General features: G+C 44.2%; 4 protein-coding genes and 2 pseudogenes across 29 annotated transcripts; all 6 read right to left on the bottom strand.

Annotated features, from left to right (window-relative positions):
* Positions 1-4,195: 4,195 nt before the first annotated feature.
* Positions 4,196-17,499, bottom strand: BTN3A3 (butyrophilin subfamily 3 member A3). Its single transcript, XM_017849178.1, is given in 14 exon segments — positions 4,196-5,236; positions 5,238-5,270; positions 5,272-5,942; positions 7,758-7,784; positions 8,183-8,209; positions 9,108-9,134; positions 9,229-9,249; positions 9,425-9,625; positions 11,891-12,172; positions 13,576-13,684; positions 14,010-14,248; positions 14,507-14,596; positions 14,724-14,783; positions 17,472-17,499. Coding segments are annotated over 12 exon segments (1,755 nt in total). The 5' UTR covers positions 14,592-14,596; positions 14,724-14,783; positions 17,472-17,499; the 3' UTR covers positions 4,196-5,203.
* On the bottom strand, positions 17,489-38,350 carry BTN3A1 (butyrophilin subfamily 3 member A1). Of its 4 annotated transcripts, none has more exons than XM_017849166.1 (11): positions 38,180-38,350; positions 34,185-34,245; positions 33,968-34,112; positions 33,051-33,398; positions 31,356-31,637; positions 29,527-29,727; positions 29,346-29,366; positions 29,229-29,255; positions 28,198-28,224; positions 27,753-27,779; positions 17,489-17,559 (listed from the first exon to the last, which is right to left on the bottom strand). In XM_017849166.1, the coding sequence occupies exons 3-11, from the start codon at positions 34,050-34,052 to the stop codon at positions 17,519-17,521; spliced, it is 1,059 nt and encodes a 352-aa protein (XP_017704655.1). In that variant the 5' UTR covers positions 34,053-34,112; positions 34,185-34,245; positions 38,180-38,350; the 3' UTR covers positions 17,489-17,518. The 4 variants fall into 4 exon arrangements, with proteins under 4 accessions (XP_017704655.1, XP_017704653.1, XP_017704654.1 ...); XM_017849164.1 differs by lacking the exon at positions 17,489-17,559 and adding an exon at positions 24,133-26,181; XM_017849165.1 differs by lacking the exon at positions 17,489-17,559 and adding an exon at positions 26,188-27,526.
* A 7,381-nt stretch (positions 38,351-45,731) lies between these two features.
* BTN2A2 (butyrophilin subfamily 2 member A2) lies at positions 45,732-57,584 on the bottom strand. 5 transcript variants are annotated; one of them, XM_017849170.1, is made up of 9 exons: positions 57,259-57,584; positions 56,678-56,789; positions 55,211-55,558; positions 52,302-52,583; positions 50,392-50,598; positions 49,904-49,921; positions 49,782-49,808; positions 49,100-49,196; positions 48,166-48,251 (listed from the first exon to the last, which is right to left on the bottom strand). In XM_017849170.1, exons 2-9 carry the CDS (start codon positions 56,757-56,759, stop codon positions 48,248-48,250), a joined length of 1,065 nt encoding a protein of 354 aa, XP_017704659.1. In that variant the 5' UTR covers positions 56,760-56,789; positions 57,259-57,584; the 3' UTR covers positions 48,166-48,247. The 5 variants fall into 5 exon arrangements, with proteins under 5 accessions (XP_017704661.1, XP_017704658.1, XP_017704657.1 ...); XM_017849171.1 differs by having other exon boundaries at positions 49,100-49,154; positions 57,259-57,583; XM_017849172.1 differs by lacking the exons at positions 48,166-48,251; positions 49,100-49,196 and adding an exon at positions 45,732-46,320 and having other exon boundaries at positions 57,273-57,583.
* A 5,960-nt stretch (positions 57,585-63,544) lies between these two features.
* On the bottom strand, positions 63,545-72,760 carry LOC108513425 (butyrophilin subfamily 3 member A3-like; annotated as a pseudogene).
* Positions 72,761-74,957: 2,197 nt separating this feature from the next.
* BTN3A2 (butyrophilin subfamily 3 member A2) lies at positions 74,958-102,943 on the bottom strand. 19 transcript variants are annotated; one of them, XR_001880896.1, is made up of 13 exons: positions 102,750-102,943; positions 100,007-100,067; positions 99,790-99,879; positions 99,146-99,493; positions 97,456-97,737; positions 94,955-95,155; positions 94,630-94,769; positions 93,703-93,749; positions 93,279-93,305; positions 92,288-92,567; positions 86,513-86,654; positions 85,670-85,870; positions 74,958-75,704 (listed from the first exon to the last, which is right to left on the bottom strand). XR_001880896.1 is itself a non-coding variant. In XM_017849176.1 (11 exons), the coding sequence occupies exons 3-9, from the start codon at positions 99,872-99,874 to the stop codon at positions 93,709-93,711; spliced, it is 1,005 nt and encodes a 334-aa protein (XP_017704665.1). In that variant the 5' UTR covers positions 99,875-99,879; positions 100,007-100,067; positions 102,750-102,943; the 3' UTR covers positions 89,548-92,578; positions 93,279-93,305; positions 93,703-93,708. The 19 variants fall into 19 exon arrangements, 4 of the variants coding, with proteins under 4 accessions (XP_017704665.1, XP_017704664.1, XP_017704666.1 ...); XR_001880895.1 differs by lacking the exon at positions 74,958-75,704 and adding an exon at positions 81,655-82,026; XR_001880893.1 differs by lacking the exon at positions 74,958-75,704 and adding an exon at positions 82,405-84,093.
* LOC108513391 (butyrophilin subfamily 3 member A3 pseudogene) lies at positions 89,548-91,858 on the bottom strand (annotated as a pseudogene).
* Positions 102,944-107,218: the final 4,275 nt, after the last annotated feature.

The following is a 107,218-nucleotide window of genomic DNA, read 5'->3' as shown; positions in this document are numbered from 1 at the left end:
CCCCCCCGCAAGATTCCTTGGGGAGATTCCCTTGGGTTTGTCACCGAGGTCGGTGGCTTTGCTGGTGTCCGCGAGGAGAGGCCTCTCTATGCAGAGGGCAATTTTGCTGGGGAGGAAACATGAGGAGGAAAACATAAGCCACCCTCTTTCCAAAGCCAGAGGACTCTTGTTCAAGTCGCTGGCTTTGGAGGTTGGGCCTGGAGCAGGGGAGGGCTTGGGGGAAGCAGGCATGGCTGGAGGGGGAGGGGTAGCAAAGGAAAGGAGACAGCGGTTGCAGTGACTGTTATGAAGGCCTTGTCATTCGTTCCAAAGCTATTGGATAAGAGGTGCTGAGAATCCTGAGTGAGGATCAAAAACCCTTTCCTTCAGGGAGGTGGCATTCTGGTGGCGGCAGAAGATGAAATTGAGCAAAACTTTCTAGTTGTCCTTCACCTTCTAGATAGTAAGTGGTCAGGTTGGGTCCAAGAGCCACACACAAACACACACACCAGCACACATACCATCCTCCCGTCAACATCATCCCTCTCCCAAAGGCTCCAATTTGTAATTGTAAAGATATCTTCCAGAATAATCTTCCCGAGGCCCAGTTGTCAGTATTCCCCTCAAGTGTCTAAATGCTTAGTCTGGAGGCCTCCAATTCCCTTCTGATTCAATTCAAAACTGTTCAGTTAATACGCTAGCAATGGCTCCACAGTGGCCTTACATCACAACATTGCCCTCCCTGTGGCCAGCACTCCTTTTCCCACGCCATGCCTTTCACTTGAATTGTTTGCTCCATCTCTGCCCCTTGAAATCCTGCCCAGGCTTCGTGACTACTTTCTCCAAAATAACTCTGAATGTTCCTGCCTGAAGTGTTCTCAGCCTCTTCTGACACCTAAATCTTTTGCTGTTCCCATGTCCTGTCTTGTATTATTGTTACTCAGGTATGCACTATGTCTTTGCTGTGACGGAAGTACCTGCTTCTCAGGACAGACTTCTGCAGGATGTGATTCCTCTCATCTTACAGGGCCCAGCTCTAAGCTCTAAGCTCTGCTTTCAGCTGTTGTTCAATGCATGTGTGACATGCTCAGTGTAAGGTCATTCCCACCACATTATGGCCCAGTTCCTGGAGTCATTTGGCACCAGAGTGCGAGAGAGAGGTGCTAGTAGGATTAAGCCACTCTAGGTCAGGATTTCTAGGACTGGGAAGGGGGAACCAGTAGGTTCCTTCTGCAGAGAAAGCTCTTTGATGAGAATAAGCTAAAGAAAGCTTGGAGAACTGTTTTTTCCATTGAACTGACCCTTAAATTTTCTCTTTCTCATACAGTAGTCTCACACATCACCTGATGTTTCTGGATTATCATTCAAATAAGATTCTGGGTTGAGTGGCTCATGAGGGTAAATACATCAGTATTAGAACATTCCAAACAGGACTGGGCAGCTGTTGAGAAGAGGCAGAAGAGAATGATGCAGGGGTCTAAGAGCATGGTCAGCCAGGATGAGATCTGACTTTATATTTTTTTACCTGAAGAAATAAGGCCCAGGGCTTTGAAGCAGCCCTTTTGCCAGAAGCATCCAGCTAAGCCAGGCCTCAGCCTCTGCCAAAGTTGATCTGAGCCAGAGGGAAACGTGTGTTCTGAGAGAAAAGAGGATCAGTTGAAGATGTGGTAGCTCAGAAAGAAATCAAGTTCTAGTGTGGTGTGCCCAGTTAGATAGTAACAACCTAACCTAATAATGCTCTGTAGTGGGAGGGATAGAGACAGGAAGGGTTACTTCAGCAAGGTTCTTTATGGACCTGCCAACCCTGGAAGAACCAGGACACAGGGTGAGCACTGATTCCCTTTTGCTTTGCAATAAACTACCGTCTTTGAAGGTAATATGGGTGTGTCATCTCCAGCTATGGAGTACTCCCAGGGGAGGCCTAGACATCTTGGCACACAAAAAATCCATTCCTACTCTGCCCTGTTCAAATTCTAGATTCCTGACCCACAGAATCACTGAACATATTATAATAGTTGCGTAAGCTTCTGAATATCAGGACTATAGCAATATTAATGAGCACATTTACCTTGCCTCAAAAGAACAATTTTTTTCAAAGAGAAGAAATGATACTGAGCTTCTAAAAGAACCAAACACAAGAAATTTGCCTAAATGCTTTCCATCCTGTAGCCTTCTCTCTTCTCATCGGCTTTGGTGTTCTCTCTGCAATCCACCATCGTTTAGTCCACACCATGAATGGAACAGTTCTTCCCACAGCTCCCATGCACATCTGTTACAGGTGTAACTGGTCATATGTCACTTGGTCCTCTGGCCTAGCCTGGGTCATGTGTCCATCCCAGACCCAGTCCATGTGGTGAGGCTGCAGGGCCATGTGATATGGACATGTATTGGAAGAGAAGAGGTCACTAATGCTAAATGTGGTACAGGGAGGGCAGAGGGACCTTGAAAGGCATTCACTATATTCTCAGAGGCAGAGCCCTTAGAACAGGCGCTGTTGATGTCCCATCCCATATTCTCTTGGCCTATCACAGTTTGCCAATAGCTGAGGCACAGTTTTCTGCAAGGATGACAACCTCCCCACCTCCAGTGAGTATCTCCCTTCTCCTTTGCCTTGCTTGTGAGCTTTATCACACCCGTGATAGTCACTTTTCTGCAGTTACATAGCTCAATCTTAAAGTGCATTAGAATTAACACTCCCAGGCCAACCTTCAACCAATTCAAGCAAAGGAGGATGGGAAGTGGAGATAAAGTCTCAGGCCCTGTAGTCCTTAGGAAGATTCTGAGCTGTATCACACATTTCATATGGTTTCTTACAGAGTCCTAAAAGGGATTGAGCCAAGTTATCCACATGGTAACTGACTCATGAGTGAACCGTTTATCCCATTTCTCATGTAAGTGGCTTTCTTTCATTTCTCAATTTATTTCTGCACTTGTGTTTCCTGGGATCACTTCCCAAATCAGTATGGTGAGCTGAATAGTGCTCCCCCCACCCACCCTTGGAGCTATATCCACTACGAAAGTTATGAAAAGAATGTATAACACGGTAAAATGAATTTTACACAGAATTAAGGTTATGGACCTTAAAATAGATTATTCTAAATTGTCTGGGTGATCTCAGTTTAATCATAGGAGTCTTTAAAAGTAAAAGGCAGACTAAGCACAGTGGCTCATGCCTATAATCCCAGCACTTTGGGAGACCAAGGTGGGTAGATTGCTTGAGCTCAGGAATTTGAGACCAGCCTGGGCAACATGGCGAGACCCTGTCTCTACACGAAAACACCCAGGCACAGTGATGTGGGCCTGTGGTCCCAGCTACTTGGGAAGCTAAGGTGGGTGAATTGCTTGAGCCCAGGGGACAAAGTATGTGGTGAGCCGAGATCACGCCACTGCACTTCAGTCTGGGTGACAGAGCGAGTCCTTGTCAAAGAAGAAGAAAAAAAAAATGAAGTAAAAAAAAAAGGTGGAGGTAAAAAGAATCAGAGAGATATAATGGAGAAAAAGACCTAGGAGATGAGCCTCAATGCACTGTTGCTGCTTTGAAGATGGAGGAAGGGAGCTAGGAGCCAGAATGTGGCAGCCCCTAGAAATGGGTAAAAACCAGGAAACAACTGGGACCTCAGTCCTATAAATGAAAGGATCTGATTCGGACAACAGTCTGAATAAGCAAGGAAACACATTCTTCCTTAGAGACTGCAGAAAGGAATCCAGCCTGCAGACACCTTGATTCTAGCCTGGTGAGATCCCTGTGGGACTTCTCACCTACAGAACAGTGAGATAATACATTTGTTTTGCTTTAAGTTTATGAATTTCTGAGGCCAGGCGCGGTGGCTCATGCCTGTAATCCTAGCACTTTGGGAGGCTGAGGTGGGTGGATCACGAGGTCAGGAGATCGAGACCATCCTGGACAACATGGGGAAATCCTGTCTGTACTAAAAATACAGAAAATTAGCTGGGTGTGGGTTGCACGCACCTGTAGTCCCAGCTACTTGGGAGACTGAGGCAGGAGAATCACTTGAACCTGGGAGGCAGAGGTTGCAGTGAGCTGAGATTGTGCCACTGTACTCCAGACTGGGAGTAGAACAAAGAAAATACATCCAATAAGGGTTTTGTGAAAATGCTGCAGTGAGGTAAACTGAGACTGTGGTGAGTACAGTGGGTGTGCAGACTACTTTACTTTACTGTGCTGAGTAGACACTACAGTCTAGAAAAAGCCAAGTTGAGGAGTAAGCATTATTAACACTTTATTAAACAACTAGAACTTGACAACCACTTGCCAAGTAGAGGGGATACAGTGCTGAGCATTAACAGTGATGACAATGAGGAGCAGTTTTCCCTAGCAGGCATCAGTTGAAAGGAATATGGGTTTAACATCCACCAATGATCAGGGGTGGACAGACCTATTTCCAGAAGACTGAGTCCATAGCAGGATTAAAAACATCCCTGTAATTCTTCTAGCTTCCTTGATCCAAATTTCCTATATCACAGAGAATCTTTAGAGTATTTGTTCTGTCTGGAAATCTTGACTGTAGGAAGGCTGGCTCTGGCTGCGTGATCACTTATCACATTTGTTGGGTGGCCACACATCTCTTCCACTTGATTTATCAAGTGTGGCCTGTAGACTCTTTCCAAGTCACATGTCATGTGGGTACTAGGAGGTTATTCTCTCAACCAAGACACTCTGCAGAGCTAATCTAAGGAGTGTTGTGTCTAAGGCTCTGATAATCAGCTGGGAAGGAGTCAATAGGGGTGTCAACTCCACAACCACTTACAATTATCTCTACCCTGGAGCTGTTCTGGGAAGGAAACCTCAGGGCTACATGTGGGCTCTTCCCATGGAAAAAAATCAGGCTGGAAAAGAATGGGCAATTAGCCAGGGACTGAGGCTGAACATCTCCTAACTACACAAATTACCATATGAGTTATGTAAGTTACTTAAGGTTGCCCTGCCTCAGCTTTCATACTTGCAAAATGAGACTACCCGATGGGGTGTTGTGACGTTCAAAGGAGTGACATCCACCAAAGTGTACAACACAGCACTCAGAACAGTTTAAATTATCTGTTAATGTTAGCTATTGCTGTTTAAATCCCAGCTCTGTTGTTCACTAGTCATGTCTACTTTGTAAAGTTAATTCAACTTTCTGCACCCCAGTTTCCTTATTTGTATAAAGGGACAATAGGTGGTACCAAACTCAAACAACTGTCATATGGAATAATTGAATGAATATCAGTAAAGTGCTTCAGTGCGTGCCTGTAGCTTTATGGTTCTGATTGGTTGTTGTGGAGGGGGAGGCCGTCAACTCCAGGGTGGGCAGGGAGAAGCAGAGATGTTGCTTCAGCCTGAGGCTCCCCACTTTCATTAGCTAAACCCTGGGCTACTGGTGTTTCCAGGGAATGATCAGGCACTAGGTCAGGATCGGGGGAACTCTCTACTTGTTTTGGTGTTGGGCAAATGGTCAGGGCAGTGGGCTCCAAGGTCAAAATTCTGAATACAGGATACAGAGGCTCAGAGAAAGAGGTGTGCGGAAAGGTGTAGATATGAGATCCATCCGTGGCATTGTAGAATGAGATCTCTCCAGTCTCATAATCCAGGAAGATCCCCACTTTCCTAGGGGGCTCAGGAAGTTTCAGGTTGGTTCTGGGATCAGTGAGAGCCCGATACTTATTCCCATCAGTCAGCCCCATGGTCCAGTATCCATTCTCTGGTGTCATTTTGACCCAACCTTTTTTCCTCTCCACGTTTTTACTACACACCCCAATATGCCACTCTTTTCTGTCCCCCACTTCCACTTCCCAGAAATGTCTCCCTGATGTGAAGTTTTCACGGCCAAGCACACAGTAACGCCATTCAAATCTCTCAGGGTTGTCTGGAAGATCCCGTGGCTCTTCGGCACGCTGCACACTCCTCTGGTCCTCAGAAACAAGGAGGATGGCATTTGCCGTGTCTGGATCCAGAATCACATCCGCTGCAGAGAGTTTGAGGAGGTGTCCATGGGGTCAGCCATTTTTCCTGGATTTCAGAGCCTCAGCATGCAAGGCCTGGACCATGTTGAGGAGATCCTTACAGAACCTGGCATCCCTAGCCTGCCCTGAATGTCTCATCAGTGTTGTGGGAGAAAGCTCAAGGGGTCTTGTGTCCAGAGGGGAAATGAAAGTAAGGTCAGTATCTGCCTAATCCAGTACCCTGATGCTGCCCCAGGAAGCAACAAGGATCCTCTTTCTACGTTTTTCTTGTTTCCCTCCCCACATTGACTCTGCCCCCTAATGCTTTATAATCAGAGGTTAATTTTCAGTCTTCACTCGACCACTCATGAACTAAATGAGTTCCCCTTTTCTGAAGTCTATTTTTCCGTACATCCAATTTATTTAATAAGGTGGAGCCTCATCTGAAGCATTTCCTCACCTGAAAATGGGGATAAAATATGAATCTTGGCCGGGCGCGGTGGCTCAAGCCTGTAATCCCAGCACTTTGGGAGGCCGAGACGGGCGGATCACAAGGTCAGGAGATCGAGACCATCCTGGCTAACACGGTGAAACCCCGTCTCTACTAAAAAATACAAAAAACCAGCCGGACGAGGTGGCGGGCGCCTGTAGTCCCAGCTACTTGGGAGGCTGAGGCAGGAGAATGGCGTAAAACCCGGGAGGCGGAGCTTGCAGTGAGCTGAGATCCGGCCATTGTACTCCAGCCCGGGCGACAGAGCGAGACTCCGTCTCAAAAAAAAAAAGAATCTCTAGCGTAGTATAGGGGAATCATTTATTCAGCTCACAGCAGGGTATGATGGAAGCTCCTGATGTTCTAATAGCTGCAAGGCAGTCTCTGTGCTGGGGGCTCTGTGGGGGGCTCCACATTCACTCTCCAACCTTTAGCTTTCTCCACCCTCCTCTGGGCCCCAGGAATCTGTACTCTAAGGACAGTGCCACTGGGCTCCCTTGTCCTCTGGTTTGCTGTTGAGTTTGGCCAATGGGGCCCTGATAGAAGATTGGAAGGAGAAAGAAAGGAGAGACACACCGTTTATTTTCCTGCTTCCTCCCTGCCAGCAGCAGCTGATGCTGCTCTAACAAGGCCTGATGACTCTTCTCAGGAAGCCCTCTCTTTGTGCTACTTTTCTCTGGGTTCCAGTAACTGCCTCCCCTCCCTAGGAGTGGAGACAACTCCCCACTGTTGGGAACCATGGGGGCACTGCACTTTTCCTTGTTGCTTTCCCTTAACCCTCCTTTCTGCAAACCTTCTTCAACCACGCAGTGTGAACTCGTCATCTCTTTCTAACTAGGTTTTTAACCAATGGATATTTATTATTCCTTCAGTCTTCACCTCAACCCCAACAAAACACAGATTGCAATTTTCGTTTAAAAATGTGGAGGCCAAAGCTCAGAAGCATTAAATCCTTTGAGGCGACACATCCGGTAGGTGGCATGAGAAGCCTAGGAAGGGCAAAGTTCTTTGGGCAGGTATCGCCTCCTCTCCTTGGCATTTCCACCCTCACTCTCCCTGCAGTATTACTCAGTGTGTGTCTCCTTCCCCTCAGCTCCACCCTTTATGTGTCTTCCTTCCCAGGAAGGTCTGAGGAAGCCCAAGAGAGCAATTCTCTCTGGTTCCCTGGGCTCTCAGCAGGAAGGGTCTTGGAGATGGGCCCACTTTTCAGATTGGGATTTAATGCTGTCTATCCCAAACTCTCTTAGTCAAGGGAAGTTTTCTTCCCCAAATCACAAGAGTTGGAGGAGGAAAAAGGAATACGGTCCCTCAGGTTGTTGGTCCAGGGAACATACAGTGATTTACTCACCAGGCTTGAAGAGGGCCATTTTCCATTCTGAAAGGAAGGAGACACAGATAAGAAAAAGGTCAGTAGTTTTGTTTTTTCTCCACTCCATTCTCCTTTCACTACACGTTTTCTCTCCTTTTCTTCAGAGTCTCTTCCAGGGTTCAGCCTCCCTCCTGTACAGTTCTGATGGATCAGAGGTGGCACCTTCTAAACAATGTCATGAGGGGTGCAGGCTGCACGGCTATGCTTTGCCTGGGCATGTGCAGGGTCAGGAGTCTCTCAGAGGCTCCAGAAAAGCAGAAGTCAACCCCCTACCATGCAAGATTGAGTCTATGGGTTAGAACTGGTTAATCCAACTGAGAACGTCAATGAGTCACAGCAGAGAAAAAGTTGAAATGTTCATGGTATATGACCCGGCAAACCCAGAGAGCATCAGGCTCACTCACCATGATAGGCCAAAGACTTCTCTCCCCCTACAATGAAAGAAAGACAGAGATATCACATGAACACTGCCTTTGCTCTGTTGGCCCCTTCCCCTTCCTTTCGCGTCCATCTAGTCTTTCTTTTTGATCATTCCACCCTTCCCTACGGTCTCACTCTGCATGCTGAATTCTCTCTTCACCTCTTCTTCTTAATATCCAGTCTGGGAACACTGGTTGAATACTAGTGGCAAGGCAGTCATTATAAGAGTTCCTTCCCAATGGAGTCCACCTAATCTATTTTGAATCTGTCTATACTCCTGTGCCTGGGCATAGGTGTCACCATGTCTATATGTGAATGTCTAGGAGTACAAGATCCATCCTTCTCAATCTGTATCATTTCCTACCTTGCTCTAAAAAGAATTTGGGAAATTTAATGCACAATTTCAGGGACTAGTTTTGAAAGCAGTTATGATAAATCTGTATGAACTAAGCCACTGTAGCTACTCCTCTTTATTAGACACACTTTACTCTCGTTCTCTTTTCTGATTTTCTTATCTCTTAAATCTTCCTTTCTTGTTTTCCTTTCAACCTCCTCTAGATTATGGAAAACAATATGTAAGTTTCCTGCCATAGAAAATGCACCTCATCCTTCTCTTCCCTCTTCCTTTTGAAGTGCACCCCTGGATATTCCTCAGTGGCTTTTAGGGCATAAATGTCTGTGTCCCCTAGTACAAAGAGATTGAAGCCCTCTTTTTCTTTTCTTAGAGAGAGAGAGAGAAGAGAGAGACTCCTTCTGGGTGGTTTCTCCAAAGAGCTACACTTATTTTCTTTTCCTGAGTAAGGGGATCTAACCAGTTTTCAACCCTGGGCAAAGACTTATGGGCTGGAAAATTTCCAAGCAGAAGAGAGTCATAGATTCAAATTCAGAGAAAATGTCAGAGTCACTCACGAGCCATGTACTGGATTTTTCTCCACTCTGCAATGGAATGAACAGGGAAGGAACAGTTATCAAGGCACTCAAAGTGGGGATAAGAAGACATGCCTGGGTCTCTGGGGGAATGGGAACTTACTGAGTTCCTCCTGGAGCTTCTCTGGAAAATAAGCAAAAAAAGAGAGAGAGAGGAAGAAAAAAGAACAGTTATGGGTGAGGGGAATTTTGGGAAAATAAACCTTAAACATGATGCAGTGCCAGGACGGGTATGGGGGTGAGATCTTCAGGCTGGGCATGCAAGCCTGGGGCTTAGATTCTCTGTTCGCTTTGGATACCTCTTAGGCTTATTTCCTGCTTTGTTGCAGCACATGCCATTTCTTTCATCTCTCGCTCTCTTTCTGTCTCCCTGGACAGAGCAATTTTTTCCTTCTGTTGTCTCCACAAGAAGTAACTGGCTCCTGCGAGAAGCAGCAGCGAGATAGGCAGGGTCCCTGCCAGGGCTGCGATCCAGGGCTGGGCGTTCCTGAAGAAGGGGTCTGTGAAGGGGAGAGCTGTGAGTCATGGGCGCTGGTGCACTCAACCTCCCCAACCTTAGCGCCCCAAGCTTTAGCTGCTCAGCCCAGGTTGGGGTCATGGAATCTATCTCTTTAGGTTAAATAAGTGCCCTCTCCCTAAAGTCTCAGAGGACTGTAGAGAACACTTTGGTAAACCCTCACTACAAGCTACTACTGTTACTATCTTGAGATGTCTGCCTCTCATATGGAAATTAACTTGGGCAGAGTCATACTCCTTTTTTTCTAAATATTTTTTCAACCAGTAACACATTTACATGGTTCAAAAATGACGTACACATAGAGTCATGCAACTCTCCCATCTACCTAGTACTCCCTCCCTCCATCTATTAACTTCTCCTTGGTCCACTTAATATTATGCTTAGGGACATAAACTGTGGAGTCAGAGGGCATGGGTTTAAATGCTGGCTCCCCTATGTGACTAGCAGTGTGATGTTGCACTACTTATATAACCTCTCTGTTTGTAGTGGCCTATTCTATAAAATGAGGGTAATGATAATACCCATCTCCTGAGGTTAGAAGAATTAAATTAATACTTATAAAGGGCTTGGCACAGTGGCTCATGCCTGTAATCCCAGCACTTTGTGAGGCCAAGGCAGGCAGACCACTTGAGGTCAGGAGTTCGAGACCAGCTTGGCCAACATGGTGAAAACCCATGTTTACTAAAATTACAAAAATTAGCTGGATGTAGTGGCATGTCTCTATAATCCCAACTACTAGGGAGGCTGAGGCTGTAGAATTGCTTCAGCCTGGGAAGTGGAACTTGTGGTGAGTCAAGATTGTCCACAGCATTCCAGCCTAGGTGGCAGAGTGAGACTCTATCCCTAAATAAGTAAATAAAATGCCTGATGTACAGTGAGAGTTACAAAATCACTTATTAAATTTTAAAAATGTAAATTAAATAACACAATCAAGAACTAGAAAAGTCCATTAAAATATGTTCCTATTTTCCCTCTTGTTTAAACTAAAAATAACATTCTATATACATCACTGCATCTCACTCTTCTGTGTAAAGTGTGTCTTGGAGATCTTTCCACATTAGTATAGAGAAAATTATCTCTTTTCTTTCACAACGGGGCAGTATTCCCTTGTATGGAAGTTCACCATCAGTTAGGATCTGTATAGCTTCTAATGTTATACAATCATAATCAAGAAACTTCTTACAGGCTAGGCTGGTGACTCGCACTTGTAATCCCAGCATCTTGGGAGGCTGAGACAGGCAGATCAATTGGGGTCGGGAGTTTGAAAACACCTTGGCCAACATGGTGAAACCACATCTCTAGCAAAAATATAAAAATTGGCCAGTTGTGGTGGTGCGTGCTTGTAATCCCAGCTACTGGGGAGGCTGAGATAGGAGGATCTCTTGAACTGAAGAGGAGGAGGTTGCAGTAAGCTGAGACTGCACCATTGCACTCCAGCCTGGGCAGAAGAGTGAGACTCCCTCTCCAAAAACAAACAAACAAACAAACAAACAAACAATCAACAAACAAACAAAAAAACCCCAGAAACCTTTTACATGGATCATCTCATACAAATGCAAGCGTATCTCAGAACTGGAATTTTGGATCAATAAATATATAGTTTGGATAGATCCCCCAATAGAGCTTGTGCTAATGCACACCAAAAATACAAGTGACACGACCAAATGACTGAGAATCACTGCCTTCCTACATTCCTGCTATAGTCATGTGTTATCAAGCAAGGCAGTGTGGTTTTGATTTTTGCCAATATCATAAGTGAAAAATGATTTCCTATATGTTTCCCTAATGAGTGAGAATGAGCAACCTTTTGTGGGTTATTTCCTTTCCTGTGAATTAACAATTCTGGACCTTTGTTAACATTTTTTACTCAGTTTTCAAAATCTTCTGTTTCAAAAAGATTAGCTCTTTCTCTATAAGTTTGTAAATATATATATGTTTTCCCATTTTGTCATTTGACTTTACATAAGGAGCTTATCTTAACGTTTCTCCCCAATTCCCACTGCCTGTCACACTTTCTGTTTCTGTCAGACAGGAAGTGATCAGTAAATGTTTGTGGCGTGAACAGCTCTGTGGAGTGGGGAAGCTCCCCTGGAGCAGGGAGTAGCCTCTAGGTCCCTGCTTTGAGCCTTACATGCAGTGCAGAGACCCAGGTTGACCGCAGAGACTCACACAGTAGAGACTCACACATTCCCCTTCATCAACTGCCACAGCTCAGCTCAGTAAAGCTGAGGCCAAGCAGGGTACTGACCTGTGATGGAAATGCTGGCTGTCTTTTCCAGGCCGAGGAGGGAATTTCTGATGATGCAGGATATGCCCTTCCCAGAGCTGCCTCTCATGATCACGGATGCTGCTATTGCATATAGGCCCACTCCATCTGCAACCACAGGTGCTTTCACAGCCGGGATGTCCTCTCCCTTGGTGTTGCTCCACTGTATTTGGGGTTGTGGGTACCAGCCAGTGGACCTGCACTCCAGATGGATCCCTCCATCCTCATAACCCTTCACTTCAATGTGAAGATCAGAACCCAATGCTGTGGAAGGTTAAATTGACCTAAATTCTTGAGAACTCCTGTATCGGGGGGGTCTCAATAGGAATCAATGGCAGACTCACATTTGATAATTCTAGAAAGATTTCATTCAGGAGTTATTTACACAAGTGTGGTCATGATGAGAAGAAAACTAAATGGGCTAGTGCAGTATCCCAGGGTCAGTAAGGTGGGGCTATTCCCCCCCCCCCCCAATTACCAGAGGGAGGAGGAGAGGGATCTGTTCTGGAGACATAGAAGAAGAGATTGATGCATTGAGGACATTCCTGAGTTAACCTGTGACCTTCAGCAAGACAATGCAGTCATCCTGAGGGTATCTTGCAGTCAGGAAGCCAGGGAATAAGCACCCAGACCTTTCCCTTTTCTCTTCTTCCTACCATTGTCTTCTATAGCTCCCCTTAAACCAAACCCAACCAGAAGCCATGAGGCAAGGGATTGCACTGAGAAAGAAAAAAGGCATCCCAGACATTTGGAACCTGACACCAGGTCTTGGTATCCTCCTGCTGAACATGAACAATTTCACAGAACACAAACAATAGTACTTTATCACTGTGACACATCATGGGAAATACAAGACCACCCCACATCATGTGTGAGTGCAGAGAAAAACATGAACATTGTACCACAACAATGACCAAACATCCCCCATCGGCAATGAGGAATTGCTGCCTCTTCATCAATTACAGCTTTAGTTTCACCCTAGTCTCCTTCCTCCTGGATAAGCTTGATTAAGGCTCCCACTCGTAGAATTCGTCCCCTGACACCTTTCCGACAGTATGTCATCCAGAGCAGAGTGCTAAGTCTATAAACCATCCCCCAAATCCCCTAACACAAGCCCAAATTGTATACTTAGTCTGCTCTAACACCTTCTTACTGAGATACTGCCACAGCTCCCCATGATGTGTGTTCTTCCTCACTGCAACAAGTAAGAAACATGCCTCATTCTACTACAAAAACGTTTCTGGGAGTCACTGATTGGAAAACACTGGCAGCAGATACAATCACTATTCCACCTCCCAGGGCCCATGGTAGTGTGCACTTGGAGACACAACAGAAGCCGTCTGTTACACAACTAAACCAAAATGACTGTGTACCAGCCACTGAAGAGATGATTTCTAATGCTTCCTATCCTTCGTCCTTCATTTCCCTTATATCTCTGTTCTCCAGGGGGAGGGAGTTGTTTACTCTAGCATGTATGGTATAGCAGGAATTTTTTCTAAAGAAGGAATGTGTCTTTCTTAAGGGCCTCAGAGAAGCTAAGTTGGAAGGCAGTGCAGGCAATTGCTAGTGAGCAGCCAGGAGTGTCTGCAGTGCTTTTGGAAGAGGGACTCTGCATCTGCTCAAGATCCTACAGAGAAATGTTCTCAGAACCAAACCTGGAGGCTCACCTGCAACCTTCAGCTCCACCAGGGCTTTTTCATAGAAGTCACCATCTTGGAAATAACACAAGTACTTTCCACTGTCAGAGGCTGTGATGTTGTGTATTCGGAGAGCAGCCTTCCCTGCAGTGATGTCATCCCGTAGAATCGAAGTTCTCCCTCGATACGCTGCACNTGTGTCTTTCTTAAAGGGCTCAGAGAAGCTAAGTTGGAAGGCAGTGCAGGCAATTGCTAGTGAGCAGCCAGGAGTGTCTGCAGTGCTTTTGCAAGAGGGACTCTGCATCTGCTCTAGATCCTACAGAGAAATGTTCTCAGAACAAAACCTGGAGGCTCACCTGCAACCTTCAGCTCCACCAGGGCTTTTCATAGAAGTCACCATCTTGGAAATAACACAAGTACTTTCCACTGTCAGAGGCTGTGATGTTGTGTATTCGGAGAGCAGCCTTCCCTGCAGTGATGTCATCCCGTAGAATCGAAGTTCTCCCTCGATACGCTGCACTCTGCCTGTCTTCCACTTCCTTTCCATCTGCATACACGTTCACCACCTGCCTTAGGTTGGAACTCACCCACCTCAGCTCCATGGTCTCTGCACTCATGGTCGGGAACAGGTGACAGGGCAGATCAACGTCTTCACCTACCATGGCCAGGATGGGCCCATGGGGTCCAAGCACAGCAAACTGAGCTGTTGGCACAGAGGGAGGTTCTGTCAGAGGGTGTTGGAGTTGGGGTCATGAAAGGAAGGGTGCTTCTCAGACAGGGAAGGCGAGATGCAGAGAACCTTGAGAGGAAACCAATCCTAACAGAAGCACCCTTTGTCTCTTTGTGACAGGTGATCCTTCAGGTTGGAATGGACTTCAGGTATGGGAAGGAGTAAAAAGTTCTATGAGGACATTCACAGGTAATTGTCTGCTTCAGAAACAGGCATTGAGTCATTCCCTACCTGAGCAAGGAGTTAGCAGCTGGACCAAGAGGAGGCAAACACGAAAGTTGAGCAGAAGAAAGGCCAGGGAACTTGCCATTTTCATCCGTGCTGCATATCAGGAGACACCAGAAGGTGAGGGGCAGACGCAATGGCCCAGAAGAAGCTTTAGGATTCCACATGGAAACGTCCACTTCCCCAGGGGCAACTCAAGTATGGTGACCAAAGAAGATCTTACCTCTGCCAAAAAGGTCTGTCCTCAGTGTCTTTACCTTTGAGTTCCAACATGGAAAATTACCTGTAAAACCATGTCTATGTATAATGCACATGTTATTCAATCAAGAAATCCTTGACTGTACTGCTTGAAAATATTCAGAATCCTATCACTTCCCCAAACTTCCCCTACCATTTCCAACCCTCCGCCATCCTGCTCTGTTTCATGCAGGACCCTCTTTACTGGGCTCCCTGGTTCCACTGGGATTCACCACTGTGGATGTCTGCCACTGTGGACTCCTCAAAGCCCCAACTCTTGGCCATCACCATGGTCAAGTCATGGCCCAGTGGACTCCTGGTGGGGGCTCTGGAATCAGTTGGGGTTGAACCCACCACATTTAATCCAAGGCTAGTGATCAGAGAGCTGCAAATTAAGACCAGGACTTACTCATTTTTTCTTTCTTCTCTTCATAAAGTCATTCAACAAATATTTACTGAGCACCCACAATGGGTGAGGCCTACTATATTAGTGTTAAGGACATAAAGAAGGTAAGCAATAGGTAAAGGCTCTAAGATTCACAAGCTGCGTGATCTTGTTCATGGGACAAAACCACTGGAACTTTATTCATACAATACCATGAAGTATGAAATTTAGAAAGTGCACAATTGGTCCAGCAATTCCACTTTCTGATGTCTAGTCCAGCAAAGTACTTGCATGGGTGCAGAGAGAAGCCTCTGTGAGAATGACGTTGCAGAACTATTTTTAAAGCATAAAAGTGGTAACTAATTGAACCATCCAGTCAACAGGAGACTGCTTAGAGGAATGACAGCTCATCCCTCAGAGGGAATTCAATGTAGCAGGTAAAAAGAGTTGATTTATTATCATGAACCTAGGTAATGGTGATACACTAAGCGGTCAAAAAGCACATTGCAGAACTATACTAATGATTCGATTGAAAAACAAAAGCTAAGCTATACATTTCTGCATATTTATAGATGTAAACGGCTGCAAAAGTCTAAAAAGATGCATGCTAAACTGAAGATCGGAGGTTAAGTGAGCGAAAGATCACTTTGGCCTTTTGCTCCCTTTACTTTTAAAATATTGAAATGCTTTAAATTTAAAATTTTTTGTGTATTACTTAACAGTAATTATTATGAGTGATAACACTGACTGGAACATATTAGCTGCTCAGTAAATACTAACTTCTCAACAGCTTCTTCCAAAGCAAAAGAGCATGAGGTCTGCAGCCATAACACCCGCTGCTGTGGCCACCTGAGTCTGGGAATGGCCTCTGAAAACAAGGTCTGCAGACAGACGTGGGGAGGGATGAAGAGGAAGCACTGGAACAGAGGTCTGTGCAGCTGGCCATCCTCCACCCCTACCTGCATCTTGCACCCACCCAAACTAAACATTGCGTTTCGTATCTTCTGTTCCTCAAAACTGCTCTTTATGTTGCTGCAGAAGAGGTATCATTTTTATTATCATTGGTTTCAAAGTTAACAATTTCTCCGCTCTGCTTAAAGTGAGACATATGTTTTCATTCTTTTTAAAGGATGTTTATATTTTTCTTCCTGATTATGGTCAATATTGCAAATGAAGAAAAGCATAAAGGAATAAAAGTTTAAGTAGTGGCTCATGCCTGTAATCTTTGCAATTTGGATGGTCAAGGTGGGAGGATTCCTTGAGCCCAGGAGTTTAAGACCAGCCTGGGTAACATAATGAGACCCCCATTTCTACAAATTAATCAATAACATTAAAAATCTGTAGTTGTAATCATATACTTTGGTAGTAGAAGCATAAATACTTCTTGAAGCATTTTGGTCATATATACAGCAAGCTTCTTTAAAAAGTTACATGCTCTACCAAGGAAACGCTATTAAAAAAAAAGAAGTTGTATGCTTTACCCAAAAGTTCCACTTACAGGAATTATTGTTGAAGGAAAAAAAAAGTCAGAAATTAAGACAAAAATTTATGTCTGAGGCTGTTAAATATAATAAAATCTACAGTAGCCAAATGTAGATAATTGAAATAGCCAAAATTAAGAAAGTTTTAAAAAATAATTATATATTCATACAATGAAATAGATTGTGTCCATTGAAACACATATATTGGGTTATGAGGAAATGTTTAATGGTAGAAAAAACAGATACTGTACCTAAATCATACAAAACAGGGTTTAATGTATGGATCTAATGATGTTAAAATGATAAATAATTGCCCTTCATTAAAAACATGATTCCTAAAGGCTGCATGGGAATCTCTTTTATGATTGAACCATGTATTGTTTGTCTATCCCCCGCCTGTTGTATGTGTATGCTGGTTCAGATTTTTTCTATATTTTAAATATTTCTGTAATGAACACATTTACATATGAATCTATAAGGCACATCTCTTTCTAGAATCTCTTAGAATAGACAGCTTGAGTTGGCCAGAACAGATTTTAAAGATTTTTTGCTCTCTTCTGACCACAATACGTTCTTAAGAACATGCAGTTGGAATATTTCTTCATTTATGTTGTCTCCCTTTCCTTCCACCAAATCCCAACATCTGCAGGTCTTTATTCTTTGCACTACTTGCCTCTTCCCCATGTGCCCACATGTGTGCGTGGTTGCCCATGTGCGTGCGCACGCACACACACACACACACACACAGGCACTTCACCCTTTCTCAGGGTGAGTACTCTTCCTGCATGCCCACTCACCACTCTCAATGATTCAGCCCCTGTCCTCCCAGGCATTGTAACCCAGGCTCTAATCAATATCCCCCACTTACTTCTTAGTATTCCCCTCTGAAAATCACAGCCCACTGAAGAAAGGCGGTTAATAGTTCTCCATTCTTTCTATTATGGTTGAATCTCCATCTGGAAGAAAGGAAAAAGAAAGCAGAAGCTGTCTGGTCATCCTGAGGAATAATAACAATCTCTCTTTGGAAGAATTAGTTTTTTGATTGGCTCAGAGGTGGTGTTTCTCATCAGTTGCTGGGCAGAAACCACTGAGGAAGGTTGAAATGAAAACTGAAAGTACACTGAATTGTACACGTTGAAGAAAAATTCCAGCCCTATCTCCCTTAGTATTTCTGTTTCTGTGTTTATCTATTTGAATCATTCTTGCATGTACATGTATATAAGTATTTCTATGTATTTACTTAAGTCTTTTATCATAGTAGAAATATCAGCAAAACAAAATGAGAAAAGATTATAATGTGGTGAAGACAGAAAGATGTGCACTAATTAAAATGCTACTGTGGCAGTTTGTTAACATTTGCTTGCATGAATATGGGACATGAAGGAGGAGGAGATTTTACTATAGAGTCAAATGAATGTATACATGGAAAGAAAGCCAGACACAGTGCACATTTTTAAGCACCTCCAGCATCCAGGCTTAGGATCTGTTATCAAATAATATAATTTTTCTGGTTTCCAGAGGCAGTGCTGCTTGTCATGTTTTACCTTTTTCAGCAAATTTTTAGTGTGGGTGTTTCTGAGCATCTTCATTCACCCTCAGCTGCTGGTTTGTGCTATATTGTATTTTCCTGTGTATTTATTTCTCGTGCTGCCAGTGGAGTACATATTATCTGAAGCTGGACTCTAGATAGACTGTGAATACTATCTCTGTAAGAGGTCTGTGGGACAAGCTGGTTCTTCCTGTGGCCTAGGACCTCAAAACACACTTTTGGGATTTGCAAGTCAGTGATCAAAACTCCTAAGATTAAGATGTGACTGGGGTTGGTGAAATTTGATTATATTGTAACAGTTTGAATTTAGGCTGTGCAGTATATGGTTGAGATGGCTGGTTGCCTCTGCATCATGCAGTCCCCCTTTCTTCTTGGTGATAAGGCCTTATTTTCTTGGGTACTACAATAGGATCTGCTGTCTCATAGATACCAGAAAGCAAGGGACTAAGTTGGAATCAATAGTTTGTAGGTGAAAGTTGTGGGCTTGTGCTTCTCCCAGAGAATGCTTAGTCTGGAGGCCTCCAATTCCCTTCTGATTCAATTCAAACTTTGCAGTTAATACGCCAATAATGCCTACACAGTGGCCTTGCATCACAACATTGCACTCCCTGTGGCCAGCGCTCCCTTTCCCATGCCATGCGTTTCACTTGAATTGTTTGCTTCATCTCTGCCCCTTAAAATTCTCCCCAGCCTTCGCGCCTACTTCCTCCAAGGACGACTCTGAATGTTTCCGCTTAAAGTGTTCTCAGCCTCTTGTGACACCCAAATCTTTTGCTGTTCCCATGTCCTATCTTATATTATTGTTATTCAGGTATCCACTGTGCCTTTGCTGTGGCTACAATACCTGCTTCTCTGGACAGATTTCTGCAGGATGTGATTCTTCTCTCCTTATAGGACTCAGCCTTAGCTCTGCACTCAGCTGATATTCAATACATCAGTGACATGCTCAAGGTAAAGTCATTCCCACCACAGTATGGCCCAGTTCCTGGAATCATTTGGCACCAGAGTGTGAGACAGAGATGGCAGCAGGATTAAGCCACTCTAGGTTAGAAGTTCAAGGACCAGGAAGGAGGACCCAGTAGGATTCTTCTATAGAGAAAGCTCTTTGATGAGAATAAGCTAAAGCAAATCCTGAGAACTGCTTTTTCTTTTGGACTAACCCTTAAACTGTCTTTTTCTGAAACAGCAGCCTCATCTATCACTTGGTGCTTCCGGAGTATAATTAAAATTAGATTCTAGGTTGAGTGGCTAATGAGGATAAAATCATAGTAAGTATTGGATCATTCCAGCCAAGCCTGGGCAGTTCTTTGGAACAAACAGAAGAGGTGGCTGTAAGGATACAAGAACTTGGCCGGTCAGGATAAGATCTGGCTTCAGATTTTTTATCTGAAGAAATAATGTCCAGGTCTTCTGACACAGCTTGTGCCAAAAGTATCCAGCAGAGCCAGGTTTCACCCTCTGCCAAAGTTGATCTGAGCCAAAGGGAAACGTGTGTGTTCTAGGCAAGAAGAGGGTTGATTGCTCATCAGATAGCTTAGCAAGAAACCAGCTGATATGGTTTGGCTGTGTCACCAGCCAAATCTCATCTTGAATTGTAGTTCCGATAATCCCCACGTGTTGTAGAAGGGACCTGGTGGGAGGTAATTGAATCATGGGGGCAGTTACCTCTATGCTATTCTCATAATAGTGAGATCTTAAGATATCTGATGGTTTTATAAGGGACTTTTCCCTCTTTTATTCAGCACTTCTTCCTGCCATCACACGAAGAAGGACGTGTTTGCTTCCACTTCTGCCATGATTGTAAGTTTCCTGAGGCCTCACCAGCCATGGTGCTGTGAGTCAATTACATCTCTTTCCTTTACAAATTACCCAGTCCTTCACAATAGCATGAGAATGGACTAATATGATATATTGGTACCAGTAGAGTGGGGTGCTGCTATAAGGATACCCGAAAATCTATAAGGATAACCGAAAAAGTTGGAAGCAAATTTGGAACTAGGCAACAGGCAGAGGTTGGAACAGTTTGGAGGGTTCAGAGGAAGATAGGAAAATGTGAGAAAGTTTGGAACTTCCTGGAGACTTGTTGAATGGCTTTAACCAACATGTTGATAGTGATATGGACAATGAAGTCTAGGCTGAGGTAGTCTCAGATAGAGATGAGAACTTGTTGGGAACTGGAGTAAAGGTCACCCTTGCTATGCAAAAAGACTGGTGACATTTTGTCCCTGCCCTAGAGACCTGTGAAGCTTTGAACTTCAGAGTGATGATTTAGAGTATTTGACGGAAGAAATTTTTAAGTGGCAAATATTGTTAATATTCCTCTCAAATATCTAAATGCTTAGCCTGGAAGCCTCCAATTCCCTTTCATTTCAGTTCAAAACTTTGCAAGTAATACACTAACAATGGCTTCACAGTGGTGGAGGAAGCAGAGCATAAAAGTTTGAAAAATTTGCGGCTGCATGATTAGATAACAAAGAAAAATCCATTTTCTGAGGAGAAAGGCAAGCTGGCTGAGAAATTTGCATAATAAGGAACCAAATATTAATCACCAAGACTATGGGGAAAATGCCCCCAGAGAATGTCAGAGGTTTTCCTGCTAGACCCTTCCATCACAGATCCAGAGGCCTGGGAGAAAAAAATGGTTTCCTAGGTTGGTCCCAGGCCCCCCTGTGCTGTATGCAGCCTACGGATTTTGTGCCCTGCCTTCCAGCGGATTCAGCTCTGGCTGTGGCTAAGAGAGGCCAACATGCAGCTCAGACTATTGCTTCTGAGGATGCAAGCCACAAGCCTTGGTGACTTGCACGTAGTGTTGGGGCTGCAGGTGCACAGAAGTAAAGAATTGAGGTTTGAGCACCTCTGCTTGGATTACAGAGGATGTATGGAAACTCCTGGTTGTCTTGGCAGAATTTTGCTGCAGGGGCAGAACACTCATGGAGAACCTCTGTGAGGGCAGTTTGGAACAGAAATGTGGGGGTGGAACCCCTACACAGAGGCCTCACTGGGGCACTGCCTAGTGGAGGTATGAGAAGAGGGCCATCATCCTCCAGACTCCAGGATGGTGATTCACTGACAGCTTGTACTTTGCACCTGGAAAAGCAGCACTCAATGCCAGCCTGTGAAAGCAGCCAGGAAGGGGGCTATATCCTGCAAAGCCACAGGGGTGGAGTTGCCCAAGGCCATGGGAGCCTATCTTGCATTGGTGTGACCTGGATGTAAGACATGGAGTCAAAAGGGATTATCTTGGTCCTTTAAAGTTTAATGACTGTCCTATTGGATTTTGAACTTGTATAGAACCTGTAGCCCTTTTGTTTTGGCCAGTTTCTCCCATTTGAAATGGGTGTATTTACCCAATGCCTGTACCCCCATTGTATCTAGGAAGTAACTAACTTGCTTTTGAATTTTCAGGTTCATATGGGAAAGGGACTTACCTTGCCTCAGATGAGACTTTGGACTTGGACTTTGGGTTAATGCTAGAATGAATTAAGATTTTGGGGGACTGTTGGAAAGGCATGATTGTGTCTTGAAATATGAGGATATAAGACATGGGAGAGACCGAGGCGGAATGATATAGTTTGGCTGTATCCCCACCCAAATCTCATCTTGAATTGTAGTTCCCATAATTCCCACATGTCATGGGAGGGACCTAGTGGGAGGTGTCACGGGGTGGGAATCTTGGGGGTGGTTACCTCCTTGCTCTTCTTTTGATAGTGAGTTCTCACAATATCTGATGATTTTATAAGGGGCTTTTCCCTCTTTTGCTCAGCACTCACCCTTCCTGCCATCATGTGAAGAAGGACATGTTTGCTTCCCCTTTCACCATTATTGTAAGTTTTCTAAGGCCTCCCCAGCCAGGCAGAACTGTGAGTCAATTAAATCTCTTTTCTTTATAAATTACTCAGTCTCAGGCAGTCATTCATAGCAGCGTGAAAACAGACTAATACACCAGGTTGTACTAAAGTGGGTCACATTAGATAGTGACAACCTAACACAATCATACCGTGTCATGGAGGGATAAGCACAGAGGAAGGGTCGCTTCAGCAAGGTTCTCTGTGGATCTGGTGTACATGGCAGTCGTGGTAGAACCAGGACCCAGACTGAACACTGATCCCTTCTTGATTTGCAAATGAATTTCAATTTTTGATGGCAATGTGGGCAAGTCTCTTCCTTTGAGTTACCTCCAGCTATGGATTCCAACCAGGGGAGGCCCAGACATCTTGGTGAAGAGAATAACCATTCCTACCTTGCCCCTTTCAAATTCCAGATCCCTGACTCACAGAATCAATGAGCATAGTGCAATGGTTGTGCAAGTTGCTAATTTTTATATACTTCAACAATATTAGTCAATAAATTTACCTTGTCTCAAGAGAACATATTGCCCAGAACATACTAGAATGATACTGGGACCCCAAGGGAAAAAAAGATGAGAAATTTGCCCAAACTCCTCCCATCTTGAAGCTCCCTCTCTGCACATGCGCTTTGGTCTTCTGTTTCCGCAGTTCACCTTCTTTTCCTCTTTTGGACCATAATGTGAGTAGAAGAGTTCTTCTCACAACTCCCATGCACACCTGCTACAGGTGCAGCTAGTCACATGTCACTTGAAGGTCCCCTGGCCTAGCCTGTGTTGGGTGTCCATCCCAGACCCGGTCCATGTGGTGAGGCTGCAGGGCCATGCTATACGGACATGTATTGGAAGACAAGAGGTCACTAATGCTAAATGAATGTGGTGCAAGGAGGGCAGAGGGACTGTGAAAGGCATTCACTATATTCTCAGAGGTGGAGCCCTTAGAACAGACGCTGTTGATACCCCATCCCATATTCTGTTGGCCTATTACAATTTGCCAATAGTGGAGGAACACAGCTTCCTTCAAGGATAACAACGTCTGACCTCAGTTATTTGTGTCTGTCCTCCTCCGCTTTCTCTAAAACCAGTGGTATTTGTTTTTTTTTTTTTTTTTTTTCTTTTACAGATGCACCACCCAACCTTGAAGTACAGCAGAACTAACATTTCCAGGGGCAACTTTCAACCAATTTAAGCAAAAGAGGATGGGAGGTGTTGATAAATGTACAAGGGTCCCCAGGCTTTAGGAAGATTCTGATGTATATTCCACAATTTCGTATAGTTTCTTACAGATCCTGGGTGGGATAAGCCGAGTTGTCTATATGGTAACTCATTAATGAACTCTTTATGCCATTCCTCACACAACTGGCTTTTCCCCTTCTGTGATTCTCTATTTCTTCCCTTGTGTTTCCTGGGATGATTTCCCAAATAAGTGGTAGCTTCAATAGTGCTCCTCCCTCCATACACACCTAGTGATGTTTACTGTGAAACATGTGACGATGATATATAACATGGCAAAATGGACCTTAGAGAATTAAGGTTATGGACTTTAAAATTTAGTGATTATTCTAAATTATCTGGGTGGACTTAATCGAATCACAGGAGTTCTCAAAAGTAGAAGGCAGAAGAATCAGAGAGATGCAATGGAAAAGAACCAGAAAAACTTCAAAGATTGACAAGTCCTCAATGCATAATTGCTGCTTTGAAGATTGAAGAAGGGAGCTACGAGCTGAAAAACAGCAGCCTCTAGAGATGGGAGGAGCCTTCAGCTGTAAATCAGTAAGTAACTGGGACCTCTGTCTTGTAATTTGCAAAGAATTGAATTCTGCCAGCAATTTGAATAAACAAGAAAACATATTGTTCTCCAGAGTCTCCACAAAAGAATCCAGCATGCAGACACATTGATTTTGGCTGGGGAGATCCCTGTTGGACTTTCGACCTATAGAACTGAGAACCAAAAATTTGTGTTGCTTTAAGTCTAAGAATTTGTGCTAATTCATCATAGCAGCAGTAGAAAACACATACAATAAAGGTTTTGTGAAAACACTGCAATGAGGTAAACTGAAACTGTGGGGAGTATAGTGGGTATGTGGACTATTCTGCTGTGCTGAGTAGACTTATTAGAGTCTAGAAAAAGCCAAGTTGAAGAGTAAGCCTTATTAACAAATTTATTGAACAACTAGAACTCGACAAGCACATGCCAGGTAGAGGGGATGCAGTGGTGAGCAATAATAATAATGAAAATGAGAAGTAGTTTTTCCCTAGCAGGCTGCAGTTGAAAGGAATATTGGTTTAACATCCACCAGTGAGCAGAGGTGGATAGATCCCTTTCCTGGAGACACAGTCCATAAGAGGATTAAAAATGCCCCTGTAGGCCAGGCACCCTGTGGCTCAAGCCTGTAATCCCAGCACTTTGGGAGGCAGGCAGATCATGATGTCAAGAGATCGAGACCATCCTGGCCAACATAGTGAACCTCATCTCTACTAAAAGTATGAAAATTAGTTGGGTGTGGTGGCGTGCACCTGTAGTCCCAGCTACTCAGGAGGCTGAGGCAGGAGAATTGTTTGAACCCGGGAGGTGGAGGTTGCAGGGAGCCGAGATTGCATCACTGCACTCCAGCCTGGCAACAGAGTGAGACTCCGTCTTAAAAAAAAAAAAAAAAAAAAAATCCCTGTAGTTCTTCTAGCTCCCTTCATCCAAATTTCCACAGAGAAGCTTTAAGGTATTTTCTCTGCCTGGAAACCTTGACTGTAGGAAGGCTGGCTCTGGCTGCGCGATCACTTATCACATTTGTTGGGTGGGCACACATCTGTTCCCCATGATTTATCAAGTGTGGCCTCTAGTCTCTTTCCAAATCACGTGTCATGTGGGTAAGGTGAAGTTATTCTCTCAACCAAGACACTCTACAGAGCTAATCCAAGGAGTGCTGGGTCTAAGGCCCTGATAATCAGGAAGGAGTCAACAGGGGTGTCAACTCCATAACCACCTACAATGATCCTTACCCTGGAGCCGTCCTGGGAAAAGAACCTCAGGGCTATAGGTGGGTTCTTCCTATCAGGGAAGAATCAGGGTGGAAAAGAATGGGCAAATGGCCAGGGACTGAAGCTGACCATCTCCCAACTGCACAAATTACTGTATGAGTTATGTAAGTTACCTAATGTTGCCCTGCCTCAGCTTCCATACTTGCAAAATGAGACTACCTGATAGGGTGTTGTGAGGATTAAAGGAGTGACATCCACCAAAGCTCATAACACAGCACTCAGAACATTTTAAGATCTCCATTAATGTTAGTTACTGCTGTTTAGATCCCAGCTCTGTTATTAAGTAGTCATGTCTACTTTGTAAAGTTAATTCACTTTTCTGCACCCCAGTTTCCTTATCTGTCTAAGAGGACAGTAAGGTGGTACTAAACTCAAACAACTGGCATATGAATAATTAAATGAGTATCAGTAAAGTGCTTCAGTGCATGCCTGTAGCTTATGGTTGTGATTGGTTGCTGTGGAGAGGGAGGCCCTCAGCTCTAAGCTGGGCAGGGAGAAGCAGAGACAAGTTACTTCAGCCTGAGGCTCCCCACTTTCCTTAGCTAAGCCCAGGGTCACTGGTGTCTCTAGGGAGACACCTAATGATCACTACTCAGTCAGAATTGGAGGAGCTCTCTTCTTCTTTAGGCGCTGGACAAATGGTCAGGGCAGTGGACTCCAAGGTCAAAATTCTGAAAACAGGATATAGAGGCTCAGAGAAGGAGATGTCCAGGAAAGTATGAATATGGGATCCATTCACAGCATTGTAGAATGAGATATCTCCAGTCTCATAGTCCAGGAAGACCCCCACTTTCCTAGGGGATTCAGGAAGTTTCAGGTTGGTTCTGGGCTCAGTTAGAGTCCGATACTTTTTCCCATCAGTCAGCCCCATAGTCCAGAATCCATTCTCAGGTGTCATTTTGACCCAGCCTTTTCTCTGCACATTCTTACTACACACCCCTATATGCCACTCTTTCCTGTCCCCTACCTCCACCTCCCAGTAATGTCTTCCTGACATGAAGCTCTCACAGCCGAGAACACAATAATGCCAATCAAATCTCTCAGGGTTGTCTGGCAGATCCTGGGGCTCCTTGGCACGCTGCACACTCTTCTGGTCCTCAGAAACAAGGAGGATGGGGTTTGCTGTTTTGGGATCCAGAATCACATCCGCTGTAGAGAGTTTGAGGAAGTGTCCATGGTGTTAACCATTTTTCCTGGATTTCAGAGCCTCAGCATACAAGACCTGGGCTGTGCTGAGGAGGCCTATGTCCAGAGCCTGGCGTCCCTAGCCTTCCCTGAATGTGACTCTGTCACTGATGCCGGGGGAGAAAGCCCCAGGTATCTTGTGTCCAGAGGGGAAGAGGAGGGTGAAATGAGAGTTGCCTCAGCATCTGCCTAACCCAACACCCTGATGCGGCCTCAGGAAGCAGCAAGGATCCTCTTTCTACGTTTTTCTTGTTTCCCTCCCCACATTGACTCTGCCCGCTAACGCTTTATGATCAGAGGTTAATTTTCAGCCTTCATTTGACCACTCATGAGCTAAATGAGTTCCCCTTTTCTGCAGTCTATTTTCCCATACATCCAATTTATTTAACAAGGTGGAGCCTCGTCTAAAGCATTCCCTCACCTGAAAAATGGGGATAAAAATACGAATCTCTAGCATAGTATAGGGGAATCATGTTATTTATTCAGCCCACAGCAGGGCATGAAGGAAGTTCCTGATGTTCTAATAGCTGCAAGGCAGTCTCTGTGCTGGGCTCTATGTGGGGCCTTATATGACCTAGATTCACTCTCCACCCTTTAACTTTCTCCACACTCTTTTGGGCCCCAGGAATCTGTCCTCTAAGGACAGTGCCACTGGGCTCCCTTGTCCTCTGGTTTGCTGATGGGTTTGGCCAATGGGAGGCCTTGATAGAAGATTGGAAGAAGAAAGAAAGGAGAGACACACCGTTTATTTTCCTGCTTCCTCTCTGCCTGCAGCAGCTGGTGTGGCTCTAACAAGGCCTGATGACTCTTCTCAGGAAGCCCTCTCTTTGAGCTACCTCCTTCTCTGGGTTCCAGTAACTGCCTCCCCTCCCTATCCCTCCCAGGCTAGGGGTGGAGACAGTTCTCCACTGTTGGGAACCATGGGGGCACTGCACTTTTCCTTGTTGCTTTCCCTTAACCCTCCTTTCCGCAAACCTTCTTCAGCCACCTAGTTTGAATTCATCATCTCCTTCTTACTAGGTTTTTGACCAGTGGATATTTATTATTCCTTCAGTCTTCACCTCAACCCCCACAAACATAGACTGAAATCATCACCTAAAAATATGGAGGCCAAAGCTCAGAAGCATTACATTTTTTGAGGAAGCACTGGCAGTAGGTGGCATGAGAAGTCTGGGAAGGACTGAGTTCTTTGGGCAGCCATCGCCTACTCTCCTTGGCATTTCCATCCTCACTCTCCCTGCAGTATCACTCAGTGTGTGTCTCCTTCCCCTCAGCTCCACTCTTTCTGTGTCTTCCTTCCCAAGAAGGTCTGAGGAAGCCCAAGAGATCTAATCACCCTGGTTCCCTGGGCTCTCAGCGGGAAGGGTCTTGGAGATGGGCCCACTTTTTAGATTGGAATTTATTGTTGCCTACCCCAAATTCTCCTAGTCATGGGAGCTTTTCTTCCCCAAATCACAACAGTGGGAGAAATAAAAAGGAAAAGGAAAATAGTCCCTCAGGTTGTTGGTCCAGGGAACATACAGTGATTTACTCACCAGGTTTGAAGAGGGCCTTTTTCCATTCTGAAAGGAAGGAGACACAGATAAGGAAAAGCTCAATATTCTTGTACTTTTCCCCACTGCATTCTCTCCTCACTACATGTTTTCTCTCCTTTTCTTGTGAATCTCTTCCAGGGTCCAGCCTCCCTTCTCTACAACTCTGATGGATCAGAGGTGGCACCTTCTAAAAAATGGTGGGCTCTGTTCCCTCTGTCATGAAGGGTACAGGCTGCATGGCCAAGCTTTGCAAGGGGGTATGTAGGGTCAGGAGTCTCTCAGATTCTCCAGAAAAGCAGAAATCAACCCCCCACCATAGAGAAATTGAGTCTTTTGGTTAAATCTGATTCATGCAAATGAGAACATCAGTGGGTCACAGCAGAGAAAAGGTTGAAATGTTCATGGCACCTGTCCCAGCAACTCAGAGAGCATCAGGCTCACTCACCATTATAGGCTGAAGGTCTCTCTCCCACTACAATGAAAGAAAGGTAGAGATGTCACCTTAACTTGCCATGTTTGATTTGGCCCTATTCCCTTGACTTTACATTAATCTAATCTTTTTCTTTTCTTTTTTCTTTCTTTTTTTTTTTAAACCACCTGTATCTTCCTCCTCTGCAGGTTCAATTCTTTCTACCATGTCGTTCTTAATACCAAATCCAGGAACATCAGTTGAATGCTAGTAACATGGCAGACACTGTGAGAGTTCCTTCCTGATGGTGTTCAGCTGATATATTCGGAATGTATCTATCTATACTGCTGTACCTGGGCATAGGTGTCACCATGTCTATATGCATATATATATGTGTGTGTGTATGTGTGTGTGTGCAAGATGCTTCTATTTAAATCTATAATTTCCTACCTTACCCTGAAAAGAATTTGGGAAATTTAATGAGCAATTTCAGGAACTAGTTTTTGAAGCCAGTTAGAATAAATTGGTACCAACTGAGAAACAGTTCAAGCCACTCTTGTTTATTAGACACACTTTTCTCCCTCTCTCTTTTCTGATTTTCTTGTTCTTTGTTATCTTTTGTTCTTCTTTGTCTTCTCTGGAGCTATAGATTATGTAAAATGACGAGGGAAGTTCCTACCACAGAGAATGCACTTCATCCACCTCTTGCCCCTTCCTTTACAAGTGTGCCCCTGGATATTCCTCAGTGCTTTTCAGGGCTATATAGTCTGTGGCCCCTGGTAGAGATAAATTGAAGGCATCTTTTCTTAGAGAGCAGTTGAGAGAGAGAAAGAGAGCGAAAAAGAAACACTCCTCCTGGGTGTTATTCCAATGAGTCTCACTCTTTTTCTTTTTTCCTTTCTTTCCTTTTTTTTTTGGCAATGACTAGGAATTGGCACATTTATTTTCTTTCCTTAGTCAAAGAGATCTAAGACCACTTCCTAACCTTGGGGAAAAGGTTAAGAGTGGAAACTATTCAAGCACAGACAATTAAAGATTCAAATTCAGAGAAAATGTCAGTCACTTACAAACCGTGTACTGCATACTTCTCCACCCTGCAATGGAAAGAACAGGGAAGATGCATCAAGGCTCATAAAGCAGGGTCAGGAAGACATGCCTGGGTCTCTGGGGGACTGGGAACTTACTGAGTTCCTCCAGGAGCTTCTCTGGAAAATAAGCAGAAAAAAATAATGAACTATTACAGGTGAGGGAGTTCTCTAAAAAATAAACCTTAAAAACAACCCAGCTCTGGGGTGGGGATGGGTATGAGGTCTTTGGGCTTTGGCCTGTAAGCCAGGGGCTCAGGTAAACTCCCGGGTCAGCTACCTCTTGTGCTTTTTTCTTGCTTCACTGTGCTCCATGCCAGTTCTCTCAACTCTTGCTCTCTCTTTTTCTTTCTGAACAGAGTCTTTTTTTCCTCCTGCTGTCGCCACAGGAAGTAACCGGCTCCCCCAAGAAGCAGCAGCAAGACAGGCAGGGTCCCTGCCAGGGCAGCGATCCAGCTCTGGGCGCTCCTGAAGAAGGGGCCTGTGAAGGGAAGGGCTGTGGGCCATGGGGGCCGGTGCACTCAGCCTCCCCAGACTGCAGCACCCCAGGTGTTAGCTGCTCACCCCAGGTCACAGGGCATGAAATTTATCTCACAAGGTTAAATAATCTTTCTCATCCTAAAATCTCAGAGGACAGTGGGTAAGACTTTGATAAACCCCCCCTAGAGGCTGCTACTATTCCTTCTCTTGAGATGTCTGCCTCTCATGTGGAAAGTGAGTGACTAGAGAATATCATACACTTTTTTTTCTATTTCAACTTTTTAATAGGTAACACATGCACATGGTTCAAAATACATGTATAAAAGTCACACAAGTCTCCCATCCACCCAGTCCTCCCTCCCACCCTCCCTTTTTTGACTTCAAATTAGTCTACTTAATATGATGCTTAAGAACAGGAACTTTGGAGCTGGAGGCCTTGGGTGTCAATGCTGGCTCCTTTAGGTGACTTGCAGTGTGACTTCAGACTAATTACTTAACCTCTCTGTTCCTACTGCCCTTCTCCTGAAGTGAGAAGGATTAAATTAAAACTTATAAAGTGCCTGACACCTAGTGGATGTTAGGACACTGCTTGTTAACTTAAAATGTAAATAAAATATATGCTTGTTTTCCTCTCATTTGCACTAAAGATAGCATTCCGTACACACCACTCTGCATTTTGCTCTTTCTGTGCAAAGTTAATCTTGGAGGTTTTTCCGCTTCAGTATAGAGTATAGAGAGAATTCTCTCTTTTTTCTTTCACACTTGAGTGGTATCCATTGCATGAAAGTTCCCCAGCAGTGAACATCTGCATAGTTTCCAACCTTGTGCAGTCATAATCAGTGCTATAAAAAATAACTTTTTACCTGGATCATCTCACACAAATGCAAGCTTATCTACCAAATCAATTCCCAGAAGCAGAATTTTGGATCGCTAAAGATGTAGTTTGGATATTGTTATATAGTCCCCAATAGAGGTTGTGCTAATGCACACCAAATATACAAGTCATCCCTGCATATGCCTAGGAGTCACAGTCTTCCTACATTCCTGCCATAACCATGTGTTATCAACCAACAGATGTTTGTTTTGATTTTTGCCAATACCATAAGTGAAAAATGATTCAGTATGTTTCTCTAATGAGTGAGAATGAGCACTCGTTTGTGGGTTATTTCCTTTTCTGTGAATTAAACAATGTATGACCTTTGTTAAAATGTTTTACTCAGTTTTTAAAATCTTCTATCTCAAGGAGATTAGCTCTTTCTCTATGATATGGGTTTGTAAATATATATACACACACACACACACACATATATATATACACACACACACATACATACATGTTTTCCCTTTCTGTCATTTGACTTTACATAAGCAGCTTATCTTAACAATTATTCCCCAATTCCCATTGCCTGTCATATTTTCTGGCAGACAGAAAATGTTCAGTAAATGTTTGTGTCATGAACAGCTTTATGGAGGAGAGAAGCTCCCCTGGTGCAAGAAGGAGTCTCCAAGTCCGTGTTTTGGGCCTTATATTCAGTGCAGAGACCCAGATTGACTGCAGACACTAACACCTCCCCCTTCATTCAACTGCCACAGCTCAGTTCAGAAAATCTGAGGCAAGCAGGTACTGACCTGCGATGGAAATGCTGGCGGTCTTTTCCAGGCCGAGTAGGGAACTTCTGATGGTACAGGAAACACTCTCCCCAGAGCTGCCTCTCAAGATCACAGCTGCTGCTACTGCATATAGGCCCACTCCATCTGCAAACACAGGTGCTTCCACAGCCGGGATGTTCTTTCCCTTGTCGTTGCTCCACTGTATTTGGGGTTGGGGGTACCAGCCAGTGGACCTGCACTCCAGATGGATCCCTCCATCCTCATAACCCTTCACGTCAATGTGAAGATCAGAACCCAGTGCTGTGGAAGGATGAATCAGCCTAAATTCTTGAGAGCTCCTGTATCAGAGAGGGTCTCAAAAGGAATCAGGCACGCTCACATTCCATAATTCAAGAAGAATTTCATTTCAGAGCTGCTTACAAAAGTGTGGTCCTGGTGAGGAGAAAGCTACATGAATGAGTGCAGTATCCCAGGGTCAGTGACAGTGGGGCTATTCCCACCCACTCCAGTTACCAGAGAGAGGAGGAGAGGGAGCTGTTTTGAAGACATAAAAGAAGATATTTATGCATTGAGGACTTTCTTGAGAGGGACAGTGACCTTCAGCAAGGCAATGCAGTCAGGCCGAGGGTACCTTGCAGGAAGGAAGCCAGGGAATAAGCACCCAGACCTCTATTTTCTCTCCCTCCCTTCTGCATCTGCTACAGATCCCTACTGACCAAACCCTTAAACAGAAGCCACAGGGAAAAAGATTGCACTGAGAAAGAAAACAGCAGCCCCCTCATCTGGAAGCAACAACAGGATTCAGTGTCCTCCTGTTGAACAAAAGGGATTTCACAGAACACCAGCATCAGATGATGGCACTTTGTGACTGTGATGGATCATGGGAAAAACAAGACCACCCCACATCCTGTGTGAGCATAGAGAAAAACATGAACACTGTGCAAACCACAGCAATGACCAAACATCCCCCATCGACAATCAGAGATTGCCGCCCTTCATCAATTACAGCTTCAGTCTCACCCTAGTCTCCTTCTTCCTACATAAGATTGATTAAGGTTCTCACTCATAGAATCAACCTGTGCACACCTTCCTCACAACATCTCATCCAGAGCAGAGGCTGAAGTCTATAAACCCTCCTCCCAAATCCCCTAACACAAGCCCAAATTACATACTAAGTCGGCTCTAACAGCTTCTCACTGAGACTCCGCCACAGCTCCCCGTGATGTGTGTTCTTCCTCAATGCAACAAGTAAGAAACACAGCTCCCATGACTACAGGTGTATTCTAGGGTCATTGGCTCGAGAACATTGGCAGCAGACACAGTCCCGAAAGCCCAGTCTTCTAGGGCCCACAATAGCATGTACCTAGTGGGGCCACAGAAGCCACCTGGTACACAACTAAACACGAATGACTGTGTACCTCTCACTGAAGAGATGATTTCTTATGCTTCCTATCCCTCCTCCCTCACTTCGCTTATTTCTCTGGTGACCAGCAGAAGGGATTTCATTACTTGAGCATGTAGGGCTCAGCAGGAATTCTTCCTAAAGGAAAACCTGTGTCTTTCTTAAAGGGCTCAGAGAAGCTAAGTTGGAAGGCAGTGCAGGCAATTGCTAGTGAGCAGCCAGGAGTGTCTGCAGTGCTTTTGGAAGAGGAACTCCGCATCTGCTCTAGATCCTACAGAGAAATGTTCTCAGAACAAAACCTGGAGGCTCACCTGCAACCTTCAGCTCCACCAGGGCTTTTTCATAGAAGTCACCATCTTGGAAATAACACAAGTACTTTCCACTGTCAGAGGCTGTGATGTTGTGTATTCGGAGAGCAGCCTTCCCTGCAGTGATGTCATCCCGTAGAATCGAAGTTCTCCCTCGATACGCTGCACTCTGCCTGTCTTCCACTTCCTTTCCATCTGCATACACGTTCACCACCTGCCTTAGGTTGGAACTCACCCACCTCAGCTCCATGGTCTCTGCACTCATGGTTGGGAACAGGTGACAGGGCAGATCAGCATCTTCACCTACCATGGCCAGGATGGGCCCAGGCGGTCCAACCACAGCAAACTGAGCTGTTGGCACAAGGGGGAGAATCTGTCAGAGGGTGTTGGAGTTGGGGTGAGGAGAGGAAGGGTGCTTCTCAGACAGGGAAGGCAAGATACCAAGAATCTAGGGGGAGGCTGGGCGCAGTGGCTCATGCCTATAATCCCAGCACTTTGGGAGGCCGAGGCAGGCTGATCATGAGGTCAGGAGATCGAGACCATGGTGAAACCCCACCTCCACTAAAAAATAAAAAAAGGAATTAGCCGGGCGCGTGGGCTGACGCCTGCAGTCCCTGCTACTCAGAAGGCTGAGGCAGGAGAATGGCGCAAACCCGAGAGGCGGAGCTTGCAGTGAGCTGAGATTGCGCCACTGCACTCCAGACAGGGTGACAGAGTGAGACTCTATCTCAAAAAAAAAAAAAAAAAAAAAAAGAATCTAGAGGGGGAAACCAATCTTAACAGAAGCACCATTTGTCTCTTAGTGACACATGAACCCTCAGGTCAGGATGGACTTCAGGTATGGGAAGGAGTCAAAAGTCCTATGAGGACATAATCAGGTAATTGTCTGCTTCAGAAACAAGCGTGGAATCATTCCCTACCTGAGTGAGGCATGAGCAGCTGAAGCAAAAGGACGCAGACATGAAAGTTGAGAAGTAGGAAGGCCAGGAAATTTCCCATTTTCATTCATGCTGCATATCAGGAGACACCAGAAGGTGGGGGGTAGACTCTATGACCTGGAAGAAGCTATAGAATTCCAGATGGAAACCTCCACTTCCCTACAGTTAACTCAAGCATGGTGACCGAAGAAGATCTTACCTCTGCCAAAGATTTCTGTCCTTTAGTGTCTTTACGTTTGAGTACCAGCACTGAAAACCACCTGCAAAAACATGTCTATGTGAAATGCACATCAGTGATTCGATCAGAAAATTCTCACTCTACTGTTTGACAATATTCAGAATCCTATGACTTCCCCAAACTTCCCCTGCTAAGTCCAACCCACCACAATCCCCTCTGATTCATGCAGGACTCCCTTCGCTGGACTCCCTGGTTCTACCAGGGTCCACCACTGTGGGTGTCCAACACTGTGGACTCCTCAAAGCCCCAACTCTTGGCCATCACCATGGTCAAGTCATGGACCAGTGGACTCCTGGTGGGATTCAGGAAGACTGCGTGGTGAGGGACCTGAAGTCTGTCAGGGGCTGAACCCACCACATTTAATCCAAGGCTAGTGATCAGACAGCTGCAAATAAGACCAGGCCTTACTTATCTTTTCTTTCTTCTCTTCATAAAGTCATTCAACAAATATTTACTGAGCACCCACAAGGGGCCAGGCCCACAATATAAGGGTTAGGAACACAAAGAGGATAAGCAATAAGTAAAGGCTCTAAGATTCACAAGCTATTTGGTCTAGACGTGGGACAAATCCATTGGAACTTTATTTACTCATACAATATCATGAAGTGTGAAACTTAGAATGTGCACAATTGGCCCAGTAATTCCACTTCCTGATGTCTAGTCCAGCAAAGTACTTGCTTGGGTACAGAGAGAAGCCTCTGTAAGAATGACACTGCAGCACCATTTTTAAAGTATAAAAGTGGTAACCAACTGAACCAGCCACCCAACAGAAGACTGCTTAGAGGAATGATGGCTCATCCCTCAGAAGGAATTCAATGCAGCAGGTAAAAAGAGTTGATTTATTGTCATGAACTTAGATAATGGAGACACCCTAAGTGATCAAAAAGCATGTTGCAGAACTATACTAAAGATTCAATTGAAAAACAAAAGCAAAGCTATACATTTCTGCATAACTGTTTATGCAAATGCCTGAAAAACTCTCAAAAGATGCATGCTAATCTGAAGATCAGAGGCTAGTGAGTGAAAGGACTCTTGGCCTTTTGCTCCCTTTACTTTTAAAATATTGGAATGCTTTAAATGTAAAACTTTTCATGTATTACTTAACGATAATTATTATGAGTTACGATAGTGACAGGAACACTATATATTAGCTGCTCAGTAAGTACTAACTCCTCAACAGTTTCTTCCAAAACAAAGGAGCATGAGGCCTGCAGGGAGTGGCCTCTGTGAACAAGATCTGCAGAGGGAGGTGGGCAGGGATGTAAAGGAAACAAGGAAACAGATCTGAGCAGCTGGCCATGCTCCACCCCTGCCTGGATCTTGCAACCACCCAGAGTAAACATTGCATTTCAGCACATCTTTTGCTTCTGGAAACCGCTCTTTATGTTGCTATAGAGGAGGTATCATTTTTACTATCATTTACTCTGAGTTAACACATTCTCTGCTGTCCTTAGAGTGAGATATACATTTTTCTTCTTCTTCTTCGTCTCCCTCCTCCTCCTCCTCCTCCTCCTCCTCCTCCTCCTCCTCCTCCTTCTTCTTCTTCTGCTTTGAGACAGAGTCTCTCTCTGTCGCCCAGACTGGAGTGCAGTGGCCGGATCTCAGCTCACTGCAAGCTCCGCCTCCCGGGTTTACGCCATTCTCCTGCCTCAGCCTCCCGAGTAGCTGGGACTACAGGTGCCCGCCAGCTCGCCCGGCTAGTTTTTTTTTTTGTCTTTTTTAGTAGAGACGAGGTTTCACAGTGTTAGCCAGGATGGTCTTGATCTCCTGACCTCGTGATCCGCCCATCTCGGTCTCCCAAAGTGCTGGGATTACAGGTTTGAGCCACTGCGCCCGGCCCATTTTTCTTCTTCTTAAAGGATATTAATTTTTTTTCCTGATTATAGTCAATATTGCAAATGAAAAAAAGCATAAAGGAATACAAGTTTAAGCAGTGGTGCATGCCTGTAATCCTTGCAATTTGGGAGGTCGAGGTGGGAGGAACCCTGGAGCCCAGGAATTCAAGAACAGCCTGGTCAACACAATGAAACCCCATCTCTACAAATCAATCAATCAATAAAATATCTATAGTAGTAGTCATATACTTTGGTAGTGAAAACGTAAGTATTTCTGGAAGTATTTTGACCATGTATATATCAAGGGCCTTAAAAAAAGTTATATGCTTTACTAAGGAATGGCTATTAAAGAAAACAAAAAAGTTGCATGCTTTGACCCAAAAGTTCCACTTTTAGGAATTAGTATTGAAGAAAAAAAATCAAGAACTAAGACAAAAAATTATGTTTTAGGCTGTTCAATACAGTAAAATCTACAATAGCCAAATGCAGAAAAGAGAAATACCCCAAACTAGGGAAATGTTAAAAAATAATTGTAAAGGCCGGGTGTGGTGGCTCACGCCTGTAATCCCAGCACTTTGGGAGGCTGATGCAGGCAGATCACCTGAGGTCAGGAGTTTGAGACCAGCCTAGACAACATGGCAAAATTCTGTCTCTACTAAAAATACAAAAAGTAGCTGGGCATGGTGGCATGCACCTGTAATCCCAGCTACCCAGGAGGCTGAGACAGGAGAATCGCTGGAACCTGGGAAACAGGCTACAGTGAACTAAGAATGCACCACTGCACTCCAGCCTGGGCAACAGAGCAAGACTCTATCTCAAAAAAAAAAAAAATTGTATATTCATACAATGAAATAGATTGTATCCATAGCTTTTGGGGAAATGATGAATAAAAGGAAAAACACATACTGTTCCTAAAAGATACAAAACAAGGTATAATGTGTGGCTCTAACATGGTTAAAATTATAAATAATTGCCCTTCATTACAAACACAACTCCTAAAGGCTTTTTGGAAATCTCTTTTATGACTGAAACATGCATTTTTTGTCTATCCCCACTTGCTGTATATGTATGCTGGTTCAGACTTTTCTATATTTTAATATTTCTGAAATGAACAAATTTACATATGAATCTAAAAGGGACATCTCTTTTTAGAAATTCTTAGAATAGATGCCTTGAGTTGGCCAGAACAGATTTTAAAGATTTTTTGCCTTTTTGTGACCACAACACATTCTTAAGAACATGCAATTAGAATATTTCTTGACCAAATCCCAAACTCTGCAGGTCTTTATTCTTTGTACTACTTCTCCCCTTTCCGTGTGCCCACATGTGTGCGTGCGCACCCCCTCAGCTACCCAGGAGACTGTGGCAGGAGAATCGCTGGAACCTGGGGAACAGGCTGCAATGAGCTGAGAATGCGCCACCGCACTCCAGCCTGGGTCACAGAGCAAGACTCCATCTCAAAACAAACAAAATGCATATTCATACAATGAAATAGATTGTATCCATTGGATTGGATAGCATTCTTTAGGTTTTGGGAAAATGATGAATAAAAGGAAAAACACATACTGTTTCTAAAAGATACAAAACAAGGTGTAATGTATGGATCTAACATTGTTAAAATTATCAATAATTGCCCTTCATTAAAAACACGATTCCTAAAGGCTGCATGGAAATCTCTTTTATGATTGAACCATGCATTGTCTGTTTATCCCCTGCCTGTTGTATATGTATGCTGGTTCCGATTTTCTATATTTTAATATTTCTGTGATGAACAAATTTACATATGAATCTATAAGGGACATCTCTTTTTAGAATCTTTTAGAATAGATGCCTTGAGTTGGCCAGAACAGGTTTTAAAGATTGTTTGCCCTTTTCTGACCACAATACGTTCTTAAGAACATGCAATTAGACTATTTCTTCACGAAACCCCAACCTCTGCAGGTCTTTATTCTTTACACTACTTCTCCCCTTTCCATGTGTCCACATGTGTGTGTGCACACCCCCTCAGCCACATACCCCTTTCTTTGGGCAAGTACTCTCCCTGCATGCCCACTCTCGGCGATTCAGCCCGTGTTGTCCCAGGCATTGTAGCCCAGGCTCTAATCAACTTTCCCCGCTTACCTCTCAGCATTCCCCTCTGAAAATCACAACCCACAGAAGAAAGGCGGTTAATAGTTCTCCATTCTTTCTATTATGGTTGAATCTCCATTTGGAAGAAAACAAAAGGAAAGCAGAGGCTGTCTGGTCATTGTGAGGACTAATCATCTCTTTTTGGAAGAATTAGTTTTTTGATTGGCTTAGAGGTGATGTTTCTCATCAGTTGCTGGGCAGAAACTACTGAGGAAGGTTGAAATTAAAACTGAAAGTATATTGAATTGTACACATTGAAGAAAAATTCCAGCCCTATCTCCCTTAGTGTTTATGTTTCTCTCTTTCATTCTTGCGTGTACATGTATATAAGTATTTCTATATATTTACTTATCTTATGTCTTTTTTCATAATAGAAATATTAGCAGAACAAAATGGGAAAAGATTTTAATGTGGCGAAGAGAGAAAGATGTGCACTAATTAAAATGCTATTGGGGCAGTTTGCTAACATTTGCTTGCATGAATATGGGTACATGCAGGAAGAGGAGATTTTACTAGAGTCAAATAAACATATAAATGGAAAGAAAACGAGACACAATGCACTTTTTTTTTTTTTGAAAGGGACTGTCACTCTGTCACCCAGGTTGGAGTGCAGTGGCAGGATCCCGGCTCACTGCAACCTCTGCCTCCTGGGTTCAAGCAATTCTCCTGCCTCAGCTCCCTAATAACTGGGATTACAGGTGCTCGCCACCATGCCCAGTTACTTTTTGTATTTTTAGTAGAGATGGGGTTTTGCCATGTTGGCCAGGCTGGTCTTGAACTCCTGAGCTCAAGTGATCCTCCTGCCTCAGATCCCAAAGGGCTAGGATTACAGCCTTGAGCCACCGCACTCGGCCAACAGTGCACATTTTTAAGTACTTCCAGCATCCAGGCATAGGATCTGTTAATAAATAATATAATTTTTCTGGTTTCCAGAAGCAGTGCTGCTTGACATGTTTTACCTTTTTCAGCAAATTTTTAGTGCAGGTGTTTCTGAGCATCTCCATTCACCCTCAGCTCCTGGTTTGTGCTACATTGTATTTTCCTGTGTATTTGTTTCTCATGCTGCCAGTGGAGTACATATTCTCTGAGGCCGGACTCTAGACAAACTGTGAATGCTGTCTCTGTAAGATGTCTGTGAAGCAAATTGGTTCTTCTTGTGGTCTAGGACCTCAAAACACACTTTCTGGGATTGCAAGTCAATGATCAAAGTTCCTAAGGCTAAGATGTGACTGCGGCTAGTGGAATTTAATTATATTGCAACAGTTTGAATGTAGACTGTGTGGCATCTGGTTGAGAAGGCTGGTCGCTTCTGGATCATGCATTTCCTGTTTCTTCTTGGTGATAAGACCTAATTTTCTTAGGTACAGCAACGTGCTGTTTCATCTCATAGATAGCAGAGGCCAAGGGACTAAGTTGGAACCAGTGGTTTGTAGGTGACAGTTGTGGTCTTGTGCTTCTCCCAGAGAGCCTTCAAAGGTTGGACCAAAATAGCTGGGAGTGTGAGGGTACACTCTCCATACTTCCTCTTCCTCTTGCCTACAATGTAGACTTTTGACCTGGAGGTGCAGCAGCCCTCCTGGGACCATGAGGCAACCTTGAAGTTGGAAGCCACATGTAGAGACAGCAGAGAATGAAGTCAGAAGCAGTCTGGGGCATGAATGACATCTCTGAGGTGCCAGATCAGCCCTGGACTGCCACCACCTGAATTCATTTTACATGAAAACAAAAAGCAAAAAAAAACAAGGAAACTCTTGTTTTGTTTAGGCCAGTGGTATTTCTGGTCTCTGTTATCAGGAGCAGAAGTACAAATTTTTTTCCTCTCCCTTTTTCCTCCTCAACGGTTTATCATAAAACTTCTAAAACATATAGCAAAGGTGAAAGAATTTTCAGTGAATACCAGTTACCTACCATATAAATTATATTGATAGAGCTAATATTTTACTAAACGTTCTTACTTTATTATAATATTCCATATCACTATTAATTCCCTATCCATCCATTATCCTTATTTATTTGTTCATTTGCTTCTTTTTTTTTTTTTTTTTTTTTTTTTTTTTTTTTTTAGATAGAGTCTTGCTGTGTCTCCCAGGCTAGCATGCAGTGGCATGCTGTTGGCTCACTGTAATGTCTGCCTCACAGTTTCAAGCGATTCTCCAACCTCAGCCTCCCGAGTAGCTGGGATCACAGGCACCTGCCACCATACTCAGCTAATTTTTGTATTTTTAGTAGACGGGGTTTTGCCATGTTGGCCAGGCTGGTCTCGAACTCCTGACCTCGGGTGATCTGCCTGCCTCTGCCTCCCAAAGTGCTGGGTTTTCAGGTGTGAGCTACTGCACCTCATTTACTTATTTTTAAATTCATAGTCTATCAGAAGCTGTGTTGCTTGAAATTATGTCAGTGAGAACGATCACCCACCCTTGCCTGAAGGATCCAAATCACTTTGACACAAAGAAGCAGCTGAGGTGCTAAACTTCAGATTAGGAGTTTCTGGGCCCAATAATTCATATCTCTCAAGTTTGTAATTTCCAAAGTATCAGGCTCCTTGCTCCATTTCTCATATAGTTCTTCACACAGAACTCTGGGAAAGAAGTCTTGGGAAACAAATGGATGTGAAATGGGGCAGAAATAAATTCAGTGACTCAACAAAGTTTTACTGAGAATCTATCATCTAGTAGGTCTCAGGCACTGAAGTTCAAAATCAGTGAGTAGAGGTTACATAATGGAGTGGATAAGAGCACTAATTCTCAAGCCAGGTGGCCTGCATGACCTTGAGCCAGTTACCTAACTTCTCTGTGCCCCAGTTTCCCTATCTGTAAAATAAGGACAGTAACAGTACCTGACTTTTAGGGTTGCTGTTGTGAGGATGGAATGAGATAATGCATACAGTTTGGTAACAACAGTGTATCAAAAACAATAAGTCACAAGAATGTATGCTTAGTAAAATTGTACTCAGCTCTCCTTCAAGACCTAGGCCCTTGATGCTATCTTCTCTTTGTCTTTTACAAGACCTAGTGCAGTGTCCTGCATGCAATAGGTGTGGCAAAATGCCAAGAAATCTGTTTCCTTTATTTAGTTAGTCTCATCAACAAACGTCCATTTCTCATGGTTATTATGCCACCTCTTGTTGCCATTAAGAACTCTCATGAACACACATTTTCTTTATGCTGTATCTAGATACCTGTCAGCACGTCCAAGGCACACTGCCTTACTATGTACTGTCGCTAGGTTTTGTTTTGTTTTGTTTTCTATCTTTATCTGTTCTCATTCACAACTCATTAGCCCTGGAATCCAAAGCCAGTTAACTAATTACTCAAGGTCTCTGTTCATTTGTCTGTAGGGTGGAAATGAGATCTGTTCCATAAGTTATTTAAGGAACAGTTAGCACAGACCCTGCAAGTAGTAACCCTCGATGAATTTCATTGCCTTCCTTTCTGAAAGGTTCAATTCTGATCCCTGCATTGATGACTCCTAAATCCACTTCCCCTGGAGATAACATCAACAGATGTCTGCTGTGGAGTTGGACTTTTAGTGTGAAGATGAAGGGAAAATCTCCAAAAAGTTTGACATGAGAAAATGTGTACGTTTGAAATATAAGTGAGGTAGGTGCGGGGAAAATGGGAGGTAGGGGGTGCCATTTACATTGTATTCTATGGGATGATGCCTGCTGGGGTTGCACAATATATCCTGTCCTCATTGGTGGGCCAGATGTTAGGAGATAGAGAGACCAGGAAGGAAGCTACTGTGACACTCTAGGCAAGAAATGATGACTGCTTGGAGATGGGGGATAGGAGACTTTATTGATTACTAACATTAATACTAGGAAATACTTACATAGAATTTGCTACGATGCTGGTATTGTGCTTAGAGATTTACACGTATAAATAAGACTCACAACAACCCTAAGAGGTAGAAACCACATTTAATAGATATAAAATCTGAGGTCCAGAGAGGTTAAACAACTCCCCAAGGTCACATGAGTAATTTCTTTCTAAGCTGGGCTTTGAGTTCAGGCTGTCTCACTCCAGAGTCTGTGCTCAAACCACTGAGCTGGACTACTGAAAGGAAGTACAAATAGCAGGACTTGGCTATCAGTCAGATGAGGTGGGTAAAAGAGAGCAAGAGAAGCCTAAAATGACTCTTAGGTGGTGTCGCTCATTCAGATAATAATGGGTAGGCAGGGCTGATGGGAATTTAGTTTTGGACACACTCATTGTGAGATGCTAGTGGGCACTGAGTTCAGGGAATGTGTGGGGCTGGAGACAGAAATGCAAGTACCGGTGGGGTCTGGTTATGGGGTAGAGCTTTGAAAACGAATTAGACGTTGCAAGAGCATATGTGGTGTGAAAAGAGAAGCTAGGACCAAAGCCTAAGGAATTTCAGCAGTTCTGGAGCAAGTGGAGCAAGAACTCTGAGAAGGATCTCCCTAGGAGTAGGGAAAGACCAAGAAGAGAGCCCTGGGGATTGATGAGGCAGATACCACATAGGCAGGAACACCTACTCAGGCAGGTCTATGAAGAACTCAGGGTTGTCCATAAAGAAAGGGCAGAAGTGTACAATGACAAGCAAGGCGCAGTGTCTCACAACTATAATCCCAGCACTGTGGGAGGCTAAGGCAGGAGGATCGCTTGAGCCCAGGAGATCAAGGCAGCACTCAGCTATGATCACACCACTGAACTCTAGCCTGGGTGATGGAGCAAGATCCTGTCTCTCTAAAAAGGAAAGCACAGGGGTGGCAGGGGAAAATAGAAATGTATAACGGATTTAATGGTTGGGAAACCATTAGAAACTGATAGAAACAATGCTTATGGGCCGAGAGTAGTGGATCTCTCCTGTAATGTAGCACTTTAGGAGACTGAGGCGGGCAGGTCACCTAAGGTCAGGAGTTCGAGACCAGCCAGGCCAACACGGCAAAACCCTGCTCTACTAAAAGCACAAAAATTAGCTGGGCATGGTAGCACAGGCCTGTAATCCCAGCTACTCAGGAGGCTGAGTCAGGGGAATTGCTTGAACCTAGGAGGCAGAAGTTGCAGTGAACCAAGATCAGGCTGCTGCACTCCAGCCCGGACAACAGAGCAAGAGACTGTCTCAAAAAAAAAAAAAAAAAAAAAAAAAAAAAGAAAAAACAGTGTTTTCGGTGTGGTACAGCAGTGGCCATCATCATGGCAGACAGTGTCTGATGGCCATGTATGTGTTCTCTTTCTGAGACTTTGCTTGTATGGAAGTAGAGACCTAGAGAGAGGCTAGCACGGTTGTATTGCCCAGGGAAAGGGGAAGCAGGGCAGGGAGAACCTTGAGCTTCTTATATGGTGTAGCCGACAGAGTCTGGAGTGGACCCCTTATGATTACTTTTTTTGCAGTTTGCAGCCTGTACTTTCCCTGAGTTTGAGCTGAACCTGTGGCTTGCTGCTAACCAATAAAATATGGCAAAACTGATGGGATGTCCCTTCGATGACTACATTATGTAGTGTAAGACTCTGTCTTGCTAGCTGACCCACTCTAGAGGCTCTATCTTCCTAGCTGGCTATGAAGAGGAAAGTAGTCATCATGGGAAATCTACACAGCAGGGAGCTGAGGAGGCCTGTAGGAGCTGAGAGCAGCCTCCAGCTTCAGCCTGCAGGGAGTTGGGGCTTTCAGTCCTACAACTGTAAAGAAATGAACTCTGTTAACAACCTGAGTGATCTGAAAAGAGGACTCTCCCACAGTCGAGGCTCTAGATGAGGCTACGGCCTGGCCAACACCTTGACTTTTGCTCTGTGAAGTTCTGAGCAGAGAAACTCACTAAGTTCTGCGTGGACTTCTGACCCATAGAAACTAAAATGATAAATGTGTGCTGTTTTAAACCACTAAGTTTGTGGTAATTTGTTATGCAGCAATAGATCACTAATGCATTAAAGTGAAACAGGCAGTGGCAGCAAACATGAAGATAAAGAAGATAAAGAGAATAACTTGTGTTTACAGCCCTGACCTGCTGCCTGGACTACATATTTATTATTGACTGGCCTACTCTACATCTCCACAGGAGTCTCCAGTAAGCTCCTCCACCTGAACATATCCAAAACTGACCTTTGGATTCTATGCTGGCTCCTCCCCTGACCTCCAAAACCTGCTTCTCCTTCAGTTTCCTCATCTCAGTAAGTGGCAACTCCATCTGTGCAGTTTCTTTGGACCAAAACCTGTGGTCACCCTTGATGGCCTCCTTTTTCACACCCCACCCATAAGTTTATCAGCAAAGCCTTTTTACTCTGTCTTGAAAATAAATCCAGCATCGTAACATTTTCATGGCTCCTCCCTGTACAAGTCATCTGCATTTTCCCCTGGATCACTGCAGTAGCTCCCAGCTGGGTCTTCAGGCCTCCATCCACCAGCCCTACCCACAGCCCATATCAGTCTAGCATGTGAAGTAACTTCTTAAAACATAAGTAAGTCCAGTCCTTTTTCTGCTCAACCTTCCTGTGGCTCCCCTCTCAGAGGTAAAGCCCAGGTCAGCATGATGACTTTCAAAGCCATACGTGATCTGGCCCTCAACCCCTTCTGGCCTTGTTACCTCCTATTCTCCTGGTTACCCTGTGTGCTCTGCCACCCCAGCCTCATTACTGTTCTTCACACAAACCACAGTGCTTCTGACTCTGTGCTCTGGCACTGCTGTTCTCTCAACTCAGAATGTTTTTCTCCGAGGTATTCCGTGCCTCACTCCTATTGCTCATTACCACCCTTTTAGAAGTTGTGATTTCCTATATTCCTTCCCCAATTTATTTATCTCCTGATCAGTTATCATCATCCAACATACCATATATGTTACTACTTATTTTGTTTTCTGTCTGTCTTCTACAACCATAAGGAATGGGACTTTATGCTTTGTGCACTTCTCTGCCCCCAGTACCAGGAACACTGATTGGTATGTAGTTAGTACTCATTGATTTTTGTTGAATGAATGAATGAACTAAACACAGAAGTCCTAAGGGAAACTGGAGAGTGAGGGTCCAGGGTGTGGATGGAGAATTAGCCTGACACAGGGGAAAGGATACCTGCTTCTTAAATCAGAGAAAATAGATGAGGAGGGGCAGGAGCAGGTCAGGGCAGCAGCAGGAAATTTGGAATCTCCTCCTTCTATTTTCTCTCTGAGGTTGAGGGAGCCCTAATGAATGTCATTAGTGCCCCTCCAAAAGAGACCCTAGAGATCCATCTTTATCCTTCGCCATGTGAACAAGTCTATGGGCCCTCACCACACACCAATATGCTGGGGTGTTGATTTAGATTTCCCAGCCTGCAGAATTGCAGGAAATAAATTTCTGTTGTTTACAAACTATTCAGTCTTGGTGGTATTTTTGTTATAGCTGCCCACATAGACTAAGACATACACATAAACATAAACAATCTTGCTTTCCATCTTTACAAATAGGTATTGAAAAAAATCACTCCTGATTCTTTCAATATTGTGTCTATTTGTAACTACAGTAATAAAATTTTTGATTATTTAAAAATTTTCAGTCCAACTGGATTACTGAATTGTCTAAAACCTAAAATACTACCATTCAAGCCACAATTTTAGATGCCTGATTGTATTAGTCAGGGTTCTCTAGAGAGACAAAACCAATACGATATAGATATAGATATAGATACACATACAGATATAGATATAGATACACATACAGATATAGATATAGATACAGATTTATGAGCAGGCATTTATTAAGGAAATTGGCTCATGTGAATACAGAGGCTAAGAAATCACACAACAGCCCGTCTATAGGCTGGAGACCCTGGGATGCTGGTAGCACGGCTCACTTTAAGTCAGAAAGTCTCACAGCCAGGGAAGATGATTGTGTAACTCTCAGTCCAAAGCCAAAGGCCTGAGAACCCAGGGACTCCTGGTACAAGTCCCAAAGTTCAAAGGCCAGAGAGCCAGGAGTTCTGATGTCCAAGGGCAGAAGAAGAAGAATGTCTCAGCTCCAGAGGAGAGAAGAATTTGCCTTTCCTCTGCCTTTTGGTTTTATTGGGCCCCCAGCCAATTGGAGGGGAGAATTTCCTACTGACTCACATGCCAGTCTCTTCTGGAAACACACTCACAGACACACCCAGAAATAATGTTGTACCAGTTGTTTAGGTATTCCTTAATCTAGTCAAGGTGACATCTAAAATTAACCAGCACATGGATTAACTTCCAGGATCCAGTCTTCTAGTTTCCAAATGTGGTCTTGGGATTCCTAGGGAGAACTCTGACGTACTCTTAAGGAGTCCCCAATGTTAGTACTATTTTCACAATAATAATAATGAAACATTGATCGTTTTTCATCTCATTATTTCAGTAGGGTGCAGTAAAGTTTTTTTGAGCCAATATGACCTATTATATACCAATAGGTTTAATACAAAGGCAGATATGAGAATACAAACATCTTCTATTAAGCCAGACATTAGATTTGGAAAAAGTGAGCCAGTGTCACACTTCTTGTTCTTTTATTTGGACACAATAGATTGCTTTTTCACAAAACATCCTGTTTATATTAACTATAATTGATTTATTCATGCTATTTTAATATGAATTAAAAGATAACATTTTAAATTTTTGTTTCAATGTCAAATGCCATAAATATTAACAAATATTAACCCAAATAAACAAAAGCTCTCTAAGGTCCTCAATAATTTCTAAGTGTCTAAAGACATAATTAGATCAGGAAGTTTGAAGCCACTAGTGTCCCCATTGAATCTGAATGCTGATCTAGACCAGGTCCAGTACTTCCCTGCTCGACCAGGACCTCAAACCTCAACCACACTCAGGGACTAAGTACTTAGTCCTTGTTTATTGCAGGGACACGTGACCCAAACCACATCCACATGAGTCCATGTTCTTCATTCATCTTTGTCCCAGGTCCAGGCCTGTGGGTGTATGCTGTGGAAATCCTGGGGTTGGGTGGAAATGAGCCATCATCTCCCAGGACCCTTTAGCTGTTATGGTGGGACTTAGCCATCCTTACAACTTTGGTGCCTCCCAGCTCTCTGGTTCCACTTCCTCTATCTCTGACCTGCATATCTGGTTCCCTCTACCCCTGGTGGTCCTGTGGATTCCTCTCTCCTCTCTCATCCTGGTGAATCCTGTTGGCCTCATTCCAAGTCCACAGCATCTGGTGCCAACTGGCATATTGGGCTCAATGTGGTCATCCTGATGTTCAGCAGCAGATTCGCTGCCCAACAGCTTCTCACAGTTTCTTCTTGGCTGGGAGCTAAGAAACAACTAGTTCCCTATGCCTGGATCTCATCCCATAATTACAAGCAAAGGAACTGCTAAAGCCACAGCCTAGTGAGGAGGAGAAAGCTGGGGCTGAGGGCTGCAGTGGGTGTGAAAAAGGCAGCTGGAAGATGTTCTGTTATGTGACCAGAGGGCAGGAGGGCGTGTCTTCCACCAACAACATTGTGCAGTGGCTGCTGAGACGGCCAGGGCTTATCTGCATGGCTCTGAGTCCAGGGAATTCATTCTATAGGCTCTGCTGCATCCCCACTCTGTGAAGTGTCAGGCCCTCTTCAGGCACTGTGACCCCATTTGCTCCTGTGAGGGCAGGGCAGATGAAGATGGGACTGTCATCAGACCCTATCCTGAAGAAGGGCCTCACAGGCATGGAAAATGCTGAACGGGGACACGTGTAGATGTGTGATCTGTCCCTCATGTTGTAGAAGGAGACATCTCCAGCTTCATAGTCCAGGAAGATGGCCACCCGGCAAAGGGACTCCTTCAAAGGGAGAATCCTATCAGGGGAGGACAGGGCCCGGTATTGGTTTCCAAACATCTCCAGGGTCCAGAAGCCATTCTGAGGAATCAGCAGGACCTCCCCTTTCCTCTCAACACTGTCTCTACAGACCCCCACAGTCCACACCATCACGTTTTCCACCTCCACCTCCCAGTAATGTTTCCCTGAGGCGAAGCTCTCCCATCCCAGGACACAAGGCTGACTGTCGAATCTCTCTGCGTTGTCAGGCACTCTCTGCCTGTAGGGGCCCCGTCTCACACTTCTCCGGTCCTCTGACAGGAAGAGCTCGGGATGAGCGGTGTCTGGATCCAGGACCACATCAGCTGCAGAGGAAGTCTCAGGTTTAGGCCTGGGGTCTCAGGAACCCTGGGGATTGTGTGGTTCCTGGTCCCCAGAGAGGTTTCAGAAAGCTGCAGGGGGTTCCCCATGTAGTGGCTGTTTCCATGAAGGTCCCCTGATCCCAGGCAGCTCATACCCTGAGAAATATTGAAGCTGCACTTCTATCTCTCCAGAGACAGAAGCAGCACCCCCAGGTTGAGAAGAATTGTGGCTCTATGAATTCCAGAGAGTTTAGGAAATGAATCAAAATTAGTGGTTCCCAGTTTTTCTCAGCATTCTAAGCTCTGATCCCTTTTCTATTCAGGACATGTGATCTCTGGGACTTTCTTTAGTTAGAAACTTTCCAACTTTGCTTAAACCATCACAGAAACTTTATCTCCTGTTGTTCCCCCACACTCCTCTCAATGATCAGTTAAGTGGGTCTCTCATTACACACTGTCCTAGGTGGTGAAGGACCTCCTTCAGGTTGTTTTGATAGGTGACAACTGATTTAAGTGACTGACAAGGGCACCCTTCAAAGGATAAAGAGAATAAATGTGTACAAAAGAAAACCTGGTGCATAAGGGGCGTGTGGGCAAAGTTAGGGAAGAAATACTTCAATCCAGTTTTGCTTTAACAACATGCATCTGACGTCTACCAGGATGACTTCTCCCATACAGGAAATGCAGGAGCTGAGCATTCTGCAAACCTCTACCATCTGCATGTATTCTTACTTATTCAGTCTACCTTTCTACTGCATTACAATGATTTTCTCCTTTCCACAAGTTGATATGTCTGATTGTGACAAGTTGTGATTGTGTCCCAAAATGACAGTGGCAATTTTGAAACTCACCAAAGAGGAAAGGTCCATGGGCCCTGGTATCTGGTAAAGCTTGGATTCTTTGGTGCTGACAGACAGAGGTGCCGAATCACAAGATGAGAAGAACTCACTGAAAGTGGGCGATTGGTTTCTCTGTGCTCTCCCACTCACCCTCCCACTCACCTAAATCCCCTCCCCTGGCAGACTACATGCAGAATGTCAGTGCTCTCTTAGAAGCAGAAAGGTATTTCTGACCACCTATTTGCACACCATTGCATCAGGCTTATTGGAGAGCCTTATGGTCTCTTCCTCACATGGGTCTTCAACTGTGCACAGTCTATACCATCCCCAGGATATAAATTGCTAAGACAGCATTATCTTCTTTCAAATTGATCCAGAATCAAAGAGCAATAACTTCCGAAATGTAACTCTTGGGGAGGCTACTATGCATGGGAAACCTTTGGTAATCGTGCATTAAGTTATTCCAAAAGAGAAAGCGTCCTGGGACGTAAACTGCAGGGTTCATTAAGAGCTGCTGGGATTCCCTGACAGAAGAGCCACGATGCATCATTGCTGGGACACTGTTGATGAATTGACCCCACTTCCCTATTGTCCCCACCTCGCCCTGGGTCACTTGCTCATCTTGTCTAATGAGTCCCGTTAGCTAGCTGGTGGGGAGAAAGCTGAGATCTGATGGAACATCAGGGGTACTCACCAGCATGTAAGAATGTTCTTCTCCATCCTGCAAGGGACAGACAGAGGCGAATGTCACAAGATGCTGCTAAATAAGCAGAACACAAATTGTACATGGAGTAGTTCAGGAAAGGCTAAACTTACGCAATTCTTGAAGTTGCTCTGAAAACAAAATACAGAAACAAAATCATGTCTTCAACAGAAGAACGAAGAGAAATTGAGCTTGTATTAAACAAAGTAGGAACCATCCTTTCTATGAACACTAACATCACCCTTCCCTTATGCCTAGGGAACAGTCAGAAATCAGCAATGATGTATGATCAGATGGCTGGGGAGTATCAGTACATTGTTAGATTTTTGTCTGAACTTTTGTTCAGCCATGTAGTGCTGCATATAGCCAGGTGAATGAATGCAATGTGTGCAGCATGGAAGAAAGGAAGCTCTGAATGATTACTTCTTATGACATGAGAGTTCCAAGCCCTTGTTGCTGCTGCTGTGCATTTCCTCTCTCTTCCCCAAGACGGTACCTGTGAGAGCTGTGGCCTTTCTATGACAGTCAATTGTCCTCCTACTTATTTAACTTTTTTAAAATTTCTTTCTATTTTTCCATACTTTCTTTCCAAATTCCTTACGTGCAATTTCTTTTTCCTCTTGTTCAACTTCCTTTTCCCCTGACAGAATCTTTTTTTCCCTTTGAAGTTTCTTGATGCAACAGATGCTCACAGCCATGAAGATGATGAAAAGAGCCAGGATGACAGCCAGGGACACCATCCAGGGAGATGTGGTCAGGATGACAGCCAGGGCCACCATCCACGGAGATGTGCTGGGCATAAAGGATTCTGAAAAGGCAGCCAGAAAAGTCCACTTAGTTCGAAATAGAACATCCAGATGAGAGTGCCCCTAAGGGCACATCTGATGAGCTCCTCAGCCACCTGCTCTGTTGGCTTCTCCCTCAGAAACCTCAGATGGAGAAAGCGATGCTGGCTTAACACTGGCTAACACCTCAGTGACTGCCAGAGCCGGGCCAAGAAGGGGGCAAAGCAGAAACATCTGGAGTCACCATGGAAAGGACCAGGGTGCGTAAAGCTAACCAGCCATGCTGAGTCAGCACAGCCACCACCCTGCCTCAAGCCACCATCACTCATGCCTGGAATACTAGAGTGTCCTCCTTCTTGTTCTGCCCTATTCTGTAATCTGTTCTCAGCAGAGCAGCCCAAGTGAGATCATGTTAATTATTTGCTCAAAACCTTCCAACGCTTCCCATGTTACTCACTCTAAAAGCCAAGGCCTGTTTGTGGCCTGTGCTGCCATATATAACGTAGTTGCATCACCTCTGTGAATTCATCTCTCCCAACTTCTGAACTCAGTCCATTTCAGCCACACCAGCATCACCTCTTGGGAGTCCTAGAAACTGCCAGACACGCTCTTTCCTCATGCCCTTTGCATATGCTCTTCCTGTACCTTGGTTGCTCAGTCCTTAAGCATCTGATGGTTCCTTGCCTTGATTGTTCAATTTCCATCTTTACAGTGAAGTCTTCCCTGACCACCTTGTTAATAATTATGATGCCTCACACTACTGGAACTCTCTATTTTCTCTTTGCTTAATTTTTCCTACATGATCATCACCATGTGATAGAATATATAGATAATTATTTATTTAATCAGTTGTTTCAATTATTTCATATCTTGCTCTCTCTCTCCCCCGCTTTTTTGCTTTTTCTTTTTTAAGACAGAGTCTCACTCTGTCGCCCAGGCTGGAGTGCAGTGGCGCGATCTCGGCTCAAGCTCTGCCACCCAGGTTCAAGCGATTCTCCTGCTCATCCTCCCAAGCAGCGGGGATTACAGGCGCCTGCTACTGCACTCGGCTAATTTTTGTAGTTTTGGTAGAGATGGTGTTTCACCATCTTGGCCAGGCTGGTCTTGAACTCCTGAACTTGTGATCCACCCGCCTTGGCCTCCCAAAGTGCTGGGATTGCAGACATGAGCCATCGTGCCCGGCTGCTGTCTCTCTCTAGAATATGACCTCCTTGAGGATAGAAATTTTGATATATTTTGTTCAATTATTGACCCTTGGTTTCCAGTACAGTCTTAAACATAAGAAATGCTTGTTGAACATTTGTTGAATACATTTATGAATGTCTGTTGATGGGGAATTTCCCAAGCTCTGTCCTTTGGGAAGTCCCATAGACAGGAAGGGACGGCAGCATACAGGAATGCCAAGTGTAGACAGTCACCCATCCACACTACTCTCCGTGTTTGATGGTTGTCCTTAACATTTTACAATTGTTGCAGCATAAAGACCTAATCAAGAGAAAAAAGACCAGGTTTACCCTCAGAGAAGAGGTTCCTACTCTTGTGTTTTGGGACTCTTTGAATCTCCCTTTGTGAGAAGGGGAGAGGCCTCAACTCAGCTGCAACCTCCAGCTCCTCAGAACCCAGGACCATTCCACCCACACTACTGCCCCCATCCCCTCTCTGGGCTCTTTCTGTGTGCTGAGGATCCTGCATACACTTGATAGGTCTCAGAGGGCAGAGAACTAACCTGGAATAAAAATGACAGTTTCCTTCTCCTGGCCGAGCAGGGTGTTGTTGACAGAGCAGGATACATTCCTCACAGACTTGTCTCTGATGATCACAGCTGAGGTGACCATGAAGAGGCCGTCTGCATCAGTGATGGAAACCTCCTTTAGGGTGGGCACAATCTCACTGTAGGGGTCCCTCCACACTGTGAGGGGCTCTGGGTACCACCCTCTAGATATGCACTCCAGCCAAATGCTCCCATCCTCTTGGGCCTTGATTTCAATGAGGGGCTTAGAGCCAAGGCCTGGAGAGGGAAAAGGGCTCAGTCAAAAGGCAGTGGTGTCTTAGCCCCTACTGCACCTTGAAGGATGGATGCTAGAAAGACCCTTGGTTTTGGAGAACATCAGGAAACCAATATGCAAAATAAATTGTGAGATCTCTAAGAGAAAGTATCACATTGCACACTTTTCTTTATGCTCCACCTGAAGGCCCCATCACAGCACCAAGCATCTATCTGTCTGCTATAAATGCTTGCTGTGCGATTTATTCTGGCAGACTAATTTTCTCCCTCCCAGGAGGGTGTGTCCAAATTCTCAACAGGCAGGTTGAGAATTTCACTTTCTGTCCTGGGATGACTTCTCTGCAGACCTCAATTTCCTGAAGCTCTAAAATAATACACTGATGACAGAAACCTACCAGGTTGGCAGAATCCTTTCTTTTCTTTTCTTTTCTTTTGTAGAGATGGAGTTTTGCCATGTTGCCCAGGCTGGTCTCAAACTCTTGAGCTAAGGCAATTCACCTGACTTGACCTCTCGAAGTGCTGGGATTACAGGCATGAGCCATCATGCTCAGCCTTGGCTAAATCTTAGGAAACTTTTTGAACCAAAGTCACAGACACTTCTGTCTAGTTCAGGGCCTCACATCATCATGGCTATCTACCTCCATAGGTGGTGATGGTTTTTAGGAGAATGGACTGAGCCAGCTGGCAAAGCCAACTCTTATTCTAATTCACAGTTGTTTACCTCCCAGAGGTTCCACCCAATAGAGAATTTTCCTATAGTTCTTTGAGAACATCAATGTATTAGAAATATCTGGATGCCCCTGGGATCTTAAGATAACCATATTGCCTCCTTAATGTCAGAGATCATCACCAAAAATCCTAATAATTCAGGCTCATCCTAAATATATTCTATCTTTACTAGAATCTTCAATGAAAGAGAATATCCGGAGTGAGAGAGCTGCAAAAGCATGGTCCTGGGAGATCCTTCAGCCGTGTGTGACCATCCAAACTTCTCCTGAATAATTCCTTTGTAAAGTCTCCCTACAAATTATATTAAAGAAAGAAAATTAAAGCAATCACTTAAGCCTAGTGCTTTCTGCTCTGTTTAATTTTTGTCAGGAGAAAAAAACTAGTTGTGCATTTGAAGGCTCACACAGAAATCTTGAATTAGAAAAGAAATTAAAATACCTCAGCAAATTGGAAAACAAACTCCTACAAAACATTCCATGGTTTCAATATGGGTAACATGACACAATAGATTTAAGGGAAAGATCAGCCACCAACCAATCCAACAAGCAGAATACGATAAACAAGCAAACAAAAAGTCCTACAGCAACCCAATTCAGACTGGGGAAGGTCAGGACAGGGTTGGTTTTACAGAGAAAGAGCAGTGGGTCCCTGCCACATAGAAACCATTCATTACTGGGCAACACTGCAGTGCTGCTGTGAACACAGTCATGACAATGGGTCAAGAAGCCCTCCTTCCACAATGTTCTGTTTTAATCAGATGTAAGGTTGCCTTTGCGAGTAGCAAAGATGGGGTCTCCTACCTGTTATGATTTGGGGCCTCCTGGGAAGAATCCAATTTCCTAGTCCTTGCCTCCACAGGTCTGATGGACTGAAACGCCACCATGAATTATACTGCACCTTAAAGTCTTTTTCAGTCCTGAAATATACCTTTTAAAGCAAAATACACTAACCCCAAGACTGAAGTAATCACTCAGTGTCACTTTAACAAACTCCCAGAAATCCCAGTTTAAGTGCATTTCTATGCTGAAGCCTTGCCAGTTTTTTTCCCAGCTAAATTCTTAGTCTTTCTCTGTGGAGTTAGCAGGAATTACACATAATTTTGCTTCTGTATTTAGTTGCACTTTAATAAAATCACCTATTTAATGTAAGTCACTCTCTCTGCAATCAGTATTTCAGGAAAGAAGAAAATGTCAAGACTAATATTTATGGAAAAATAAGATTTCATATGTCGTAGTTCTCTGGGCAGTTCTTATTGATTCTGATTGCCCCAGGACAATTTTTGACAGTGTCTCCTTTCACTCTCAGAAGTGCACAGTTCAATGCCAAGGCAGGCATAAGACTTTCTTTTCCGAGATTAACTATTTTCCCCCGCTCATGGCCTCAGCTGAGGAATGAGTGTGCTTCTGAAGAAGTGAAGCCCAGGCCGGGCGTGGTGGCGCACGCCAGTAATCCTAGCACTTTGGGAGACCGAGGCAGGTGGATCACAAGGTCAGGAGTTTGAGACCAGCCTGGCCAGCATGGTGAAACCCCATCTCTACTAAAAAAATGCAAAAATTAGCCGGGCATGGTAGCGCATGCCTGTAATCTCAGCTACTCAGGAGGCTGAGGCAGGAGAATCGCTTGAACCCAGGAGGTGGAGGTTGCAGTGAGCTGAGATCGCACTACTGTACTCCAGCCTGGGCAACATAGCAAGACTCTGTCTTGAAAAAAAAAAAGAAGTGAAACCCATAGCTTAGCAGAGCAAACCCACTCATGTGGCCTTTGTGCAGGAAAAGCGACTCTCTGTGAAAGGGGACTCCAGATAGAAATCCGTTGGTCTGCAATGGGCCAGAAGTTAGGAGACATACTTTCCCCAAAAGGTACACTGTGCCAAAGTAACAAAGCAAAATGAAGAGATGCACCTGCCACCACGAGGCGCAGGATGGCCTCATCGTAGGATCTGCCTTCTTGGAAGTAACAGTGGTAGATGCCGTTCTCCTGGGCTGTGACGTTGTGTATGACCAGGGCCATGTTGCCCCTGCTCATGTCTTTGCTCACAAAGGTGGTTCTTCCTCGGTACTCCTCCATCTGCTCCTCTGTTCTCTCTCTTCCACCTTTATACACAAACACTGCGGCGGAGAACTGAGACCGGAACCACCGCACCTCCATGTCCTCAGCATTTTTCTCGGGTGACAGATGGCAGCGTAACGTAGTGTTTTCTCCCACCATGGCCAGGATGGGACTAGCTGGCCCCACGACAGTAAACTGGGCTGTTCAACAAAGGGGCAGAATCAGACAAGGACACCAGTTATCACATCTTTAAGGCAAAAAAAAAAAAAAAAAAAAAATTCCAGGGACAAAAGGAAGCAGATATTCCAAGGCCACAGGGGTTCTTGGGCTGAGAACCCTTCTGGGGACCAGTAGCTGTGGCCGGTCGGCAGCATCCACCCCTGGGAGCAGTAACTATTGAGGCTGCTCCTGCTTCATGAAGGAAATATTGGGGAGCCCGCCCTGGGCACCCTGTGCCACTGAGATTTTCCTCCATTCTGCAATCTAGCACTGTGCCTGAGTGTAGCGTAAACTTGAACTGTCCATTAGGGCAGTGTTAACAGTTAGTTAACACTTAGTGTTAACAATTAGTGTTAACTATCCACTAGATGTTTAAGTTCCAATTGAAATGAACTCTTAAGTGTAAAACACATACAGATTATAAAGATTTAAAATTTCAAAATGTCAAATATCTCATTGGCAATAGTTTCTATTAACAAAGCATTTAAATATTGATATTTGATTATATGAAACAAAATATATTATTAAAATGTATTTCAAGCATGTTTTACCTTTTAAAATAAAAGTAGACTAGGCACAGGGTCTTGTGCCTGTAATTGCAGGTATTTGGGAGGCCAAAATGGGAGGATCCTTAACAGCTAGGAGTTTGAGACCTGCCTGGGCAAATAGTGAGACCCTGTCTTTACAAAAAATAAAACTTGAAGTTGAGTGTGGTGGCCCTTGCTTGTACTCTCTGCTACTTGGGAGGCTGAGATTGGGAGGATCCCTTGAGCCCAGGAGTTCCAGGTTACAGTGAGTTATGATCTCATTTGCCATCTGCTTCATTCCAGCCTGGCGACAGAGCAATACACTGTCTCTTAAATAAATAAACAAATAAATAAAAAGTTAAAAAAATTTTTGAAAATTTGCACTTGTATATGCACTTGACCTTTGTGTCTCACTGTATTTCTTTTGGACTGTGCTGGTATAAATTCAGTGAACATGTTCAGAATGAAAGGATAAGTCAACAACCCCACAGTCCTTCCTTCTTTCCCTTTGCAGACTACAGGGTTGATGTTCCTTTCTGAGAGATGACAGCAGTAAGTGGCACACATCCCTACCTGAGACCAGTGCACACAGGCTGAGAAGGAGGAGGAGGAGGGAGGCTGGCAGGGAGAAGTGCAGGGCAGCAGCTGGTTCCATGAGCACCCAGGGCAGGGAGGGACCACAGGCCTAGGGTTACAGAGGAGGAAAATCAGCCTAGGAGTTTTGGTACCTCGGTGCTGATCGAGTCCAGCCTCTCCTGTCACTCAAGTAAGTCTCATCGGTGCCCCAGCTTCTGGGAGTCGCTTGCATATCTCAGGGCTCAGGTATCTCCCAAGAGAGGGACTCCTTAAACATTCCATGAAGTAAACCATCAATGCAAAGATCAAGGGGGCCGTTTTCCACCTTCCTCAGCTCACTTCTCTGGCCAGAGTCCGGTTTCTTTAGTTGTCCCTAGATTCTTTCACACCCTCCTCCCTCCACTTCCCCGTCCCCGAGACCCAGGTCGGGACACTCGAGGTAAAGCCAGGAGAGGCAGCGCCTCCCCACCAGTGGGCTTCCTCTCTCCCAGGACCCCCTCTCCTGTCCAGGGCAGATCCCGCTCCCCGCACCTACCGCCCCCACCCCGGAGCTGTAGCGCTTCCCCTCCCTTTCCTACCTTCTAGAATTAACCTCTGTTTTCTTTTCCCCTGTGATCCTCACATGACGATTTTCCGATACAACTCACCCATGGGCACAGTCACCATCAGACAACAAAGCATCCCAAAGAGAAGACAAAAGTTTTGTTCACCTCCCATTAATCGCGATGTTTGGAGTTGCGGGACCCGGGATCTGGGACCTGTTGCCTGGGTGTCCAAAAAGTTCCAAGATTGCCACTGAACAGTTTAGAGCCCAGGATTGGCCGAGTGCGGCAGAACTAGCCAATGGTGTCTCGAGCCTTATTTCTCAGCAGTTACTAGGTAGAATACACACAAAAAGCCCCCCAAAATCTCAAGCAGCAAATAACCTCTTGGGGTTATTAGGTATTTCTGTTTCCTTTTTCTTTGTTTGGAAGCAAGACTTTTCTTTCTTTCTTTTTCTTTCTTTCTTTCTTTCTTTCTTTCTCTCTCTCTCTCTCTCTTTCTTTCTTCCTTCCTTCCTTCCTTCCTTCCTTCCTCCCTTCTTTGTCTTTCTTTCATGTCTCCCTTGTGCTTTATTCTTTCTCTCGTTTTCTTCTTTCTTTCTTTTTTTTCCTTCCTTCCTTCTTTCCTCTCTCTTCCTTTCTCTCTTCTCTTCCTTTCTCTCTCTTCTCTTCCTTTCTTCCTTTTCCTTCCTTCCTTTCTTCTTTCTTTTTCTTTCTTTCTTTCTCTTTCTTTCCTTCCTTCCCTCTCTCTCTCTCTCTCTCTCTCCTTTCATTCTTTTACAAAGCCTTGAGATTCCCCAAGGTGTCAGTGGCTTTGCTGGTATCCACAAGGAGAGGGCTCCCTATGTAGAGGGTGATTTTGTTGGGGAGGAAACATGAGGAGGAAAACATAAGCTGCCCTCTTTCCAAAGCCAGAGGACTCTTGTTCAAGTTGCTGGCTTTGGAGGTTGGGTCTGGTGCGCGGGAGGGGAAGCAGGCATGACTGGAGTGGGAGAGGTAGCAAAGGAAAGGAGACAGCAGTTGCAGTGGCTGTTATGAAGGTCTGGTTGCTCATTCCAAAGATATTGGATAAGAGGTGCTGAGAGGCCGGGCGCAGTGGCTGAAGCCTGTAATCCCAGCACTTTGGGAGGCCGAGACGGGCGGATCACGAGGTCAGGAGATCGAGACCATCCTGGCTAACATGGTGAAATCCTGTCTCTACTAAAAAATACAAAAAACTAGCCGGACGAGGTGGCGGGCACCTGTAATCCCAGCTACTCGGGAGGCTGAGGCAGGAGAATGGCGTGAACCCGGCTGAGATCCGGCCACTGCTCTCCAGCCCGGGCGACAGAGTGAGACTCTGTCTCAAAAAAAAAAAAAAAAAAAAAAAAAAAAGAAAAAAAAAAAAAGAGGTGCTGAGACTATTGAGTGAGGATTAAAAACCCTTTCCCACTGGGAGGTGGCATTCTGGTGAGGGCAGAAGATGGAAGTGGGCAAAGACTTTCTAGTTGGTCTTAACTTTCTGCCAGTAGGTGCTGGGGTTAGGTCCAGGGACCACACACACACACCAGCACACATACCCTCCTCCCCACGAACATAATCCCTCCCCCACAGAATCCAATCTTGTCATTGTATAGATATCTTCCCGAGGCCCATTTGTCAATAACCCCTCAAATGTCTAAATACCTAGTCTGGAACTGGTGCAGTGGCTCACACCTATAATCCCAGCACTTTGGGAGAGGGAGGCAGGCAGATCACTTGAAGTCAGGAGTTCAAGACCAGCATAGCCAACATGATGAAACCCCATGTCTACCAAAAAAAAAAAAAAAAAAATTAGCTGGGTGTGGTGGGACATGCCTGTAATCCCAGCTACTCAGAGGCTGAGGCAGGAGAATGACTTGAACCTGGGAGGCAGAGGTTAGAATGAATCGAGATGATGCACTGCACTCCAACCTGGGTGACGAAGTGAGACTCTGCCTCTAAATAAATAAATAATAAAATATACATAAATAAATGCGTAGTCCAGAGGCCTCCAATTCCCTTCTGATTCAATTCTAAACTTAGTAGCTAATACACCAGCAATGGCTCCACAGTGGCCTTGCATCACAACATTCACTCTCTGTGGCCAGCGCTCCCTTTCCCATGCCATGCCTTTCACTTGGATTGTTTGCTTCATCTCTATGCCTTGAAATCCTGCCCAGCCTTCATGCCTATTTCCTCCAAAAACAACTCTGGATGTTCCTGCCTGAAGCGTTCTCAGCCTCTTCTGACACCCAAATCTTTTTCTGTTCCCATGTCCTGTCTTGTATTATTGTTATACAGGTATCAACTGTGTTTTGCTGTGACTGGAGTACCTGCTCCTCAGGACAGACTTCTGCAGGATGTGATTCCTCTCTCCTTACAGGGCCCAGCTCTAAGCTGTGCTCTCAGCTGTTGTTCAATGCATGAGTGACATGCTCTGGGTAAGGTCATTTCCACCACAGCATGGCCCAGTTCCTGGAATCATTTGGCACCAGAGTGCGAGAGAGAGATGGCAGCACGATTAATCCACTCTAGGTCAGAAGTTCAAGGACCAGGAAGGAGGAATCAGTAGGTCCCTTCCGCAGAGAAAGCTATTTGATGAGAATAAGATAAAGAAAGCCCTAAGAACTGTTTTTTCTATTGAACTGACACTTGAACTATCTCATTCTCATGCAGCCTCACTCATTACCTGATGTTTCTGGATTATAATTAAAATTGGATTCTGGGTTGAGTGACTCATGAGGGTAAATACATCAGTATTAGAACATTCCAACTGGGACTGGGCAGCTGTTGGGAAAGGACAGAAGAGAAGGATGCAAGGGTCTAAGAGCATGGCCAGCCAGGATGAGACCAGGCTTCATATTTTTATCTGAAGAAATAAGGCCCAGGGCTTTGAAGTAGCTTGTGCCAGAAGCCTCCAGCTAAGCCAGGCCTCAACCTCTGCCAAAGTTGATCTGAGCAGGAGGGAAACACATGTGTTCTGAGAAGGAAGAGGATCAGTTAGCCATGGGGTAGCTTAGGAAGAAAGCAGGTTCTACTGGGGTGTGCCAGGTTAGATAGTAATGACCTAACCCAATCATGCTCTGTCCTGGGAGGGAAAAAGAGACAGAAAGGGTCACTTCAGAAAGATTCTTTATGGACATGGTGGACCAGCCAATCCTGGAAGAACCAGAACCCAGAGTGAGCACTGATTCACTGTTGGTTTGCAATAAACTCCAATCTTTGAAAGTAATATGGGTGTGTCATCTCCAGCTATGGAGTATTCCAAGGGGATCTGCAGGCATCTTGGCACAGAAAATCCATTTCTACATTGTCCTGTTCAAATCCTAGTTTCCTGACTCACAGAATCAATGAGCATATTATAATGCTTATGAAGCTTCCAAATTTTACAACTGTCGCAATACTAGCTAGTACATTTACCTTGTCTCAACAGAACAAATTTTTTCAAAGAGAAGAAATGATATTGGGCTTCTAGAAGAAACAAACATGATAAAATTGCCTAAACTCTCCATTTGGAGCCTTCTCTCTACTCATCTACTTTGGTCTTCTCTGCAATCCACCATCCTTTAGTCCACACCATGAATGGAACATTTCTTCCCACAGTTCCCATGCCCATCTGCTACAGGAGTAACTGGCCACATGTTACTTGGTCCTCTGGCCTAGCTTGGGTCAGGTGTCCATCCCAGACCCAGTCCATGTGGTGAAGCTGCAGGGCCATGTGATATGGACATGTATTGGAAGACAAGAGGTCACTAATGCTAAAAAAATGTGGTGCAGGGAGGGCAGAGAGACCTTGAAAGGCATTCACTATATTCTCAGAGGCAGAGCCCTTAGAACAGGCGCTGTTGATGCCCCGTCCCATATTCTCTTGGCCTATCACAGCTTGCCGATAGCTGAGGCACAGTTTCCTGGAAGGATGACAAACTTCCCACCTCCAGTGAGTATCTCCCTTCTCCTTTGCCTGTGAGCATTACCACACCCGTGATAGCTGCTTTTCTGCAGTTACATAGCTCAATCTTAAAGTGCATTAGAGTTAACACTCCCAGGCCAACCTTCAACCAATTCAAGCAAAGGAGGATGGGAAGTGGAGATAAAGTCCCAGGTCCCATAGTCCTTAGGAAGATTCTGAGCTGTATCACACATTTCATGTGGTTTCTTAGAGAGTCCTAAAAGGGATTGAGCCAAGTTATCCACATGGTAACTGACTCATGAGTGAACCCTTTATCCCATTTCTCATGTAATTGGCTTTCTCTCATTTCTCAATTTATTTCTGCTTTTGTTTCCTGGGATCACTTCCCAAATCATTGTGGTGAGCTGAATAGTGCTCCCCCACCCTCCCCTTTGAGCTATATCCACTAAGAAACTTACGAATAGCATGTATAACATGGCAAAATGGATCTTACACAGAATTCAAATTATGGACCTTAAAATAGAGAGATTATTCTAAACTATCTGGGTGGACTCAGTCAAATCACAGGAGTCTTTAAAAGTAAAAGGCATACTGAGCACGGTGGCTCACGCCTATAATCCCAGCACTTTGGGAGACCGAGGTGGACAGATTGCTTGAGCTCAGGAGTTTGAGACTAGCCAAGGCAACATGGCAAGACCCTGTCTCTACAAAAAAAATACCCAGGCATGGTGATGTGGGCTGTGGTCCCAGTTACTCGGGAAGCTGAGGTAGGTGGATTGCTTGAGCCCAGGGGACAGTTTGTGGTGAGCCGAGATCACGCCACTGCACTTCATCCTGAGTGACAGAATGAATCCCTATCAAAAATAAATAAATAAATAAAATGAAGGAAAAAAAGGAGAAGTTAAAAGAATCAGAGCAATATAATGGAGAAAAAGAACCAGGAGACAAGCCTCAATGTGGTGTTGCTACTTTGAAGATGGAGGAAGGGAGCTAGGGGGCAGAGTGTGGCAGCCTCTAGAAGTGGGTACAGCCCTTAGCTATAAACCAGGAAACAACAGGTACCTCAGTCCTATAAATGAAAGGAACTGATTCTGCCAACAATCTGAATAAGCAAGGAAACAGATTCTTCCTTAGAGACTCCAGAAAGGAATCCAACCTGTAGACACCTTGATTCTAGCCTGGAGAGATCCCTGTGGGACTTCTCACCTACAGAACAGTGAGATAATACATTTGTGTTGCTTTAGGTCTATGAATTTCTAGTAATTCAGATGGCAGCAATAGAGGATGCATCCGATAAGGGTTTTGTGAAAATGCTGCAGTGAGGTAAACTGAGACTGTGGTGAGTACAGTGGGTGAGCAGAATACTCTACTGTACTGAGTAGACACCACAGTCTAGAAAAAGCCAAGTTGAGGAGTCAGCATTATTAACACATTTATTGAACAACTAGAGCTTAACAAGCACTTGCCAAGTAGAGGGGATAGAGTGGTGAGCAGTGATAGTGATAATAATGAGGAGCAGTTTTCCCTAGTAGGCATCAGTTGAAAGAAATATGGGTTTAACATCCACCAATGATCAGGAGTGAACAGATCCTTTTCCAGGAGACTGAGTCCATAGTGGGATTAAAATCATCCCTGTAATTCTTCTAGCTTCCTTCATCCAAATTACCTTTATCACAGAGGATATTTAGGGTATTTGCTCTGCCTAGAAATCTTGACTGTAGGAAGCCTTGCTCTGGCTGCATGATCACTTATCACATTTGTTGGGTGGTCACACATCTGTGCCCCATTGAGTGTGGCCTCTAGTCTCTTTCCAAGTCACAGGCCATGTGGGAACTATGATGTTATTCTCTCAACAAAGACACTCTGCAGAGCCATTCCAAGGAGTGCTGGGCCTAAAGCTCTGACAATCAGCTGGGAAGGAGTCAATAGGGGTGTCAATTCCACAACCACCCACAGTGATCTCTATCCTGGAGCTGCCTTGGGAAGGGGACCTCAGGGCTACATGGGGGTTCTTCCCATGGGGGAAAAATCAGGCTGGAAAAGAATGGGCAATTAGCCAGGGACTGAGGCTGACCATCTCCCAACTGCATAAATTACCATATGAGTTATGTAAGTTACTTAATGTTGCCCTGTCTCAGCTTTCATACTTGCAAAATGAGACTACCCAACGGGGTGTTGTGAGGATTAAAGGACTGACACTCACCAAAGCCCATAACACAGCATTCAGAACATTTTAAGTTCTCCATTAATGTTAGCTATTGTTGTTCAGATCCCAGCTCTGTCGTTCACTAGTCATGTCTACTTTGTAAAGTCAATACACTTTTCTACACCCCAGTCTCCTTATTTGTATAAAGGGGACAATAAGGTGGCACCAAACTCAAACAACGGTCTTATGGAATAATCGAATGAATATCAGTAAAGTGCTTGAGGGTGTGCCTGTAGCTTTATGGTTCTGATTGGTTGTTGTGGAGGGGGAGACCCTCAGCTCCAGGCTGGGCAGGGAGAAGCAGAGATGTTACATCAGCCTGACGCTCCCCACTTTCATTAGCTAAGCCTGGAGTCACTGATGTTTCTAGGGAATGATCAGGCACTAGGTCAGGATCGGGGGAACTCTCTGCTTCTTTTGATGTTGGGCAAATGGTCAGGGCAGTGGGCTCCAAGGTCAAAATTCTGAATACAGGATACAGAGGCTCAGAGAAAGAGGTGTGCGGAAAGGTGTAGATATGAGATCCATCCGTGGCATTGTAGAATGAGATCTCTCCAGTCTCATAATCCAGGAAGATCCCCACTTTCCCTAGGGGCTCAGGAAGTTTCAGGTTGGTTCTGGGCTCAGTGAGAGCCTGATATTTATTCTCGTCAGTCAGACCCATGGTCCAGTATCCATTCTCTGGTGTCATTTTGACCCAAACTTTTTTCCTCTCCATGTTCTTACTACACACCCCAATATGCCACTCTTTTCTGTCCCCCACTTCCACCTCCCAGTAATGACTCCCTGATGTGAAGTTTTCACACCAAGCACACAGTAACGCCATTCAAATCTCTCAGGGTCGTCTGGTAGGTCATGGGGCTCCTCAGCAGGCTGCACACTCCTCTGGTCCTCAGAAACAAGAACGATGGCGTTTGCCATGTCTGGATACAGAATCACATACACTGCAGAGAGTTTGAGGAGGTGTCTGGCGTTTGCCATGTCTGGATACAGAATCACATACACTGCAGAGAGTTTGAGGAGGTGTCCATGGGGTCAGTCATTTTTCCTGGATTTCAGAGCCTGAGCATGCAAGGCCTGGGCCATGCTGAGGAGGTCCTTCCAGAACCTGGCGTCCCTAGTCTGCCCTGAATGTGATTCTCTCATCAGTGTCATTGGTGAAAGCCCCAGGGGTCTTGTAACCAGAGGGGAAATGAAAGTAAGGTCAGTATCTGGCTAACCTAATACCCTGATGTGGCCTCAAGAAGCAACAAGGATCCTTTTCTACATTTTGTTGTTTCCCTCCCTACATTGATTCTGCCCACTGATGCTTTATACTCAAAGGTTAATTTTCTTTTCTTTCTTTTTTTTTTTTTGAGACAGAGTCTTGCTCTGTTGCCCAAGTTGGAGTGCAGTGGTGCAATCTCAGCTCACTGCAAGCTCCGCCTCCTGGGTTCACGCCATTCTCCTGCCTCAGCCTCCCAAGTAGCTGGTACTACAGGTGCCCACCACCATGCCCGGCTTTTTTTTTTTTTTGTATTTTTAGTACAGATGGGGTTTCACCATGTTAGCCAGGATGGTCTCGATCTCCTGACCTTGCAAAGTGCTGGGATTATAGGCTTGAGCTACCACGCCCGGCCCTCAGAGGTTGATTTTCAATCTTCACTCGACCACTCATGAGTTAAATGTGTTCCCCTTTTCTGCAGTCTATTTTTCCACACATCCAATTTATTTAACAAGGTGGAGCCTCATCTGAAGCATTTCTTCACCTGAAAAATGGGGATAAACATACGAATCTCTAGCGCTGTATAAGGCAATCATGTTATTTACTCAGCCCACAGCAGGGCATGAAGGAAGCTCCTGATGTTCTAATAGCTGCAAGGCTGTCTCTGTGCCGGGCTATATGTGGGGACTTATATGCCCCAGATTCACTCTCCACCTTTCAGCTTTCTCCACCCTCTTCTGGGCCCCAGGAATCTGTCCTTTAAGAACAGTGCCACTGGGCTCCCTTGTCCTTTGGTTTGCCATTGGGTTTGGCCAAAGGGAGGCCCTGATAGGAGATTGGAAGGAGAAAGAAAGGAGACACACACTGTTTATTTTCCTGCTTCCTCCCTGCCAGCAGCAGCTGGTGCTGTTCTAACAAGGCCTGATGATTCTTCTCAGGAAGCCCTGTCTTTGAGCTACCTCTTTCTCTGGGTTCCAGTAACTGCCTCCCTTTCCTAGCCCTCGCAGGCTAGGGGTGGATACCGCTCCCCACTGTTGGGAACCATGGGGGCACTGAACTTTTCCTCGTTGCTTTCCCTTAACCCTCCTTTCCGCAAACCTTCTTCAACCACGCTATTTGAACTCATCATCTCTTTCTTACTAGGTTTTTGACCAATGCATATTTATTATTGCTTCAGTCTTCACATCAACTTCCACAAAACACAGTTTGCAAACATCATTTAAAAATGTGGAATCCAAAACTCAGAAGCATTAAAACCTTTGAGGAGACACAGTCAGTAGGAGACATGGGAAGCCTGGGAAGGACAAAGTTCTTTGGGCAGGCATCGCCTCCTCTCCTTGGCATTTCCATCCTTACTCTCCCTGCAGTATCACTCAGTGTGTGTCTCCTTCCCCTCAGCTCCACCCTTTATGAGTCTTCCTATCCATGAAGGAAGTCAAGGCAACTTTTCTCCCCCAAATCACAAGAGTTGGAGGAGGAAAAAGGTATATGGTCCCTCAGGTTGTTTGGTCCAGGGAACATACAGTGATTTACTCACCAGGCTTGAAAAGGGCCATTTTCCATTCTGAAAGGAGGGAGACACAGATAAGAAAAGGTCAGTATTTTTGTTCTTTTCCACACTCCATTCTCCTTTCACTACACGTTTTCTCTGCTTTTTCTTCAGAGTCTTTTCCAGGGTTCAGCTTCCCTCCTCTACAGCTCTGATGGATAAGAGGTGGCACCTTCTAAACAATGTCAGGCTCGGCTCCCTGTGTCATGAGGGGTGCAGGCTGCATGGCCAGGCTTTGCCTGGGCATGTGCGGGGTCCGCAGTCTCTCAGAGGCTCCAGAAAAGCAGAAGTCACCCCCTCAACACACAAAATAGAGTCTTCGGGTTAGATCTGATTAATCCAACTGAGAACGTTAATGGGTCACAGCAGAGAAAAGGTTGAAATATTCATGGCCTGTAACCCAGCAAACTCAGAGAGCATCAGGCTCACTCACCATGATAGGCTGAAGACATCTCTCCTCCTACAATAACAGAAAGGTAGAGATGTCACCTGAACTCTGTCTTTTCTGTGTTGGCCCTTTCTGCTTCCTTTTGCATCCATTTAGTATTTCTTTTTGACTATTTCACCCTTCCCTACGGTCTCACTCTGCATGCTCAATTCTCTCTTCACCTCTTCTTCGTAATATCCAGTCTGGGAACACTGGTTGAATGCTAGTGGCAAGGTAGTCACTGTGAGAGTTCCTTCCCAATGGAGTCCTGCCAATCGATTTTGAATCTGTCTATACTCCTGTGCCTGGGCATAGGTGTCACCATGTCTATATGTGTATGTCTAGGAGTACAAGATCCATCCTTCTCAATCTGTATCATTTCCTACTACCTTGCTCTAAGAAGAATTTGGGAAATTTAATGAACAACTTCAGGGACTAATTTTTGAAAGCAGTTATAATAAATCTGTACCAACTGAGCCACTGTAGTTACTCCACGTTATTAGACACACTTTTCTCCCTCTCTCTTTTCTAATTTTCTTATCTCTTAAATCTTCCATTCTTGTTTTCCTTTCAACATCCTCTAGATTATGGAAAACAGCAAGTAAGTTTCCTGCCATATCCTTCTCTTCCCTCTTCCTTTTGAAGTGCACCCCCTGGATATTCCCTCAGGTGCTTTTAGGGCCCATCAAATGTCTGTGTCCCCCTAGTACAAAGAAGATTGAAGCCCTCCTTTTTCTTTTCTAGAGAGAGAGAGAGACAGAGAGAGACTCCTTCTGGGTGGTTTCTCCCCAAAGAGCTCCAAAGAGCCACAGTTGTTTTCTTTTCCTGAGTAAAGACATCCAGGACCACTTTTCAAACCTGGACAAAGACTTGTGGGCTGGAAAATATCCAAGGAGAGAGAGTCATAGATTCAAATTCAGAGAAAATGTCAGAGCCACTCACGAGCCATGTGCTGGATTTTACTCCTCTCTAAAATGGAATGAACAGAGAAGGAAGAGTTATCAAGGCCCTCAAAGCGGGGATAGGAAGACATGCTTGGGTCTCCTGGGGAATGGGAAATTACTGAGTTCTTCCTGGAGCTTCTCTGGAAAACAAACAAAAAAAGAAAAAAAAAAAAAAAAAAGGACCAGTTATGGGTGAGGGGGGTTTCGGGAAAATAAACCTTAAACATGATGCAGTGTCAGGGTGGGGATGGGGGTGGAATCTTCAGGCTGGGCATGCAAGCCTGGGGCTTAGATTCTCTGTTCGCTTTGGATACCTCTTAGGCTTATTTCCTGCTTTTTGTGGCATATCCCATTTCTTTCATCTCTCGCTCTCTTTCTGTCTCCCTGGACAGAGCAGTTTTTTCCTTCCGCTCTTGCTGCAAGAAGTAACTGGCTCCTGTGAGAAGCAGCAGCGAGATAGGCAGGGTCCCTGCCAGGGCTGTGATCCAGGGCTTGGCGCTCCTGAAGAAGGGGTCTGTGAAGGGGAGAACTGTGGGTCGTGGGTACTGGTGCACTCAGCCTCCCCAGCTTGCAGCACCCCAAGCTTTAGCTGTTTAGCCCAGGTCAGGGGCAGTGAATCTATCTCATGAGGTTAAATAAGGATTCTCTCCCTAAAGTCTCAGAGGACTATAGAGAAGACTTTGGTAAACCCTCACTACAAGCTACTACTATTACTTATCTTGAGATGTCTGCCTCTCATATGGAAATTAACTTGAGCAGAATCACACTCCTTTTTTTCTAAATATTTTTTCAATAGGTAACACATTTACATGGTTCAAAAACTACAAATACATGAAGTCATGCAACTCTCCCATCTACCCAGTTCTCCCTCCCTCCCTCTATTAACTTCTCCTTAGTCCACTTAATATGATGCTTAGGGACATAAACTGTGGAGTCAGAGGGCCTGGGTTTAAATGCTGGCTCGCCCTTGTTACCAGCAATGTGATGTTGGACTACATACATAACCTCTCTGTTTGTAGTGGCCTAATCTATAAAATGAGGGTAATGATAATACCCATCTCCTGAGGTTAGAAGAATTAAATTGATACTTATAAAGTGACTGATGGACTGGGTGCAGTGGCTCATGCCTGTAATCCCAGCACTTTGGGAGGCCAAGGTGAGTAGATCACTTGAGGTCAGGAGTTCGAGACCAGCCTGGCCAACATGGTGAAAACCCATGTTTACTAAAATTACGAAAATTAGCTGAGTGTAGTGGCGTGTGCCTGTAATCCCAGCTACTTGGCAGGCTGAGGCTGGAGAATTGTTTCAACCTGGGAAGTGGAGCTTGCAGTGAGCCAAGATTGTGCCACTGCACTCCAGCCTGGTTGACAGAGTGAGACTCTGTCACTAAATAAATAAATAAAGTGCCTGATGTACAGTGAGTGTTACAAGATTGCTTGTTAAATTTTAAAAATGTAAATTAAATAACACAACCGAGAACTAAAAAAAGTTAATTAAAATATATTCTTATTTTCCTCTTGTTTAAACTAAAATGACATTCTATACACATCACTGCATCTTGCTGTTTCTGGATAAATTGTGTTTTGGAGATCTTTCCATATTAGTATAGAAAGAATTATCTCTTTTTTCTTTCACGACTGGGCAGTATTTCCTTTATGGAAGTTCATCATCGGTGAGCTTCTGTGTAGCTTCTAACCTTGTACAATCATAATCAATGCTATAAGAAACTTTTTACAGGCTGGGCATGGTGACTCACACTTGTAATCCCAGCACGTTGGGAGGCTGAGACAGGCAGATGAATTGGGGTCTGGAGTTTGAAACTAGTCTGGCCAACATGGTGAAACCACATCTCTAGTAAAAATATGAAATCAGCCAGGTGTGGTGGTGCATGCTTGTAATCCCAGTTACTGTGGAGGCTGAGGCAGGAGGATCTCTTGAACCCAGGAGAAGGAGGTTGCAGTGAGCTGAGACTGCACCACTGTACTCCAGCCTAGGCAACAGAGTGAGTGAGACTCCCTCTCAAAAACAAAACAAATGAACACTCTAGAAACATTTTATATGGATCATCTCATACAAATGCCAGCTAATCTATCAGATAAACTCCCAGAACTGGAATTTTTGATAAACAAATATGTAGTTTGGATAGATGCCCTAATAGAGGTTGTGCTAACGCACACCAAAAATACAAGTGACATGAGCAAATGACTGAGAGTCACTGCCTTCTTACATTCCTGCCATAGCCATGTGCTATCAAGCAAGGCAGTGTGGTTTTGATTTTTGCCAATATCATAAGTGAAAAATGATTTCCTATATGTTTCCCTAATGAGTGAGAATGAGCAACCTTTTGTGGGTTATTTCCTTTCCTGTGAATTAACAATTCATGATCTTTGTTAAAATTTTTTACTCAGTTTTCAAAATCTTCTGTTTCAAGGAGATTAGCTCTTTTTCTATGAGTTTGTAAATATATATATGTTTTCCCATTTTGTCATTTGACTTTACATAAGGAGCTTCTCTTACCGTTTTTCTCCAATTCACGTTGCCTGTCACACTTTCTGTCGGACAGGAAATGTTCAGTGAATGTTTGTGGCATGAACAGCTTTGTAGAGTGGGGAAAGCTTCCCCGGAGCAGGGAGGAACCTCCAGGTCCCCGCTTTGAAGCTTACGTGTGGTGAAGACACCCATGTTGACCGCATAGACTCACACAGTAGAAACTCACACATAACCCTTCATCACCTGTCACAGCTCAACTCAGTAAAGCTGAGGCCAAGCAGGTACTGACCTTCGATGGAAATGCTGGCTGTCTTTTCCAGGCCCAGGAGGAAATTTCTGATGATGCAGGACACACCCTCCCCAGAGCTGCCTCTCATGATCACGGATGCTGCTATTGCTACAGACCCACTCCATCTGCAACCATAGGTGCTTCCACAGCCGGGATGTTCTCTCCCTTGGTGTTGCTCCACTGTATTGGGGGTTGTGGGTACCGGCCAGTGGACCTGCACCCCAGATGGATTCCTCCATCCTCATAACCCTTCACTTCAATGTGAATATCAGAACCCAATGCTGTGGAAGGATAAATTGGCCTAAATTCTTGAGAGCTCCTGTATCAGGGAGGGTCTCAATGGGAATCAATAGCAGACTCACATTTGATAATTCAAGGAAGATTTCATTCAGGAGCTATTTACGCAAATGTGGTCATGATGAGGAGAAAACTAAATGGGCTAGTGCAGTATCCGAGGGTCAGTAACAGTGGGGCTATTCCCACCCACCCCAATTACCAGAGGGAGGAGGAGAGGGAGCTGTTTTGGAGACATAAAAGAAGAGATTTATGGATTGAAGACATTCCTGAGTTGAGCTATGATCTTCTGCAAGGCAATGCAGCCAGCCTGAGGGTAACTTGCAGGAAGGAAGCCAGGGAATAAGCACCAGACCTCTCCCATTTCTCTTCCTTCTACCATTGTCTGCTATAGCTCCTCTTAAACCAAACCCAACCAGAAGCCATGAGGCAAGGGATTGCACTGAGAAAGAAAAAAGACATCCCAGACATTTGGAACCTGACACCAGGTCTTGGTATCCTCCTGTTGAACATGAGCAATTTCACAGAACACAGAAAATAGTACTTTGTCACTATGACAGATCATGGGAAAAACAAGACCACCCCACACCATGTGTGAGTGCAGAGAAAAACATGAACATTGTACAAACCACAACAATAACCGAACATCCCCCATCGGCATTTAGGAATTGCTGCCTCTTCATCAGTTACAGTTTTAGTCTCGCCCTAGTCTCCTTCCTCCTGGATAAGCTTGATTAAGGTTCCACTCACAGAATTCATCTCCCCACACCTTCCTGACAGTATCTCATCCAGAGCAGAGGGCTAAGTCTATAAACCCTCCCTGAAATCCCCTAACACAAGCCCAAATTGTATACTAAGTCTGCTCTAACACCTTCTTACTGAGATACTGCCACAGCTCCCCATGATGTGTGTTCTTCCTCACTGCAACAAGTAAGAAACATGCCTCATTCTACTACAAAAATGTCTCTGGGAGCCACTGACTGGAAAATATTGGCAGCAGATACAATCACTCTTTCACCTTCCAGGGTCCATGGTAGTGTGCGCTTGGAGACACAACAGAAGCTGTCTGTTACACAACTAAACCAAAATGACTGTGTACCAGTCACTGAAGAGACGGTTTCTTATGCTTCCTATCCCTCACCCTTCACTTCCCTTATATCTCTGGTCGCCAGTGGGAGGGAGTTGTTTACTTGAGCATGTAAGGTATAGCAGGGATTCTTCCTAAAGGAAACCCTGTGTCTTTCTTAAGGGCCTCAGAGAAGCTAAGCTGGAAGGCAGTGCAGACAATTGCTAGTGAGCAGCCAGGAGTGTCTGCAGTGCTTTTGGAAGAGGAACTCTGCATCTGCTCTAGATCCTACAGAGAAATGTTCTCAGAACAAAACCTGGAGGCTCACCTGCAACCTTCAGCTCCACCAGGGCTTTTTCATAGAAGTCACCATCTTGGAAATAACACAAGTACTTTCCATTATCAGAGGCTGTAACATTGTATATTCGGAGAGCAGCATTCCCTGCAGTGATGCCATCCTGAAGAATCGAAGTTCTACCTCGATACTCTGCACTCTGCCTGTCTTCCACTTCCTTGCAATCTACATACATGTTCATCACCCTCCTTAGGCTGGAACTTATCCACCTCAGCTCCATGGTCTCTGCACTCACTGTCAGGAACAGGTGACAGTGCAGATCAGAGTCTTCACCAGGATGGGCCCAAGGGGTCCAAGCACAGCAAACTGAGCTGTCGTCACAAGGAGTAGGCTCCATCAGAGGGTGTTGGAGTTGGGATCATGAGAGGAAGTATGCTTCTCAGACAGGGAAGAAGAGATACAGAGAACCTAGAGGGGAACCCAATGCTAACAGAAACACTCTTTGTCTCTTAGTGACATGTGATCCTTCCAGTTGGGATGGACTTTCAGGTTTGGGAAGGAGTCAAAAGTTCTGTGAGGACATTAATATATACTTGGCTGCTTCAGAAACAATCATGGAATCATTCCCTACCTGAGCAAGGAGTGAGCAGCTGGACCAAGAGGAGGTAGACATGAAAGTTGAGCAGAAGAAAGGCCAGGGAACTTGCCATTTTCATCCGTGCTGCATATCAGGAGACACCAGAAGGTGTGGAGCAGACACTTTGGCCCAGAGGAAGCTATAGGATTCCACAGGGAAAGGTCCACTTCCCCAGGGCTAACTCAATTACGGTGACAGAAGATCTTACCTGGGCCAAAAATGTCCGTCCTTCAGGGTCTTTACTTTTGAGTTCCAACATGGAAAATTACCTGTAAACATGTCTATGTATAATGCACATGTTATCCAATCAAGAAATCCTTGACTCTACTGCTTGAAAATATTCAGAATCCTATCATTTACCCAAACTTCCCCTGCCATGTCCAACCCTCCACTATCCCCCTCTGATTCATGCAGGACCCTCTTCACTGGGCTCCTTGGATCCACTGGGGTCCACCACAGAGGGTGTCCAACACCATGGACTCCTCAAAGCCTCAACTCTTGGCCATCATCATGGTCAAGTCATGGCCCAGTGGTGGGATTCAGGCAGACTGCCTGGTGGGGGCTCTGGAGTCAGTCAGGGGCTGAACCCACCACATTTAATTCAAGGCTAGAGATCAGAGAGCTGCAAATAAGACCAGGCTTTACTCATCTTTTCTTTCTTCCTTCATAAAGTCATTCAACAAATATTTACTGAGCACCCACAATGGGCCAGGCCTACTATGTTAGTGTTAGGGACACAAAAAAGGTAAGCAATAGGTAAAGGCTCTAAGATTCACAAGCTGTGTGATCTCAGGCATGGGACAAAACCATTGGAACTTTATTTACTCATTCAATATCATTAAGTGTGAAATTAGAATGTGCACAATTGGCCCAGCAATTCCACTTCCTGATGTCTAGTCCAGCAAAGTACTTGCTTGGGTACAGAGAGAAGCCTCTGTAAGAATGACACTGCAGCACTATTTTTAAAGTATAAAAGTGATAACCAACTGAACCAGCCACCCAACAGGAGACTGCTTAGAGGAATGGTGGCTCATCCCTCGGAGGGAATTCAATGCAGCAGGTAAAAAGAGTTGATTTATTGTCATAACCTAGATAATGGAGACACACTAAGTGATCAAAAAGCATGTTGCAGAACTATACTAATAATTCAATTGAAAAACAAAAGCAAAACTATACATTTCCACATATAGATGTAAACACCTGAAAAAGTGTGTAAAAAAGTGCATGCTAAACTGAAGATCGGAGGTTAAGTGAGTGAAAGGACATTTTGGCCTTTTGCTCCCTTTACTATTAAAATATTGAAATGCTTTAAATTTAAAATTTTTCATGCATTACTCAACAGTAATTATTATGAGTGAGAATACTGCTTGGAACATATTAGCTACTCAGTAAAAACTAATCCTCAACAGTTTCTTCTAAATCAAAGGAGCATGAGGACTGCAGCCATAACACCTGCTGCTGTGGCTACTTGGGTCTGGGAATAGCCTCTGAGAACAAGGTCTGCAGAGGGAGGTGGAGAGGGATGAAGAGGAAGCACTGGAACAGAGGTCTATGCAGCTGGCCATCCTCCACCCCTGCCTGGATCTTGCACCCACCCACACTAAACTTTGCATTTCACCACATCTTCTGCCCCCTAAAACTGCTCTTTATGTTGCTACAGAAGGAGTATCATTTTTATTATCATTGGTTTCTGAGTTAACAATTTCTCTGCTCTGCTTAAAGTGAGACATATATTTTCATTTTTTAAAAAGATATTTTTTCCCTCCTGATTACAGTCAATATTGCAAATGAAGGAAAGCATAAAGGAATAAAAGTTTTAGTGGCTAATGCCTGTAATCATAGCAATTTGGGAGGTTGAGGTGGTAGCATCCCTTGAGCCCCGGAGTTTAAGACCAGCCTGGGCAACATAATGAGACCCCCATTTCTATAAATCAATAAAATTAAAACTCTGTAGTAGTAATCATATACTTTGGTAGTAGAAATATGAATATTTCTTGAAGCATTTTGGTCATATATACAGCAAGCATCTTTAAAAAGTTACATGCTCTACCAAGGAAACGCTATTAAAAAAAAAGAAGTTGTATGCTTTACCCAAAAGTTCCACTTACAGGAATTATTGTTGAAGGAAAAAAAAAGTCAGAAATTAAGACAAAAATTTATGCCTGAGGCTGTTAAGTGTAATAAAATCTACAGTAGCCAAATATAGATAATTGAAATAGCCAAACTAGGAAAGTATTAAAAAATAATTGTATATTCATACAATGAAATGGATTGTATCCATTGGAACACATATGTTAGGTTTTGGGGAAATGATGAATGGAAGGAAAAGGACATACTGTTCCTAAAAGATACAAAGCAAGGTTTAATGTATGGATCCAACATTGTTAAAATTAGAAATAATTGCCCTTCATTAAAAACAAAACTCCTAAAGACTGCATGGAAATCTCTTTTATGATTGAATCATGCATTTTTTGTCTATCCCCCGCCTGTTGTATGTGTATGCTGGTTCAGATTTTTCTGTATTATAAATATCTCTGTAATGAACAAATTTACATATGAATCTATAAGGCACATCTCTTTCTAGAATCTCTAGAATAGACAGCTTGAGTTGGCCAGAACAGATTTTAGAGACTTTTTTGCCCTTTTCTGACCACAATACATTCTTAAGAACATGCAGTTGGAATATTTCTTCATTTATGTTGTCTCCCTTTCCTTCCACCAAATCCCAACATCTGCAGGTCTTTATTCTTTGCACTACTTGTCTCTCCCCCCGTACCCACGAGTGTGTGGGGGTGCCCATGCAGACACACACACACACACACACACACACACACACACACACACAGGCACCTCACCCTTTCTCTGGGTGAGTACTCTCCCTGCATGCCCACTCACCGCTCTCAGTGATTCAGCCACAGTCCTCCCAGGTATTGTAACCCAGGCTGTAATCAATATCCCCTACTTACAACTTAGTATTCCCCTTTGAAAATCACAGCCCACTGAAGAAGGGTCGTTAATATAGTTCTCCATTCTTTCTACTACGGTTGAGTCTCTCATTCCGAAGAGAGGAAAAAGAAAGCAGAGGCTGTCAGGTCACCGTGAGGAATTGGAATAATCTCTCTTTGGAAGAATTAGTTTCTTGATTGGCTCAGAGGTGATGTTTCTCATCAGCTGCTGGGAAAAAAAACCACTGAGGAAGGTTGAAATGAAAACTGAAAGTACATTGAATTGTACACGTTGAAGTAAAATTCCAGCCCTACCTCCCTTACTGTTTGTGTTTCTGTGTTTATCTATTTGAATCATTCTTGCAAGTACATGTATATAAGTATTTCTATGTATTTACTTGTCTTAAGTCTTTTATCATAATAGAAATATAAGCAGAACAAAATGGGAAAAGATTACAATGTGGTGAAGAGAGACAGATGTGCACTAATTAAAATGCTATTGTGGCAGTTTGCTAACATTTGCTTGCATGAATATGGGTACATGGAGGAGGAGGAGATTTTACTGCAGAGTCAAATAACATATAAATGGAAAGAAAGCCAGACACAATGCACATTTTCAAGCACCTCCAACATCCAGGCTTAGGATCTGTTATCAAATAATATAATTTTTCTGGTTTCCAGAGGCAGTGTTGCTTGACATGTTTTACCTTTTTCGGGAAATTTTTAGTGCAGGTGTTTCTGAGCATCTTTATTCATCCTTAGCTCCTGGCTTGTGCTATATAGTATTTTCCTGTGTATTTGTTTATCGTGCTGCCAGTGGAGTACATACTCTCTGAAGCTGGATACTAGATAGACTGTGAATGCCATCTCTGTAAGAGGTCTGTGGGACAAACTGGTACTTCCTGTGGCCTAGGACCTCAAAACACACTTTTTGGATTTGCAAGTCAGTGATCAAAGCTCCTAAAGCTAAGATGTGACGGGCTGATGGAATTTGATTATATTGTAAATGTTTGAATTTAGGCTGTGCAGTATCTGGTTGAGATGGCTGGTTGCTTCTGAATCATACATTCCCTCTTTCCTCTTGGTGATAAGGCCTAATTTTCTTGGGTACTGCAATATGCTCTTCCATCTCATAGTTATTGGAGACCAAGGGATTAAGTTGAAACCAATAGTTTGTAGGTGAAAGTTGTGGGCTTGTGTTTCTCCCAGAGATCCTTCAAAAGGGAGGCCAAAATAGCGGGAAGTGTGAGGGTACACTCTCCATACTTCCTTCTTCCTCTTGCCTAGGATGTAGACTTTTGAACTGGAGATGCAGCAGTCCTCTTGGGACCATGAGGCAACCTTGAGGTTGGAAGCCACATGCAGAGACAGCAGAGAATGAAATCAGAAGAAGGCTGGGTCATGAATGACATCTCTGAGCAGCCACATCAGCCCTGGACTGCCACCATCTGAATTCATTTTACATGAAAACAAACAAACAAACAAACAAAACAACAAGAAAACCCTTGTTTTGTTTAAGCCAATGGTATTTCTGGTCTCTGTTATCAGCAGAATATCAAAATTTTTCCCTCCCCTTTTTCCTTCCCAACAGTTTATCATAAAACTTCTAAAACATAAAGCAAAGGTGAAAGAATTTTCAGTAAATACCAATATAACTACAATGTAGATTATAGTGATATAGTTAATATTTTACTAAACTTTTTTACTTTATTATAATCCATACCACTGATCATTCCCTATCCATCTATCATCCTTATTTATTTCATTATTCATTTGCTTATTTTTAAATTCACAGTCTATCAGAAGCTGTGTTGCTTGAAATTATATCAGTAAGAAAAATCAACCGACCCTAGCCTGGAGGATTCAAGTCGCTTTGACACAGAGAAGCAGCTGAGATGCTAAGCTTCAGATTAGGAGTTTCTGGGCCCAATACTTTGTATCGTTGAACTCTGTAGTTTCCAAAGTATGAGGCCCGTGGGTCCATTTCTCATGCAGTCCTTTATACAGAACTCTGGGAAATAAGTCTTGGGAAAGAAATGGATGTGAAATGGGGCAGAAATGAATTCAGTGATTCAACAAATTTTTATTGAGAATCTATCATCTAGTAGGTCTCAGCCACTGAAGTTTAAAATTAGTGAGGAGGGGTTGCATAATGGAGTGGATAAGAGCACTAATTCTCAAGCCAGGTGGCCTGTGTGACCTTGGGTTAGTTACCTAACATCTCTGTGCCCCAGTTTCCCTATCTCTAAAATAAGGATGGTAATAGTACTTGACTTTTAGGGTTGCTGTTGTGAGGATGGAATGAGATAATGCATGCAGTTTGCTTACAACAGTGTATCAAAAAATAAATAAATAAATAAGTCACAAGAATGTACGCTAAGTGAAAAGTGCACTTAGCCCTCCTTCAAGACCTGGGCACTTGATCCTATCTTCTCTTTGTCTTCTATGAGACCAATTCCAGTGTTCTGCATGCAATAGGTGTGGCAAAATGCCCAGAAATCTGTCTCCTTTACTGAGTTAGTCTCATCAAGAAATATCCATTTCTCATGGTTATCTCACCTCTTGTTGCCATTAGGAACTCCCATGAACATGAATTTTCTTTCTGCTATATCTAGATATCTGTCAGCACGTCACATGCACACTGGCTTACTATCTGCTGCCTCTAGGCTTTTTTTTCTATCTTCATCTGTTTTCATCCACAACTCATTAGCCCTGGAACCCAAAGCCAGTTTACTAACTAATCATGTTTGTTTCTTTGTCTGTAGGGTGGAAATAAGACCTATTCCATAAGTTATTTAAGGAAGAGTTAGCACAGCACCTTCATGTATTAACCCTCAACGCATTTCATTGTCTTCCATTCTGTAAGTTTCAATTCTGATCCTTGCATTGATGACTCCTGAACCCACTTCCCCTGGAGACAACATCAACAGTTGCCTGCTGTGGAGTTGGAGTCTCACTTTAAAGGTGAAGGGAAAATCTCTGAAAAGTTTGACGTGAAAAAATGTATACATTGAAAATAGCAGTGGGGCAGGTACAAGGGAAGATGGGAGGTAGGGGGTGCCATTTACATTGTATTCTATGGGATGATGCCTGCTGGGGTTGCATAATATATCCTGTCCTCTTCAGTGGGCCAGATGTTAATAGGTAGGGAGACCTGGAAGGAAGCTACTGTGACACTCTAGGTAAGAAATGATGATGACTTGGAGATGGGGAGAGGAGTCTGGATCAACTATTAATATTAGTACTAACAAATATTTACGTAGAACCTACTATCATGTTGGTACTGTGCTTTGAGATTTATATATATTAATAAGATTCACAACAACACTAAAAGGTATGTTATTTCCCACATTTTATATGTCAAAACTGAGGTCCAGAGAGGTAAAACGACTCACTAAGGTCACATGAGTAGTTTCTTTCTGAGCTAGGCCTTGAGCCCAGCTGTCTGCCAAAAGAATCTGTGCTCAAACCACTAAGCTGGACTATTGAAAGGAAGTGCAAATAGCAGGACTTGGCTAGCAGTCAGATGTGGTGGGTTAAGAGAGAACAAGAGAAGGCTAAAATGACTGTTAGGTGGTGTCACTCACTCAGATAATGATGGGTAGGCAGGGTTGATGGGAATTTAGTTTTGGACACACATCTCATTGTGAGATGCTAGTGGGCACTGAGTTCAGGGAATGCATGGGGCTGGAGACAGAAATGCAGGTGACGGTGGGGTCTGCTCATGGGATAGAGCTCTGAAAATGGATTGGATCCTACAAGAGTATATGTACTGTGAAAAGAGAGCCCAGGATCAAAGCCTAAGGAATTTCAGCAGTTCTGGAGCAAGTGGAGCAAGAATTCTGAGAAGGATCTCCCTAGGAGTAGGGAAAGACCACAAAGAGGGCCTTGGGGATTGATGAGGCAGATGCCACACAGGAGGGAACACCTACTCAGGCAGGTCTATGAAGAACTCAGGGTTGTCCATAAAGAAAAGACAGAAGTGTATAAAGACAAGCGAGGCCCAGTGTCTCATAGCTATAATCCCAGCACTATGGAATGCTAAGGCAGGAGGATCACTTGAGCCCAGGAGTTCAAGGCCGCACTCAGCTATGATCACACCAAGAACTCTAACCTGGGTGACAGAGCAAGATCCTGTCTCTCTCTTTAAAAAAGCATGGGGGTGGGAGGGAAAAATAGAAATGTATAATGGCTTTAATGGTTGGGAATTCAGTAGTAACTGATAGAACAATGTTTATGGTGTGGTACAGCAGTGGCCATCATCATGGCAGACAGTGCCTGATGGCCATGCATGTGTTCTCTTTCTGAGACTTTGCTTGTATGGAAGTAGACTCCTAGAGAGAGGCAGGTGCAGTGTATTGCCCAGTGAAAGGGGAAGCAGGCCAGTTACAATGGGAGAACCTTGAGTTTCTTATATGTTGTATCCTACAGACTCTGGAGTGGACCCCTATGATTACTCCTCCTGCAGTTTGTAGCCTGTACTTTCCCTGAGGGTGAGCTGAACCTGTGGCTTGCTGCTAACCAATAAAGTATGGTAAAGCTGATGGCATGTCCCTTCCATAACTACATTATGTAGTGTAACACTTTGTCTTGCTAGCTGACCCACTCTAGAGGCTCTATCTTCCTGGCTGGCTATGAAGAGGAAAGGAGTCATAGTGGGAAACCCATATAGCAGGGAGCTGAGGAGCCCTTTAGGAGCAGACTCCAGCTTCAGCCTGCAGGGAGCTGGGGCCCTCAGTCCTACAACTGTAAAGAAATGAATTCTGTTAATGACCTGAGTGATCTGAAAAGAGGACTCTCCCTCAGTCGAGACTCCAGATGAGGCTACAGCCTGACCAATACCTTGACTTTTGCTTTCTGACATTCAGAGCAGAGAAGCCCATTAAGCTCTGCCTGGACTTCTGACCCACAGAAACTAAAATGATAAGTATGTGCTGTTTTAAACCACTAAGTTTGTGGTAATTTGTTATGCAGCAATAGATCACTAATGCATTAAAGTGAAACAGGCAGTGGCAGCAAACATGAAGATACAGAAGGCAAAGAGAATAACTTGTATTTCATTCCTGACCTGTTGCCTGGACTGCACATTTGTTATTATTACTATAGTTTTATGTATGTATGTATGTATTGAGATGGAGTCTTGCTCTGTCTCTCAAGCTGGAGTGGCCTGATCTCGGCTCATTGCAAACTCCACCTCCCAGGTTCAAGTGATTCTCCTACCTCAGCCTCCTGAGTAACTAGGATTACAGGAGCATGCCACCACACCCAGCTAATTTTTGTATTTTTTTGTAGACATGGAGTTTCGCTATATTGGCCAGTCTGGCCTTGAACTCCTGACTTCAGGTGATCCACCTGCCTCGGCTTCCCAAAGTTCTGGGATTACAGGCATGAGTCACCATGCCTGGCCTGCACATTTATTACTGACCTGCCTACTCTGCATCTCCACGGGGATCTCTAGTAAGTTCCTCAACCTGAACGTGCCCAAAAGTGACCTTGAATTCCATGCTGGCTCCTCCTCTGGCCTCCAAAATGCACTTCTCCCTCAGTTTCCTCATCTCCCTAAGTGCCAACTCCATCTGTACCGTTTCTTAGGACCATAACCTTGTGGTCACCCTTGATGCCCTCCTTTTTCACATCCCACATTTAAGTTTATCAGCAAAGCCTTTTTACCCTGTCTTGAAAATAAATCCAGCATCATATAATTTCATGGCTCCTCCCTGGTACAAGTCACCGGCATCTCCCCTCTGAATCACTGCAATAGCTCCCAGCTGGGTCTTCAGGCTTCCACCTACCACCCCTACACATAGCCCATCTCCGTCTAGCATCTGACGTAAGTCCAGTCCCTTTTCTGCCAAACTTTCCAGTGGCTCCCCTTTCAGAGGTAAACTGCAGGTCAGCATGATGACATTCAGGGCCATATATGATCTGGCCCTCAACCACAGAGGTTGAAAGAATCACATATTATTCAGATTCATTGAATAATATGTCTATTTGTAAATGCAGTAATATGATTTTGGACTATTTTTTTTCAGTCCTGTTGGATTATTGAATTGTCTCAAACCTAAAGTGCTACCTTTCAAGCCAGAATTTTAGATGCCTGATTGTGTTAGTCAGGGTTCTCCAGAGAGACAAAACCAATATGATACAGATATAGACATATATGTATGAGTGAGCGTTTATTAGGGAAATTTTCTCATGTGATTATGGAGGCTGAGAAATCCCATGACAGCTCGTCTGTAGGCTGGAGACCTTGGGATGCTGGTAGCATGGTTCAGTTTAAGTTCAAAAGCCTCAGAACTGGGACGCCGATTGTGTAAATCTCAGTCCGAACCGAAAGACCTGAGAACCCAGGGCATCCTGGTACAACTTCCGAAGCTGAAAGGCTGAAAAGGCAGGAGTTCTGATGCCCAAGGGCAGAAGAAGAAAAATGTCTCAGGGGAGAGAAGAATTTGTCTTTCCTCTGACTTTTGTTCTGTTGGGCCTTCAGCCAATAGGAAGGGAGAATTTCCCACTGACATACATGCCAATCTCTTCTGGAGGTCAGCATTCTGGAAACACATTCACAGACACACCCAGAAATAATGTTGTATCAGTTGTCTAGGTATTCTTAATCCAGTCAAGTTGACATCTAAAATTAACCAGCACATGGATTAACTTCCAGGATCCACTATTCTAGTTTCCAAATATGGTCTGGGGATTCCTAGGGTGATCTCTGATATACTGTTAAGGAGCCCCCAATGTTAATACTATTTTCATTATAATATTAATAATATAACATTTTTTGTTTATGATTTCATTCTCTTGGTAGGGTACAATAAGGTTTTTGGGGGCCTATATAACCTGTGATATACCAATAGATTTAATACAAAAGCAGATATGAGAATACAAATGTCTTCTATGAAGCCAGACATTAGATTTGGAAAAAGTTAACCAATGTCACACTTCTTGTTCTTTTGTTTAGACACAATAGTTGATTTTTTTCACAAATCATTCTATTTATATTAACCTGTAATTGGTGCATTCATGGTATTTTAACACGAATTAGTAAGCTACATTTTAACATTTTCTGTTTCAATCATAAATGCCGTAAATATTAACAAATACCAACCCAAATAAACAAAAGCTCCTCAAGGCCCTCAGTAGCTATTAAGTGTCTTAAGACATAATTAGACCGGGAAGTTTGAAGCCACTGGTGCCCTCATTGAACCTGAATGCTGACATAGACCTGGTCCAGTACTACTCTGCTCCACCAGGACCTCAAACCTCAACCACACTCAAGGACTAACTACTGACTCCTTGTTTATTGCAGGGACACAGGAGCCAAATCACATCCACATGAGTCCATGTTCTTCATTCATCTTCGTCCCAGGTCCAGGCCTGTGGGTGTGTGCTCTGGAAATCCTGGGGTTGGGTGGAAATGAGCCATCATATCCCAGGACCCCTTAGCTGTTATGGTGGGGCTTAACCACCGTCACAACCTTGCTCCCTCCCAGCTCTCTGGTTCTACCTCTTCTATCTCTGACCTGCGTATCTGTTTCCCTCTTCCCTCTGGTGGTCCTGTGGATTCTTCTCTCTTCTCACATCCTGGTGACCCCTGCTGGCCTCATTCCAAATCCACAGCATCTGGTGCCAACTGGCATATTGGGCTCAATATCGCCATCCTGATGTTAAACAGCAAGTTCACTGCCAATCAGCTTCTCACACTTTCTTCCTGGCTGGGAGCTGTGTAACACCTAGTTCCCTATGCCTGGATGTCAGATATAAAAGAAGTTCCTCTTCAAAGGTTTGGCTTGTTTAGTGCCCTTGTTCTTTGTTCCCTACTTATAAGGCCAAACTAACCTCGTTATCCTTTATGTCTCCCTGTCTTAGTTTCAGTAAACAACTTTTCCACTGATCCTTACCTACAGAGCCCACATCTGCTACTCACTCTGTAAATTACCCCTCCCGTTGCAATGGCTCTTCCCACAGAAACTGACCTTCCAACCAGTGTAACCACACCCCTGCCCCTTTCAAGTTAGCTAATCAGGTTCGGCTTAGATTGTGTGGTCCAACTCTGGTGAGTGGTGACTGAACACAGAAGCTGGGACAAGCAGCATTAGGAATAAAAATTCTTTCCCTCTTTGTTTGGTGTATTCTTGTGGTGACCAGACTTGCAAGCAGCACCCTTCTGCAGAAGTAAATTGCCTAGCTGAGAAAGCTTTTTGCCAGAGTGCTGACTCTTCTTTGGGGCACTGAGCATTTATTTCTAACACTGGATGCCATCCCATAGTTACAAGCAAAGGAATTACTAAAGCTACAGCCTAGTGAGGAGTGAACAGGGGCTGAGGTCTGGACTGGGTGTGAAAGAGGCAGCTGGAAGATGTTCTCTTGTGTGACCAGAGGGGAGGAGGGCATGTCTTCCACCAGGGGCATTATGCAGTGGCTGCTGAGATGGCCAGGGCTTGCCTCCACGGCTGTGAGACCAGGGAACTGATTCTGTGGGCCATGGTGGGTCCCCGATCTGTGAACTGTCAGGCCTCTTCAGGCATCATGATCGCACATGAATGCGGAGCAGATGAAGATGCAGCTGTCACAAGACTGTAACTTGAAGAATGGCTTCAGGGGCCTGGAAAAGGCTGAACGGGGAAATGTGCAGATGTGAGATCTGTCCCTCATGTTGTAGAAGGAGACGTCTCCAACTTCATACTCCAGGAAGACGCCCAACCGGCAAAGGGGCTCATTCAGAGAGAGAATCGACTTAGCAGAGGTCAGGGCCCAGTATTTGCTTTCATACAGCTCCAAGGTCCAGAAGCCATTCTGAGGAAGTAGCAGGACATCCTATTTCCTCTCAACGCTGTCTCTACAGACCCCCACAGTCCACTCAATTACATTTTCCACCTCCACCTCCCAGTAATGTTTCCCTGAGGCGAAGCTCTCCCGGCCAGGACACAAAGCTGACTGTTGAAATCTCTCTGGGTTATACAGCCCGCTCTCCCTGGAGGGAGCCAATGTCACACTTCCTTGGTCGTCTGATAAGAGATCGAGATGAGCAGTGTCTGTGTGCAGGACCACACTGGCTGCAGAGGAATTCTCAGGTTTAGGCCTTGGGTCTCAGGAACCCTCGGGATTGTGTGGTTCCTGGTCCCCAGAAAAGTCTCAGAAAACTACAGGGGAATCCCCGTGAAGGGGCCATTTCCACGAAGGCCACCTGATCCCAGGCAGCTCATACCCTGAGAGTTACTGAAGCTGCAGGGTTTTTTGTTTTTGTTTTTGTTTTCTTTGAGACGTAGTTTCACTCTTATTGCCCAGGCTGGAGTACAATGGGTGATCTTGGTTTACCGCAACCTCCGCCTCCTGGGTTCAAGCAATTCTCCTGTCTCAGCTTCCCCAGTGGCTGGAATTACAGGCATGCGTGGAAACCAATTTTGCATTTTTAGTAGAAATAGGATTTCTCCATGTTGGTCAGGCTGGTACTGAACTCCTGACCTCAGGTGGTCCGCCCGCCTCAGCCTCCCAAGTGCTGGGATTACAGGCATGGGCCATGGCCCCCGACCTCTGAAGCTGCACTTCTATCTCTCCAGAGACAGAAGCAGCACCCTCAGGTTGAGAAGAATTGAGGTTCTTTGAAATCCAGAGAGTTTAGGAAACGAGCCCAAATTAATGATTCACACTTTCTCTCAGCATTCTAAGATCTATTCCCTTTTCTATTCAAGACCTAGGATCTCTGGGACTTTTTTTAGTTAGAACCTTTTAATTATCTGGTTCAAACTAGCACAGAGGCGTTATGTCCTGCTCCTTCTCTCCCCAGTTGATCAACTAAGGTGAGTCTTTCCCTTCACACTGTCCTGGAGGGTAAAGGGTCTCTTCATTGGTTCTATGTGTTCCTTTTACCAGATGACAACTGATTTAAATGACTGACAAGGGCACCCTTCAAGGATAAAGAAGGAGAATAAATGTCCCCCCCAAAAAAACCTGTTGCCTGAGGGGTCTGTAGGCAAAAGTAGGGAGGAACTATTTCCATCTAGTTTTGCTTCAACAACATGGGTCTGATGTCTGCAGGTATGACTTCTGTATACCTATTGGATCAACAAACTCCAAATGGAAAAAAGATTCTGTCCGGGGAAAAGGGATTTGACCAGGAAAGGAAAGAAACTGTGCTAAACGAACTGGGGAAAGGACACATGGGTAGATAGAGGAAATGGAGGTGCCTACCTAGGTCCATTTCCTGTCAGTCAGTGCGAGAAACACTCCAGGCTCTGGGCATTCCGCAAGCTTCTCCCATCTGCATTTATTCTCATTCAGTTTACCTTTCTATTGTGTTAAAATGATTTCCTCTATTCTCCATGGTGAAATATCTGGTTGTGACATTTTGCTGTTTTGTCCCAAGTTGACAGTGGCAATTTTGAAATTCACCTAAAGAGGAAAGGTCCATGTGTCATGGTATCTGGTAAAACTTGGATTCTGTGGTGCTTATGGGCTGAGGGGCTGTATCATAAGATGGAAAGTGCTCATTGGGAGTGGGCAATTGGGTTCTGTGCTCTCCCATTCACCCAGATGCCTCCCCTGGCAGGCTATACACAAAGTATCAGTGCTCTCTTAGAAGCAGAAAGGCATTTCTGGCCACCTATTTGTATACCATTCTGTGAGGCTTATTGGGAACCTTTGTAGCCTCTTCCCCACATGGGCCTTCAACTATACATAGTCTACACCATCCCTAGTACATAAATTGCTAAGACAGCATTGTCTTCTTTCAAATTGATCCAGAATCAAAGAGCAAAAACCAGTGAAGCATATATATGGGAAACCTCTGGTAATCATGCATTAAATTATTCCAAAAGAGAAAGGATCCTGGGATGTAAACCATAGGGTTGATTGAGAGCTGCTGGGATTCCCTGACAGAAGAGCCATGATGCATCACTGCTGGGACACTGTTGATGAACTGACCCTAGTTCCCTGCTGTCCCCACTGGGTCCCTTGCTCATCTTGTCTAATGAGTCCCGTTAGCTGGCTGGTGGGGAGAAAGCTGAGATCTGAGGGAACATCAGGGGCACTCACCAGCATATAAGAATGTTCTTCTCCATCTTTAAGGGACAGACAGAGGTGAATGTCATGAGATATTGCTAACTGAGCAGAACTCAAATTGTACATGGAGTAGTTCAGGAAAGGCTAAATTTACGCAATTCTTCTTGAAGTTGCTCTGAAAAACAAACAGAAACAAAATCATGTCTTCAATAGAAGAACTAAAAGAAGTTGGGTTTATAGTAAACAATGCAGGAACCGTCCTTTCTATGAACAACAGCATCTCCCTTCCCTCATGCCTAGGGCACTGTCAGAAACCAGAAATGATATATGATCAGGTGGCTGGGTAGTACTGGTACATTGTTACACTTGCTTTTGCTCAACCATTTAGTACTTTATGTAGCCAGGTAAATGAATGCAATGCCAGAAGAATGAAAGAACAAAAGCTCTGAGATATTCATTCCAAAGACATGAGAATTCCAAGTCCTTGCTGCTGCTGCCATGCATTTCCTCTGTCTTCCATACACTGGTACCTGGGAGAGCTGTGTCTTTTCTATAATGGTGAACTGTCCTCCTACTCTTACTCTTTTTTTTTTTTTTTTTTTTAATTAGAGACAGGGTCTCACTTTATTGCCCAGGTTGGTCTCGAACTCCTAGGCTCAAGCGATCTGCCTGCCTCAGCCTCCCACAGTACTGGGATTGAAGGCATGAGCCACCATACTCGGCCTCTTTTACCTTGTATTTGAAGTTCTTTCTTTTTCCACACATTCTTTCTCCAGTTCCTTTAGTGCAGTTTCTTTCCTTTCCTCTTCAAACTCCTTTTGCCCTGACAGAATCTTTTTTCCCTTTTGCAGTTTGTTGATCCAATAGATGCATACAGCAATGAATATCATCAGAATAACCACGATAACAGGCAGGATCACCACACAGGGAGACCCGCTGGGCATAACAGATTCTCAAAAGGCAGCCAGAAATGTCCACTTAGTTTGAAACAGAACATCCAGGTGAGAGCGCCCCTAGCAGCACATCTCTAGAGCTCCTCAGCCACCTGCTCTGTTAGTTTCTCCCTCAGAAAACTTGGATGGACAAAGTGATGCTGGCTCAGCCCTGGCTGACACCTCAGTGGCTCCCAGGGCCAAGGCCCAGAGGTAGCAAAGCAGAAATATCTGGAGTCACTGTGGGAAGGACCATGGTGCATAATGCTAACCAGCCATGCTGAATCAGCACAGCCACCACCCTGCCTCAAGCCACCACCACTCACACCTTGAATACTCCAGTGCCCTCCTTCTTGTTCTGCCCTTACCATCAGTAGTCCATTCTCAGCAGACCAACCCAAGTGAGATCATGTTAATTTTTAGCTCAAAACCTTCCAATACTTTCCATGTCACTCGCTGTGAAAACCAAAGGCTGTTTGTGACTTGCAATGCCATGTAGAATGTGTTTTCATTGCCTCTGTGAAGTCATCTCCTCTCACTTCCTGCACTCACTCCATTTCAGCCACAGCAGCATTGCCTTCTGGGGGTTCTGGAAACTGCCAGACATGTTCCTTCCCTAGGTCCTTTGCATATTCTTTGCCTGTTGCTGGGTTGCTCCATCCTCAACCATCTGATAGTTCCTTGCCATCAGATGGGATGACTCCATTTCCATCTTTACAACGAAGTCTTCCCTGACCATTCTGTTAATAATTGCAATGTCTCATACCCCTACCTCTCTTTATTCCCTCCTTGCTTAATGTTTCCTATAGATGTTCATCACCATCTGATAGAATATATGGTTAATTATTTAATCACCTTTTGAAGGAAGAGATCTTGATATATTTTGCTCAGTGGTTTATCCCTGGTTTCTAGAACACTGTCTTGAACATACAATATGCTTCTTGAGCATTTGTTGAATGAATTATTAGTGTGTATCAGTAAGGATTTTCCCCAGCTCTGTCCCTTGGAAAATCCCCTGGTCAGGAAGGGGTTCCTACACATTGTGAGGGGCCTCGGGTACCACCCTCCAGATATGCACTCCAGCCAGATGCCCCCACCCTCATTGCCCCTCATTTCAGCGGGGGGATCAGAGCCCAGTGCAGGGGAGAGATATCAGGGCTCAGCTAAAAAGCAGTGATGTCTCAGTGCCTATTGCATCTCTTCTGTAAAGAGAGAAAATAAAGGAAAAAAAGAAGGAGGTAGGAAGCAAGAAATAGAAAGGAGAAAAAAAAAAGATGAGGATAAGGAAGAAAGAACGTTGATGTTAGAGAACACCAGGAGACCAATGGGCCACATAAACTGTGAGCTCTCTAAGAGGAAACAATCCCATTGCACCCTCTTCTTTGTGGTCCACCTACAGGCCCCATCACAGCACCAAACATCTATCTGTCTGCTATAAATGCTTGTTCAATTTATCCTGCCAGACTTATTTTCTCACTTCAAGGTGGGTGTTTCAACTCCAACTTCAAACAGGAAGGTTTTGGATTTCACTTTCTTCCTCTGGGACTTCTTAGTAGACCTCAGCTTCCAGAAACTCTAGAATGATAACGAGGAGGACAGAAATCTGCCAGGCAGGCAGAATGCTAAGAAATCTTTTGACCTAAAGACACTGACCCTTCTGTCTAGTTTAGGGCTTCACATAACCACGGCTCTCTAACACCCATAGGAGGTGACGGTTTTTAGGAGACTTGACATGGTAGCCTGCAAAGCCAACTCTAATCCTAATTCACACTGTTTACCTCCCAGAGGCTCCATCTGTTAGGGAATGTCTCTTTTGTTTTTCTTTTTTATTTTATTTATATATTTTTTTAGGGACAAGGTTTTAGCTCTGTTGTCCAGGCTGGAATGCAGTGATTTTAGCCTGGTGAAACTCCTGTTGGACTTCTGACCTACAAAACTGTGAGATAAGTTTGTGTTGCTTTAAGTCTATGAATTTGTGGTAATTCAGCTGGCTGCAATAGAAAATGGATACAATGAGGGTGTTGGGCAAAAGTTGCAATGAGGTAAACTAAATCTGTGGTGAGTACAATGGGTATGTAGACTACTCTGCTGTGCTGAGTAGACTTATTAGAGTCCAGAAAAAGCCAAGCTGAAGAGTAAGCATTATTAACAAATTTATTGAACAACCAGGGCTTGACAAGCACATGCCAAGAAGAGGGGATACAATGGTGAGCAACAATAGTGATGATAATGAGGAGTAGTTTTCCCAAGCAGGCAGCAGTTGAAAGGAATATGGTTTTAACATCCACTAATGAACAGGGGTGGATAGACCCCTTTCCAGCAGACTGAATCCATAGAGGGATTAAAAATATCCCTGCAATTCTTCCAGCTTCCTTCATTCAAATTTCTTGTATCACAGAGTATTTATTCTACCTGGAAACCTTGACTATAGGAAGGCTGGCTCTGGCTCCACGATCACTTATCACATTTGTTGGGGAGACATATCTGTCTCATGCCCCTACCTCTCTTTTCCCTCCTTGCTTAATGTTTCCTATGGATATTCATCACCATCTGATAGAATAATTAATAATTAAATAATTAATTAAATAATAATTAATAATTAAATAATAATAATTAAATAATTAATTATTTAACCACTTTTGAGGGAAGAGATCTTGATATAGTTTGCTCAATGATTTACCCTTGGTTTTTAGAACAGTGTCTTGAACATACGATATGATTCTTGAGCATTTATTGAATGAATTATGGGTATGTATCAGTAAGGATTTTCCCTAGCTCTGTCCCTTGGAAAATCCCCTAGGCAGGAAGGAGTCCCTCCTGCCAGGGGGGCAGAATCCTAAGAAACCTTTTGACCTAAAGATATTGACCCTTCTGTCTAGTTTAGGTCTTCCATAACCAGCACTCTCTACCACCCATAGGAGGTGATGGTTTTTAGGAGACTTGACATGCTAGCCTTCAAAGTCAACTCAAATCCTAATTCATACTGCTTACCTCCCAGAGGCTCTGTTACCTACCAGGGCTTCATTATACATTGAGTGCGGCCTTTAGTCTCTTTCCCAGTTACATGTCATGTGGCCTTTAGTCTCTTTCCCAGTTACACGTCACGTGGGTACTGTGAGGTTATTCTCTCAACCAAGACACTCTGCAGAGCTAATCCAAGGAGTGCTGGGTCTATTGCTCTGACGATCAGCTGCGAAGGAGTCAAAAGGAGTGCCAACTCCACAACCACCTACAATGATCCTTACCCTGGAGCTGTTCTGGGAAAAGAACCTCAGGGCTACAGGTGTGTTTTTCCCATGGGGGAAGAATCAGGGTGGAAAAGAACAGGCAAATGGCCAGAGACTGAAGCTGCCCATCTTCCAACTGCACAAATTACTGTAGGAGTTATGTAAGTTACTTAATGTTGCCCTGCCTCAGCTTCCATACTTGCAAAATGAGATTACCCAACAGGATGTTGTGAGGATTAAAGGAGTGACATCCACCAAAGCTCATAAGACAGCACTCAGAACATTTTAAATTCTCCATTAATGTTAGTTATTGCTGTTTAGATCTCTCTCTGTTGTTTACTAGTCATGCCAAATTTGGAAAGTTAATTCACTTTTCTGTACCCCAGTTTCCTTATCTGTATAAAGGGGACAATAAAGTGGTATGAAACTCTAAGATTTGGCACACAGAATAAAATAGAATGAATATCAGTAAAGTGCTTCAGTGTGTGCCTGTAGCTTTATGGTTGTGATTGGTTGCTGTGGAGGGGGAGACCCTCAGATTCAGGCTGGGCAGAGAGAAGCAGAGACATTATTTCAGCCTGAGGCTCCCCACTTTCATTAGCTAAGCTTGGGCCACTGGTGTCTCCAGGGAATGATCAGGCACTAGGTCAGGAATGAGGGAACTCTCTACTTCTTTTGGCACCCGGCAAAGGTCAGGGCAGTGGGTTCCTAGGTCAAAATTCTGAAAATGGTATACAGAGACCCAGAAAAGGAGATGTCCAGGAAATTGTGAATATGCGACCCATCCATAGCATTGCAGAATGACATATCTCCAGTCTCATAGACCCGGAAGATTCCCGATTTCCTAGGGGCTCAGGAAGTGTCAGGTTGGTTCTGAGCTTAGTGAGAATCTGGTACTTATTCCCATCAGTCAGTCCCATAGTCCAGAATCCGTTCTCAGGTGTCGTTTTGACCCAATCTTTTCTCTGCACATTCTTACTACACACCCCTATATGCCACTCTTTCCTGTCCCCTACCTCCCAGTAATGTCTCCCTGACGTGAAGCTCTCACAGCCGAGAACACAATAATGCCAATCAAATCTCTCAGGGTTGTCTGGCAGATCCTGGGGCTCCTTGGCACGCTGCACACTCCTTTCGTCCTCAGAAACAAGGAGGATGGGGTTTGCTGTTTTGGGATCCAGAATCACATCTGCTGTAGAGAGTCTGAGTAAGTGTCCATGGGGTCAAGCATTTTTCCTGGATTTCAGAGCCTCAGCATGCAAGGCCTGGGCTGTGCTGAGGAGACCCAAGTCCAGAGCCTGACGTCCCTAACCTGCCCTGAATGTGACTCTCTCATTGATGTCAGGAGAGAAAGCCCCAGGTATCTTGTGTCCAGAGGGGAAGAAGAGGGTGAAATGAGAGTTGCCTCAGCATCTGCCTAACCCAACACCCTGATGTTGCCTCAGGAAGCAGCAAGGATCCTCTTTCTACGTTTTTCTTGTTTCCCTCCCCACATTGACTCTGCCCACTAATGCTTTATGATCAGTGATTAATTTTCAACCTTCATTCGACCACTCATGAGCTAAATGAGTTCCCCTTTTCTGCAGTCTAGTTTTCCATACATCCAATTTATTTAACAAGGTGGAACCTCATCTGAATCATTTCCTCACCTGAAAAATCAGATTAAAACACGAATCTCTAGCGTTGTATAAGGCAATGATGTTATGTACTCAGCCCACAGCAGGGCATGAAGGAAGCTTCTGATCTTCTAATAGCTGCAAGGCAGTCTCTGTGCTGGGCTCTATGTGGGGCCTTATATGCCCCAGATTCACTCTCTACCCTTCAGCTTTCTTCACCTTCTTCTGGGCCCCAGGAACCTGTCCTTTAAGAACAGTGCCACTGGGCTCCCTTGTCCTCTGGTTTGCTGTTGGGTTTGGCCAGTGGGAAGCCCTGAGAGAAGATTGGAAGAAGAAAGAAAGGAGAGACACTCCATTTAATTTCCTGCTTCCTCCCTGCCAGCAGCAGCTGGTGCTGCTCTAACAAGGCCTGTCGACTCTCAAGAAACCCTCTCTTTGAGCTACTTTTCTCTGGGTTCCAGTAACTGCCTCCCCTCCCTATCCCTCGCAGGCTAGGTGTGGAGACAGCTCCCCACTGTTGGGAATCATGGGGGCACTGCACTTTTCCTTGTTGCTTTCTCTTAACCCTCCTTTCTGGAAACCTTGTTCAACTACCCAGTTTGAACTTGCCATCTGTTTCTTGCTAGGTTCCTGCCAAGCAAGTTCATTATTCCCTCCGTCTTCGCCTCAGCCCCCATGAAACACAGATTGCAATCATCATCTAAAAGTGTGGAGGCCAAAGCTTGGAAGCATTAAATCCTTTGAGGAGACACAGGCAGCAGGTGGCATGGGAAGCCTAGGAAGGACAAAGTTCTTTGCGCAGGCATCGCCTCCTCTGTTTGGCATTTCCATCCTCACTCTCCATGCAGTATCACTCAGTGTGTGTCTCCTTCCCCTCAGCTCCACCCTTTATGTATCTTCCTACCCACAAAGGATGTCAAGGGAACTTTTCTTCCCCAAATCACAATAGTTGGAGAAGAAAAAAGGAAAAAGGAATATAGTTTCTCAGGTTGTTGGTCCAGGGAACATACAGTGATTTACTCACCAGATTTGAAGAGGGCCATTTTCCATTCTGAAAGGAAGGAGACACAGATAAGAAAAAGGTCAGTATTCTTGTACTTTTCCCACTCCATTCTCCTCTCACTACATGTTTTCTCTCTTTTTCTTCAGAGTATCTTCCAGGGTCCAGCTTCCCTCCTCTACAGCTCTGATGGATCAGGGGTGGCACCTTCTCAAAAATGTCAGGCTAGGCTCCCTGTGTCATGGTATGTGCAGGATGCATGGCCAGGCTTTGCAAGGGAGTGTGCTGGATCAGGAGTTTCCCAGAGGCTCCAGAAAAGCAGAGGTGAACCCCCACCACACAGAAATTGAGTCTTTGGATTAGATCTAATTAATCCAGCAGAGAACATCCACGGGTCACAGCAGAGAAAAGGTTGAAATATTCAGGGCACGTGACCCAGCAAACTTACAGAGCATCAGGCTGACTTATCAGTATCAGACGAAGACTCCTTTCCACCTACAATGAAAGAAAGGTAGAGGTGTCACCTGAACTCTGCCTTTTCTGTGTTGGCCCCGTCCCCTTCTTTTTGCGTCCATCTAGTCTTTCTTTTTTTTTTTTTGACCATCCCACCCTTCCCCATGGTCTCCATCTGCAGGTACAATTCTTTCTTCACCTCTTCTTCATATCAAGTCTGGGAACATCGACTGAGTGCTAGTGGCAGGGCAGGCACTGTGAGAGTTCCTTCCCAATGGGGTCCAGCTCATCTGTTTTGAATCTGTACCTGGGCATAGGTGTCACCATGTCTATATGTGAATGTCTAGGAGTACAAGATCCATCCTTCTCAATCTGTATAATTTCTTACCTTGCTCTAAAAAGAATTTGGGAAATTTAAAGAGCAATTTCAGGGACTAGTTTTTGAAAGCAATTATGATCAATCTGTACCAATTGAGCCACTGTGGCTACTCCTCTTTATTAGACATACTTTTCTCCCTCTCGCTCTTCTGATTTTCTTATTTCTTAAATCTTCCATTCTTGTTTTCCTTTCAACAGCCTCTAGATTGTGGAAAACAAGTAAGTTTCCTGCCATAGAAAATGCACCTCATTCTTCTCTTCCCTCTTCCTTTTGAAGTGTAACCCTGGATATTCTTCAGTGCTTCTTAGAGCTTAAGGGTCTGTAGCCCCTAGTACAAAGAGATTGAAGACCTCTTTTTTCTTTTTTTTCTAGAGAGAAAAACCACTGGGTGGTTTCTCCAAAGAGCCACACTTGTTTTCTTTTTCTGAGTAAAGGGATCCAAGACCACTTTTCAACCCTGGGATATGACTTATGAGCTGGAAAATAACGAAGCAGAGAGAGAGTAATAGATTTGAATTCAGAGAAAATGTCAGAGCCACTCACGAGTCAAGTACTGGATTTTTCTCCTCTCTGCAATGGAATGAACAGGGAAGAGTCATCAAGGTGCTCAAAGCCGGGATAGGAAGACATGCCCGGGTCTCTGGGGGAATGGGAAAACTTACTGAGTTCCTCCTGGAGGCTCTCTGGAAAATAACCAAAACCAAAAAACAAAAACAAAACAAAAAAAAGATGAACTGTTATGGGTAAGGTGGGTATTTCGGGAAATAAACCTTAAACATGATGCGGTGCCAGGGTGGGGGAAAGAGGTGAGGTTTTCAGGCTGGGGCACGCAAGCCTGGGGCTTAGATTCTCTGCTTGCGTTGGATACCTCTTAAGCTTATTTCCTGCTTTGTTGCAGCATATCCCCGTTCTTTCATCTCTTGCTCGCTTTCTATCTCACTGGATAAAGCAGTTATTTCCTTATGTTGTCTCCACAAGAAGTAACTGGCTCCACCAAGAAGCAGCAGCAAGATAGGCAGGGTCCCTGCCAGGGCTGTGATCCAGGGCTGGGCACTCCTGAAGAAGGGGTCTGCGAATGGGGAGAGCTGTGGGTCATGGGCGCTGGTGCACTCAGCCTCCCCAGCCTCAATGCCCCAAGTTTTAGCTGCTCAGACCAGGTTGGGGGCAGGGAAGCTATCTCATGAGGTTAAATAAGGATTCTCTCCCTAAAGTCTCAGAGGACTATAGATAAGACTTTGGTAAATCCTCACTACAAGCTTCTACTATTACTTATCTTGAGATGTCTGCCTCTCACATGGAAAGTAACTTGAGCAGAGTTATACACATTTTTTTCTAAATATTTTTTCAATAGGTAACACATTTACATGGTTCAAAACTACATATACATAAAGGCATGCAACTCTCTCATCCACCCAGTCCTCCCTCCCTCCATGTATTAACTTCTCCTTAGTCCACTTAATATGATGCTTAGGAACATAACCTGTGGAGTCAGAGGGCTTGGGTTTAAATGCTGGCTCCCCCGTGTGACTAGCAGTGTGATGTTGGACTACTACATAACCTCTCTGTTTGTAGTGGCCTAATCTATAAAATGAGGGTAATGATAATACCTATCTCCTAAGGTTAGAAGAATTAAATTAATACTTATAAAGTGCCTGATGTACAGTGAGTGTTACAAAATTGCTTGTTGGAGTTTAAAAATGTAAACTAAATAACCCAATCGAGAACTAAAAAAAGTAAATTAAAGTATATTCTTATTTTCCTCTTGTTTAAACTAAAATAGCATTCTATACATGTCCCTCTGCATCTTGCTTTTCTGTGAAAAGTGTACCTTGGAGATCTTTCCATATTATTATAGAGAGAATTGCTTCTTTTTCCTTTTACAAACTGGGCACTATTCCCTTGTATGGAAGTTCCCTGGCAGTGAACATCTGCACAGTTTCTAACCTTGTGCAATCGTAATCAGTGCTATAAGAAACCTTTTACAGGCCGGTTGCAGTGACTCATGCCCGTAATCCCAGCACTTTGGGAGGCTGAGGCAGGTGGATCGCTTGAGGTCAGGAGTTCGAGACCAGCCTGGCTAACATGGTAAAACCCCATCTCTACTAAAAATACAAAAATTGGCTGGATGTGGTGGCACACGCTTGTAATCTCAGCTACTCGGTAGGCTGAGGCAGGAGGATCACTTGAACCTGGGAGGCGGAGTCTGCAATGAGCCGAGATTGTAACACTGCACTCCAGCCTGGGTGACAGTGAGACTCCGTCTAAAAAACAAAACACAACAAAAAACAGAAACCTTTTACATGGATCATCTCATACAAATGCAAGCTTGTCTATCAGATAAATTCCTAGAAATGGAAGTTTGGATCGATAAGTATGTAGTTTGGATAGATATTGCTATCGAGCCCCCAATAGAGGTTGACCTAATGCACACCAAAAATACAGCAAGTTACACGAAAAAATGACGGAGAGTCACTGCCTTCCTACGTTCCTGTGAGAACCATGTATTATAAGCCAAAGCAGTTTTGTTTTGATTTTTGTAAATATCATAAGTGAAAAATGATTTCAAATGTTTCCCTAATGAGTGAGAATGAGCACTCTTTTGTGGGTTATTTCCTTTTCTATGAATTGATAATTCATGAACTTTGTTAAAAATTTTTTTACTAGGTTTTTATTTTATTTTATTTTATTTATTTTTTGAGACAGGGTCTCACTCTGTCATCCAGGCTGAAGTGCAGTGGTCTGCTCTCAGCTCACTGCAACATCTGCCTCCTGGGTTCAAGTGATTCTCGTGCTTCAGCCTCCTGAGTAGCTGGGATTAGAGGTGCATACCACCACACCTGGCTAATTTTTTGAATTTTTAGAAAAGATGGAGTTTCACCATGGCCAGGCAGGTCTCAAACTCCTGGCCTCAATGATCTGCCTGCCTCAGGCTCCCAAAGTGCTGGGATTACAGGCATGAGCCACCATGCCTGGCCAAAACGTTTTACTAGGTTTTTAGAATCTCCTTCTTATTCAAGGAGATCAGCTGTTTCTCTATGATAAGAGTTTGTGTATGTATATATATGTGTGTGTGTGTGTGTGTGTGTGTGTGTGTATACCATTTTGTCATTTGACATTATATAAGGAGCTTATCTGAATGTTTTTCCCCCAATTCCCATTGCCTGTCATACTTTCTGGCAGATAGAAAATGTGTTGTGAACACCTTTATGGAGGAAAGAATCTCCCCTGGAACAAGGCAGCGCCTCCAGATCTGTGCTTTGGGCCTTATATTCAGTGCAGAGACCCAGGTCTACCACAGATACTAACACATCCCCCTTCATTCAACTGCCACAGCTCAGCTCAGAAACCTGAGGCCAAGCACGTACTGACCTGCGATAGAAACGCTGGCTGTCTTTTCCAGGCCAAGGACAGCATTTCTGATGATGCAGGATACACTCTCCCCGGAGCCGCCTCTCATGATCACAGATGCTGCTACTGCATATAGGCCCACTCCGTCTGCAACCACAGGTGCTTCCACAGCTGGGATGTTCTGTCCCTTGGCATCGCTCCACTGTATTTGGGGTTGGGGATACCAGCCAGTGGACCTGCACTCCAGATGGATCCCTCCATCCTCATAACCCTTCGCTTCAACATGAAGATTAGAACCCAGTGCTGTGGAAGGATAATTTGGCCTAGATTCTTGATAGCTCTTGCATTAAGGAGGGTCTCAATGGGAATCAATGGCAGACTCAGATTTGATAATTCAAGAGAGATTTCATTCAGGAGCTGTTTACAAAAGTGTGGTCATGATGAGGGGAAAACTAAATTTGCTAGTGCAGTATCCCAGGGTCAGTAATGTGTGGTTATTCCCACCCACACCAATTACCAGAGGGAGGAGGAGAGGAAGCTGTTTTGAATACATAAAAGAAGAGATTCATGCATTGAGGACTTCCTTTAGAGGAGCTGTTACTTTCAGCAAGGCAATGCAGCCAGCCTGAAGGTACCGTGCAGCAAGGAAGCCAGGGATTGAGCATCCAGATTTCTTCCTCTTCTCTTCCTACGATTGTCTGCTGCTAATTCCCTTAAACTAAACCCAACCAGAAGCCACAGGGCAAGGGACTGCACTGAGAAAGAGAAAAGCTGTCCCAACATAGGGAAACTGACACTGGGTCTCCGTGTCATCCTGTTGAACATAAGCAATTTCACAGAACACAGACAATGCACTTTGTGACTATGATGGATCATGGGAAAAACAAGACCACCCCACATCATGTGTGAGCATAGAGAAAAACATGAACACTGTGCAAACCACAGCAATGACCAAACATCCCCCATCGGCAATCAGGGATTGCCGCCCTTCATCAATTACAGCTTTAGTCTCACCCTGGTCTCCTTCTTCCTACATAAGATTGATTAAGGTTCTCACTCATACAGTTAACCTGCCCACACCTTCCTGACGGCATCTCATCCAGAGCAAAAGGCTAAGTCTATAAACTGCCCCCCGCCAATCCCCTAACACAAGCCCAAATTGTATACCAAGTCTGCTCCTCTAATTCCTTCTTACTGAGACCCCCACCACAGCTCCCTATGATGTGTATTCTTCCTCACTGCAACAAGTAAGAAATACAGCTCGTTCTACTACAGGAGTATTCCTGGGGATGACTGGTTGGAAAACACTGGCAGCAGATATAGTCACTATTCCACCTCCCAGGGCCCATGGTACTGTGTACTTGGAGACACAACAGAAGCCGTCTGTTACACAACTAAACCAAAGTGATGGTGTACCAGTCACTGAAGAGATGGTTTCTAATGTTTCCTATCCCTTGTCCTTCACTTTCCTTACATCTCTGGTCGCCAGAGGAAAGGAGTTCTTTACTTGAGCATGTAGGGTACAGCAGGAATTCTTCCTAAACGAAAACCTGTGTCTTTCTCAAGGGCCGCAGAGAAGCTAAGCTGGAAGGCAGTGCAGGCAATCGCTAGTGATCAGCCAGGAGTGTCTGCAGTGCTTTTGGAAGAGGAACTCTGCATCTGCTCTAGATCCTACAGAGAAGTGTTCTCAGAACAAAACCTGGAGGCTCACCTGCAACCTTCAGCTCCACCAGGGCTTTTTCATAGAAGTCACCATCTTGGAAATAGCACAAGTACTTTCCACTGTCAGAGGCTGTGACATTGTGTATTCGGAGAGCAGCCTTCCCTACAGTGATGCCATCCCGTAGAATCGAAGTTCTTCCTCGATACGGTGCACTCTGCCTGTCTTCCACTTCCTTTCCATCTGCATACACGTTCACCACCTGCCTTAGGCTGGAACTCACCCACCTCAGCTCCATGGTCTCTGCACTCATGGTCGGGAACAGGTGACAGGGCAGATCAGCGTCTTCACCCACCATAGCCAGTATGGGCCCAGAGGGTCCAAGCACAGAAAACTGAGCTGTCAGCACAAGGGGAAGGCTCCATCAGAGGGTTTTGGATTTGGGGTCATGAGAGGAAGGGTGCTTCTCAGACAGGGAAGGCTAGATACAGAGAACCTAGAGGGGAAACCATTCCTAACAGAAGCACCATTTGTCTCTTAGTGACACATGATCCTTCAGGTTTGGATGGACTTCAGGTATAGGAAGGAGTTGAAGGTTCTAAGAGGGCATTTAGGTAATTGTCTGCTTAATTATGTAACTGAGGTAATCGTCTGCTTCATAAACATAAATGTGGAAACATGGAATCGTTCCCTACCTGAGCAAGGAGTGTGCAGCTGGACCAAGAAGAAGGCGACATGAAAGCTGAGCAGAAGGAAGGCCAGGGAACTTGCCATTTTCATCTATGCTGCATATCAAGAGACACTAGAAGGTGTGAGACAGACACTGTGGCCTGGAAGAAGCTATAGGATTCTGCGTGGAAACGTCCACTTCCCCAGGGCTAACTCAAGTATGGTAACTGAAGAACATCTTACCTCTGCCAAAAATGTCTGTCCTTGAGTGTCTTTACCTTTGAGTTCCAGTATGGAAAACCATCTGTAAAAGCAATATCTGTTATCTGATCAGGAAATCTCTGACTCTACTGCATTAAAATATTCAGAATCCTATCACTTCCCCACACTTCCCTTGCTAGGTCCAAGCTTCCATCATCCCCCTCTGATTTATGAAGGACCCTCTTCACTGGATTCCCTGGTTCCACCCTTGTTCAACTCTATGGGTGTCCAACACTGTGGACTCCTCAAGGGTCAAACTCTTGGCCATTACCATGGTCAACTCATGGCCTGGTGGCTCCTGGTGGATCCAGGCAGATTGCCTGGTGCAGGCTCTGAAGTCATTCAGGGGCTGAACCCACCACATTTAATCACAAAGACATTGATTGGGAGAGCTTTGAATAAGACCAGACCTTACTCATCTTTTCTTTCTTCCCTTCATAAAGTTATTCAACAAATATTTACTGAGCACCCACAATGGGCTGGACCACTATGGTAGAGTTAGGGACACAAAGAGGGTAGACAATAGGTAAAGGCTCTAGAAGTCACAAGCTTGATGATCTTGGTCATGGGACAAAACCATTTAAACTGTAGTTACTCAAAAATATCAAGTATGAGACTTAGAATGTGCACAATTGGCCCCAAAATTCCACTTCCTGATGCCTACTCCAGCAAAGTACTTGCATGGGTGCAGAGAGAAGCCTCTGTGAGAATGACACTGCAGCACTATTTTTAAAGTATGAAAGTGGTTACCAACTGAACCAGTCACCCACAAGAGACTAGTTAGAGGAATCCCTATGATACAGATGTATGATACATCTGCCTGTCTTCCATATATCATAGGGATATGATACATCCCTATGAGGAAATTCAAGGCAGCAGTTAAAAAGAGTGATTTAATGTCAATAGCCTGGACAATAGAGATATACTAAGTGATCAAAAAGTACCTTGTAGAACTATACTAATAATTCAATTGAAAACAAAAGCAAAGCTACACATTTCTGCAAAACTATATATGTAAATGTCTGAAAAAGCCTAAAAAGAGGAATGCTAAACTGAAGATTGGAGGTTAAGTGAATGAAAGGACACTTTGGCCTTTTGCTTCCTTTACTTTTAAAATTATTGGAATGCTTTAAATTTAAAATTTTCATGTATTAGTTAATAATTAATAATTATTATGAGGAATAATAGAGACTGGAACATATTAGTTGCTCAGTAAATACTAACTCCTCAACAGTTTCTCCCAAAACAAAGGAGCATGAGGCCTGTAGCCATAATACCAGCTGCTGGGGGTCTGGGAATGGCCTCTGAAAACAAGGTCTGCAGAGGCAGGTGGGGACAGATGTAGAGGAAGCAAGGGAACAGAGGTCTGTGCAGCTGGTCATGCTCCACCCCTGCCTGGATCTTGTATCCACCATCAGACTAAACATTATATTTCACCACATCTTCTGCTTCTCAAAACTGCTCTTTATGCTCCTAAAGAAAAGGAGGTATTATTATTATTAGTCCCTAAGCTAAAAATTTCTCTGCTGTCCTCAGAGGGAGAACTTTTATTTTTTAGGTTATTTATTATTCATTCTTTCTACTATAGACAATTTTGCTAATAAAAAAATATAAAAGGAATATAACCTTAAATACTCTGTAGTTATAATCATATACTTTGCTAATGGAAGTGAAAATGTTTCTGGAAGCATTTGGCCATATATACATGGCAAGGGCCTTTAAAATGTTGTGTCTTTTGCCCTCAAAATTCCAATTATAAAAGTTAGCATTGAAGAAAAAAATTTAGAGATTGATGCAAATATTTAAGGTTAAGGCTGTTTAATCTAGTAAAATCTATAGTAACAAAATGTAGAAACTCAAAATCCAAAATAAAGAAAGAGTTTAAAAAACAATTGGGGTTTTTGTTTGTTTGTTTGTTCTTTTTCTTCTTTAGGAGCGGCTTTCTGAGTCAGATCAGGCTCAGAGAGACTCTCAATTATTATATATTCATACAATGTAGTAGCTTGTAGCCATGGGAAAGCATGCTTTAGGTTTTGGGGAAATGATGAATGGAAAGAAAACCAAGTACTATCCCTAAAAGATACCAAAAATGGTTTAATAAAAGGATCCAGTGTTATTAAAATTATAAAGAATTTCACTTAATTAAAATTATGATTCCTAATGGTTACATGGAACATATTTTATGATTGAACCATGCATTGTCTATTCCCCACCTGTTGTATATGAATGTTGGTTCAGATTTTACTATATTATAAATACTTCTGTAATAATAAACACATTTACATATAAATCTATAAGGTACTTCTCTTTTTTTTTCCTTCTTCAGAATCTCTTAGAATAGATGCCTTGAGTTGACCAGAACAGATTTTAAGGGTTTTTTGTTTTTGGTTTTTTTTTTTGCCCTTTCTGACCACAATACGTTAAGAAGATGCAGTTGGAATATTTCTTCATTCATGTTGTCTCCCTTTCCTTCCACTAAATCCCAACCTCTGCAGTTTCTTATTCTTTGTAGTACTTCTCCTGTCTTCCCACGTGCCCATATGTGCATGTGCAGGTGTGTGCATGTACACACACACACACACACACACACACACACACACAGAGGCACCGCAGCCGTTTCTCTGGGCGAGTACTCTCCCTGCATGCCCACTCACCACTCTCAGCGACTCAGCCCCACTCCTCCCAGGCATCGTAGCCCAGGCTCTAAACCATTTCCCGCACTTACCCCTTGGTGTTCCCATGGGAGAATCAGAGCCCACAGAATAAAGATGGTCAATCAATAGTTCTCCATTCTTTCTATTACGGCTTAGCCTTTCATCTGGAAGAAATGAAAAAGAGAAAGCAAATATTGTCTTCTAACCATGAGAAACAGTAAGAGTGGCTCTTTGGAAGAAATAGTTTTTTGATTGGCTCAGAGGTGATGTTTCTCATCAGTTGCTGGGCAGAAGCCACTGAGGAAGGTTGAAATGAAAACTGAAAGTACATTGAATTGTATATGTTGAAGAAAAACTCCAGCCCTATCTCCCTTAGTGTTTGTGTTTCTGTGTTTATCTATTTGAATCGTTCTTGTGTGTGGATGTATATAAGTATTTCTTTACATTCACCTGTCTTGTATCTTTTATATCATGATAGAAATATTAGCAGAATGGAGTAGGAAAATAAAAAAATTAAACGTGCAAAGAGAGGAAGATGTACACTAATTAAAATGCTTCTGTGGCAGTTTGCTTGCATGTAGATAGGTACGTAGAAGAGGAGGATCTTTTTTACAGAGCCAAATAAAGGTACGAATGGAAAGAAAATGAGACAAACTGCACCTCTTTAAGAACCTCTGGCATTTAGGCTTAGGACATGTTATCAAATAATATAATTTTTCTGGTTTCCAGAGGCAGTGCTGCTTAACATTGTTTTACCTTTCCCAGGAAATTCTTAATGCAGATCTTTCTGAGCATCTTCATTCACCCTCAGCTCCTGGTTTATGCTATAGTGTATTTTCTTGTGTATTTGTTTCTCATGCTGCCAGTGGAGTACATATTCTCTGAAGCTAGACACTCCATAGGCTGTGGTCTCTGTACGGCTCATTTCCTTTACACCATCTTGTAAGGAGTTTATAGGACAATCTGGTTCTCCCTGTGGCTTAGGACCTCAAAATACACTTTTTTGGGTTGCAAGCCAGAAAGCTCCTAGGGCTAATATGTGACTGGAGCTGATGGGATTTGATTATACTGCAACAGTTTGAATTTAGGCTGTGTGGTATCTGCTTGAGATGGCTGGTTGCTTCTGCAGCATGCATGCCGCCTTCTTCTTAGTGATAAGGCCTAATTTTCTTGGGTACTGCAACCTGCTCTTACCCCTTGTAGATAGGGGAGGCCAAGGGACTAAGTTGGAGCCAATGGTTTGTAGGTGAAAGTCGTGGGCTTGCACTTCTCCCAGAAATCCTTCAAAGGGAGGCCAAAATAGCTGGGAGTGTGAGGGTACACTCTCTCTACTTCCTTTTTCCTCTTGCCTAGAACACAGACTTTGGACCTAGAGGTGCAGTAGCCCACCCTGGGACCAAAACCTAAAGGAATATCAGCAGTTATTAAGCAAGTAGAGCAAGAATTCTGAGGAGTATCCGTGCATAGGGAAAGACCAAAAAGGGACCCTGGGGACTGATGAAGCAGATGCCAAATAGGCAGGAAGATTTACTCAGGTCGATGGAGAAAAGACAGTATGTATACTGGATTTGATGGCTGGAAAGTTATTCTACCTGGCAGAAACAATTTTTATGGCTTGCTGTTAACCAATAAAATATGGTAAAACTGATGGGATGTCCCTTCCATGATTGCATTATGATGTGTAAGACTGTCTTGCTAGCTGACCCACTCCAGAGGCTCTGTCTTCCTGGCTGGCTTTGAAGAGGAAAGTAGTCATCGTGTGAGATGCACACAGCAGGGAGCTAAGAAGGCTTGTAGGAGCTGAGAGCAGCCTCCAGCCCCGGCCTGCAGGGAGTTGGGGCCCTCAGTCCTACAACTGTAAATAAATAAATTCTGTCAACAATGTGAGTTTTCTGGAAAAAGGATTTTCCTATAGTCAAGACTCTAGATGAGGCTGTAGCCTGGCCAACACCTTGACTTTTGCTTTGTAAAGTTCTGATTAGAGAAGCCCACTAAGCTCTGCCTGGTCTTCTGACCCACAGAAACTGAAGTGATGAAAGTGTACTATTATTTATTTATTTATTTATTTATTTATTTATTTATTTATTTTTGAGACAGAGCCTTGCTTTATTGCCCAGGCTGGAGTGCAGTGGCACAATCTTGGCTCACTGCAACCACCGCTTCCTGGGTTCAAGTGATTCTTGTGCCTCAGCCTACCAAGTAAATGGGATTATAGGTGTCTGCCACCACGCTGGGCTAATTTCTTATCTTTTATTTTTTGCATTTTTAGTAGAGACGGGGTTTCGTCATGTTGGCCAGGCTGGAAAAGTATGCTGTTTTAAACCACTAAGTTTGTGGTAATTTGTTATGCAGCAATAAATCACTGATGCATTAGGTAAGTGAAACAGGCAGTGGCAACAAACACGAATATAAAGAGAATAACTTGTGTTTCCAGCCCTGATCCATTGCCTGGACTGCACACTTATTATTGACCGGCCTACTCTACATCTCTACAGTGATCTCTAGTAAGCTCCTCCACCCGAGCATATCCAAAACTGACCTTTGGATTCTGTGCTGGCTCCTGCCCTGGCCTCCACAACCAGCTTCTCCCTCATTTTCCCCATCTCAGTAAGTGGCAACTCCATCTGTACAGTTTCTTTGGACCAAAACCTTGTGGTCACCCTTGATGCCCTTCTTTTTCACATCCCACCCGGAAATTTATCAGCAAAGCCTTTTTATTTTATCTTGAAAATAAATCCAGCATCATAACGTTTTCATGGCTCCTCCCTGGTACAAGTCATCTGCATCTTTCCCCTGGATCACTGCAGTAGCTCCCAGCTGGGTCTTCAGGCCTCCATCCACCAGCCCTACCCACAGCCCATATCAGTCTAGCATGTGAAGTAACTTCTTAAAACATAAGTAAGTCCAGTCCTTTATCTGCTCTAACCTCCTGTGGCTCCCTTCTCAGAGGTAAAGCCCAGGTCAGCATGATGACTTTCAAGGCCATACGTGATTTGGCCCTCAACCCCTTCTGGCCTTGTTACCTCCTATTCTCCTGGTTACCCTGTGTGCTCTGCCAACCCCAGCCTCATTACTGTTCTTCATACAAACCACAGTGCTTCTGACTCGGTGCTCTGACACTGCTGTTCTCTCAACTTGGAATGCTTTTCTCCCAGGTATTCTGTGCCTCACTCCCCTTGCTCATAACCACCCTATTTTGAACTGTAACTTCCAACTGGGCACGAGGGCTTACACATGTAATCACAGGGCCTTGAAAGATCAAGGGAAGAGAATTGCATGAAGCCAGGAATTCAAGAACCTGGGCAATATGCATAGCAAGATCCCTGTCTTTCAAAAAAATTAGGCTGCAGTGAGCTATGATCACTCCAATGCACTCTAGCCTGAACAACAGAAAAAGACCCCTTCAGAAAGAAATGCTAGTTCTACTATTCCAGGTTTATTTCTCTGCTGAGCATTTATCATTATCCAGCACATCATATATATTACTACTTATTTTGTTTCCTGTCTGCCTCCTACCACAAGTTATGTTGTTTTTGAATGAGAACTTTCTGTTTTGTTCAGTTCTATGACTCCACCACCTAGAATAGTGACTGGCACATAGTTAGCGTTCATGGATCCTTGTCGAATGAATGAATTAATGAATTGACCAAATAGAGAAGCCCGAGGGAAGCTGGGGTGGGGGACTCCCCAATGTGGTTGCAGAGTTAGCCTGAGACAGGAGAAAGAACACCTGCTTGTTGAAATCAGAGGAAACAGATCAGGAGGGGCAGGTGTAGGTGATGGAGCAGGAAGTTTGGGACCTCCCTTTTCTATTTTCTCTCTGAGGTGGTAGACTATGACACCATCTGAGGTATGGGGAAAGGATGTGGTGATGAGGATAACGGCTAACAGTCACTATCACAGATATGCGCTGTGTTCGCACCAGGTGCTCTCCACATCGTATCTCATTCCTAAACATCTGCTAGAGAAGTAGATGTCATTAACTCTATTTCTAGATGAGAAAAATAGAGTTGCAGAAAGGTCATGGAGCCTGTCCTGGTTTGTCTGAGTGGGTAGAATAGGGGTCACCCAGGTGTGTTGATTAGGGAGAGGAAATGGGTGTAAAGGCATGAAACTGCATAGTGTGTTTGGGGCACTGCAGGTGTTGTGGTCAGGCTGAGGAGTGGCACATGGCCAGAATGTCCAAAGGTAGAGCAGAAGTAGGTGGTCTGGACCACTGAGTGTCTTCAGTGCAGATAAAAAGTCCAAGGAAGCCAGACACGGTGGCTCACACTTGCAATCCCAGCACTTTGGGAGGCCGAGGTGGGTGGATCACAAGGTCGGGAGTTCAAGACCAGCCTGGCCAGTATGGTGAAACCCTGTCTCTACTAAAAATACAAAAACTGGCCAGGTGTGGTGGCGGGTGCCTGTAGCTCCAGCTACTCGGGAGGCTGAGGCAGGAGAATCACTTGAACCTGAAAGGCAGAGGTTGCAGTGAGCTGAGATAGCACCACTGCACTCCAGCCTGGGCGACAGAGTGAGCGAGACTCCATCTCAAAAA

This window comes from Rhinopithecus bieti, unplaced genomic scaffold, assembly GCF_001698545.2.
Source record: "Rhinopithecus bieti isolate Rb0 unplaced genomic scaffold, ASM169854v2 scaffold_32760, whole genome shotgun sequence".
NCBI lineage: Eukaryota > Metazoa > Chordata > Mammalia > Primates > Cercopithecidae > Rhinopithecus > Rhinopithecus bieti.
The sequence above is the reverse complement of the archived record's forward strand: the minus strand, read 5'-3'. Positions and strand labels throughout refer to the sequence as shown.

Bases quoted from the DNA above. Each gene is read 5' to 3' on its own strand.
- BTN3A1 (XM_017849164.1), bottom strand. From the start codon at position 34,052: ATGAAAATGGGAAATTTCCTGGCCTTCCTACTTCTCAACTTTCATGTC. The intron at 33,399-33,967 runs GTAGGGAATGAT...TTGTGCCAACAG, and splicing joins GCTGCTCATGCCTCACTCAG to CTCAGTTTGCTGTGGTTGGA. The intron at 27,780-28,197 runs GTGAGTGAGCCT...CCTTCCTTTCAG, and splicing joins GAGACCTTCAGCCTATAATG to AATGGAAAAAGGCCCTCTTC.
- BTN2A2 (XM_017849169.1), bottom strand. From the start codon at position 56,759: ATGGAACCAGCTGCTGCCCTGCACTTCTCCCTGCCAGCCTCCCTCCTC. The intron at 50,599-52,301 runs GTTAGTTCTCTG...CTGCCTTTTCAG, and splicing joins AACTGTCATTTTTATTCCAG to AATCCTTTATGCCCAGCACA. The intron at 48,252-49,781 runs GTGAGTACCCCT...CTTCCTCTGCAG, and splicing joins AAGAACATTCTTACATGCTG to CTGATGTGGTCCTGGATCCA.
- BTN3A2 (XM_017849174.1), bottom strand. From the start codon at position 99,874: ATGAAAATGGCAAGTTCCCTGGCCTTCCTTCTGCTCAGCTTTCATGTC. The intron at 99,494-99,789 runs GTAGGGAACGAT...TTGTGCTGACAG, and splicing joins GCTGCACACTCCTTGCTCAG to CTCAGTTTTCTGTGCTTGGA. The intron at 97,738-99,145 runs GTGAGCCTCCAG...ATCCTTCCACAG, and splicing joins GGTGGAGCTGAAGGTTGCAG to CACTGGGTTCTAATCTTCAT.